A 124,362-nucleotide genomic window follows, 5' to 3' on the forward strand; every position below is an offset into this window, starting at 1 on the left:
AGAAGTAAAGGAAATAAAGAAATGCAATAGTTTCATTTATTCCATCTCTAAATTTAAACATCCACTTGCTTACAACCTGACTCAAAATATGGAGTGTGAAATCTACTTTGAAAAAATGGAAAGAAAATGTAATGAGTTATCAACATCAATTCTGCTGTGTATTACATCTTTTACCATTGAGTTGTTAGTGAATTTCTCTATTTTAGTTATAACATAGAAAATGGGACTTCCCTTCAAACTTGAAAATATCTCCATAAAATATTTGAATAAAATTATTCCCTCTTACTAATTATCCTGACACAAGTGTTTTAAGATGCTTTAAAGCTGGGAAATAATGATAGAAACTGAAATGTTTTTCTTGAAGGGACATGTGGAATTTGAGAACTGTCACGGAATTATTATGTACCAAATGTGTCCAAGAATTTCTAACAGGTTAATCTTCAGAGTGAAGGTGATGGATGCAAAATTTGAAATATCAGACAATCTAAGTGTGAGCAAGCCCTATCCTTTTGGACAATAATATCCCTAGGAAGCCTTGGCGAATCTGCTTTGTCTTGATGCTATAAATAATTGGGCTGAGAACTGGTGGAACTAACAGGTAAATATCTGCCATGGTAACATGAATAATGGGAGAGGAATGTTTTGCAAAACGATGCACTAAGGACAATCCTATCATTGGCACATATAGAATGAGCACAGCACAAATATGGGAGACACATGTAACTTTGAGTTTCCCTCCCTGGGATGCAATGCGCAACACAGAGCGGAGGATGAAAGCTTAAGAGAAAAAGATTCCTAGAGAATCTACACTTCAAAAGTATGCCACAACAAACAAGCCATACAAAACATTGAATGAGATGTCAGAACAGGCCAATTGGATGACATCTTGATGTAAGCAGGAGTGGGAGAGAACATGGGAGTGACAGAAAGAAAATGTGGGGATACAAACAAGAACAACAGGGAGGACAGCGGAGCATCTGATTACAATGAAGACCCCTATATAGACAATGCGTTGTGGGGTAAGTTTGCTGGAATACCTCAAAGGATTGCAGATGGCAAGATAGCAGTCAAAAGCCATGGCTAGGAGCACAGCTGACTCCATTAGAGAAAAAGTGTGAACAAAATACATCTGGGATACACAAGTATTCATCTCAATCTCCTTAGCATCAAACCAGAAGGTTCTCATACTGTGGGCAGGGTGTAGATGGACATGCCCATGTCCATAAGGGTCAGCATGGCCAGGAAGTAGTACATGGGCTCATGGAGACTCTTGTCATTGTAGATGATGTGAAGATCTATACAGTTGCCCACTATTCCAATCAGATAGAACACACAAAAGGGGATGGAAATAAAATGTTGAACATCCTCGTAGCCAGGAATCCCAGAGAGGTAGAATGAAGGTGCCTGTCCAATACTCGAATTAGTGCCTATTGTGACACTGTTCCAAGAAGCCATTTTTCTACCACTAGAGTATGAAGTCTTAAAAGGAAGAAAAACATACAACATTGAGAAGATAGCAGGTCATGTTTTTATATTAGTTTTTTTTAAATGCTTGCTTTGTAGAGGCATTATTCATACAGATTTGGAAATTACTTTGAATCATGTTAATACATGACTGTTTAATCCTTACAACGATTTATGGTTATTATACTGTTATCTGTTAATCTTTTAGGCTGCTGATTCTGGATTTTGAAAGATTCATAGATTGCCCTTTCCTCCCCTAAGTGTATAATATAGTCTCCTCCATTTTCTACTATTATTTTCATAGGTTAGTTTATTTTTATTCACTTTCAGCTGTATCATTTACTTTTATTTTTGATTGTGATGTAAAGTAAGAATATTTTCCCAGACCCTGACCTCTCTATGTTAAGCATTCATTTAGCATTCATTTCCAAATTTGCTGGCATATTGACTGCAGCACTTTCGTAGCATCATCACTCAGGATTTGAACTAGCTCAACTGGAATTCTGTCACCTCCACTAGCTTTGTTCATATTGATGCTTTCTAAGGCCCATTTGACTGCACATTCCAGGATGTCTGGCTCTAGGTGAGTGATCACACCCAGTCGTGAAGATCTTTTCTGTACAGTTCTTCTGTGTCTTCTTGCCACCTCTTAATATCTTCTGCTTCTGTTAGGTCCATACATTTCTGTCCTTTATTGAGCCCATCTTTGCATGAAATGTTCCTTTGGTAGCTCTAATTTTCTTGAAGAGATCTCTAGTCTTTCCCCTTCTATTGTTTTCCTCTATTTCTTTACATTGATCGCTAAGGAAGGCTTTCTTATCTCTCCTTGCTATTCTTTGGAACTCTGCATTCAAATGGTTATATCTTTCCTTTTCTCCTTTGCTTTTCACTTCCCTACTTTTCACAGCTATTTGTAAGGCTTCCTCAGACAGCCATTTTGCTTTTTTGCATTTCTTTTTCTTGGGGATGGTCTTGATTCCTGTCTCCTGTACAATTTCACGAACCTCTGTCCATAGTTCATCAGGCATTCTGTCTATCAGATCTAGTCCCTTAAATCTATTTCTCACTTCCACTGTATAATCATAAGGGATTTGATTTAGGTCATACCTGAATGGACTAGTAGTTTTCTCCACTTTCTTCAATGTAAGCCTGAATTTGGCAATAAGGAGTTCATGATCTGAGCCACAGTCAGCACCCGGTCTTGTTTTCACTGACTGTATAGAGCTTCTCCATCTTTGGCTGCAAAGAATATAATCAATCTGATTTCGGTGTCAACCATCTGGTGATATCCATGTGTAGAGTCTTCTCTTGTGTTGTTGGAAGAGGGTGTTTGCTATGACCAGTGTGTTCTCTTGGCAGAACTCTATTAGCCTTTGCCCTGCTTCATTCTGTACTCCAAGACCAAATCTGCCTGTTACTCCACGTGTTTCTTGACTTCCTACTTTTGTGTTCCACTTCAAATCCTGAAGGATGATGCTGTAAAAGTGCTACACTCAATATGCCAACAAATTTGGAAAACTCAGCAGTGTTCACAGGACTGGAAAACGTCAGTTTTTCAATCCCAAGGAAAGGCAATGACAAAGAATGTTCAAGTTACCACACAGTTGCACTCATTTCACAGGCTAGCAAAATAATGCTTAAAATTCTCCATGCCAGGCTTCAACTGTATGTGAACCGTGAAGTTCCAGATGTTCAAGCTGGTTTTAGAAAAGGCAGAGGAACCAGAGATCAAATTGCCAACATTCATTGGATCATAATAAAGCAAGAGAGTTCCAGAAAAATATCTACTTCTGCTTTGTTGACTATGCCAAAGCCTTTGACTGTGTGTATCACAACAAACTGTGGAAAACTCTTAAAGAGATGAGAATACCAGACCACCTTACCTGCCTCCTGAGAAATCTTCATGCAGGTCAAGAAGCAAGTTAGAACTGGACATGGAAAAACAAACTGGTTCCAAATTGGGAAAGGAGTACATCAAGGCTGGATATTGTGACCCTTCTTATTTAATTTGTGCAGAGTACATCAAGCAAAATGCGAGGCTGAATGAAGCACAAGCTGGAATCAAGATTGCCAGGAGAAACATCAATAACCTCAGATATACAAATTACACCACCCCTATGGCAGAATTTAAGTACTAAAGAGCCTCTTGATGAAAGTGAAAGAAGAGAGTGAAAAAGTTGGCTTGAAGATCAACATTCAGAAAACAAAGATCATGGCATCTGGTCCCATCACTTCATGGGAAATAGATGGGGAAACAGTGGAAACAGTGTCAGACTTTATTTTTTTGGGCTCCAAAATCACTGCAGATGCTGATTGCAGCCATGAAATTAAAAGATACTTGCTCCTTGGAAGAAAAACTATGACCAACCTAGGTAGCATATTTATTTATTTATTTATTTTATTTTTCATTTTTTCATTCACTTTATTATTCTCTTTATTATTCCACATAAAATTATGTGGTGGCTACAGCTGGGGCCTGCATCCTCTGCACGGAGACTCTGGTGTGGGTCTTCACAAGATGGTCAGTGAATTCCTGATATGGAGACTTGGTGAACACCGTCTCTTTCCAGAGGTCAGGGGTGAGATAACTGTAGGTCTTGGAAATGGCATCAAAAGTGGCCATGGCAAAGTTGCCCAGCGAGGCGGTGCAGCCCCTGGCGGAGGTGTAGCAGTCGTCAATGCTGGCCATCAGCAGCAGCTTTTTGGGCACAGGGGCGGAGACGATGCCGGTGCCTCTGGGCGCAGGGATGAGGCGCACCAGCACGGAGCCGCAGCAGCAAGTCACCTTGCAAGGAACTGTGTGGGGCTTGCCGGTCTTGTTCCCCCAGTAGCCTCTTCGCACGGGGACAATGGGCAGTTTGGTCAGGATGATGACCCCACGGGTGGCAGTGGCTACTTCCTTGGAGCACTTGACACCCAGACCGACATGTCCGTTGTAATCCCCGATGGCAACAAACGCCTTGAACCTGATCCTCTGGCCAGCACGGGTCTGCTTTTGCACGGGCATAATCTTCAAAACCGCATCCTTGAGGGATGCTTCCAGGAAAAAAATCAATAAACTCAGACTCCCTGATGGGCAGAGAGAAAAGGTAGATCTCCTCCAGAGACTTGATCTTCATGTCATTGACCAGGCAGCCCAGCTTGGTAATGGGGAGCCACTCCTTGTCCTCCGCCTTGCCTCTGCGAGCTCCACAGCCTCTGCCCGGGCCTCGACTCTGGCCGCGACGCCGGCCCCGGACGCCACTACCGAAGCCTCCGAGGAAGCCACCGCGGCCTCCCATTTCGGGGCCCCCGGGGCCTCTAGGCCCTCCTGTGCGTCATCCGCCATTTGGTGTTTTCACAAAGAAGAAGCTAGATAGCATATTTAAAAGCACAGACATTAGTTTGCCAACAAAGGTCCATCTAAGTCAAAGCTATGGTTTTGCCAGTAGTCAATATGGCTGTGAGACTGTAAAGAATACTAAGCACCACAGAATTGATGCTTTTGAACTGTGGTGCGGGAGAAGACTCTTGAGAGTCCCTTGGACTGCAAGGAGATTCAACTAGTCCATCCTAAAGGAAAGCAGTTCTGAATATTCATTGGAGACTGATTCTGAAGCTGAAACTCCAATACTTTGGCCACCTGATGTAAAGAACAGACTCAATGGAACAGACCCTGATGCTGGGAAAGACTGAAGGCAGCAGGAGAAGTTGACAGCAGAGGATGAAATGGTTGAATGGCATCTCCAACTTGATGGACATGAGTTTGAGCAAGCTCTAGGAGTTGTTGATGGAGAGTGAAGCTGGCGTGCCATGGGGTCGCAAGTGTCAGACACGACTGACCGACTGAACTGAACTGCAACAAGAATGCTACCTTATGAAGTTGTTGTGGTCTACAAAATATACACTCTCATTACTCTAGGATCCTGCCTAACTTCCTCCCCAAATGGAACAGTTCTATTCAAATTAATCAATAATTCCTAGTCACCAAATTCAAAAAATGTACCTGTTCTCATTATAACTCTCAGCAGTATGTGAAATTGTTGACTATGTTCTCATCTGAAAATATTTTACATATATATTATTTTTTGTAAACATGATTGTTTTATTTCCTCCTACCCTATTAATTGATCTATTTTATTTCTTTAAAACTTCATTGGTTCCTACTCCAGTGCCTGATTTCTAAATACTAAAAGTACCCCAGGTATTCCTTCTGTTTTTATTTCTAATGTATAGCTACACTTTTTCCTAAAATATTCTATTCAGTAATTGCTTTTAAAAACTATCCGTTGGTAACTTCACCACACATCTCTATCCTTAACTCTCTACTGATCTCCAGAGTGATATCAAATAGTCTATCAGATGTCTCTGTTTTATGTCTAAAAGACAGAACAAAGATCACATGGCCAAGAAGGAACTCTTGGCAATAGCATTACTATTTCCATCTTAGTAAATGTAACTCATGCTACACAATTGATCAAATGTAAAAACTAGGCTTTGTCCTTGATTATTAAAATCCATGTCCTCTCATTTCAAGGTCCAGAGTACTTGAACTTATTCACTTCTATTGCTTACCTCTGTCAGCATTCCTCTTCTATTGTATTAGCCACTTAACTAATCTCATTTCTTCCATTCTTATGTCATTCCCTCAAATCAATTTTCCTTAGAGCCATGAATTCTTAAAGACACAGGCAAGTCAGTTCATTTCTGTGTTTAAAATGTATTAATTGCTGCCTACTTATTTCTGAAGAAAAGGGAAGTCATTGTCATTACTTATAAGATCCTTCTTCCTTGTGTATGGAGAAAGGGAGGTGGATTATACATGAGATTTTGCCCAGGCTCTCCTTTCAGTCCATCTATGGGCTCTCATGCTCAAATCCCCTAGATTGCCTCTTACACAGTTTACTAGTTTTGACCTAATTTCCATTCTCATTCCCAAATTACATTCTTTCCTTCTTTCTTTTTGTATAAAATAACCCAAGGCCCTTTCTTTTTTTTTTAAGTAATTTATTTTTTATTGGAGGCAAATTATTTTACAATATTATATTGGTTGGTTTTGCCATATATTGATATGTATTCGCCCCAGGTTTACATAAGTTCCCCCTCCTGAACCCCCCTCCCACCTCCCTCCTCCCTTTATCCTCCCTCTGGGTCATCCCCGCACGCCAGCCCCGAGTATCCTATAACATGCATTGACCCTGAACTAGTGATTCATTTCACATACGACAACATATATGTTTCAATGCCATTCTCCCAAATCATCCCACCCTCACCCTCTCCCACAGAGTCCCAAAGACTGTTCTATACATCTGTGTCTCTTTTGTTGTCTCGTATACAGGGTTATCATTTGCATCTTTCTAAATTCCATATATATGCATTAGTATACACGACTCTATTCAAGTATGCTCTTCTGCTTATCTAAAATACCCAAACACATCTCATCTCACATTACTGCATTGCATTTTACAATTTTTTTCCTACAAAATTCATTATTTTTTCACCTCACTGAAATTCCCTATCTCCAACTACCCATAACCGATTTCTTTCCCTGAGTCACTGTAACCTGTCTTTCTATCGACAAAGTGATAGCTGTTTTGCCTTCCAGCTTTGCCCTTCTTCCCCATAACAGACTTATTCCTGTCTGTTGGCCACTTCTGTTTATTCATCATTTAAACAATTTCACTGCTTTGGTTTTTTGCCCATATTTAAAGTGCTCAAGTTGGAGATAGTGTTTCTAAGGGGTATAGAAATTTTCTAGCTTAAACATCTGTGATGAAAGAAGCTTTTCATTTTTCCTGGTTAAATAGGGTCCCTGAAAGCTTGAGTGAATCAGAGCCACTAATGGTACATTAAGGAGTAAGGACCTGTGAGCCTAAGGGATATGTTGTTCAGGATGAGACAGCAGGAATTTCCACAGGAACAAAGAAAGCGAAAAGGAGGCACAAGTGGACAAATGCAAGGAAACTCTGACTCTACCTCTGATGGCTGCTGAATTTAGATACACAATGGGAGGTTGAAGGGTTCCAACTGAAAACTCCTTGGTGGAATAAAAGAACTAAGAATAGTAAGACTACACAATAAAATAAAGGGACTACAGAACTAAAATTGATATTAGAACTGGGCAGCTTCTAATACCCAGCCTATATGGGATCTTCCCTAGATGGACCAGTGAATCACAAATAGATATGTTCTCAGAGGTACTAAAATAGGTGTCAGGGTAGTCGACGGGAAGATGGTGGAGGAATAGGACAGGGCGGCCACTTTCCCCCCAACAAAATCAACAAAAGAACATTTGAACACTGAGTAAATCCCACAAAAAAACTTCTGAATACCGGCAGAGGACATCAGGCACTCAGAAAAGCAGCCCATAGTCATCGAAAGGAGGTAGGAAATAGATAAAAAGAAAAAAAGAGAGACAAAAGAGGGGGGGACGGAGCTCCCTCCCGGGAAGTGAGGCTTAAAAAAAAAAAGAGAGAGAGAAGTTTCCAAACACCTGGAAACACTGGCGAGTGGAACCTCAGAGGGCCGCATAACTGGGAGACAAAAGACATAAATAATTAAAACTCAGACTAAGTGCCCAGAGGAAACTCTCAGTGGAGAAGCAGCACAGACGCCCGCGCCCCTCACTAGCAGGCGGGAGGGCGGGGGCAGGGAGGCGCCAGCAGCAGTGCTTAGAGGGAGAACGGCTGTGCGCTTAGAGGGAGAGCCGGCGCCTGCGCTTGGAGGGAGAGCCGGCGGCTGCGCTTAGAGGGAGAACGGCTGTGCGCTTGGAGGGAGAACTGGCGGCTGTGCTTAGAGGGAGAACCGGGGCTTGGGTGCCCCAGGGCAGACTGAGGCCTCGAACTTGGGATACCAGAGCAGAGGTTGCAGCTGAAGGGCGAGAGGGCTGGAAATAGCCTGTGAAAAAGCCCCAAGACAGCCCCGCCCACAGAACCGGCGCTGAGCTGAGCGAGCCGCCCTTCCCCCAGCGGGCGGGGAGGGGAGCCAGCGCTGGGGCGGGGGCAGCCGAGGCCCCAGAGAGGCTTCCCGTACCAATCTGCAGGCAGGCTTCCTTGCTGGCCAGGACCTCTTGGGTTCGGGATGGTCGATATCCGCCTGAGAAACTGCGCCGGTTGCAGGGACCGGGAAGGCGATAAGTTGCAGAGACCGCGCTCGCCAAACGCCTGGTCACCTGAGCGGCTAGGACTGGGGAAGGCACAAAACGCAGGCCCAGCCAAGTCTGCGCCTTTGTCAAGTGCCCGAGGACCTGAACCTGAGCCGCTCAGACCTGGGCAGTGGATGCAACCAAGCGCCACCCGCGGACAGCTTGCAGCAGAGCAAACTAAAGCCTAAGCAGCATAAACAGGGAAAGCACACACGCCTCGAGCGGGAGCATTCCCAGTGTAGCCGAGACACCGCGAGCACTCCCCACAGACACCAGGGATATTTGTTAGCTGTTCCTCCCTCCCTACAGCAGGACTGTATAGGAGAGCCGGGGAAAAAAAAAAAAAAGTGTTCACCACCGCATCCTGGTGTCAGGACGGGAATTAGACACTGAGGAGACCAGAAAACAGAAGAGGGAGAAGCCTTGTGCCTCCTGCAAGAATAAGACTGAAAACCAGAGGCAGAGGCTTAAGGCCAAATCCTGAGAACACCAGAGATCTCCGGTTCCAGAGAACATTAATTGATAGGTACTCATCAAAGGCCTCCATACATACACTGAAACCAGGCACCACCCAAGGGTCAACAAGTTTCAGTGAAAGACATACTACGCAAGCTATCCAGCAACACAGGAGAATAGCACTGAGCTTCAATATACAGGTTGCCCAAAGCCACCCCAAACCCACGGTCATCTCAAACTCATTACTGGACACTTCAATGCACTCCAGAGAGAAGAAATCCAGCTCCACCCACCAGAACATCTACTCAAGCTTCCCTAACCAGGGAACCTTGATAAGTCACCCATCCAACCCCACACACAACGAGGTAACTACATAATAAAGAGAACTCCACAGACTGTCAGAAGACGGAAAGGCCACCCCGAACACAGTAATATAAGCAAGATGAAGAGACAGAGAAATACCCAACAAGTAAAGGAACAGGATAAATGCCCACCAACACAAACAAAAGAGGAAGATATAGGGAATCTACCCAATAAAGAATTTCGAATTTTAATTGTGAAAATGATTCAAAATCTGGAAAGCAAAATGGAGTTACAGATAAATAAACTGGAAAAACGGATTGAGAAGATGGAAGAAATGTTCAATAAGGAATTAGAGAAAATAAAAAAGAGTCAATATACTATGAATAATACAATAGATGAGATCAGAAACACTCTCGAGGGCACAAACAGTAGAATAACGGAGGCAGAAGACAGGATAAGCAAGCTAGAAGATAGAATTGTAGAAATAAATGAAACAGAGTAGGAAAAAGAAAAAAGTATAAAAAAAAATGAGGACAATATTAGAGACATATGGGACAATATTAAACGCCCCAACATTCGAATCATAGGAGTCCCAGAAGAAGAAGACAAAAGACAAAAAGAAAGACTGTGTTCGTGGATTGGAAGAATAAATATTGTGAAAATGAGTATACTACCCAAAGTAATTTATACATTCAATGCAATCCCTATCAAGCTACCAACAATATTTTTCACAGAACTAGAACAAATAATCTCACAATTTGTATGGAAATACAAAAAACCTCGAATAGTCAAAGCAATCTTGAAGAAGAAAAATGGAACTGGAGGAATTAACCTGCCGGACTTCAGGCTCTACTACAAAGCCACAGTCATCAAGACAGTATGGTACTGGCATAAAGACAGGAATATAGATCAATGGAACAAAATAGAAAGCCCAGAGATAAACCCAGGCACCTATGGACACCTCATCTTCGACAAAGGAGGCAAGAATATAAAATGGACAAAAGACAGTCTCTTTAACAAGTGGTGCTGGGAAAACTGGTCAGCCACTTGTAAAAGAATGAAATTAGAACACTTCCTAACACCATACACCAAAATAAACTCAAAATGGATTAGAGCTAAATGTAAGACCAGATTCTATAAAACTCCTAGAGGAGAATGTAGGCAAAACACTCTCTGACATAAATCGCAGAAGGATCCTCCAAGACCCACCTCTCAGAATATTGGAAATAAAAGCAAAAATAAACAAATGGGACCTAATTAAAATCAAAAGCTTCTGCACACCAAAAGAAACTCTAAGCAAGGTGAAAAGACAGCCTTCAGAATGGGAGAAAATAATAGCAAATGAAGCAACTGATAAAGGATTAATCTCAAAAATATACAAGCAGCTCCTGCAGCTCAATTCCAGAAAAATAAATGACCCAATCAAAAAATGGGCCAAAGAACTAAACAGACATTTCTCCAAAGAAGACATACAGATGGCTAACAAACACATGAAAAAATGCTCAACATCCCTCATAATCAGAGAAATGCAAATCAAAACCACAATGAGATACCATTTCACACCAGTCAGAATGGCTGCTATCCAAAAGTCTACATGCAATAAATGCTGGAGAGGGTGTGGAGAAAAGGGAACCCTCTTACACTGTTAGTGGGAATGCAAACTAGTACAGCCACTATGGAGAAAGTGTGGAGATTCCTCAAAAAACTGGAAATAGAACTGCCATATGATCCAGCAATCGCACTCCTGGGCATACACACCGAGGAAACCAGAATGGAAAGAGACACATGTACTCCAATGTTCATTGCAGCACTGTTTATAATAGCCAGGACATGGAAGCAACCTAGATGTCCATCTGCAGATGAATGGATAAGAAAGCTTTGGTACATATACACAATGGAGTATTTTTCAGCCATCAAAAAGAATGCATTTGAATCAGTTTTAATGAGGTGGATGAAATTGGAGCCAATTATACAGAGTGAAGTAAGCCAGAAAGAAAAACATCAATACAGTATACTAACGCATATATATGGAATTTAGAAAGATGATAACCTGAATCCTGTATACGAGACTGCAAAAGAGACACAGATGTATAGAACAGTCTTTGGGACTCTGTGGGAGAGGGTGAAGGTGGGATGATTGGGGAGAACGGCATTGTAACATGTATATTATCATAAGTGACCAGTCCAGGTTTGACGCATGATACAGGATGCTTGGCGCTGGTACACGGGGATGACATGGAGGGAGGATATAGGGAGGAGGGAGGTGTGAGGGGGGTTCGGGAGGGAGAACACATGTACACCCGGGGCGGATTCATGTCAATGTATAGCAAAACCAACCAATATATTAATGTAAGTTAATTTGCCTCCAAAATAATAAATTAAAAAAATAAATAAATAAAAAAAGCAACAAAAAAATAATAAAATAGGTGTCAGTAACCTATTAGTGCCAATAACCATCTGCCAGAAGTGTATACAAATCTTGTAAACTTGTGTAATATTACATGACATTATCCTAGGATTAAATTATTTCTAGTTTAATTTTACAGAAAATATTTGGCTGTAGCATAACCAGCAGAAAAGGAAACAAAGATATGTAACATAAGACTAATATAAAAAATAATAATACAAGAATAAACATACAATTTTTAGATAGGCTTTAAAATAACTGTGAATAAACATATTCAAGAAAATAAAAAGCAAGATTTAAATATTCAGGAAGAAATTGGAATATTGTTTAAATTTCAAATGAAAATTGTATAACTGAAGAAAGATAATTATAGTTGAAAACAAAATGTCCTTTTTCACCAGCTGCTGCTGCTGCTGCTAAGTCTCTTCAGTCGTGTCTGACTCTGTGCGACCCCATAGACGGCAGCCCACCAGGCTCCCCGTCCCTGGGATTCTCCAGGCAAGAACACTGGAGTGGGTTGCCATTTCCTTCTCCAATGCGTGAAAGTGAAAAGTGAAAGTGAAGTCGCTCAGTTGTGTCCGACTTAGTGACCCCATGGACTGCAGCCTACCAGGCTCCTCCGTCCATGGGATTTTCTAGGCAAGAGTACTGGAGTGGCTTGCCATTAGCATTAGGTATCATTCAGTTCAGTTCAGTTCAGTCGCTCAGTCGTGTCCGACTCTCCGCTTAACTCTAATTTCTTAAAAACTTTAGTGGTATAAATAAATGTTTACTAGTAATTTTTTGTCAAATGGATACTAAAATAAGCATATATTTGAATCCTTTTTTTTTTGGAAACAAAACACATAAAAATATACATAAATTCATAGGTGAAGTCGCTCAGTCGTGCCAACTCTTTGTGACCCCATGGGCTTACTACCAGGCTCCTCTGTCCATGGGATTTTCCAGCAATAGCACTGGAGTGGATTGCCATTTCCTTCTCCAGCGGATCAACCCAACCCAGGGTTATTAGTTACAATTATATATATAATTAGCTATATATTATAATTATTAATCAATACATATATGGATTGTAGTCCACCGGGCTCCTCTGTCCATGGGATTCTCCAGGCAAGAATAATGGAGTGGGTTGCCACGCCCTCCTCCAGGGGATCTTCCCGACTCAGGGATCAAACCCAGATCTCCTAAGTCTCCTGCATTGGCAGGCAGGTTCTTTACCACTAGCACTCCCTGGGAAGCCCATAACTAGTTACAATTATATATATTATTATACAATAATATATTAGTAATATACATATTTATATAATATATAAGTAACATTATATATATTATACTATATATATCACTTATTAATACATATACATATATATTTAAAATCTGTACTTGAGACAAAACATAAACACACTTTTTAAAAAAATTTATTTATTTTAATTGGAGGCTAATTATTTTACATTATTATATTGGTTTTGCCATACATTGACACACTTTTAAAAAATAATAAAAGCAACTCCTTTAGCAGGGAGAATAGTGGCTTCCTAAATATATCCACATCCAGGTCCTAGGAACTTAATGTTACTTCATGTGATAAAGGGGTATTTAAATTACTGATGTCACCTCATGCGACGAGTTGACTCACTGGAAAAGACTCTGATGCTGGGAAAGGTTGGGGGCGGGAGGAGAAGGGGACGACCGAGAATGAGATGGCTGGATGGCATCAACGACTCTATGGACATGAGTTTGAGTGAACTCCGGGAGTTGGTGATGGACAGGGAGGCCTGGCGTGCTGTGATTCATGGGGTCGCCGAGAGTCGGACACGACTGAGCGACTGAACTGAACTGAACTGAACTGAATAATCACCTGATCTTAAAATATGGAGAATGCTCTAGTTTATCTAGGCAGGTCCAATGTAACCATAAGGGTCCTTAAAAATGGCAGTGGGAAGCAGCAGAGAAATCAGTTTTAGTGATACATGGTGAAAAAAACTTAATTATCCATTGTCAGCCTTGAAGATGCAAGGAGACTCTGAGTCCAGGAATAGGAGCAGCCTCTAAAAGCTGGAAAGTCAGTATAATTGATTCTATCCTAAAACCTCTGGGAAAGAATGAAACCTTTAGTCCAGTGACATATGTGTTGAATTTCTAACATACAGAGTTAAATAAAAAGTTTATGCTGTTTTAAACCACTAAATCTGTGGTAACTTACTATGGCGGCAATAGGAAACTTAATTCTGAGAAGATTCTAAAGAGTATTTGGGAAGAAAAAAGACAATTAGTAGAACTGATCTAGTCACTATTTATGAAACTGCACATAAAATTACACAATTTTACTTTCAAACACACGCCCCTAAAAACTGTCAGGTAACAGATCATAAAATAATTATGAAATTACTAATTAATAATCATCAGAAAATGGAAAAATTTGAATAGTTGGAGGAGTGAACTAGAATGGCCAAAAATGCATATATCAAGAAAGATAGAAGAAGGTAAATAATAAACGAGAGGAGAAAATGCTTTAAAAATGAGTAACAATTACTAGAATTAAGGAAACACACATGGTATAGAAAAGAAAATAGATTTTTTTAAAACTTCAATGTTAAAGAAATTAACTGCTATCAAACTCAAGATAAAAATTCTAAGCTTTCTAGACAGCAAATTCATGTTGGAAAAGAATATTTTATTTCCTGAAATATTATATTTCCTTATTTATTGTTGATTTTAACCACTACACCAAATATTCCTAATATGAAGGACCTTGTCTGTTTTATTAAATTTCTAGTCTCTAGAATACTACTATGTCCTAGTACATATAAAAGAGTTTATTTGATGAATAAAATAGTTGTTTTAATGAATAAATTCAGGAATGTGAAAAATTTCCGTATGTATGATAGTGGAGCTAGAGATCATAAAGTTTCTTTGCACAGCAATGTTCAGAGCAGTAGATGCACATGGTTTTGTGAATTTTTTATTATTTCTATCATACTTACATGAATTAATCTTGATAAGTTTTCCTAGTTAGTAAAACAATAAAATAATACAAATATTCAGGAATTGGAAAATGGTTAAGTAAACTATGCAACAAAATTCAATGACATATTTTGTGCCCATTAAAATTACAATTATGAAAACGCTATCATTTCTTTTAAGAAAGATCTCTGTTCCATTATATTTTCTCAGAGGAAATTAGGAATCACCTGTACTCAAACAAGTCATAAATTATTACATAAAGCCAATGTTGCCAAAAATTTGGAAGAATTTTGTGAAACAAGCATATCTTTAAGTATTTGTGACCATCAATATATCCCTAATGAAATTACTTTTACAGTGAGACATAGTCCATTGAAAAAATTATGTTTATTTCTATCTTCCCGGCTCTTGTGACAGTGGTGTGAGAATAACTCTATCCCCTGCTCAAGAAGCTCAGCTCTGGTATGTCTTAGGCTCCACAGGGAACCCATGCACACCTGGGCCACTTTCTTGGCTCCTGGGAGCCTGTGATCCTAGAACTATTAATATAATTGAGGTTAGTTGAGAAGAAGTAGATTTGAATAAAGGCAAACCTGTTCTGATGATACAGGACAGGTAGGGTGAAGGATAATACAACCACCTCAGCATCTTTCTTCATTACTAGAATTGTGGAGCAAGAGGCCCTGGGTTTTTCATCAAGGCCAAAGGGATCAGAAAACAGAGTGATATTAAAATTCAATGAAAGTGATATTAAAATTAATAGTAGGTGGTGAGAAAATGATTGAGTGATGATTAGTATATTCTGTAAATAAACATCCTTACTGAATTGACAAGATGTTATATTTTTTATTACATCTCTCTCCTTATTTCTATAAATTCATGGTTTGTATCAAAGCTGATATTCCTTGACCACTAGATCTTTCTCTTCTAGGATTTTCCTTTTCTCCAAGAGTTTAGTCTTCCTATCTGATCATAGCTCTACGAAAGGCATGGCATTCAGTTGAGGTTCTCTAAGGATAAGTAATGCCACTGAAAAGAGGATGCATAACAGTAACTGCTCCTTGACCTGTTCAATCAAACTCCAGGGCAAAGTACCCACATCAACATTTGGTATGTACAACAAACTCAAGAATAAGCGATGTTATTGAATATATTTATCTGGGAGCTAAGACTGAAGAAATTGAGGCTGTGCTACAGAAAGAGGTACGTGGGAGGATGGAAATTGTGTAATTATTATTTTGTTCTCAGATTCTGCAACAGGGATGCTACTTGCACATGAAGTCTAAGTATATATTATTATTGCTGAAGTGAGAAGCAGGAGCTTTGTGATCCACTGAAGAAAAGTCAGTTCCTATAGTGACAGTGGGACAAAGGAAAAAAAAAAAATTTCAAGCAAGTATGTATGGGCCTGCTCTTACTTTTATTTCTCACTTTTTGGCCATATCCCACTTTTTATTTTTTTTATTCCTTCTCATCATTTAATTTCTCCTGTTTACTCAAAATTATTACTGGTGTTATTTTAAAATTCTATTTATTTATTTTTAATATAAATTTATTCATTTTAATTGGAGGCTAATTACTTTACGGTTTTGCCATACATTGACATGAATCCGCCACGGGTATACACTTGTTCTTAATTCAAAGTTTTGTTATTTGATTTTATCATTTATATAACAAAAACAAGGCAGTCCAGGAATTTATTACAAATGTTAGAATTGGAATTATGCCATCCAGATGGCATGTTTTCATATTTTATATACATAAGGGGGTGTTGCTCTGAACTTGATTTACTCTTTAAATGGAGAGCTATTCTGAAGAGGAAATTTAATTGTAAAATAATGTATAAGTTTTGCCTACCCTTTACATGCTAATATCTACTTTCTAACCTTTTATTTGCTGAAGTAAAGCTATTATTCAAAGTAAATCTTAAACCATATATATTAAGACAATTTACAGCTTCATTAGCAAATAATTTTAGATTTCCCTTATTGTCTTTTCTCTTATTCAGTTTCAAATGAGAAAGATCCTCAGTGGTTGACAACTCCAAAACTGAGAGATATTTTTATTTCTGCCTCCATGCCATCTCCTAGGTGTTAGGACTTCTCGTCCTTTTCAGCTTCCTGGTTTACATTTGAATTAGGCAAACAGCGCAATTATGAGAAGTTATACATCTATATATTTCCTAATAGAAGCAGACTTATCTGCTTAATTAGCTCTCTGGTCATATTGGAATATGAGTGATAAAATATGAACTTATTTTTTTTGCAGGCTCTACTCCCTGTATTTTCAGCTGTTTTTCCTTGTTTTGATTTATATCTCTCCAGGGGTACAATGTGCTTCCACTATTGCTCTTATATAGCTGATCTGTAAACTGTCTTCAGAATTAACAGTGGTACTTGTCAGCACGACACAATTTAGCTATATATTGCTAAATTCTGATACGTCCAGAACTCTGAAGTTTGAACTTATCAGATGGAAAGGATGGAGAAAAGGGGCAATGTTTGAAGGAGAAATGAGATATTGGTTGAAAGAGGATGATTATTACCTGGTTCAAAATAGTTACCTTCCATAGGAGGAGGGTGGCTCTTAATTTTAATATAATCTGAGGAGACAGATGCAGAATGTGTCCTAATTTAGAACCTTCTGCTTTCACTTTTATAGTTCTCATTCCATGGAAAAAGAGTCTAGAATATGTGCAATTAAAATTATTCATCAAAGCATGCTAATTGTGGCATAGTGGACAGTCAAGTGAAATTTAGGACAGAGTCTTGTGTTCTCTTCATTCTGCAATGTCACTGCCATTTAAAGGGACAGTTGACACTTGAATATGAGTTTGAACTGCACAAGTCCACTTGCACACTGATTCTTTTCAATAAATACATGTAATACTACTACATGACCCACGGTTGGTTTCATGTACACACATGAGGATACAGATGGCTGACTAAGGGATTTGAGCATCTGAGGATTTTAGTATCCATGGCGGGTCCTGGCACCAATCCTCCATGCATACTGAGGGAACACTGTATTTCACAAATGAAAGTATTAGTCATTCAGTCATGCCCAGCTCTTTGTGACCCCATGGACTAGAGCCCAGCAGGCTCCTCTGTCCATGGGATTTGCCAGACAAGAATACAGGACTGGGTTGCCATTTCCTTTTGCAGGAGATCTTCCTGACCCAGGGATCAAACCCAGGTCTCCTGCGTTACAAGAGGATTCTTTACCATCCGAGACACCAAGGAAGCCCCATTTCATAAACAGTCTTGAACAAATTAATTTTCAAGAGGGCTCATACAGTTAAGGTTAGAGTTGTCTGATTGTGAATTTACTTATGTTATAATTTTTCTTTTAAAGGTCCAGAGTGCTTCAGAAGCAAGACTAAACATCTTATCTGTGAATCCTCTGACTCACAGAAGTAGAAAAAATATCTCTACCTCTTTGTTCATAAAATGGTTTGTCATAAACCTTTTACTGCACTGATAACATGGGAGATTAATCATTGGTTTATATCAGTTTCTCCCCTATTAGAAAGTTAATCTGAAATTAGGAATTAGGTCTTATTTATCATTTTATTTTTAGAGTATAAAACATTCTCAAGATTTATATTAATTAATAAATGAAGTCATCAGTAAATAAATGGTCGTATGAATTTGAAAATATACACATATTCTACAACTGAACACAGCCCATATTTTTCATCATGTCACTGCCAAACACCAGTTTTCATCCCAGTACCTTCCTTCTCCTTGGCATTCCAGGGATGGAGGCCATCCACACTTGGATATCAATGCCCTTCTGCCTTGCTTATTTAAGTGCTCTCCTGGGAAATTTCTCCATTCTATTTATTATCAGAACAGACTCCAACCTGCATGAGCCCATGTACTTCTTCCTCTGTATGCTCTCTATGGCTGACTTGATCCTTTCCACTACTGCTATGCCCAAAATCCTCAGCATTTTTTGGTTCCATGACAGGGAGATCTATTTTGAAGCCTGCCTTGTCCAAGTATTTCTCATTCACTCACTATGTAGCATGGCCTCAGGGTTTATCTTGGCCATGGCCTTTGACAGGTATGTGGCAATCTGCAATCCTCTGAGACATTCCATTATCCTGACACACAGAGTCATCCAGAACTTGGGGCTGGCTATTGTCTTTCGTGGAGCTGTGCTTTACAGTCCTCAACCCTTTATGCTTCAGTGGCTTCCCTACTGCAGAACTAATGTCATCCCTCACACCTACTGTGAATTTATGGCTCTGATCAAGCTGGCTTGTGCAGAGACCAGGATCTGCAGAACATACAGCCTAACTGCTGCCTTCCTCACTGGAGGTTTAGATTTCATATTAATCCTCTGTTCCTACGTTGTCATCCTTTACACTGTCTTCCGTCTTCCATCCAAGGCTGCTCGGCTCAAGACCCTGGGCACTTGTGGATCCCACGTGTGTGTGATCCTGGTGGCCTATACTCCAGCCTTTTTCTCCTTCCTTACGCATAGATTTGGACACCATGTGGCTCCTCATATTCACATCTTTGTGGCTAACATCTATGTTCTTGTTCCACCCATGGTGAACCCCATGATCTATGGCATAAGAACCAAAAGGATCAGAGAACGATTCCTCCAAGTTTTGACTTCTCACAAATTCTAAAACAATCAACTCTTTTTGTAAACATTTTCTAAGATTCATGAAGAAAAAAGATATTAACCCTCTTTCTAGAAGACTGAATCTCTACATCTATTTGGGCTTCCCTTGTGGCTCAGCTGGAAAAGAATCCGCCTTTAATGCGGGAGACCTGGGTTCGATCCCTGTTTTGGGAAGATCCCCTGGAGAAGGGAAAGGCTACCCACTCCAGTGTCTGGCCTGGAGAATTCCATGTACCGTATAGTCCATGGGGTTGCAAAGAGTTGGACACGACTGAGCGACTTTCACTTCAGACTTATTCTTTAAAAACTTGCTTTAGATGATAGCTGACTTAGATGATTTACGTTTGATATATTTGCTTGGTAATGAAATGTCTCCACAATTATGTGATCTTATTCACTATGTTCACTCATAAGATTACTCTGTTGTTCAGTCTTTATTAGAAGTGTTGCTATTTACTTACTACCTCTGACTTTCATTAAGCTGCCATGCATTTGTAGGTTTCAGTGAATGCGGATATCTATATCTCTGGAACAATAAGATTGAAATTATTTTAACTCCATAACATTAGAAATTGAGATGGTTTTTAACAAAATGTCTTCGGCAGATGCAAATTAAAAAAACTGTCATGATATGTCTTCCAGAGGCCTTCCTGTAATCTCTTTGTAACATATTCTTACATGTTTACCTTATTTAATTACGTTACTAGAATCCTTTGAAACTTTCTAAGTAAAATACATTTCCACAAATACTCCTCCAGAATGCTTAATGAATTCTAAAATTGCCCCACCATTTTTCCTTTTTTTGCTTCTTCAGTTTCAATTTGATTCAGTATATTCTTTGAAAATGTCTATAGCTCTCTCTCCCATTAATTGACTATCTTTCATATTCTAATCTTATTTGCTACCAAACTATAATGTAAAATAGAGAAATATTCTCTTTTTCCATTTCCTCATAAATAATCTTTCTTGCTACTATTGACTCATATTTGTATAGAATATTGTGTAGGATTATTCATTGATGTAAGTCATTATGGGTATACCAGGTCATGACGAGTATATATTACAATTATGTTTCCCTTAAGATCTAAACTCTTCCTGATTATGATTCAAATAGTTTTGTCATTAGGCCACAGTAGTATATTTTACCAATCTCTTCTCAGTCTGAGTACCTCTCTCAATTACAGTTATTCAAAATCAGGCCACTTTTTCTCTTTGATTTTTAATTAATTCTTTCTAAGCAAGTGGGTACTACCTGACCAATTTCTATTGACTGTCCTATGATTTCACACTTTCTCCCTCAAAGTAAAAGTTTAACTCTGTGCTATTTCTGATATCTAAAGTTATTTTATTTTTGTCCATTTTAAATTCTCTTATTTAAGATGGAAAAGACCAGCATATCTAAAATTCTGAGAAGTAATAAAAGGTAGAATGTAAAACAATTGGCTTTCAAGCCATACTGCTCAGCTGACTCCAACAATCACTTACTAGCTGTGTTGATCCTCATCAAGTTATGCCACCTGTCTGCCTCAGTTTTCTGAATAGTAAAATGGAGAAAACTGATAATAGCTATTTCAGAATATAATTCTAATACTTAAAAAAAATGCCAGTTGTAATTTGGTTCCATTGGGCTTAATTTATCAAGAGCTTAAAATTTAAAGCCTAGAATTAAGAAACATTATCCAGCAAGAATGTTTACAATGGAATCCAGGAAACTGGAAATAATTTTACCATTTGGGATCTATTTTCATTAATTTCAAAACCAAATGATGAGAATTTGGCAGTGAATAAAAAACAGATTCAAAGAAAAGGGTCCCATTAGAAAAGCTGGGCTGATGAGTTCTTAGAACATCATCATGCTGCTGCTGTTGCTAAGTCACTTCAGTCGTGTCCGACTCTGTGTGACCCCATAGATGGAAGCCCACCAGGCTCCCCTGTCCCTGGGATTCTCCAGGCAAGAACAGTGGAGTGGGCTGCCATTTCCTTCAATGTGTGAAAGTGAAAAGTGAAAGTGAAGTCGCTCAGTCGTGTCTGACCCTTAGCTACCCCACGGACTGCAGCCTACCAGGCTCCTCCATCCATGGGATTTTCTAGGCAAGAGCACTGGAGTGGCTTGCCATTGCCTTCTCCGAAACATCATCATAGTTATGCCTATACTGAGTCTACACATGCCTACATAAGAAGAAAATGAGGCTTCTGACTCATGGATGAGCTCTTACAGGTAGTTTTTATGTGTGTGAATTTTATTTAATATTGAAGCACTATCTTCACTTATTTCTAGATCAATGACAACACATAGTCTGGAGTAGTCAGGAACCTAAGCTACCAGTCACACTGTAGTTCAGCCAGGTGCTTAACTGAAGAAGATTCATTCAGCAAATGTATATTAGAATTCTACTATGGCCCAGACATATGAGCAGTAACACACAAGATTAATATGAAGCACACATGCCCCTTGAATTATATAATGTGTATCTTGGAAGGAAGGGACATTTGAGAAGTTGCTTAAAATAAGTGATTTAACACAGAGAAAATAATTTCATATTATGGAAAAATAGCATAAAAATATAAGAAGTGCTGTGCAAGAACAGAAGAGGGTTCTTCTCTAGAGGGTGTATTCATATTCCCTCTGAGAATAGGTTTAAAATATAATGAAAACATTTTTTGAAAAGGTGGGAAAGAAAAATTCATGCAAAGTAAAAAGACCTGAAGGTAGAGAATAGGTTCCTTAAGTACAGCTAGAAGAACTGTGCTTGGGGAACAAAATGGACAAAAGAGAGTCATAACACATCCATTTGGAGAAGGCTACAAAAAACCAAAACCATTAATCATAATTCTTCAGATCACAGAGTTGTGTGACTATCCTGGGGACCACTGATAACATGGAAAAACGACAATGAAATGAGAACATTATTATCCATTAACTTAAGGTAAGGCTGGAAAGTCAGAGGACATCCTTGAAAGAAGGTGACAGACTTTCATTACCATACTTGGAGAGCTGAGAATGCTTCAGTTCAGTCGCTCAGTCATGTCCAACTCTTTGCGACCCCATGAATCACAGCACGCCAGGCCTCCCTGTCCATCACCAACTCCCGGAGTTCACTCAAACTCATGTCCATCGAGTCGGTGATGCCATCCAGCCATCTCACTCTCTGTTGTCCCCTTCTCCTCCCGCCCCCAATCTTTCCCAGCATCAGAGTCTTTTCCAGTGAGTCAACTCTTCGCATGAGGTGGCCAAAGTATTGGAGTTTCAGCTTTAGCATCAGTCCTTCCAATGAACACCCAGGACTGATCTCCTTTAGAATGGACTGGTTGGATCTCCTTGCAGTCCAAAGGACTCTCAAGAGTCTTCTCCAACACCACAGTTCAAAAGCATCAATTCTTCGGCGATCAGCTTTCTTCACAGTCCAACTCTCACATCCATACATGACCACGGGAAAAACCATAGCCTTGACTAGACGGACCTTTGTTGGCAAAGTAATGTCTCTGCTTTTTAATATGCTATTTAGGTTGGTCATAACTTTCCTTCCAAGGAGTAAACGTCTTTTAATTTCATGGCTGCAATCAGCATGCTTAGGAATAGTGAAGCGCCAGGGAAGGTGAAATTCTCAAACCTAGTAAGTCTTCTATGCCACTTCAGGGCCGTGTTTGGGAAAGAGTGGGACAGTGAGTCATAGAATGAAGACATCTGAGCTGACACACCTAAAGAGTTTGAACCTTTTGCTTAAAAAATAAAAGAAAATGACAATATCAATAATCGGGGGGGCATATTAAAAGTTGGGTGGGGAAATCTTATTGATATAGGAGCAATCCCCTACGATATAACATTTTTTTGTAAGAACCTTTGAAATGGTACTATTATGTGGCTAGTTTGATTCTTGGAAATTTTACTAACTGAAATATGCGAGAAATGCCATCATCTCACATAACACAGAAATGTATAAAAACACTCAGAGATCTGGATATGATGGAATGGACAAATTATAAAATGCCAATAAACCAGTAGCCAATTATATTTTATGAAAGGCAGCAGAGAGGATTTATCAAGTGAAACCACAAGAAATACACTGATGAGAGAGGAACTGCCACCACTGAGAATCTAGTGATGACTGGTCTCTATTGCCTAGAATATAGGAGGCACATACTATTATGAACTGTGTGCCTGCTCAGTTGTGTCTGACGCTTTATGAGCCCCATGAACTGTAGCCCACCAGGCTCCTCTTGTCCATGGAATTTTCCAGGCAAGACTACTGGAGTGGGTTGCCATTTACTTCTGCAGGGGAAATCTTTCCTACTCAGGGATTAAACCCACATCTCTTGTATCTCCTGTACTGGCAAGCAGATTCTTTACAAACTGAGTTACCAGGAAAGCCCTTATGTACTATTATCTGTTCCGTCGCTCAGCCCTGTCCGACTCTATGCGACCCCGTGGACTGTAGCCTACCAGGCTTCTCCGTCCATGGGATTCTCCAGGCAAGAATACTGGAGTGGGTTACCGTTTCCTTCTCCAGGGGAATCTTCCCAACCCAGGGATCGAACCCAGGTCTCCTGCATTAGAGGCAAACGCTTTAACCTCTGAGCCACCAGGGAAGCCCATGTACTATTATAGAACTAGGAAATACAAGATAAAATAATATCACCTTAATATAACTTAGTCACATGAAACAAGGTGGTAAGTTTTTCTTTGTAGTGAAAGTGAAGGCCACAGAAATGGTTAAGGGTCCTGATGCAGAAAGAAATATGGAGATGGTTAATATAATATGGCATTCCTGGGGGAAGATAAATGTCAACTAAAAAATAAAAAGTATTTTTCAATGTATATAACCAAAAGAAACCAAAGATAGATCATCAGGAGGCTGAGAGCAACTACTTCAGTGGAAATGTCACAATACTTTGCTCAGTTATCAACTTGAGACAATTTCCAGATCCAGAGTCCAGATGGAGACTACAGGAGAAGCTGTGTTTCCAAGAGCAAGAATATTGCAAGAGTATTGCAAGTTTTCTTGGAAATGAATCTCCTAGTCCTTCTACAAAGGAGTCCAGTCCTATTACAAAGGTATCTGTAACTGACATGATACCAGAAACTCAGAGTATTATTATACCCCCTTATTACAATGAGAAAAAAAAACAGGGAAAAGGTTAAAATGGAGGCCTGTTTCAACTTTGATTCACAGAGGAATCAAAATCCAATCACATTCACAAAATCCAGTAATTATTTACTCCCTTCTCAAAACTATAAAAGGACATATGTAGCAGATAGCAGAAACTCCACATTCATTTCCTGAACAGAAGAAGATTAAGTGAGAGACTTTCCAACGGTCCTTCTGCAGATAGTAAATAAAAACAACATTGCTTCTTGTGAGGAAAGGTAGAGGACAAAATACTCATTACAAACATAAATGTTGGAGAATGATTACCCTATTCACATCCTCATTTAATTCACCAATCTGGCCCCCACACAAGTCTAACACAGTCAACCGTTTTGTCTCTACTTAAACAAACCATGAAGGTGGAGAGGGAATTATTGGACTCCTGAAAACACAACCAATGAATGGCACCAATTGCAGTGCTATGCCACAAGTATTTTTTGTTTGTTTGTTTTTGCTAGATTCCTCGGGTATATAACAGATGGACATTGATCTGGAAGATTCATTATTTTCCAATTCTATCAGGAAGAAGTTTAAACGGTTCACATTCTTGGGGATAAAGAACAAAAAAAAAGAAAAAGAACAACAACAAAAAAAGAATAAAAACTCAGGCATGCCCAGGACTTGTTAATTGTTCTACTGTTCTGATACAGTTCAAAGGACCCTGAACAAGCAATAGATTATGGAGAATATAAAACTGGTTTATTTTAACGAAATAGTTGAACCATTAATGGAAATTTTATTGGAGGCCTTCGTTAAGACACATTTGTTTCAAAGAGTGGGAAATAAACCTTATGAATATTAAATGGCCTGTCTCATCTGTAATTAGCCTCCAATTTAAAAAAAAGGTACTAATGAAAAAAAATAACCTATTGCTCTGAGACCTTTTTTTAAAGACATGTTTTAAAATAAAGGATAAATGTTTGCATCTCACACCTCCCATCGCCAAAATAAAGCACAATTTGTGGTACACCTTTTCATCTACTACGAACAACATGTACCACGCTTGGGAGTATATCTTCAAAGCATTTATCAAGTGACAGGAAAGACTTTGAGCTTTGTGCTAGTTCCAAAGCAGGAAAGAGTTATGAAGCAGGCCTTGGCTGCATCATACAGAGCCCAACAGTTTGTGATACATACAACCTGGCAGTCTCTAATGGATTAAAACATTTATGGTGGAAAGATAGCATGTGAAATTTATGGTCTTCTAGTCAGGTATAGGCACTGTAGACCACTGCTGGTGCTGCTAAGTCGCTTCAGTCATGTCCGACTCTGTGCGACCCCATAGATGGCAGCCCACCAGGCTCTGCCATCCCTGGGATTCTCCAGGCAAGAACACTAGAGTGGGTTGCCATTTCCTTCTCCACTAGAGTTGTTGAGTAAAGCCATGGCATAAGCGGCAGAAATTTTTACCCCCCAAAACAGGGGGCTTCTCTCTTGCCTGTGGCGAATACAGGTCATTACCCTTCCCTTGCATGCAATACAGAGTTCCCAAAGTCCAGGACTAGAATAATAATAATAGTAATAATAATATCCCTACCTCTGTTAGGCAAATTGCTGAGATGCACCGGGAGCAGGAGCACCCAAAGCAGGTAAAGATTCCATTTCTGACCAATTGCGTATGCCCAGGAGAAGTCAAGTGGTCCTTAGAAAGCATCACTATGAACAAAGCTAGTGGAGGTGATGGAATTCCAGTTGAGCTATTTCAAATTTTGAAAGAGGATGCTGTGAAAGTGCTGCACTCAATATGCCAGCAGATTTGGAAAACTCAGCAGTGGCCACAGGACTGGAAAAGGTCAGTCTTCATTCCAATCCCAAAGAGAGGCAATGCCAAAGAATGCTCAAACTACCGCACAATTGCACTCATCTCACACGCTAGTAAAGTCATGCTCAAAATTCTCCAAGCCAGGCTTCAGCAATATGTGAACCGTGAACTCCCAGATGTTCAAGCAGGTTTTAGAAAAGGCAGAGGCACCAGAGATCAAATAGCCAACATCCATGGATCATGGAGAAAGCAAGAGAGTTCCAGAAAAACATCTATTTCTGCTCTATCGACTATGCCAAAGCCTTTGACTGTGTGGATCACAATAAACTGTGGAACATTCTGAAAGAGATGGGAATACCAGACCACCTGACCTGCCTCTTGAGAAACCTGTATGCAGGTCAGGAAGCAACAGTCAGAACTGGACATGGAACAACAGACTGGTTCCAAATAGGAAAAGCAGTACGTCAAGGCTGTATATTGTCACCTTGCTTATTTAACTTATATGCAGAGTACATCATGAGGAACGCTGGGCTGGAAGAAGCACAAGCTGGAATCAAGATTGCTGGGAGAAATATCAATAACCTTAGATATGCAGATGACACCACCCTTATGGCAGAAAGTGAAGAGGAACTCAAAAGCCTCTTGATGAAAGTGAAAGAGGAGAGTGAAAAGGTTGGCTTGAAGCTCAACATTCAGAAAACAAAGATCATGGCATCTGGTCCCATCACTTCATGGGAAATAGATGGAAAAACAGTGGAAACAGTGTCAGACTTTATTTTGCTGCTGCTGCTGCTAAGTCACTTCAGTCGTGTCCGACTCTGTGTGACCCCATAGACGGAAGCCAACAAGGCTCTCCCGTCCCTGAGATTCTCCAGGCAAGAACACTGGAGTGGGTTGCCATTTCCTTCTTCAATGTGTGAAAGTGAAAAGTGAATATCAGTATCAGTACAACCTTGAAGTGGACTGCCTCTGTACTATAGTACCACTCTATTAGAATCAAGAGTGACCCTGATAGATAATAATAAAGGGAAATACACCTGGCATTTGAAACATCTGAATACAACAAGTGCACCCAATAGTTATAGCTTCAAGTATTTCTGGTCATACATTTTGTGTTAAAAAAGTGCCCTGAGGTAAAAATGCTACAGATTCCTAGGAAGTTTGAAAGGATAATTGGTTCGAAAGTTGGATGGAGAAATAATGGAACCTTGGGAAAAGGAAATCTGGGAAAGAAATGTGTGGTTAATTCAAAGCAGAAGGCACAAGTGTAAAGATGTTTGCATTTACCGTTAATATTCAGCAGAGAGCACTGAGCATAGAAGGAACGTGGCACAACCAGTTAGACAGAATGGATTGACTGGCAGTCATCGTCTGTCACTGGTCACCTCCAGTGCTGAAACAAATGTCAAATGTATGCAGTACACATGGGAGTAGAGATGGCGGTTTTGCATGGTCTCAATTCCTTGGGTTCCCATATACAAAGGCTACTCTTGCTACTGCTGAATGTCCTACCTTCCAGACAGAGCTGATATAATTCCATACTTTGAGAAGACCATCCAGACACTTAATGGCATGGTAGTTACACCAGACCTCTTTCATTATGAAAGGATAAACAATTCATCATGATTGAAACTGACATATATTCAGCCAGTTTTCTTTATGAGATTAACTTCTCTGCTTGCAGGACCCTGGCCAGCAAAGATAACTGAGTGTTTACAAAACAATTGATATGCAAGAAAAGGACCTTACAAACTATCACATCAAACAAAGTTTACAGTAATAGGGTGCAGCTGTGGGCACATGGCCATGGCATCCACTGGTCTTCTTACATACCACGGGGCACAGAAGTTGTATACCTAACTAAGTGATGGAACAGATTTTGAAGGTGCTGCTGAGTTGCCGATTTGGAGATAATACAAGCAAAGACTGGATGTTTTTCTGCAAGAGATAGCAAATGTCCTAAGCAAGTGGGTCCCTATCCGTAGTGCCACTGGATCAGGTAGGAGAGTTTCTCCAAACCATTTATTGAAAAGATAATGCTTTCCCTATTGTATGTTGTTCTTGATTCTCTTCTCACACATCAGTTGCCTATACATGGGTGGATTTATTGCTGGGCTCTCTTTCATGTGTCTGTATTTCTGATTTATGCCAGTACTATACTGTTCTGATTACTGTAGCTCTGTAATATATTTGAAATCAGGAAGTGTGGTCCTTCCAGCTTTGTTCTTCTTGCTATAGAGTGCTTTGATATTTTTTCATCTACTTGGTTACATATGTTCCTTACTATTCTATTGTTTTTATATATAATTTTGTATAAATTATAAAATATTAGGAAATGTTGTGCTTCCATATAAATTTAAGGGTTATTTATTTCTATTTCTGTGAAAATTCCACTGGAAATCTGAAAGGCAAGATTGCATTTAACTTGGAGATCACTTTGAATATTATGGATCTTTGAACAGTGTTATTTTTTCCATTCTATCAGCATGGGGTATTTTTTTCACTTATTTGTGTCTTCTTCCTTTTCTTTCATCATTGCTTTATAATTTTCAGTGTACTTATCTTTCGTCTACTTGGTTACATATATTCCTTACTATTATTGTTTTTGATGCTATTGCTTTTATTTAAATTTTATTTATTTTTGGCTGTGTTGAGTCTTCATTGCTATCCAGACTGTTCTCTGGTTGCGGAGAGTGGGGGCTACTCTCTAGTTGTGGCGCATGGGCTTCTTATTGTGGTGGCTTCTCTTGTTGTGTAGCATGGGCTCTAGGGCTGATGCAAAGAGCCAACTCATTGGAAATGACCCTGATGCTGGGAAAAATTGAAGACAGGAGGAGAAAGGGACAACAGAGGACAAGATGGTAGGATGGTATCATGGACTCAACAGACATGAGTTTGAGCAAACTCTGGGAGAAGGTGAAGGACAGGGAAGCCTGGTGTGCTGTAGTCCATGGGGTCACAAAGAGTCGGATCCAACTGAGTGACTGAAAAACAGAAGTTACAATTAAGTGCTTGAAAATATGAAAGATGACCTGGCTACTAATCCTAGAACCCACCCTCCCACACTTAACTATAGAATCTTGCTGAGGATTTTTTGGAATATTAGAGTTCACTTGCCTATAAAGGAATAATAACCTCACTTACCTCAGTGCTAAATGAGATAATATATAGAATAGATTGGTGGTTGGCACAGTTCAGGTATTATCTATAATAGCTATGAAAAAACTGGTTATTTTACCAAGAAACAAACTAATAAAATTGAAGAAGCAAAACAAAACACACAACTGAAAACTCCTTGATTATAGAAATGGAAAAAAAAAAGAAAAAAAACTCACAAGAAGATGAAAATTCCAGAGCTTGAGAGCTTTCTTCATCTTCCTATATATAAGATTGACCACAGCCAAAATATTAAGGTGATATCTTTAGTATCATATAGTTAGGAAATGTCACATAATTTTTAAAGTGTATTTGTAATAATTACTCATTTACAAGCTTTGTGAATTAGTAGGGATAAAATGCTGTGAACCCGATGCGTCTAAATTGCATTAAATACAATTAGGATGAGAAGCAATAAGGGCTTGGGTTTGATGACTTTTAGCTGTTTGTTTTATTTGTTTGTTTTAATTGGAGGCTAATTACTTTACAATATTGTAGTGGGTTTTGCCATGCATTCACATGAATCAGCCATGGGTGTACATGTGTCCCCCATCCTGAACCCCCGCCCACCTCCCTCCCCATCCCATCCCTCAGGGTCATCCCAGTGCACCATAGCTTTTAAATAGTCTCGTCACATACAGGATCATCTAATTCTTACTTATTGAGAGGAAGAGGAAGGAAAGGTGCTAATGGGTGATCTCCAATAGAAGCAAGAAGCCAGAAAGGAGATTGGGATATCTTTTGCCTCATCACAAAGAAGACTAATATTTTGTATAAATTGATAAGATACTAAACCTTTTCAAGGCTTACAATTTTTCTATATTGTCTTACTTTCCATATCACTCAAATATATACCATATCTCCACAGACATAGATGGTCTGTTGCTCATAATTATTCTTTTTAGTTTTCGGGAAGCCAAAGAACATTAAAGTCAACAGGCCTCCAGTTGACTTGAATCCAGAATTATGGGAACCATTTTTCATACATTGTAAATTACTTGAGGACTATAAATAACAAGATGAGACTAAATTATCTGCAAAATTATTTCAAATCTAAATCATATTAATCTAGCTCCCCAACTCTCTTTTTCTTGATGAAAAATTCTAAACACAGAGGACAGAAATGACATGGCAATGGACAGAAAAATTAATGACCAAAGCAGCATTTTAAAATGTTATTCTATTTCCCTCTAGCAGAAGCAGTAGGCTGAATGTGAGTGAGCACACTGCCCAGCAGGTCATTGCTGGGCTTTTTTCTGTCCCATTTACTCTAAGGGCTTAGAGTTCTAAAGGCTTAAAGTACTCTTTGGAATTACTGTTTTAGGTATACAAAGCTTTGGTATGTTCTGAAAACCCTCTGAATCTCTTAGATATATTTTTAAAAAACATTAAAGTTATTCATTATTATAAAGGAGACTTGCTGAGTGGCAAGGTTTTAAAAATGTTTTATTCACAGCTAATTATACTAATTGACTGTCACAGAAGAGTTTGATAGTTGTTAAGAGGTAAGGATGGTTGGATGATATTACCGACTCAATGGACGTGAGTTTGAGTAAGCTCCGGGAGTTGGTGATGGACAGGGAAGCCTGGCGTGCTTCAGTCCATGGGGTCACAAAGAGTCAGACACGACTGAGTGACTGAACTGAACTGAAGAGGAAAGGATCTAGGAAGACTGTCAGTAATGGGTTTTCCCTCTCAGTGGTTGCAAATGTAGACTGTTTCCTGACCCAGAGCTTTAGTAGTTCATTCACTCACTTCAAAAATCATTAATTAACTAAGATTGCAATGTGAGGATGGCAAACTGCCTTTCTGTAGCAAGCATGCAGATTGTGGGGTTTTAAGTAACAGTGACCAAAATGTGAGGATGCCCACCTAGGTAGTTTTCTTCTGAATGAGGCTCAACTGTCTGCCCTCACTTTCAATCCTCACATGATGCCATCACATTTTTGTTTATTTACTTATTTATGTGTTTATTTTGGGTATTAAGTTGTCAGTAGTTGCCCAGCCTCAGAATTATTTATCCAGCTTCAGTACACAAACAAAATCAATTTGAATTATGAGGAGAAGAAAATGCTTTCATGCACTAACAGTCATCATCTTCATTACTTTTACTATTCTTTTCTCTTCACAGTTTCCTTAGGAATTTATTCTAAAGGCTGACATCTCTCCCTTCTTCCCATCTCTTTATCTTACCTTATTTTCTCTACTTTATGATTGCTTTTCATTTTACTCCTTTATAATTGCTCGTCTTTCACTTCTTTCTGTGTCTTTCCTTCCTTTCTTCCACTTTCTTTGTTTCTCGCTCTCTTTATTCCTATCACACTGTTTTCTCAGAGTAAGGTTTTCATCAGTTGTCCACTCTTTCTGGAATATTTGCCTCCCCACTCTCTCCTTTCTCCAATATGCATTTATCAATTTGAGATTTTCATTAAAATGATAAAATCTTCTTTAGGTGAAAAAGATTTCAGAAATGTTATTCATTGTATATGTTTATGCGTATATTTATTTAATATTCTTATTCTACAAAGAATTTGAAGCCGTTCATATACATAGAATGGCAGAATATTCATTTTTAAAGCATAAAGCAAGAAAGACAAAGATTTCTCATTTTATAGCTACATTATTGAATAGTAGTATATATATGCATAAATGTGTGTATATGTGTGTATATTCTTTGTATGTCCCATATTAATATGGTTTAGTCTTTTTTGTCTCTATTAGAATTTTACTTTCAAAGAAATACAAAATTCCCTCATGACCCAACAATTCTACTACATAGTATTTGCTAAAAAGTAACACATATAAGTCCACAGTAAGTCTTCAGTTCAGTTCAGTTCAGTCGCTCAGTCGTGTCCCACCCTTTGCTACCCCATGAATCACAGCACACCAGGCCTCCCTGTCCATCACCAATTCCCGGAGTTCACTGAAACTCATGTCCATTGAGTCGGTGATGCCATCAAGCCATCTCATTCTCTGTTGTCCCCTTCTCCTCCCACCCCCAATCCCTCCCAGCATCAGAGTCTTTTCCAGCGAGTCAACTCTTTGCATGAGGTGGCCAAAGTATTGCAGTTTCAGCTTTAGCATCAGTCCTTCCAATGAACACCCAGGATTGATCTCCTTTAGAATGGACTGGTTGAATCTCCTTGCAGTCCAAGGGACTCTCTTATATAGTAATTTTTGTAGTAGTCTTTTTCAGACTAACCCCAATGACTGAAATGTCCATCAAAAGGATAATGATTCTTAGTTTCTCAGTATAATGAACTTTTAATATATGTATACTACTCTGTAATCATATTTAGGTACTGAAAATTTTCAGTATCTCGGAGACTCCCTTATGCCACTTTCCAATCATCATCCAAACCTCTCTTCAATTCAAGCAACTATTAATATTTCTCTTTTTTATTACCACAGATTAATTTTACCTTGTCTTAGATTTTATTTGAATTGTAAATTGTAAATTGAAGCTTCCTGAGTGAAAAACATAATGAAGAAATTCAAGCAAAGGGGTGGATATAGCAAAAGAATAGTCTTGAAACAAAGGTCATACATATATTTACATATAATTACAGTTCATTGTGATAGGGAATATTGTGGGAGATGGAGAAGTTAGTTTGTATATATATGCATATGTGTAAAAATGCATATATACGTGTACACATTCATATATATATGTACACTTATACATACACACACATGTATAATCTTTCTTCTCTAGCTGTATTTCTCACAGTATTCCTCATCTATTTTGAATGGTAAAGTATTTAATATGTGGATTTGAAGGAGAAAATGTTTTAGGAAAGAATTGTAGTTAAAATTGATTAATTAGAGTTGAAAGTGAAGTCATTTAAGCAAGAATTAATGTCAACATTTTCTTGGATCAGTAGGATACACTGGAATCCTCTTATTTCCTCATGTCTCTGTTGGTATTTTGCCTTCTTACTACTTATCTCTGGCCCTTATAGTCCGTGTAATACTCTTTAAAACTTCTATGTCACTATATGAATGTATACTTAATTTGGCTATACCCATTTCCTGTGTCTGGATTGATGTTCCTTTAGGCAGAAACCTCCTTTACCTGGTACTTGGAGCTGTGATGAGTAACGAGCCACCATGTTCAGCTGTGCAGTATGAACACAAACAGTTGTTTCAAGCTGTGTTACACAACAGAGTTGTTTCAAGCTCTCTGTCGTCAGAACCGCAGTTCTGATACAATCTTTTTAATGAAGCAGCCTCCTTGTACATATATGTGCATATATACACAAGCTTACTTATCCTTTAAACACAATCTTTTAAGATAGTGAGCCCTTTGTTATGAGCCGTACACTTGAGGCTCCCTTAGATACATCTTTTCTCTCTATGTGATTGGAAAATGGATGGTTCCAAAATTGGCAAATAAATAAATAAATAAAAATCCTTCATTTCCAGGTTAGGAAGAATATATATTGAATTAAATACTTAATGAATAAATGCATATATATATGTGTGTGTGTGTTTGTGTGTATGTCTGAATACTTAACCTCAACTTTAGTCTATAGTGTAATGTAAACCACTTTTCTTTTTCTTTTTAAAGAGTATGAAATGAGTCGTCATTAAAAAGTGGGGCATTGAGGGAACTTATTAATAAAATTCAGGGGGATATGGGATGGAATCTTCCAGTACAATGCAGATTAGTGAGTTTAGCAGCTGTAATGGAGAGCCAATTAAAGAAAGATTAAGATGGCAAGAATAAAGTGCAGAACGTATGACTACTCCTGATACTAATAAATAGTATTCTGGTTTATTAATTGTAACTATTAGAACTAGTAAAATTAGTTGCACAACACAAAAGCAGTATAAGAAATCATTTTGTTTTTGTACAAAATCAGTAAACAATTCTGAAAGGAAATTGAGAAAACAATTCTGCTCAGAATACCAATAAAAAGAATAAAATAGTTATGAACAAATGTAACCAAAGAGGCAAAAAACTTGAACAAAGAAAATTATAAAGCTTTGGAGAAAAAAGTGAAATAAGATCCAGGTAATTGGAAAGACTGCTGAGTTTTCCAAATTTGCGGGCATATTGAGTGCAGCACTTTCACAGCATCATCTTTCAAGATTTGAAATAGCTCAACTGGAATTCCATCACCTCCACTAGCTTTGTTAGTAGTGATAGTTTCTAAGGCCCACTTGACTTCACATTCCAAGATGTCTGGCTCTAGGTCAGTGATCACATTATCATGACTATCTTGGTCGTGAAGATCTTTTCTGTACAGTTCTTCTGTGTATTCTGGCCACCTCTTCTTAATATCTTCTGCTTCTGTTAGGTCCATATCATTTCTGTCCTTTATCGAGCCCATCTTTCCATGAAATGTTCCCTTGGAATCTCTAATTTTCTTGAAGAGGTCTCTTGTTTTTCCTATTCTGTTGTTTTCCTCTATTTCTTTGCATTGATCACTGAGGAAGGCTTTCTTATCTCTCCTTGCTATTCTTTGGAACTCTGCATTCAGATGCTTATATCTTTCCTTTTCTCCTTTGCTTTTCACTTCTCTTCTTTTCACAGCTATTTGTAAGGCCTCTTCAGACAGCCATTTTGCTTTTTTGCATTTCTTTTCCATGGGGATGGTCTTGGTCCCTGTCTCCTGTACAATGTCACGAACCTCCGTCCAGAGTTCATCAGGCACTCTATCTATCAGATCTAGTCCCTTAAACTATTTCTCACTTCAGATCATATCTGAATGGTCTAGTGGTTTTCCCTACTTTCTTCAATTTCAGTCTGAATTGGGCAATAAGGAGTTCATGATCTGAGCCACAGTCAGCTCCTGGTCTTGTTTTTGCTAACTGTATAGAGCTTCTCCATCTTTGGCTGCAAAGAATATAATCAATCTGATTTCGGTGTTGACCATCTGGTGATGTCCATGTGTAGAGTCTTCTCTTGTGTTGTTGGAAGAGGGTATTTGCTATGACCAGTGTGTTCTCTGGACAAAAATCTATTAGCCTTTGCCCTGCTTCATTCCATGCTCCAAGGCCAAATTTGCCTGTTACTCCAGGTGTTTCTTGACTTCCTACTTTGGCATTCCAGTCCTCTATAATGAAAAGGACATCTTTTTTGAGATGTTCTTTTGGAAAACTCAGCAGTGGCCACAGGACTGGAAAAGGTCAGTCTTCATTCCAATCCCAAAGAAAGGCAATGCCAAAGAATGCTCAAACTACCGCACAATTGCACTCATCTCACACACTAGTAAAGTCATGCTCAAAATTCTCCAAGCCAGGCTTCAGCAATATGTGAACCGTGAACTCCCAGATGTTCAAGCAGGTTTCAGAAAAGGCAGAGGCACCAGAGATCAAATTGCCAACATCTGCTGGATCATGGAGAAAGCAAGAGAGTTCCAGAAGAGCATCTATTTCTGCTCTATCGACTATGCCAAAGCCTTTGACTGTGTGGATCACAATAAACTGTAGAAAATTCTGAAAGACATGGGAATACCAGACCACCTGACCTGCATCTTGAGAAACCTGTATGCAGGTCAGGAAGCAGCAGTTAAAACTGGACATGGAACAACAGACTGGTTCCAAATAGGAAAAGGAGTACGTCAAGGCTGTATATTGTCACCTTGCTTATTTAACTTATATGCAGAGTACATCATGAGGAACGCTGGGCTGAAAGAAGCACAAGCTGGAATCAAGATTGCCGGGAGAAATATCAATAACCTCAGATATGCAGATGACACTACCCTTATGTCAGAAAGTGAAGAGGAACTCAAAAGCCTCTTGATGAAAGTGAAAGAGGAGAGTGAAAAGGTTGGCTTGAAGCTCAACATTCAGAAAACAAAGATCATGGCATCTGGTCCCATCACTTCATGGGAAATAGATGGAAAAACAGTGGAAACAGTGTCAGATTTTATTTTGGGGGGCTCCAAAATCACTGCGGATGCTGATTGCAGCCATGAAATTAAAAGACGCTTGCTCCTTGGAAGGAAAGTTATGACCAACCTTGATAGTATATTAAAAAGCAGAGACATTACATTGCCAACAAAGGTCCATCTAGTCAAGGCTATGGTTTTTCCCGTGGTCACGTATGGATGTGAGAGTTGGACTGTGAAGAAAGCTGAGCGCTAAAGAATTGACACTTTTGAACTGTGGTGTTGGAGAAGACTCTTGAGAGTCCCTTGGACTGCAAGGAGATCTAACCAGTCCATTCTAAGGGAGATCAATCCTGGTTGTTCATTGGAAGGACTGATGCTAAAGCTGAAACTCCAATACTTTGGCCACCTCATGCGACGAGTTGACTCACTGGACTCATGCTGGGAGGATTTGGGGGCAGGAGGAGAAGGGGACGACAGAGAATGAGATGGCTGGATGGCATCACCGACTCGATGGACATGAGTTTGAGTGAGCTTCGGGAGTTGGTGATGGACAGGGAGGCCTGGCGTGCTGTGATTCATGGGGTCGCGGAGAGTCGGACACGACTGAGCCACTGAACTGAACTAAATTGGAAAGACATTACATTCATGGATTACAAGAATTGGTATTGTTAAAATTTCCAAACTGTCTAAAGTGATCTACAGATTCAATGTAATCCCTATCGAAAATTTAATGGCATTCAAACAGAAATAGAAAATAAATCTAAAATTCATATAGAATCACAAAAATTCTCAAAGAGGCAAAGCAATATTGAGTAAGAGCAAATATGGAGGCATCTCATTTCCTGGTTTCAGAAGATATTACAAAGCTATAGTAATCAAATGGAGAAGGCAATGGCAACCCACTCCAGTACTCTTGCCTCGAAAATCCCATGGGTGGAGGAGCCTGGTAGGCTGCAGTCCATGGCGTCACTAAGAGTTGGACACGACTGTACGACTTCACTTTCACTTTTCAGTTTCATGCATTGGAGAGGGAAATGGCAACCCACACCAGCGTTCTTGCCTGGACAATCCCGGGGACAGAGGAGCCTGATAGGCTGCCGTCTATGGAGTCGCACAAAGTCAGATAGGACTGAAGCGACTTAGCAGCAGCATAGTAATCAAAACAATATGGAACGGGCATAAAATCAGAGAAAGCAGATCAATGTAACAGAGAACACAACCTAGAAATAAACCCATACAGTTTACAAGGGTGCCAGAACACAATGGAAAAAAGATATTATCTTCAATAAATGGTACTGGTAAAACTAGATACCCACATGCAGAAGAATGAAATTAGAGCTTTATCTGGCATCATACAAAAAATGACCTAAAATAGATTAAAGACCTGAAACTTTAAAACTCCTAGAAGAAAATGGAGGGGAAAGGCTTCTTCACATTTGTGTGGGCAATGATGTTTTAGATATGGCATCAAAAATTAGCCAGCAAAGCAAAAATAATCAAATGGGTTTGTGTGGAACTGAAAAGATTCTGTCCTGTTAAAGGAAACAATCAACAGAATAAACAATAACATATGGAATGGGAGGAAATATTTGCAAACCAGAGTTGTTTAGGGATTAGGATCCAAAATATATGAGGAATGAATGTATTTTATGTAACTCAGTGCAGCAACAATAAGGTAACTCCATTAGAAATTAGGCAAGTGACCTGAAGAGATGTTTCTCAAAAGAAGACATGAATGGCTAATATGTATATGAAAAAGTTGTTCAACATCCCTTATCATAAGGGAAATGCAAATCAAAGTCACAATGGATATCACCTATTATGTGAGAAAAAGACAACAGCAACAAATTTTAGACAGACTGAAGAAACAGAAACCCCTGTACTCTGTGAGAATATAAATTAGTACAATAATGATGGGACACAGTATGGAGGTTCCTCAAAAATTTAAACAAAGCAAAATACAGAAGTGCCGTATTATTCAGCAACTCCACTTTTAGGAATATGTCCAAAGGAAATCGAATCACTGACTCTTGTTTCAAGTTGCAATTAAACCGTGTTAATCAAAGGAATAAACAATATGCTATTTGCCTTTTTGACCTTTTTCAGGATTTCAGGTCCTGTTAAGCAGTTGACATTAAATTATATCATATTTTTTAAGAATGGCTACATGTGGCATGAAAATCTGAGGAAATACAGAAATAAACAGCTAGCTTTCAAATTATGTAGATTATCAATTGCTTCAAGTATACAAAATAGTCTTCCTTCTGGCATTGATTCCATAGGGACCCCTTTGTGACAAATGTAATTCTTGCTTATCCTCTGAGAATATTATGTTGAGGCTACTACATATAAAAGCTAGGTCTTTGAGTTTCTTGTTGGCTCTAAATCAGTTTCTTGTACAAACGACTTAGGGTTGTTATGAAAGTAGAGAAGGGTGGAGAAAAGGGTGATCTCAGCATAACTTTCTAAGACATGAGATTCTGTAAAACACACCATCTTATTTTATGAACGACCTAAATTCAAAGAAGGAGAAATAGTCTGAGCAAAATACAAACTTATTCTCAATGGATGAAATTTTGAAAGAACCAGATTTTAGGAGGCATAGATCTTTTCTAAGGATATCATAGAAGTAAGGATTATCTCTCTTTTTAAAATTATGTTGTATAATTTATTCAAAGAAATAAAACATGGATAAGAAGAAAATGGATACCTTGTGTCATCTGGACTCACAGGTTGGTATTTTCAAGCAAATGTCATCCTAGTGATCATATCATGTATGCTTGTAGAAAAAAGCACTTTGAAGACTGGTGTGTGTATCCATCAGCGCATGTACTTTTCATCTTTTGCAGTGTTCTATTTTGTATTTATGCATACAACATATATTAATAAGTCAAAGACACTGTTGTAAACATTGGATAATAAAATTCTCTGTAGGTTATCCAATATATGTATTCATGTATTCTATTGCCCATAGACTCCCATCTGTTGTGTACTCATGGAATCCAAATTACATAAAATTTTCAGTTGTGTTATGATTGCTCTCCCTAATGGAACTTTGTGCTCTTATTTTTTTGATATCTATATCTGTATCTATACCTATGTCTATGTTTTGTGTATATTTATATATATACACACATGCCTATAGATGTGTGTGTATATATATGTATATACATATATTTCATGTATATATTTCAAATATGTATTATCAGTTCCCAAGACCAGAAGTAATATGATCTTTAGATACCATTCTAGGTATCACTTAAGGAGACTTTCCTTTAGGCACAAAACTTAATTAGGTCTATTGCTGTTATTGCTATAGAATTCATATCCACTTGATAGTATACTGCATTACAGCTTGCTTCTTCATGGTGTGCTTTATAAGGTAAATCATTCAAAAAGTCACATATGTGCAGCTCAAGAGTTTTTCACTAGAATAACGTTTTGGTAAATGTAGATGCCTAGAAAACAATTCTTCAGTTAGTGGTATTTGGACCACTTAGGTGTGTTTACACAACTTTGGTAAGCATATTAAGGGATAATTATTTGCTTCTTTATGAGTTCACATTATCTTCAGAAGAACTTGTTTGAGACATAAGAAAATCATATTTCTCCTCAAGAGCTGATGGCTGTACTACTCAGTGTAGCTGCCTTGATGGGAGATGGGGGAAAACAGATAACTAGTAACCAAGGGTTTCTCTACAACAAAATAATTTGTAGTGATATAAAGAGTCCTTCTTTTCCTTAACCTTCTTAGCCCCCATCTCCACACCCATCACCTTTATCTGGGGAAGATCCCAAAGGCTTCTTTGCCATGTAGACTTAGCCCTCCACTAGAACTCTGAGAAGCATAAAGCAATATGATTTATTCAATAACTGATATTTTGGACATCATTATGTCAGTTTACAGAGAGCTTCCCTGGTGGCTCAGTGGTAAAGAATCTACCTGCCAATGCAAGAGACACAGGAGATGCAAGTTTGATCCCTGGGTTGGAAGATCCCCTGGAGGAGGAAATGACAACCCACTCCAGTATTCTTGCCTGGAGAATTCCATGAACAGAGGAGCCTGGTGGGCTACAGTCCACGGGGTTGCAAAGACTCAGGCACAGTTGAGTGAGTGAGCAGGCACAGGCAGGTCAATTTACCAATCAAGTATGAACAGCTCTGCATGTACTAGAATGTGGGTTTCTGGAGGAATAAATGACGGAGCACAAAAGAGCCTATCTCTACAGTGAAATATCCTGTTTGAAATATTGGGTATGGGAAAATATTGAATAGCATTAACCTTAATAGACATTCATATATATTCATATATATATATATATATTTCATGTATATATGTGTGCATATATATTTATAGGCTTCCAAGGTGGCTCTAGTAAAGAACCAGCCTGCCAATGGAGGAGACTTAAGAAACCTGTGTTCTGTCTCTGGGGTTGGGAATATCCCCTGGAAGAGATTGTGGCAACCCACCCTAGTATTCTTGCCTGGAGAATACCATGGACAGAGTAGCCTGGCAAGCTGCTGTCCATAGGGTGGCACAGAGTTGGACATGACTGAAGTGACTTAGCACACACTTACACATATATGTATATATTCACATATGTATGTATATATATAGTCCTTGTTTATAATTTTTTCCAAAGAACATAATGTCTTTATTTAAAGGGTGTACAGTAGAAAAAGCAGGAAGAAACTGACATCATAATATACCATGCTTCATATTAGACACATAGGCAGTATGACAAATGAGATCCGGAGGCATGGGATATATTATTGTCATTTAAGAAACCAACCCAAGGGTGTCAAGATCATTCTCTCATTTGGAAATACTCCAACTGATATCACATTTTTACTGCATGCAGCTCTATGAATTTTTAGTTATCCAGATTTAATATGTAACTCCAGGAGCTTGATTGCCTGCATTTTAACTTACTTTCTCTTAAATTAGGAAGTGAAGATTGTTTATTTCTACTACTTAAATCACCTAGACTGTGGGTTGTGCAGTCTTCTAGTGAAACAAGAATTTTCAATAACTCCCAAAAAGTTTTACAATGTCTCTGCTTAATCAATTACAGCCGTGGAAAGTCTTCTCACTGGAGAGAAATACTGACTGAGAGATTAAGGAGGACTTTTCTAAGTCTTGCTCCAAAGAACATAGTTTCTGCTTATCACTGACGTAAAAGCAGCTCAAAAAGGAAGTCAAAACCCAAGATGGCTTTGGAAGACCTTCTGCATTCTGAGGAATGATATTTTGTATTATTCACCTTAGGGAATCTGAGCATGCTCTTCTTAGACTCCACTTTATCAAGTCATAAGTCCATAAGTTTAAATATTAACTGTGCACTTTTCACATTGTGATACTGCATTTGGAAAAGTGTTAATATGTTAGCAATATAATTTTCAGGCAACTATCACAGGAAGGAGTGGAAAGGAAATATAAATCCTATGGAACTGGAGGTATGCAGAACTTACGAGTGACAGATGAAAATATACCAAGTCAGGTTATCTACAACAAATTTGGAACAATATAATCATTGGAAAATCAAATGTCTTTCATAAAGTTTTTACAGAGGAAACTGAAGCAGATAATTTTAGAATATTCTCAAGACAGTCATTTATAAAATTGATGTTTTGCTGAAATGGACAGTGGGGAAGTGACGATAAAGTCATTGATGTGGAAAACTTGCCTTCATCGCCTTCTGCTTTCTCCTTTGATTTTTAAGTTCCCACCACTGACACTCTTGTCTGTTTCTGTTTGCTCCTGCTTCACAATGATTTTTCTTGCTATTTCCATTCCAAGAATGTCTGATACCCAAGACAGAGCGTGAGCTCAAAAATTTAGATATCAGCTTATGTAACATTTTCATCACCATCCTATTGCGACCTTTTTCTTGTAGAGTGTAATCTCCTTAAGAAGAATATCTGATGTGTGTTACTTTATTCCCAGTGCCTAGGACGTGGTTTATTACACAGTAATAGTTGTTAAGTAAATAACTAGTTGTTAAGTAAATAGAGAAACTTTTTCTTGGAAATAAATGGATAAGATGACCTATATGCACCTATGATAATATGCAGTGACACATGAATGATCTTTATGTATTTGCAAGCACAGTATTTGGTATGATATTACACATTTTATTTCTCTGATCCTAGTGAATTAAAATTCATGTGGTTATGAATTTTAATTGTTTTAGAAACAAATCATTAAGTGTCTTCCTCAACTAAATCTCCCATGCTTTCAGCTTCTGGTTGTGGTCATCTTGGCATGGCAACTTTATCTTCAGAAGAACTGATAAAATTAAAGAAAAAACCATCATGCCTCCTCTCAACACTTCTCATCCATCTCCTGTCACCTTCTCGCTGATGGGCATCCCAGGACTGGAGCACCTGCATGTCTGGATTGGGATTCCCTTCTGCTCCATGTATGTGGTGGCGGTGGTGGGGAATGTGACCATTCTGGCTGTGGTTAGGGCAGAGCGAACCCTCCATGAGCCTATGTTCCTCTTTTTGTGCATGCTCTCAGTCACTGACCTGGTCCTCTCCACGTCTACACTGCCTCGCATGCTCTGTCTCTTCTGGCTTGGATCCCATGACATTGCCTTTGATGCCTGCCTGACTCAAATGTTCTTCATTCACAGCTTCACTACCATGGAATCAGGCTTTTTCCTGACCATGGCCATTGACCGTTATGTGGCCATTTGTCGTCCACTGCGCCACACCACCATACTCACCCACACTCGCATCACTATAATGGGTATTATTGTGGTCATTCGGGGAGTTGCCTTCTTTTCTCCACACCCCATTCTGCTCAGACAGCTGCCTTACTGCAGGACTCGAATCATTGCCCACACCTACTGTGAGTTTATGGCTGTGCTGAAGCTGGCGTGTGTGGACACAGGAGCCACCTCACGTTACAGCCTCAGTGTGGCTTCTATTATTGGCTCATGTGATGCGATTCTTATTGCTGTATCCTATGTCTTCATCCTCCAATCTGTATTCCGCTTGCCATCTCGAGAAGCTGGCTTTAAGGCTTTGGGCACATGTGGATCTCATGTTTGTGTTATTCTTGTCTTTTACTCCACAACTGGTTTTTCCATTTTCACTCACCGTTTTGGGAAAAATATCCCTGCACATATCCATATTTTTATTGCAAATATGTATCTTTTGGTGCCCCCTTTTCTCAATCCCATTGTGTATGGAGTAAGGACCAAGAAAATACGGGAGCATGTTATTAAGGCGCTAAGTGTAAAAGTTGCTTGATTTTAGTCGGATCAATGAAATACATAGTTCAAGATATATAGAACTGTAAGAGATGGTGTTGCTAAGCTAAGCTGCTAAGTCCTTCAGTCGTGTCCGACTCTGTGCAACCCCATAGACGTCAGCCGACCAGGCTCCAACGTCCCTGGGATTCTCCAGGCAAGAACATTGGAGTGGATTGCCATTTCCTTCTCCAATGAGATGGTGTAGGGACAATAATTAACTGCTCTCACTCCCATAAGCTGATTTGCAATTACCACCTGAAAGTTGTTATTTGTCAGATGTATAGAATATCTATGGATTCTAACTCAACACATTACTGTAACATTTTTATTTAGTAAATATTAGTGATGAAGTTGTTAATCTCACTCTAAATATGTACCTTTTGGAGGTAGTTACAATAGGGAATAAAAAGCAGATAGAAGGATAGAAAACTTAAGTAGACACCTCTCCCTGCACACCCCCTCCAAAAAGGAAAAGTTATGTAAGATCTACGTGCTGAATTTTATATCCAGACATTTTGAACGAATTTTGAGTCCTATATATATGGCTGTGAATATTTAAAACCAGTAATAAGTGTATCTCTGTCCTGATTGAATGAAATTAAAGGCTTGAGAAAAATGACTAGTACTAATAATACCCTATCGGGGACCAGCCTCGATATGGCCCAGGGTATCCTCGGGATGAACGGCGTCAGCGTCAGCGAGAGAGAGAGAAAGAGAGAGAGAGAGACAGGGGCTGATGATTCCTTGGTTTATGCTGGAAACCAATAAAACCCCAGCACGGGGTTTGCTCTGTTTACATAGGCCGCAGGCGCCCTCTCGAATCACTGGAGGTACCCCACCAGGGCACCCCCTCGAGTGGGTCTTAGAAGCCCAGGCAGATAAGTAAACTCAGAGGGCCCAGCGCTCCAAGGATCTCAACCAGAAAAAGGAGAATAGAGAAAAGGACGGAAAAAGAGAAAGAACGACATAGGGAGACCAAGCTTCAGTGAGCAAGGCCCAAAACTTTATTTTCCAGTGCTGCTTTTATACCCTAAGTTATGCGCATAAGAAACAGAGAAAGGGAGGTATAGAGTCACGCCAAAATCACGTGGGGTCAGCAGTCTTGACCCTTATCAGGATCAGAGCTTATTTTTGTGTGTCTCGTGATAAAAGTTTTAGGTGGTTTACATCATCTTCTGGCCAGGGGGCCTGCTAACAGTTTATGGCCCTCTCTCCTAACAATAGGTTAGTTAGCAAGTAAAAGGCTTATATTCTTTTAAGGTGACTTTCCTAAAGTCAGGTGCTAGACACATAACAAAGTTACATTCCTATAAGGCACCGGTGTAGTGAGCTACAAGAAAGGAATTTATTAACTTAAGATCTGATGTGGTTAAATCAAAGGCTACTACTTATATTCTCTATATGTGATTAATATATTTCCAAGGATACAATAGATAGAGGAAACTTTGCAGCAAGCATTGATTCAACAATGAAATCTTTTTTAGTACTACTCTAATGATTTTAACTTCTTCAACAGATTTCTGTATTTTAGAATATTAGGCTTTCTGTTCTTGCATGGCTGGGAGGCTATAAACAGTCACATTCGTAGTTGTAAGAGCCCGGACAAACTTGTCATGCAAGTTAGAAAGCTATCAGAGGGGCTTGGATTGGAACACTCCTATTAAGCCGAGGAGAACTTTTAAACTACAGCTCTGAATTAATGTTTTCAGAGAAAGGTGGTTGTGGGGGGAAGCCCCCATAAGTATTAGAGGACTTGGTAAGAGGTGTAAGATAGTAAAGCAGTCAGACTCCGGTTTTCTTTGGGGTAGATGCTCAGGTAAGTCCAGGGGATTCCTCAAGTCCTGATTAGCCTTTGCCTGTCAGGCCTCTTCCCCAATTGACCTTTGCCACGGGTAGGATTCCCTCGCTGGCTCCCGGCAATACCCCAAAACTAAATAAATGTAATTAATAAGACATGAGTACTCCCCTCAAGGGAAACAAGCCGAAGCAAAAATAATAAACTCATAACCATGAATTTTTGTGAAGGTGTCAACATTGATGTTAGAGCTTCAGTGGCTTTTTAGAGCAATTATGATTGAGCCAGGAATATTGAAAAAAATAAACAATATATTGGATTCTATTGACTGCTAGAATGTAGTTCATATATTGCAGATTTGATATTCAGTAGTTATAATTGCCGGAGAAGGAAATGGCAACCCACTCCAGTGTTCTTGCCTGGAGAATCCCAGGGAAGGGGGAGCCTGGTAGGCTTCCGTCTATGGGGTCACACAGAGTTGGACACGACTGAAGTGACTTAGCAGCAGCAGCAGCAGCAGCAGTTATAATTGCCAAACTGCCACATTACCAGGGAAAGAAAATAACCAGGTGCATGGGTAAGAGTACAAGTCCCATACACTGTTGTTTTGCTTCTTAATAACTCAGTGCTTCCATTAGAAGGTAGATAAGGTGATTTTAGGGCTTCTCTGGTGGCAGTAGTGGTAAAGAACCCACCTGCCAATGCAGGAAATGTAAGAGATGCAGGTTTGATCCCTGTGTCGGGAGGAGCCCCTGGAGGAGGGCATGGAAACCCACTCCAGTATTCTTGCCTGGGGAATCCCATGGACAGAGGAGCCTGGCGGGCTACAGTCCATAGGGTTGTAAAGAGTTGGGCACAACTGAAGTGACTTAGCACAGCACAGCCCGATGTGATTTTAGCATATGAGAAATTCTGTAGGGATGGTAGTCTCTGGACACTGTTCTGGAGGTTGTCTAAGAAATATATCAACTGTATGCCTTACAGAGAAGCTTTTAGTAGGAGAGCTATTTTGATCCTTTGGCTGGACTTCGTAAAATGTCAGCAGATTCCTTAGACTCACCAAAATTTCTATATCCACTTCCCTTAAAGTTGATCAGCATTTCATAGATCACATAATCATAATCACATTCTAAATAAATTTAGAAGATACTTTCAATCTTAGAATCTCAATTTTAAAATTTGTGATGTTTAAAATTTATGTCAGTCAGTTGCTCCAAATAACACAATGATTAAGATTCCTATTCAGGAAACATTGATAATAAACAGTATGTTTTTTAATCAAAATTAGCAATCATGGATATGGGATTTCACCATATGCGAATTTCATTGTGGGTAGAATTAGCAGAAGAGATCATAGAAAAAGAGAAAAGTTGTGAACAGAAAATGATGACTGTGTAGATGGGAGGGGAAAGGATATTCAGCTGGTGGCGGGGTTTGAACAAAAACTTGAGAAGTGTGAAAAAACCTTGCTGCATGTGAGAAAGAATTGTAGTGGTGCTGCAACATCATAGATCATCAGTATTTCAGGATTTAAGACACTAGACTTTATATTATTATATGAGTCCAGTCTCCACAATTTTCTTTCTGGGTTTGGCAGTTCTTATTCTACAGGTCTGAAATAGTATGAACCACTAGAATTTCTCAGCATCTTTCCTCAGATAAGACAGAGATCCTGTTACTTCTCATGAGAAATGTGGATAGACCTCTTAGTTTGAAACAAAGGACAATTAGGGAAACACAAAATCCAATAGTTCTTACAGGTTCAGTATATTTCCCACAGAGAAAAGGTTATGTGTATAGGGCTATATCTGTGTATCTATTTATCTCCCCTTAGGGGCATAAAACTTAGAAACACAAACAAGAGATATACATATACTTTAATCTTGGAATTCTTCCGTTTATTTCTCAAGTACTATTATACAAAGTTACATAACCAACTATTTTGTCTCTGTTAAAGAAAAAAGAAAAAAACATGAATATATGCCTTTATTCCTCTCTTAGAGCTTCAAAGAATTTATAAATATGTAAAAACAGTGCTTATTTAGTGCACTGAAATGCTCTATTTTAGTCATAATGATATATTAATTTGTTCATCAGACATATCACATATATGGGTAACTTATTTTAATATAGATAATATTCTAAGTGACAGTCATACCCTACCAACCCACACACACTTGGAGATTTTGCCATTTCTTGTCTCTAGAGTTCAGTTCACTACTCACTTATCTTCCAAACAGATTGATAAGACATGGCTAGTCACCCGTATTGCTCTGAATCCTGTACATGTCTTCCTCAGTTTCTGATGGGATTACATCCTGATAAATCCATCATAAGTTAAAAATAGCATAGTTAAAAAATGCATATAATACACCTAACCTACTGACTGTCATAGCTTAGCCTCACTTACCTGAAATGTGCTCAGAACACCTGCATTAGCCTACAGATGGGCAAATACATTTAACACAAAGGCTATTTTATAATAAAATGTTGAATATCTTATGTAATTTATTTAATACTGTATTGAAAGTGAAAAGCAGATTGGTTATGTGGATGTACAGTGCTTGTAAACATGTTTGCTATCATGATCACATGGTTGACTGGGAGCTGCAGCTCACTGCCACTGCCCAGCAGCAGGAGGGTATCTTACAGCAGGAGGGTACAACCCTTCTATGGCTAGCTTTGGAAAAAATCAAAGCTCAGTATTCACTCTACTGTTTCTACTGAATGTGTATCACTTTGCACTATTATAAAGTCAAACAAAAATTCTAAGTCAAGCTATTAAGTTGCATATTGTCTATACATAAGAGGTCAAGATTCAGTACATTCATTAGGATACTCCACTTTTTATCCCATGACTAAAATTAATTTCCAGTTTTATACATTGGCATTTTTAACAATCTTAAGCTCAAAGTGAGCTTCCCAGGTGGCACAGTGGTAAAAAAAAAAATCTGCCTGCCAATGCAAGAGACTCAAGAGATGGTTCAATCCCCTGGTCAGGAAAGATCCCCTAGAGAAGGAAATAGCAACCCATTCCAGTATTCTTGCTAGGAATTCCCATGGACAGAGGTGGGCTACAGTCCATGGAGTTGCAAAGAGTCAAACATGACTGAGCATGAAACCATCTCTCTCAAGGTCACAGGAGAGAAGGATAAATAACTCCTTTGATGTTAGCTCTTAATAGAATCAATTTTCATCCAAACACCTTTCTACTCCCTAGAAACTCAGGACAGAAGTTTCCATTACCTTCCTTTACATCTGCCTAGTCTTGTTTTTCTTCCTTTTGGTTCAGGTTGAGAAATGTGTGCTTGTGTTCATCATCAGGACAGACCCTACTTGGTATAAACCCACATATCTCTTCCTGGGTATGCTCTCTGTGCATGACCTGAAGTCTAACACTGTAATCCTTCCCTTAATTATCACTCTCTTCCAGGTCAGTGACAGAGATCAATTTTAAAACTTACCTTACTTAGATATCATGTATCCACTATGAGGCCACAGAAAGACAATGATGATTACCCATGAAAAAGCATAACATAAAGCAAAAGCAAAGTAGTTGAGTTGTAAGACAGAGAAGGATATATTGCTCAAGTGGAGAAGTTGACAGTCCATTCATAGTAGCAGCAAGTCAGTAGTAATACATGAGCTCAGAGGCAGATAGATAGACATGTTAGTAAACATGTTGATGGGATCTTCTCTTGCTTCTTTTTTCTCAGTGAAAGTGGAATCTAGTTTATCATATAAGAGTCAGGTTAGGGGAAGTGTGACAGAAGTTTGGATTAAAAGAATACATGAAATAATTTTGAGGAGACTGAGAAATTAGAAGACTTCAAAATTAAATGTAGTATTAGGGGCTCACTTGATATAGTGAATATGAATTCAAAGTAAGACCAGTCACTTGGTTGTAGAAGATATTTTTCTCTAGCCATTTTTTTTTTAGAAAACTGCAAGCTTGAGATCTCTGTTATAAAAATAAGCCAAAGATTGCCTCTGTACATGGGCCTCTCTGACCTAGGGACCACTCATATCAGAGGCTATGAGATTGGTGTCCCCATGGTTATTTAGATTACAACTTGTGTGACTGTATACTGAACACCTGGACTGGCGTGACAGTCATTTAAAAATATTTACCAATATGATAAATGAGAAAGTGGAAGAATACAAACTGTAGTAGAATATAACACAAACAATTTAGTATAAAAGAATAGTAGTCCTTATTGAAGCAGTGACATTGCATCATGACCTTAAAATGAATAGTAATGAAATGAAATGAAAAGGCCTAGGGAAGGATCAGATGTAGAAGTAAAAACATGAATCAGAATCTTAAAGGAGACAGTGAAAGAAAGTCTGAACTGGTTGCGACTCAGGGAAACTTAAAGATGAGCTGTGTAGCAGAAAGTGATGCCAAGAACCAATAAGACGCTAAAGGTTCTTGTTGGTCCTTTGGGATGTTGTCAGTTATAATCCATGGAAGTTATAGACTTTAATTCAGGCATACTTCAGTTTTAAATCTTGGTCATACAGTGATTAAATAAATAAAATGTGGAGCTAGAGATATCTGGATTCAGATAAAGTCACTCTTCATTTGGTGTAAAAATTTTACTTAAATCATTTAATCTAATGGTCTCACTATTCCTTGACATTTTAGTGGTAATTTCCTATTTACAAAGGTTGTTTTTAAGATCAATGAAAGAAGGGATTTTTAGCATTAAACATAGGCCCAGAAAGTGATGACCTCTCAGCATATGAACATAGTACTTTCTTATGGTTCTGAGGTTTCCTAATATTTTCCCACAAATATATTTCATAGCAAAGAATTCAGAAACCTTTGGGAAATAATAATGTCCTTATTTGTTACCTTAAGGGATAGTTAATATTAATTAGAGTAATTTAAGTCTTGTAGTTTGGGAAAAGGCCCCATATCCTGGAGGACCACTGATTCCCCTGCCACCTACACTGTTAAATTCAGTGGGATTTGATGCTGGATACAATCCAGTTTATATTCAATGACCACACTTCTTAGCACCTGCTCTCATGCAAGATGGCTGTCTGGATTACTCTGAACTTCTAATTTGGGTGAGTTAATAGAGATACAGGACAGAAAAAGAGAGAAGAAGGCTACATTCAAACATCTACATTTAAATTATGAAATCCTCAAAAAGGTAATGTCCATCTCTTCAAAAATACCATAAGTAAAGTTAAGAATAAATCTTGTAGACATGTAAAACACTAAGAAGGTGTAGTGAACTCTGTTGATTATCTAAAGTATATGGAGCATATGGTCATAGATACTCCAAATGAGAGTTAAAGTAGCATTTAACTCCTTGACCAGGATAAGCTTTTAGGTCAGATTCAGCTCTGAGCAAGGAAGAGCCCAGTCAGCTTTAAATGTTGATCAGTCATAGCAAATGTCTGTGGGAGGAAGAATATTACTTTTGACCTAGATACTGCAAGAATGGTGGTTTGCAAAAGGAAGTTAATGAAAAGGAGGGAGAGGAACATTACAATCACAGAAGTATGTGAAAAAGGCACAGTTTCACAAAGAAGCATGTTGTATTTGGGGAATAGTTAGAAGTTAGTTGTTACCCCCGTGGGAGATATAGAAAGAATATCTTTAAATGCTCTGTGTAAGATAATGTGCTAATTTGTTAACATGCAGTAACAACATTTTATTTTCTCCACTTTACAGTTGAGGAAACCGAGAAAATGATATAATCAGTGTATGTGCTGTGCTGTGTGTTTAGTCATTCAGTTATGTCTGATTCTTTGTGACCCCATGGACTGTAGCCCACCAGGCTCCTCGGTCCATGGGGATTCTCCAGGCAGGAATACTGGAGTGGATCGCCATTGCCTCCTCCAAGGGATCTTCCCAACCCAGGGATCAAACCCAGGTCTCTCGCATTGCAGGCAGAATTTTTTTACCATCTGAGTCACCAGGGAAGCCCATAATCACTATATAGAACATGACTAAAAGTTTTTGTGGAAATACATGCATTTAATAAAAGGGCATAGGAAGAACCTGTGATAGGAGTGAAAATAATCAGACGGACGGGAAAAAAAAAGATGAAACAAGTTATACCATTACTTATGATAAGTGATACATTTCAAGATTTATTGAACTTTATTTCCTCTGAGTCAAATATCATGGTCATTTAAACTATTATGCAAATGATCATTTACAGAGCTCAGGTCAGACTGGAAAATTTTTCAGAAGACACTGGGAATATTTAAAATGCTGGATAATGTGCATCACATTACAGTTTTGATGACACTTGATCAGACTATAAATTACAATGGAATAAATAGGACTCAATATTTGTAATTACATTAATCTCAAAAGATCCATCTCTAATTTATGGATATTATGTAGAGTATATTAGAATGGTTAAACAATTTTCTAGGATGATAAAAAGAATCTTGTTATTGGTCTATTCTTATTTCAAAATTAGATTTCAATTGCTTCATTGTAGATGTAGAATAAATACCTTTAAAATCGATAGACAATAATCATTTAATTCAGGGTGTGAATATTGATAGATGCTTAATAATAATAAAAGAAGCACAATGATTACTTAAAGTAATATCTAAAGTAATACTCTATAGATTATCAAGTTTAAATGAAAAAACCAAATGTTTAAACACTCACTCAAAAGTGTCTTAATAAATATGACTTTAAAATTATGAAAACTCATTGTTGGTTATATTTTAAAATTACTTAACATCTGTGACAGCAAATACTGATTTTGGTGTAATGGAACTAACGTGTATTTTGCAGTCATGCAGAGTTATATTAGAATTCTGATGCCTTAGCCATTCTTTCTGTGAGGCCATTGCATTATCTGTAACACTCTGAGATACTATGTTTTAATTGATAAAATTTGAAAAATGATATTTAGCTTACACTGCTTTTCCAGCTACAAATGAACATATACGAAGATTCCAGGAAAATATATATATTTTTCATGTTAGGATCACTAAGTTTTAATTTCTTTCCTTACTTCATTTGAACAGTGATCGTAACTGAAATCACACTAATGTATAAATCAAGTGGTACCAAGTACAGGGATCTTTGTAGATTAGTATGTTCAGATATAAGTGATCAAAGTAAGGAACAAGGCATATTGGGGGATGCACAGAAGAATAGATAAGTTAGGATTGAATGTTAAGATAGAAAGTTAGGATTTTTGAAAATTAAGCTTAAAATAAGCAGGTATGTCAACTGGGACTATTTCGCGGAAAAGGAGAAAACTTAATGAAGATATGACTGTTAAGGCTCAAATTTTGTGAAGACTTTTATGCACAAGACAGATAAATCTGTAGAGCTCCGTGGAAAGGGCAGTACTGTTTCACACCTCCTGAGAATAGGTTCTGTGACAGTACTAGGAACATGTTTAATGGACTGCTGCTGCTACTTCTAAGTCACTTCAGTCGTGTCTGACTCTGTGTGACCCCATAGATGGAAGCCCACCAGGCTCCCCCGTCCCTGGGATTCTCCAGGCAAGAACACTGGAGTGGGCTGCCATTTCCTTCTCCAATGTGTGAAAGTGAAAAGTGAAAGTAAAGTTGCTCAGTCATGTCCGACTCTTAGCGACCCAACGGACTGCAGCCTACCAGGCTCCTCCATCCATGGGATTTTCTAGGCAAGAGTACTGGAGTGGCTTGCCATTGCCTTCTCCGTGGTGCCATGGACTAGGAAATGAGTAATCATACCTGAGCATATGTACTCTCAGAGAGTACTTCAGACATGTCCTAGAATATTATATCTCAGAATGATATTAAGAAGAAAGTTGGGTTAAATGATTTCTGAGATCCTTTCTATTTATAATGCTTGATTATTGTTTATCAAAAGATAATTTGACTAAAGCTGAAAGCAAATTGTGAATTTAAAAAGTAGTATTGAATTTTACTATACATAGATTGTTAACAGATTTAGAGCTTGTTTTGTTCTTAAATGTGTGAGATTCATGACTTGATTTAGGATTAGTACTTTGTGTCTGGTTGCAAGGTTTTTATTTTAGTAATTAGTGTTAACTAAAATTTTTCACCCTGAAGTATATAACCTTGGATGTTTTCTAATGTGATGCTTTGGGATCTCCCAGACTTGTTTTTCATTTGTTACCAGATTCGGTTGTGATGATCTTGGCACAAAGCTTTTGCCTAAAAAGGAGGATTCTATCAGCAAGGGACAGAAAGCAGCAGCGCAATGGGACCAGCCAATAAATCCCAAACATCTCCAGACACTTTCTTGTTGATGGGCATCCCAGGACTAGAGCACCTGCATGTCTGGATTGGGATTCCCTTCTGCTCCATGTATGTGGTGGCGGTGGTGGGGAATGTGACCATTCTGGCTGTGGTTAGGGCAGAGCGAACCTCCACGAGCCTATGTTCCTCTTTTTGTGCATGCTCTCAGTCACTGACCTGGTCCTCTCCACGTCTACACTGCCTCGTATGCTCTGTCTCTTCTGGCTTGGAGCCCATGACATTGCCTTTGATGCCTGCCTGACACAAATGTTCTTCATTCATAGTTTTACTGCTATGGAATCAGGCTTCTTTTTGTCCATGGCCATTGACCGTTACGTGGCCATTTGTCATCCACTGCGCCACACCACCATTCTTACCCACACTCGCATCGCCAAAATGGGAGCTTCTGTGGTACTACGGGGAGTTGCCTTCTTTTCCCCACATCCTATCCTGCTCAGACAGCTGCCCTACTGCAGGACTCGAATCATTGCCCACACCTACTGTGAGTTCATGGCTGTGGTAAAGCTGGCATGTGTGGACACAGGGCCCACCAAGCGTTACAGCCTCAGTGTGGCCTCTGTCATTGGTTCCTGTGATGGGTTATTCATTGCTGTGTCTTATGTCCTAATCCTTCGTGCAGTCTTTCATCTTCCATCGCGGGAAGCAAGTCTTAAAGCTCTAGGCACTTGTGGCTCCCATGTCTGTGTCATTCTCGTTTTCTACTCCACAGCTGTCTTTACTTTCCTCACTCACCGTTTTGGCCACGATGTGGCCCCCCAAATTCATATCTTCATTGCCAATATATACCTTCTGGTACCACCTTTTCTTAACCCCATTGTTTATGGTATAAGGACCAAGAAAATTCGAGACCATGTTCTTAGTTCTCTAATGGTAAAGGTTGCTTGATTATACTGAAATTGTTTGCACAGATGGTATAAGAAAAAGGAGGAAAGAATATAAATGACTTATCCCTTTTTCATAACTGACATATCTTTTTCCACTGGTATTAGACATCTTATCAGATTTAAATGGGGAAGAATGACCATACATGATAGAAATTTCTCAATTCTAATTAAACTAGTACACTTAGTATATTCTGTGTGCCTATGAATTTTGGGGAGCTTACTTAAAACCTGATGAACTTAAAGGGACTCTCCTCTTTTTATGCTGCTAGTGATCATTTGTGGTGTTAACTGGGGTAGTAGTTTTCAAATAGGTAGTGATTTTAAAAGGAAGGAAATCCATGAGAACCTCAAAGAATTCCACATAAAGTATAGGCAATTGAAAAATTAATGATGACTGTAAATATCCATAGAAGAGGCAATATATCCTCTACATAGTCTTGATGTACTCTGCATACAATAAATAATTGTGTTTTATTTCTGTGAATTGACAAACTGGACAAGTTGTCAAATAAAACTGTGGAAAAGTTCAACATTGCTATAAATAATCAAGTTCACAAATCTGTAAGCATTTATTGCTCATAGAGTATTCTCTCTCCACCAAGAGTAACATGTGTCTGCAATTATTTTGTTACCTGAACCAACATGGGATCTCTAAACCTTTATCCTGAAAACAAAAATCACTTTATGCTTGATGTTACATACTTGGGAGTTTGCCCAGGGTGTAGGCAGCCCACTGAGCTAGATTCAAGTATGCTGGTTATTATATGTAACAAGTCCTTGTTCAGGGATGAAGTCTATTATTACAAATAACACAATTTAAATTTGTAGTGACTATGCTACTGCTGACATTGAATATGAAATTATTAAAAAGAATATAAATATTTTACTGGAAAAAATAAAATATTTGTAACTTTTCATTCCTTCACTTCTTGGCTTACACAGAATGGAAATTACTCTAGAGGTGTAACTGAGCAGTACCTTGTGGGGCCTTCTGGGATAGACCCTTCCCCCATATCCTCTACTTTAGCTCCTCTCAGAAGTACCTAGATAACCGTATCTAATGCACATTTCCTGAGTTGCTTTACTGATGTTAAAACCCCCGCCAAATGGAAGAAATTAACTACTTGATGACCACAGGCATTAGCCTCCAGTCCAGACCTACTGGAGCCTGAGGACTGATAATGTTAACCCTCGTGACATTGCCCTGTTACCTCACCATCAAGTAATGAGAAAATTGTGCATGAGCTAACCAAAATCCCTGCAGCTCCTCTCCTTCATCTTGCCTTTAAAAATGGTCTGCAGAAACCCACTGGGAAGTTTTGAACGTTAACTATCCCAGACTCCTTGTTTGGTGCCCTACAATAAATGCTTTTTTCACCACAACCTGGTGTCTGTAGATTGGCTTTACTGCTTGTGTGTAAGTGGACTCGAGTTTGGTTTGGTAACAGAGGTACTTAGAGTTACATGCTGAAATTCCCTGACCTGGTTTCTCTGTGTAATTTACTAAAGTATTATTTGTATTTGTTTTCTTTTCTCACTATTTTCCATCGCTTTAGTCTCAGAGCTTCATAGAGGTTAACATCTAAGTTCTCCATTCCTCTCCATTCCTCTTTGACTCTATTAAATGCCATTGTTTAAGCTTTTATCATTTCTATTATAACGTTTCAACAGTTTCCACTGATATCTTCAAGGAACTAACTTTTGATTACTATGTTCAGTACATTCTTTACATTGAGACCATAGTTATCCTCCTAACAATTTAAAACAAACAAACAAGTAATTGTGTCAGATCCATGGAAGCTCCAGGATGGCAAAGCAGAGCTTTATGGATTACCTTTTCTACTGTTTCTCTTATCCTTGTATATCGTTTATACTCTTTATACTATTCATTAAAATTCTCACTTTTATTCAAACAGTAGTTCTCTTCATATCTTTGTGTTTTTGCTTAGAATGTTTCTCTCTGTCCCATCCTCTTTCTTACCTGGAGAGGATTCAGTTATCCTTCAAGATACAGCTCCTGTTTAAACTCCTCAGAAAGATTGTTTCCTTGAATCAAACTAAACAGAAATTCTCCCTATCATTATTGTAAAAAATGAAATTGTATGTTGTACTTTTGTCACTTCAACTCACTATATAGTTAGAGGTTAAATGCATTGACTCTAGAATGAGAGTGCCTGGGTTCATGTTTCAGCTTTACCACTTGCTATCTTTGTGTACCCAGGCACTTTGCTAAAACTTTCTGGGCTTTGTTTTCATAATAAAACAGGGATCATGGCATTTCCTTCTCCATAAAGTTTTAAGGATTGAATGAGTGAAAGCATGTAAGACACATTAAATTGTACCACACAGTAAGCTTTTAATAAACATACATTAGTTAACATTGTGGATTATACAGACATGTGTAATTTTTGTATATTGAATGCCTGACTTTGTGAGGCATATATGTCTCATTTAAATATGTGTATATATACATATACACACACATATATACACACACACATATATATATGCTTTCTTAGTGGCTCAGTGGTAAAAATACAGGAGATGTGGGTTCAATTCCTAGGTCAGGAAGATCCCTTGGAGAAGGAAATGGCAACCCACTCCAGTATTCTTGCCTGGGAAAACCCATGAACAGAGGAGGCTGGTGGGCTACAGTCCATGTGGCTGTAAAAGAGTCCGACAAAATTTAGCAACTAAAACAACTGCATTATATATATTTACATGTTTTCAAACACATATATGTAATTTAAATTATATAATTATCACCATAATCATCATAATCATAATCATTGTTAGTCTGATGATCATCATAATCATTGTTAACCTGATTTCACAAATGAGGAATTTAGACTTAGAGAGATTAAGTAATTTTCTCAGCATCACCTGTTGCTAAAGTGGTGAAGTATATATGTTTTAAAACATGAAAGTAGTTAATCCTATGGTTAAAGACTATCCTTTATTTACTTTTTATCTCCAACACCTCTCAGTGTCCTATGAACATGTGTGTTCAATGAATGCTTCTTAATCAATGAAGCCATAAGATGTTGAATTCACTTGTCATATTTCAGAGCTCCTAGTTTTGTGATAGTTATAATTAAAGTACTGAATTAAACACATAAAGATAGGTTTTAATGATATTTTTATAAGATAATGGAGAAAAATTCAATGACAAAAGGGATAGATCTCTCCCAGGCTTAAGAGAATCTCTAGGGAAATTTAATCTTTAAGACTGTTTGTGATTATGTTGGATGTTTCCAGAAGGTAAATTGCAAAGTTTGGACCTTCAAGTTGTATTTTTTTAAATTAAATTTTGTAGTATGATGGATCATTGAATCTAATTAAAATATATTTCCTGACAAGGCAATATATTTTATATGTTAAACAAGGTTGTTTATATGTTGATTAGGAAATATGAACTAAGCAGTTAGCTTTTATAGGTTATCTACCAATGGCTCTCAAATTGCAAATGTTCAACAATAATTGAAAGAGGAAAGGAACAGGCTGAACTGACTTCATCTTGAAAAAGAAGGAAATTCCATCTTGCACTTTCAGTGAACTTTGGACTACATGCCTGGTAGCCATGGGGAAAACATACCTATGGCTGAACTGGCCTCCTGGACTGATCAACACCAGATTCTATACCAAGATTCCCCATTGCCATAAAGAATGTAATAACGCCCTATATATTCAATCACCTTTGTAATCTTTATGGCTCCCATTGGTATAGGCTACAATGTATAACCAGCTGACACTTCTGGTTATGAATCATGGCTGTAACCTGATTTATCTCCCTTTAACTCTTTCCAGCCTAGGTTTAAGGAATTTGGGGATGTGGGCTTGTGTAGTACACTTAAGGTATATAGTTCAGTTCAGTCGCTCAGTTGTGTCCAACTCTTTGCGACCCCATGAATTGCAGCATGCCAGGCCTCCCTGTCCATCACCAATTCTGGGAGTCTACCCAAACCCATGTCCATCGAGTCAGTGATGCCATCTCATTCTCTGTCGTCCCCTTCTCCTCCTGCCCCGAATCCTTCCCAGCATTAGGATCTTTTCCAATGAGTCAGCTCTTCACATGAGGTGAACAAAGTATTGGAGTTTCAGCTTCAACATCAGTCCTTCCAATGAACACCCAGGACTAATCTCCTTTAGGATGGACTGGTTGGATCTTCTTGCACTCCAAGGGACTTTCAAGGGTCTTCTCCAACACCACAGTTCAAAAGCATCAATTCTTTGGCGCTCAGCTTTCTTCACTGTCCAACTCTCACATCCATACATGACTACTGGAAAAACCATAGCCTTAACTAGACAGAGCTTTGTTGGGAAAGTAATGTCTCTGCTTTTAAATATGCTCTCTAGGTTGGTCATAGCTTTCCTTCCAAGGAGTAAGTGCTTTTTAATTTCATGGCTGCAATCACCATCTGCAGTGATTTTTGGAGCCCCCCAAAATAAAGTCTGACACTGTTTCCACTGTTTCCCCAGCTATTTCCCATGAAGTGATGGGAACAGATGCCATATAAGGTTTTCACAAAAGTCGGTTGGGGTCCCTGGCTAAAGAAGAAACTCTGCCTCGGACCCACCAGTGTAATAAACTGTACTCCACTATTCACACTGTCCTCCTGAGTGAATTTGTTTCCTGGGGCGTTTGTCTATAAGATAGTAACAACCACACAAAAATATAGTCAAGATCCCTGCATTAGATTCAAGTCAATGGGAAGAATATATACAACTTATTCATATATTCAGAAACATACATTCAGAAAACAAAGATCATGGCATCTGGTCCCATCACTTCATGGGAAATAGATGGAAAAACAGTGGAAACAGTGTCAGACTTTGTTTTTTTGGGCTCCAAAATCACTGCAGATGCTGATCGCAGCCATGAAATTAAAAGACGCTTGCTCCTTGGAAGGAAAGTTATGACCAACCTTGATAATATATTAAAAAGCAGAGACATTACTTTGCCAACCAAGGTCCGTCTAGTCAAGGCAGTGGTTTTTCCCGTGGTCATGTATGGATGTGAGAGTTGGACTGTGAAGAAGGCTGATCGCCGAAGAATCGATGCTTTTGAACTGTGGTGTTGGAGAAGACTCTTGAGAGTCCCTTATACTGCAAGGAGATCCAACCAGTCCATTCTAGAGGAGATCAATCCTGGATGTTCATTGGAGGGACTGATGCTAAAGCTGAAACTGCAATACTTTGGCCACCTCATGCGACGAGTTGACTCACTGGAAAAGACTCTGATGCTGGGAAAGGTTGGGGGCGGGAGGAGAAGGGGACGACGGAGAATGAGATGGCTGGATGGCATCACCGACTCTGTGGACATGAGTTTGAGTGTACTCCGGGAGTTGGTGATGGACAGGGAGGCCTGGCGTGCTGTGATTCATGGGGTCGCGGAGAGTCGGACACGACTGAGCGACTGAACTGAACTGAACTGAACTTAGGATAAAAACAAGTCCATATAGTTATAGGATACTATCCACAGAATAGAAGCATTAACTATATAACATTTCTCATAATTAATATGATTTAAAATCCTAATTTAGAGAAAAAATACTGTGAATAATAGTACAAAGTAAGATTTATTTATGCCTTGGAAGGTGATAGAAAGAAATAACTACATTAGTTTATGGACTCTGGAGAACCACTCGTGGCAACTGACTCAGCACACATGATTCTCATGGGGAAACCTCAAAATAGTTCAGACTTATGCTGATAAACATTCACACATAAATAACTGCCTGCTTCTGGACATAAATTTTAGGAGCATTTCCTTTCTACTACGGTCCTAAAGTACTCAGTATCTCTGCTGGAAAACAGGTGCCTCCCCTTGCTCTGCCCCTTTTTTGTTTTGACCATACCACAGAGCGGCTTACAGAGTTTTAGTTCCCAGACCAGGGACTGAACCCTGGCTCTGGCAGTGACAGTGCTGAATCACTGAACTGCCAGGGAATTCCTCTTTTGTTTCTAATTGAAATTCCTGGAAGAGAGGTTTTAAACAGTAATTCTTAATCCTAGATTTTATTTCCTCTTCAAGTCTGTTTGCATAATTATCAAGGCCTTTGGAAGGCTGCTTTCTTTTGAGGTCTTTTTTTTTCACTGTACCTTTTCTAAAGATATCAATTTTTCTCCGATTTACCAGGTTTCCAAGATGACCAATGGAGATGTTAAATGCAAGCAACAGATCATCAGTAAATAGGTAGGAATTCCATGCTGCCACTATAGGAAGAATCAGGGAAGTCCAAGAACACTGGAGTGGGTAGCCAGTCCCTTCTCCAGTGGATCTTCCCAATCCAGGAATCGAACTGGGGTCTCCTGTGTTGCAGGCAGATTCTTTACCAGCTGAGCTACTAGGGAAGCCTATATAGGAAGAATCCCTGGAATCATATTTATGAAATTTACAGCCCTCAAATTTTCCTAATTGTATTTGTAGACAGCAACACAGATTCAGGTGACATGTTTGATTATAGAATACAGCAAAGAAACATGTGGCACTCTACTGAGAAATATTATTAAAAATAATATTTTTAATTTATTTTTGGGAAGAGTTTCTATATACCAGGGTAGATTTTAAATTCTTAACACAAATCATCTGTTTTCAAAGAAATCCTATGTTATAGATATTATTATTGCAACTGCCCACAATTTATAGATTTAAAACCAAGGTTTGGAGAGAACTAATTTATTGCCCAAGGTCATGCAGTTATGGAACACAAGCAGAGTCTATGCATTTAATTTTTATGTAATAATACAATTAAGGAGATCAACATCCAAACTGGCAAAATTCATGGACTGCACACTTAATTTTCTTCATTTAATTAAATTCTGTCCTGCTGCTTAACAGTTATTTATGAGGAAAGTCACGTGACTTCTCCAAGCCTGATACTTCATCTGAAAAATAATTGTAAACTTGAAATTTTTACACAAGGCTTTCATAAGTTTTAGGGAGATGATTTTTAAAAATGTGACAGTCTCAGAGGCACAGTATTACTCCTTTCAGTACATGTTAGCTAATATTATAAATCACAGCTTCCTTGAAACAGGGAAATCACCTTATGGAGAACAGTAAAATTTGTCCATGCAATTAACTGACTCCAATGCAACTAGAGTCATCTTTCAAAAATATAACTGTAATCATACTATTGACCATCTCAAAACATATACACATATACACTTAAAATTAGTATCCTTACATTTATTTGTTTATTTGGGAATCATATAAGAATGCCTTAAAATTACTGACTTCTCCAGCTTTATTTCGTACTTTTCATAATAAGCCTTTATCCACACCCAAAATTTATTCTGAAAATTACAGATTCCAAAACTCAGTTTCCCCTTGGCCTATGGCTCTTCCCCTATTCTTTCCTTTTCCACCACACAACCCTTTATAGACATTTTTCTCAACCTTTAGATCCTCAGCTTAAATATTACCTCCCACGGCATTTTCTCTGCTATATAATACATGTACTTCCATAGCACTGATCAGCTAATATTCTGACTACAAAGAACAGTGTGTAGAATGGGCAGTTTTGTAAGCATATAATCATTATATATATATATATAATATATGTAATCATTATATATAATGATTATATATATACACACACACATATGTATATACATATGCACACACACATATATATGTTAAAAATAAATTTATGAAGTTATCCAAATGATCTTTATGGCAAGAAACCTTAGCAGATCATTTATTTAACTCCACATTAAAACATTAATTAAAACTTAACTCCAATTAAAACATTAATTAAAAGTTAACTCCAATTAAAACATTTTAAAAATTAAAAAAAAATTATTTTTGAGAGCAGAAGCATTTAGCCAATATGATATAGCTAGTGTCAGATGTACTCAGGACTTCCCTGGGCTTAGTGGGAAAGAATCTGCCTGCAATGCAGGAGACCCACGTTTGATCCCTAGGTCGGAAAGATATCCTGGAGAAGGAATTGGCAACCCACTCCAGTATTCTTGCCTGGGAAATCCCATGGATAGAGAAGCCTGGCCTCCATGGGATCACAAAGAGTCAAACATGACTAAGTGACTAACATTTTCAGTGTCAGATCTAGAAATAGAGTATGGATATACTAAACCCCAATCTTGCTGTTTGGTCTACACTTTTAAGATTAAGAAAGAAAAATAAATACAAAAAGAGGGGAACATCATGTTACTTTAACATGACCTTGGGATTATGGTTTGGTAGAGAGACATTGTGATTTAATTATACACATAAGTCTATTTTCCCTGAAAGGATATGGACTGTCTACAGGTGACATTCATATTTCCTGGTTTCTGGTGCTCAATTTCCTTAATGAACACAAAGAGAGATAACAAGCATTAAGTGTAAAGGAGAGGTTTTACCCCTTCTTACCTCTTACCCTGGAGTTTAATCTTTATCCTTGTTTTAAGCTGTCTTCTCATAGCATCCACACCACAAATTATATTTTAAAAATGGAAGAAAAATTCAGAGACACTGTTACATATGGTATTTCATGCTTTGATTAAAATAGGGTTCATATGGGGAAATTAAACAGTTAATATGAGTTTCATATTATGATTTCTGCATAAAACTTTACTATTGCTTGTATGTTTCTCTTTGATGAGAGCTTCAAAAAGGGGGTAAAAGGGATTTATGTGGTAACCAGCATAAGCACATACTGTAGATGTCTTTATATTAATAAAATAAGAGTCGTGGTAATGATGTAATAATCCTGACTTTCTCACTCTAGAGATGAAAGGCTACTGACTCCTGTGTTCCTAATGAGACATCATGGTCTTTTTCAACAGTAGTACCTACAAACCCTTTCTTCTGACTGGTTTCCCTGGACTGGAAGACTCACATCCTGTGATTTCCATTTTGTTCTGTGCCCTCTACCTAATTGCCCTAGTGGGTAACGTCATCATCTTAGTGATTATTTGGGTGGAACAGTCCCTTCATGCACCTATGTACCTGTTTCTCTCCATGCTGGCTGCCAGTGACCTGGGACTCTGTGCTGCCACCCTGCCCACCGTGCTCAAGCTTTTCTTGTTCAACATCCGTGAAATAGATTTTGATGCCTGCCTCGTGCAGATGTTCTTCATCCATGTTTTCTCCCTAACAGAGTCAGGCATCCTGCTCACCATGGCTTTTGACCGCTATGTGGCCATCTCCAATCCACTCAGGTACACCGCTATTTTGACTAATTCTACCATTGCTAAGATAGGTGCAGGGTTTCTGTTCCGGGCTGTGGCCATAATCTTCCCAGGACCCCTTCTTATCAAGCGACTGAAGTTTTGTAAGGCCAATGTGCTCTCCCACGCCTATTGCCTGCACCCAGATATTATCAAGCTCTCCTGTTCTGACCACCGCGTGAACAATATCTATGGCCTCATTGTCATTCTCGTCATCTTTGGAATGGACTCTCTACTCATTCTCCTCTCTTACTTGAAGATTCTTGTCACTGTGCTGGGCATTGCTTCCCAGGAGGAACGGTTCAAGGCCCTTAACACCTGTGTCTCCCATGTCTGTGCTGTGCTGCTGGTCTATGTCCCCATGGTGGGAGTATCCATTTTCCATCGCATTGAGAAACATGTTCCACCCATGGTGCACATTATTATGGGGTATATATACCTACTGATCCCTCCAGTTCTCAACCCTTTTGTATATTGCATTAAAACCCGGGAGATACGAAGCCGTATTCTGGGTAATATACTGAAATTCTAGCAGACAGGACTTTCAGGTCATTTATAAATTTTGAGAATAATCACTAGGAAATTAACTTCTAACTTGGACAAAAAAAAACCTATATAGATGAGAAAACGTCCTATGACTTGGACCAAAAAAAAAAGCAACAAACTATATAGATGAGAAAAAGTCTTAAGTTTACAATCCTCAAAGACTTGTTTCCTCTCTCACTATTCTGTAAGTTTTTGAAAATGGCAACACTATCTTATGATGTTTCATTTCCCTTAAGTGTACGTCAAGGTTGTATATTGTCACCTTGCTTATTTAACTTATATGCAGAGTACATCATGAGGAACGCTGGACTGGAAGAAGCACAAGCTGGAATCAAGATTGCTGGGAGAAATATCAATAACCTCAGATATGCAGATGACACTACTCTTGTGGCAGAAAGTGAAGAGGAACTCAAAAGCCTCTTGATGAAAGTGAAAGAGGAGAGTGAAAAGGTTGGCTTGAAGCTCAACATTCAGAAAACAAAGATCATGGCATCTGGTCCCATCATTTCATGGGAAATAGATGGAAAAACAGTGGAAACAGTGTCAGACTTTATTTTTTTGGGCTCCAAAATCACTGCAGATGCTGATTGCAGCCATAAAATTAAAAGACGCTTACTCCTTGGAAGGAAAGTTATGACCAACCTTGATAGTATATTAAAAAGCAGAAACATTACTTTGCCAACCAAGGTCCGTCTAGTCAAGGCAATGGTTTTTCCCGTGGTCATGTATGGATGTGAGAGTTGGACTGTGAAGAAAGCTGATTGCGGAAGAATGGATGCTTTTGCGGAGAGTCGGACACGACTGAGCGACTGAACTGAACTGAACTGAATTTACCTAAAACACTCGATAAATGATTTTAAAAATAAAGGGTAAATTTTCAGTAATCTCCACAGTCAAAAAGCCCCAATATCCATGGAAATAAGTGAATTTATTGAACAATTTATAATGCAAAATCTAAGGCATCCAATGGTTTTTCCCGTGGTCATGTATGGATGTGAGAGTTGGACTGTGAAGAAAGCTGATCGCCGAAGAATTGATACTTTTGAACTGTGGTGTTGGAGAAGACTCTTGAGAGTCCCTTATACTGCAAGGAGAGCCAACCAGTCCATTCTAAAGGAGATCAATCCTGGATGTTCATTGGAAGGACTGATGCTAAAGCTGAAACTGCAATACTTTGGCCACCTCATGCGACGGGTTGACTCACTGGAAAAGACTCTGATGCTGGGAAAGGTTGGGGGCGGGAGGAAAAGGGGACGACAGAGAATGAGATGGCTGGATGGCATCACCGACTCTGTGGACATGAGTTTGAGTGTACTCCGGGAGTTGGTGATGAACAGGGAGGCCTGGCGTGCTGTAATTCATGGGGTCGCGGAGAGTCGGACACGACTGAGCGACTGAACTGAACTGAACTGACTGAAGGCATCCAATATAGGACATGTTATAACCTGACTCCATGTACTCTGCAAAGTAACTTTTAAAATATCTTCCACAAATGCATTTTTCATGATTTTTACTATACATCCTTATCATTAAATTTAATATTCTCAGCACTTATTTGTGAGAGTTTTATCTTATTTAGATACTGCTACAAATGCATTATTTAATTTAACCAAGAATATGTCCCAATTTTTTTTACATCTATTGATAGGTACATAAATAAAGCTTGAAGAACTAGGTAGAAATCTATTAAAAAAAAAAAAAAGACTGAACCCAGGAATTAACTGATATATTGACATGTCAATTGTACTCTTTGTCTCAGATTTGAATTTCATAAATCTGAATTCTGTTGATTTATGAAACTCTGTAAGTAAACAAGTAAAAATAGGGCAACTCTTATTTATTGAAAGGTATGTGATTAAGAATATTTGATAAAGAAAAGAAACATTTTATTTGGAAAGCAATCACTTTAAATATTTTTTGCTTCTAAAGTTATTAAAATATTTTAAAAATAGAGAAATAATAATGCTCTTTTAGATAATTTGCATTTTCAGCATGCTCTGCCAAGAATGAAAAGGAGATGCTTCATGAACCAGCACAGTATCTTCTCTACAAGGTTGTGTAGAGCCTTACATGTTCCTCAATCTCACCTTTTAAGCTGAAAATGCATAGTCTTCTGGACATGCACAGGAAACTCATAGTGTTTCTAAAAGATTGTGTGGTAAAGCAGGAGCTTGTAAATGTAACTTATTGTCTCACTTGTGTCTCTGAAGAATCTGATGCCAGTCTACCTCACACTCAGTCTAGACTCTCTGGAAAACAGATGGACATTCTATTTCATTGTGCTTTAAGGTTTTCATTTCTCATGTCACTCCAGAGCTCTTAATTTTGGAACTATTGTTTCCTGAGAAGCTTTTTTTTTTTCATTGTAGTAATTATACCCTTAAGACAGGGAACATGTATTTATTTTTTTATTGATGCATTCATTCTAACAAGATACTTAACATACATTTTACCTACAAAATATGTATCAACAGAATAAAAAAGTAAATGAATGCTCATAAATTTTGGAGACATAAACCACAAAGTAGACAAAAAAAAAAAATTAAGGTCATAATCCAAACAAGGTAAATGGTGTAAATCTTATCGCAATATGGAAAACCAACAACACAGAAAATTTTGTTTTGGAGCAACATGGATGTCAATGATTAGACATCACCTTGTGAGACCAACTACCAACATGAGGTTGACACCTTAGCTTTGGCATATAAAGGTTCTGAAAGAATATCACACTATTGACACCAATCTTGAATGCTCTTCATTGGAAAAAGTAGCATAGTTTTATATTATTAAGTGTTTTCTGACTGATATTTAATCATTTCTCAATGAAATGGAGGTCATGAGTGTCAATAGAAGAATTTCATAATAAATTCAGATGGGTAATCTAAAAGAATCACTTCAAACTGAAAAGGTATATAACTTCAAATTTCAGGAGTTCTTGATGCCATAATTAATTTTGGAAATAAAATCACATATGCAGACAATTTACATTGCCTAACATCTCCAGCCACTGAGTAGTATCATAATTATTTATTAATATCTCCACTGAAGGATCTTTTTATTTTACTGACATTCTCTAGCTTTTGCAATTGATGTGTGTCACTTCTCTGTCTACTCAACATTTAATGAGTCTTATTTTTTTTTTTTTCACTTCAGAGAAACATAAACTGCCTTTGATTAATAATATACTCATACCTTTTGGCTTGAAGCTCAACATTCAGAAAACAAAGATCATGGCATCTGGTCCCATCACTTCATGGGAAATAGATGGAAAAACAGTGGAAACAGTGTCAGACTTTGTTTTTTTGGGCTCCAAAATCACTGCAGATGCTGATTGCAGCCATGAAATTAAAAGACGCTTGCTGCTTGGAAGGAAAGTTATGACCAACCTTGATAATATATTAAAAAGCAGAGACATTACTTTGCCAACCAAGGTCCGTCTAGTCAAGGCAATGGTTTTTCCCGTGGTCATGTATGGATGTGAGAGTTGGACTGTGAAGAAGGCTGACCGCCGAAGAATCGATGCTTTTGAACTGTGGTGTTGGAGAAGACTCTTGAGAGTCCCTTACACTGCAAGGAGATCCAACCAGTCCATTCTAGAGGAGATCAATCCTGGATGTTCATTGGAGGGACTGATGCTAAAGCTGAAACTGCAATACTTTGGCCACCTCATGCGACGAGTTGACTCACTGGAAAAGACTCTGATGCTGGGAAAGGTTGGGGGCGGGAGGAGAAGGGGACGACGGAGAATGAGATGGCTGGATGGCATCACCGACTCTGTGGACATGAGTTTGAGTGAACCCCGGGAGTTGGTGATGGACAGGGAGGCCTGGCGTGCTGTGATTCATGGGGTCGCGGAGAGTCGGACACGACTGAGCGACTGAACTGAACTGAACTGAACTGAACCTTTCTTTAGTTTTATTTTGTATAATCTCCACCAAAACGCACAATTTGTAAACTGCTGGGCTACACTCTGTAGGCCTACAAGACCTAAACTTCCCTAGCACCAAGATCAAAAAATAGGGGATGGGGAACTTACATGTCTGAAGCAAGGTCCTAGAGCAACAGTCCATATGTGTGGCAGATGGTGGTTCAGGACATGGCTGCAGTCCTGGGTACTTCCTGGGGGAAAGGGAAGATTGGCAGTTAAAAGGAGAATTGCATCTGGTTGGTTCCTTGGTTACTAGGGAAATAGTAGAGGGGCAGACCCCTCACTGCTCATCTGATAAGAACAATCACTAGTTGGAGCCTGGAACAAGCATATATCAATAGGTGGATCAGTCATGTGAGTAAAGTGTAGGTGACACAGATGCTGGTTGAGCAGGAGATGTACAGAGAGAAAGAGAACAGCCGTCATGAGTGGCCTGACTATACACAGCCTTGGCTTTATTTAGTCTTTTCTTAATCAAGGTGGTTTATCCAAACACATGAACTGTTATTACTTGCCCATTGAAAGCTATTGTTTTAGAACTGGGATTCTATACAGTAACAAGAATGACTGAAGGAAAGAACATTTTTGGAGTGGGGTATGTGTGTGTGTGTGCTGTGCTCAGTTGTGTTCAACTCTTTGCAGCCTTGTGGACTACATCCTGCCAGGCTCCTCTGGCCATGGAGTTTCCCAGGCAAGAATATTGGAGTGGATTGTGATTTTCTTCCCCAGGGGATCTTTCCAACCAAGTGACTGAACCTGTCTGTGTCTCTTTCACCTCCTGCATTGGCAGGCAGATTCTTTACCACAGTACAACCTGAGAAGACCTTTTGTGATACATTACTTTTAATTAAAAGTTTGGTAAGCCAGTAGCAATCACTACCATCTTTTTTACTTGTTCTCCTGTATATGTTATATAAGAAAGAGGAAGAACTTGGGAGATTCCACAAAATCATCTTGGTGGTTTCAGTGCCAGCATTGAGGCAGGAACTCTTGATGTAAGTGGAAGAGTATCAAGTACCCCAAATAAAGCAAATGACTACCTCCCCAATTAAGACTCAGAAAAAATTTAACTAGAAACACCTTGATTTTTATATTTCAAAACTTAACTATTATATGACTATCTGCATTGTTGCACATACTAGCAAGACGGACTTTTAAAATGACCAAAAGATTTTCTATATCAGTTTTATAGAATTTGAATGCTTAGGTGACTTGTAAACCTGCTCCAGTTTCAGTAATTTAAATGACAAATGGAGATGATGACAAAGAAAACAAGCCCTTTATATATTCTAGAGCCAGTGGCATTTTCAATGATTCAAGATAAAAAGGAGCATTTCTACAACATATGGTTTTTAAACAAGTTATGGAAACTCTTGCTTTCTTGACTTTCTGGTCTGTTTTACAACCCCCATTGTACTGACTCTACAGGTCTCAATATCCATGATGTTTTAACATCTTTAACCCAATTGCTAAGGTGATTGTATTTCTTTAAGCCTGCATAAATGCACTGTAAATAGGAGAAACTATTAGCCAATCATCCTGAATCTGGAGAGTAAATAATGATTTACATGATTAAACAATCATCCTGAATCTGGACAGTAAATAAATCCCGAGGTTGCCCAGTTCAACCTTCACCCAACATTGAAATCCCCACTCCAATATTATTGATAATTTTTCACCAGTTTGACTACAACTATACGCTGAGTACATCATAAAAAACGCTTGACTGGAAGAAGCACAAGCTGGAATCAAGATTGCTGGGAGAAATATCAATAACCTCAGATATGCAGATGACACCACCCTTATGGCAGAAAGTGAAGAGGAACTAAAAAGCCTCTTGATGAAAGTGAAAGAGGAGAGTGAAAAGGTTGGCTTAAAGCTCAACATTCAGAAAACGAAGATCATGGCATCTGGTCCCATCACTTCATGGGAAATAGATGGGGAAACAGTGGAAACAGTGGCTAACTTTATTTTTCTGGGCTCCAAAATCACTTCAGATGGTGATTTCAGCCATGAAATTAAAAGATGCTTACTCCTTGGAAGGAAAGTTATGACCAACCTAGATAGCATATTAAAAAGCAGAGACATTACTTTGCCAACCAAGGTCTGTCTAGTCAAGGCTATGGTTTTTCCCGTGGTCATGTATGGCTGTGAGAGTTGAACTGTGAAGAAAGCTGAGCACAAAAGAATTGATGCTTTTGAATTGTGGTGCTGGAGAAGACCCTTGAGAATCCCTTGGACTGCAAGGAGATCCAACCAGTCCATCCTAAAGGAGATCAGTTCTGGGTGTTCATTGGAAGGACTTATGCTGAGGCTGAAACTCCAATACTTTGGCCACCTCATGCGAAGAGTTGACTCATTGGAAAAGACCCTGATACTGGGAGGGATTGGGGGCAGGAGGAGAAGGGGACGACAGAGGATGAGATGACTAGATGGCATCACTGACTCAATGGATATGAGTTTGAGGAAACTTCAGGAGTTGGTGAAGGACAGGGAGGCCTGGTGTGCTGTGATTCATGGGTTCACAAAGAGTCGGACACGACTGAGCGACTGAACTGAACTGAATGTTCAGTGTAGAGATAGCAGGACCTGCTACATCATTCCAGGCATTCTTAGTAAATCATTATGAAAGCTCTTTTTTCTTTGCGACTGTCAGAGGAATGTATAATTTCCTTGGTTCTGTCTCATTGCAAGAAAAATTTCAAGCAACATACAGACCAGTGTTACAGCCCTGTGTAATTTCCTCGGACAGACCAGTGTTACAGCTCCAGGTTACAACTCAGTTTAATTTAGAAAACAGAGGAAAATACATCCTCAAGACGTGAGGCCAGTCCAACCCAAAAGTCACAAAAAGAAGAGAAGTCACTGGCCCAATTTTGGCCCCTCTTTTTATATGTTTTTTTCTCCTTCCCCTGAGCCTGCCCTATGCAAATTGTGCTAGCCAGGAGGGCTGTTTGTTTTACTTGAGGTTCTCACTCCAGTCCTCAGACCTTCCTTTGTTCTATTTTGGCGGGCTTTTCCCTTCTTTGTCTTTTAGCCACCACCATTCTGGACTCCTTTTTCCTATTCTAAATACCTAACATTCTCCCTCAAGAGATGGGAGGTCCAATTCTTTGGAAATAGGGGTGCTGAAGTCTCTCTGGCTACTTCCTGCTGAACTGGGACATCGAGGGGCATTGGGCCTCCCCCTCTTGCTAGTCTCAAGCCTCAGAGTCCTTACAGCAGTGCCCATATAAGGGTGAGTGATATTTTCTGTGGTTAGCTATAGTCTTATATATCCTTATTGAACTGGAACTGCATGTTGTATGTAGCTTGTTGACCTGGGCAGAGACAACATGGGTTAGACAGTTGATAATACATGGAACAATCATAAGCAGCATAAATATGGTGATGACAGGGACTAGTAGGGGCATTAGCCAACTCCAAATTTCCCATGGCCAGGAGGATCCCAAAGAGAGATTGTGGCCACCCTGAGAACTCTCCAGCTCATTCTTTGAGATGCTGTAGGGTCTGAATGTATTTCTTGATGACTGTGAGACTTTCTTTAATTAGCTGGAGGTATTTCCCTGAAACAACATGTCTCATTCAAGATGGCTCAAGTCCTCCCTTGTTAAAGGATCAGGAGGTCTATCTCCTGTCTATTTTTGAGTACAACCCCTGCTAAGCTGTGTTGGCTCTTTAGAACTATCCTAAGATATCTTACCCCAATGACTATTTTTGGGGTGTTCATTAGAATGGCACTCATTTGTAGTTCTGAATAGGTTTCTGAGATCTTCCAGGGGCTCACAGGTGTATTGAGTGTCCTCTTCTGTTTTCTTCCATGACTTGACTTGTGAGTAGTGAATCCAGGAGTCATGTCCTGGTACTTTGACTGTTGTGGGGGTAGAAATTATTACAGGGTAGGGGCCCTTCCATGTGGGCTGGAGTTGAACCTTTAGGGACTCATCTTTCCAGACTTTAATTAGGACTTGAGTCCCTGGAGCATATAGTGATGACTCTTTAGAATCTTTTGGGTCCTGGTTGACACCACACAAGCATATATCCTGTTGGAACTGCCCAATGGCCATGGTATAAGACCAGAGGTTCTGAGCCTCTGGATCTAGGAAGAAGTCATTGACATAAACAAAAGGTCTCCCATATAGTATCTCATAAGGACTGCTGCTGCTGCTGCTGCTAAGTCACTTCAGTCGTGTCTGACTAGACCAACCTATTCCATAGGGGCAATACAGGTGTGGAGGACAGCTATTGGTGAAGCCTCTTTCCATTCCAGGAAGGTCTCCTGGGTTACCTTTTTATCACTGATTTTAAGAATTGGTTGGCTCTTTCTGTTTTTCCTGAAGACTGAGGCTTCCAGGCAAAATGGAGATAATAAGTAATGCCCAAGGCTTTAGAGACCCCTTGGGTGACCTTAGGAGTAAATAATGTCCCATTGTCACTTTGTAATGACCTGAGCAGAACAAATCTTGGAATGATTTCATGGAGCAGTTCCTTTACCACCTCCTCAGCCTTCTCAGTCCGGGTGGGAAAGCTTTCAATCCATCATATCTATCATAAGTAATAGGTATTTATAACCTTGAGAAACTGGCATCTGGGTGAAGTCCATCTGCCAATCCTCTCCTGGGTAGGTCCCATGTTGTTGGATGGGCTGGGCCAGCTGAGATCTTCGAGCTTCTTGGGGTTTGTTGGGAAGTGGGACAAGAGGAGACCACTTGCCTTATGGTCGTTTGGATGCCTGTTCCTCTGAAAGACCTTTCTAGTAATCTTTGGAGGGCCTTCTCCCCTAAACGAATGGTGGCATGTGAGGAGTTAACCAACTTCCATTGGAGTTTCTTTGTCCAAGAAGAAAAATGAGTCCCTCCTTTTTGGAACCACCCTATATGATCTTGAAAGCCCTCACTCTTAGCTTAAAGAGTCTCACTTTAATACATGAAGGAGTTTCTGGCAAATTCGTCTCTAGAACTAAGATGACAACCCTTATTAGGTCATTATTCTGTAATGGTGCTCTCTTAGCTGCCTCATAGGCTGCTTGGTTCCCTCTTGCCACTTCCGTGCTCCCTTTTTGGTGTCCTATACAATGGGAGACTGAAACCTCAGCAGAATGCCTGGGATGAACTGCCTAGATGAACTTCCTCCAAGAGCCTAAGGATCTGATCGCCATATTTGGTTGAGGACCCTCAGGTGGTCAAGTGGCCTCTTTCTTTCCAAACAGCATGTGCATGTAACACCAGAAAGGCACACTTGGAGTCAGTGTAAATGGCTACTGTTTTTCCTTTTCCCAGCTCTAAAGCTCAAGTCAGGGCTATGAGCTCAGCTAATTAGGCTGAAGTACCTGGTGGCAAATGTTTAGCTTCTATGGTCTCAAAATTGCAGACTACTGCATAACTGGCTCTTCTTTTCCCATCCAAGACAAAGCTGCTTCCTTCCATCAGTGCACCAGATTTCCTCAGGATTGGTCAGAGGATCTTCTGACAATTCCTCTCAGGGTTTTGACCAATGGTCCAAAGTTTCTAGGCAAGAGTTAAAGGGGAGAGAGCCCGTGGGGGGTAGGTAAGAGGGTGGCAGTGTTAAGAACCTAAAAAAGGGATATAGTCAGGCCTGGATTTTAAAGCATCTTCTATCAAGATTGCAGTAGCTGCAAGGTTTCGAAGGCAGGGAAAAATTTCTTCCCAATAAGGAAGTTGGATACTGAGGGACCACCAGAAACTGGTGAGAAGATATGTGTCTATCCCAGCAACTGAGAAGTTCTCAGGTGAATATTTTTGTAATTGTTTTTCCTGTAGCACCCAAAATGGTACAGGTTTGGGGGGAGAAGGCTCTGGAAAGGAGTTCAGGATAGAATAGGTAGTCCCTGTGTCAACCAAGACATTCTTAGACCTACCTGCGACATCCAGTTGTACCCGTGGCTCCAGCCCTGTAATGGTTATCCAAGACAGGCAGGCTGGCTGGAGTGGGCTGCTTCATTCCTGTTGAACCATTGCAAGGGATGGCTTGGTGCTTGACCTTGAGGCTCTTGGGTCCCAAGGGCAGAGTGCCACCCAATGTCTCAATTGATGGCATTTGTAGCAAGCCGTTCTAGGAGATTTGTCATGGTTTGGATAATTTTTGGCCAATGTCCCTCCTGTCTACAGGTTAGGCATTTGCCTCATGACTTGTTTAAGGACTCCAAGTTTGCCATAGGGCTTCCCTGGAGGGCAGCCAGCATCTGGGCATGCCTTGTTCTCTTTCCTTTTCTCCCTTTCCTGGGCCTTGGCTTCCCTCTCCCGTTCTCTGTTTTAAAAGGTATTGGTGTCTGTCTGGACCATCTCATCTAAAGAGGAAGCAGGGTCCGGCTGCTGTAGCTGTTAACATCAGATTTATCCTGATGCCTGATGCACACGAGGACAAGAATTTGTTCTTTAAAACCACCAGTCCCTCGTAAGAGTCTACATCCAGATTGGTAAACATTTGGAGGGTCTCTTTTAGACTTTCCAGAAAGGCAATGGGGTTCTTGTTGGACTCCTGAGTTATTGCTGAGACTGGGCACAGTCCACAGCTAATAGGCTTCCTTCTATTTTCATGGGTGGAAAGTCTTTCCTTAGGGGTGAGTCTTTCTGAAGCTTATCCTACCCAGTACTGCTGCAACCTGACAGCTGGGTGTCCCTGGGTCAGGATGAAAATCCCCAGGCAGGTTGAGGCATGTCAACCTCCTGGGACCCCTGGACTGACGGATCCCCAAGCAGGTTGAGGCATGACAACCTTCTGAGGACCAGATCCCCAGGAAGTCAAGGCAGGTCAACCTCCTAGGATCCCCAGGCTGGAGTTGGGCATCCCCAAGGTCTCCAGAGTGACTAGTACTGGGTAGGATTAAGGGGTTGTAAACTTAATTCATTGTTGGTTTGTCCATTCCAAATGGAAATAGATACCATGTTGTAAAGCAATCCAAGCCTGTGACCTGAGACTGGGAACCTCGTAAAACAGCCATAAGCCTTATCCTTTTGTTGCTCTGAGGGAATGTAAGTCTCTGATTTCTTCCCCTAGTCCTCCAACAGAGCAGTTTAGGGTGTCACCAATAGTAAGCATTTCATTGTCATAGACCCACTTTAGGTAATAACAGAAGTAATGACAAAGGAGTGGGTTATCTGGTCCTGTTAGGAGCATTGAGAGTATTTTAATAATAGGCTGGGTGGAGCGATGTTGCCTACAAGGGGTCAGGGTCCTGGTCGTAGGAGTTAGTAGTGGTTTAAGAACAAATTGAAAAGAGGCAACAGACCAGATGGAGAGTGGAGTGGAGATTTGATCCAGGGGTATGTTTGTAACTTTAGGAGAAGGGTGGCAAGGGTTTGGACCCAAATGGACTGCATGGCTAACTCCCATAGTAGCAAACATTACCCCTGGAAGCCCAAATGCCCTTGAAGGGATGCCACCAATAGATGGGCTTCAGGCATTGTGTGCCTGTCATCTGCCCTAAGCGGATTCAGTGGGAGATGCTGTTGTTGCAAATGTTGTAGGAAACATGGAAGATGAAGGCCTGAATATCTAGAGGAATTGGATATTATATAGCATTTCTCTCCCAAAGGCCAGCTATTTTCTGGTTGTCCCTCCAGAAGATTGCAGAGGCAACATTTTGGGCCCAGATGGGGCTCAGGAAAAGAGAATGAGACAGGAGGGAAGGGGGCGGAGCACAGTTTTTGAAAAAAATGACAGAGCCCAATAAACTGATTAAAACCAAATGGGTACAAGATGACAGGTCAAATTCAACAAAACCTTGATGTCAATCTGCAAGCTAAATGACACACCCAGAGGCGCCAGCTCATTTCCTAGGCACTGTCAAAAGTGGGTGGCTCCCTAATTGTTGGGATGATCCTCCCACTTATTAGCATATGAAATCACCCAGCTTGGGAAAACAAACGAAACCACATTTCATGGCCACTGCACTGGCCTATACCCTATGAACTGTGCTTCTCTCTAAATCCAAACAAATCCACTTCTTACCTATCGCTGTGTCTCTCACTGAATTTTCTGCAGTGAGACATCAGAGCCTGAGCCTCATTATGTCCTAAAGCCAGGCGCCATGGGTTTTGGCCGTGCTCAAGTCCTGGGAGAGAGGAGCTGAAAGACGGAAGGAAAAAGCACTGGGTAAAACGTGCCGAGGAATCCCATTCATAACCTGCCAGAAAATCTGCTAAATACCTGACCTGGACTCACAGTTTTCATTGGCCTGATCCTTGGCACAAAGAAGATTAAGACAGAAGAATCCTCACCTGCTTGGGTAACAGCTACTAGGGCACAACACATAGTGGAGCCTTTAGGACACAATGAGAAGTAACCCCTGCCAGAGTCCCTCAGTTGCACCCACTGCTGCTCGCCTGTTTGTAAGGAAACAAGAAACAAGAGATTGTAAAGGAATTAAGATTTAGTTAGGCATGTGTCCTTAAAGCCAAAGGAGTGAGGACCTCCTACTTTAACCGGAGTTCTTCTGGAATCTGAGACTGAGCCACGTGAGCTTCCTGCTGAATTTGTTTCTGCTGTCCCGGTTTCCAGCACACTGGGCTTCTCATCACTTCCTCTGCGCTGTGTTTTCTTTATGTTCCTATTCCACCACGGGAGCTTTTGCCGAGTTGGGCTACTACTGTGCTTGGCCTCCGACTTGCAGGGGCTGAGCTGAGGTTGTTTTAGCCGGGTTAAATCCGAGAAACAGCACCATAGATGTCGGGGGACTGTGTGATTTACTCAGTTCTGTCTCGTCCCAACAAAAATTTGAAGCGACAGATGGACCAGTGTTACAGCCCTCAGACAGACCACTGTTACAGCCCCATGTAATTTCCTCAGACAGACCAGTGTTACAGCTCCATGTTATAGCTCAGTTTTATTTAGAAAGCAAAGGAAAATTCATCCTTGAGGCATGAGGGCAGGCCAACCCAAAAGTTGTAAAGAGAAGAGAGGCCCCTGGCCCAATTTTGCCCCCTCTTTTTATATGTCTTTTCTCTTCCCCCAGAACCTGCCCTGTGTAAATTGGGCTAGCCGAAAGTGCTGTTTGTTTTACTTGAGGTTCTCACTCCAGTCCTCAGACCTTCTTTTGCTTTATTTTCCTGGGCTTTTCCCTTCTTTGTCTTTTAGCCACTGCCATTCTGGTCTCCTCTTTTCCTATTCTAATTACCTAACAAGGCTATGCTAGATGCTGCTAAAATCACCCTAGGTGTAAATAAGCCTGACAAGAAGGAGGTAGCTTGAGCTGATCAGTTTCCTTCTTACTCCTTCCTTAAATGTGCAAAATAAGTTTCTCATGTTTAATCCCTCTCTCTGCATATATCATATACATCTCTTGTAATGCATACTTGTTAGTTATTTTTTCAACAGCTATCTTCTCTTCACTCTTCCTAAGACTACTATGGTCATGGGATTTGAATAGAATTAATCACACCTTCTGACTAGGTTTTGATTGTCTTCATCAGCATATACATTTTACTTAGACAGTTATTCATTCAAGAAACACATAAACCAATTCAGGTCAATCAAAGTTGGAGTTCATCTCTTTTTGTATAAACTTAGATTTTGTATAAAATACCATACTGACTTTCCCTTTCCTGGTGGGTATGAATAAGGACGGATACACTTTTAAGAACTGCCTTCTTAGAACCATGGAAAGAACATCTCCTATTAATGGAACCAACAGTAAAAAACAAACAAACAAACAAAAAAACAGCTTAGAATTGGAAGAGAAAGAGAAACATTGGGTCTAGGTTATGTTCAAACAAGTCACTCAAACATCTTTTGAAATAACCCTACCTTTTGATTTTGCAGTTACAGGAGCCAGGAAATTACTTTTTTTAAAATTTTATTTATTCCAATGTTCATCGCAGCACTGTTTATAATAGCCAGGACATGGAAGCAACCTAAATGTCCATCTGCAGATGAATGGATAAGAAAGCTGTGGCATATATACACAATGGAGTAATTACACAGCAATTAAAAAGAACACATTTGAATCAGTTCTAATGAGATGGATGAAACTGGAGCCTATTATACAAAGTGAAGGAAATTACTTTTTTAAAACTGATAAATCTAATTGGAGTTGGTATCCTGTTGTCCGCAGCCATAAAACATCTTTATTATACAATAATTTCTGTCCCCTCAAGTAGCTATTCAGTAACAGCAAAGATGCTCAAACTGGGTCTCAAGTGTTTGGAGTTTTGTGGAAACAAGACAAAGCTGCCCCTGTAGGACTCTAGCAACCAAGTTGCCTTGATGTGCCAGGTGAGGGGAAAAAAAATCAAGATTTAGATAAGGTTGGATATAGAAATAAAATTAAAGATAATTGGGTCAAATATCTGAATAGTTCAACTCTAGCATATACTACAAGAAACCACAGATACCTGTTTATGACCTTACCTCTCCCAAAGACAAACATGAGTTATTTTGAAAAACAGTACAGACTTAAGTCAAGAAGAACTTGATTCCCAAGGACAGAGAAAATGGTGTATCCGATTCTTTAGAATTAGAATCATTAACCAGTCTCATCCCTGAACTGAGACCAGATAGAGTAGATTCAAGAACATCAAAAGCCTATATGTAGAAATGGTACCAACAGAATTATTAAAATATGTTTCTTTTGATTGATGGCAATGTGGATCTCTTGGACTCCTATTTATTTTCTTTATCCAAATATAGAAAGCTCCAATTAAAGAAAATATGTCTTGACCATTGTTCTGAGGCTGATTCTAATTGTCTAAGTTACTGTTATATAAAATGTGTGGCTTTAGATAGGTATACAGAATTAAAAATATTTCAGATTTATATTTTGATAAACTGAATAAGACAAAAAAAAGCAGTGACCAGTAAACAGATGTGTATACTTCCCCTCACTACTTGGACAAGAGATGGAATATTTTGAGGAGGAAAGAGTATTTGATTCTATAGGACTCTCCCTTAGGTGAAGGAGAAGACTCAGAGAGCATCCGAGTAATCCATTTCACCCAAGGTCTTCAGTTCAGTTCATTTGCTCAGTCCTGTCTGACTCTTTGTGACCCTATGGACTGCAGCAAGCCAAGCTTCCCTATCCATCACCAAACCCAGGAGCCTGCTCCAACTCATGTCCATCGAATCAGTGATGCCATCCAACCATCTCATCCTCTTTCGTCTGCTTCTCCTCCTGCCTTCAATCTTGCCCAGCGTCAGGGTCTTTTCCAATGAATCAGTTTTTCGCATCATGTGGCTAAAGTATTGGAGTTTCAGATTCAGCATAAGTCCCTCCAATGAACATTCAGGACTGATTTCCTTTAGGATAGACTGGTTTGATCTCCTTGCAGTCCAAGGGACTCTCAAGAATCTTCCCCAACACCACAGTTCAAAAGCATCAGTTCTTTGGTGTTCAGTTTTCTTTATAGCCCAACTCTCACATCCATACATGACGACTGGAAAAACCATAGCTTTGACTAGATGGACCTTTGTAGGCCAAGGTCTTATATCAAAACAAACAAACAAAAAACTTCAAGTATTCCTACAGCAGGTATCCAAAGAAGGCTGATAGCTAAAAAATTTATCCTTTTGAACTGTGGTATTGGAAAGATTCTTGAGAGTCTCTTGGATGGCAAGGAGATCACCAGTCAATCCTAAAATAAATCAATCATGAATATTCATTGGAAGGACTGATACTGAAGCTGAATCTCCAATATTTGGCCACCTGATACAAAGAGCCAACTCATTGGAAAAGACCCTAATGCTGGGAAAGATTGAAGGCAGGAGGAGAATGGGACAACCGAAGAGGAGATTGTTGGGTGACATCACTGACTCAATGGACACGAGTTTGAGCAAGCTCCAGGAGATGTGAAAGACAGGGAAACATGACTTGCTGTAGTCCATGGGGTCACAAAGAGTCAGACACAACTGAATGACTGAACAACAACAGCAACACTGATAACAAGCCTCTTATCCCTGATACAGGAAGAGTGTTTCACTTAAGTTTTTATCAGACTGTTATCAATCCCCTGTGATACATCAGGATGGTGTGATCACTCACCTAGAGCCAGACATCTTGGAATGCGAAGTCAAGTGGGCCTTAGAAAGCATCACTATGAACAAAGCTAGTGGAGGTGATGGAATTCCAGTTGAGCTATTTCAAATCCTGAAAGATGATGCTGTGAGGGTGCAGCACTCAATATGCCAGCAAATTTTTGAAAACTCAGCAGTGGCCACAGGACTAGAAAACATCAGTTTTCATTCCAATCTCAAAGAAAGGCAATGCCAAAGAATGCTCAAACTACCGCACAATTGCACTCATCTCACACGCTAGTAAAGTCATGCTCAAAATTCTCCAAGCCAGGCTTCAGCAATACATGAACCGTGAACGTCCAGATGTTCAAGCAGGTTTTAGAAAAGGCAGAGGCACCAGAGATCAAATTGCCAACATCTGCTGGATCATGGAAAAAGCAAGAGAGTTCCAGAAAAACATCTATTTCTTCTTTATTGACTAAAAGCGTGTGACAGTGTGGATCACAAGAAACTGGAAAATTCTGAAAGAGATGGGAATACCAGACCACCTGAACTACCTCTTGAGAAACCTGTATGCAGGTCAGGAAGCAACAGTCAGAACTGGACATGGAACAACAGATTGGTTCCAAATAGGAAAATGAGTACGTCAAGGCTGTATATTGTCACCCTGCTTATTTAACTTATATGCAGAGTACATCATGAGGAACGCTGGGCTGGAAGAAGCACAAGCTGGAATCAAGATTGCCGGGAGAAATATCAATAACCTCAGATAGGCAGATGACACCACCCTTCTGGCTGAAAGTGAAGAGGAACTAAAAGCCTCCTGATGAAAGTGAAAGAGGAGAGTGAAAAAGTTGGCTTAAAGCTCAACATTCAGAAAACGAAGATCATGGCATCTGGTCCCATCACTTCATGGGAAATAGATGGGGAAACAGTGGAAACAGTGCCAGACTTTATTTTTTTGGGCTCCAGAATCACTGTGGATGCTGATTGCAGCCATTAAATTCAAAGACGCTTATTCCTTGGATGGAAAGTTATGACCAACCTTGATAGTATATTAAAAAGCAGAGACATTACTTTGCCAACAAACGTCCGTCTATTCAAGGCTATGTTTTTTCCCATGGTCATGTATGGATGTGAGAGTTGGACTGTGAAGAAAGCTGATAGCGGAAGAATGGATGCTTTTGAACTGTGGTGTTGGAGAAGATTCTTGAGAGTCCCTTGGACTTCAAGGAGATCCAACCAGTCCATTCTAAAGGAGATCAGTCCTGGGTGTTCATTGGAAGGACTGATGCTAAAGCTGAAACTCCAATACTTTGGCCACCTCATGTGAAGAATTGACTCACTGGGAAAGTATCTGATGCTGGGAGGGATTGGGGGCAGGCGGAGAAGGGGACGACGGAGAATGAGATGGCTGGGTGGCATCACAGACTGGATGGATATGAGTTTGAGTAAACTCCAGGAGTTGGTGATGTATAGGGAGGCCTGGTGTGCTGTTATTCTTGGGGTTGCCAAGAATCGGACACGACTGAGCGACTGAAATGAACTGAACTGAACTGATCTGATATCATAACAACCTAGTTCAGATAGATATGATTAATATTAATTACATAAATAAATGTACAAACTATAAAATCAAATGCCCAATGCATAATCCATACAATGAATCCAGTATTGCCTATTGATTATAAATGAAAGACGTGTACAATGATAACTCCAAAACCTTACTGATTAAATTCAAAGTTTCTAAGTTTATAATATTTGTTAGAGGACATAAATAAAAGCAGAAGAGGAAGGAGGGAGAAGGGAGAAAGAAAAGTAGATAGAGTCAGTAAATGAAAATGCAGCCCAGCAGACAAACTGATAGCAGCCTTAGAGATTCCGAGCGGAGAACCAGCTAAGAGTGCCTGCAATCCCCAGAGTCTTGGATCTGAATGAACTTGTTATTCAGGATCATATCAAAAACAAGTATATTGGAGTTGGTTTGTGGACAAGACCCTGTTGTACATAGTTCCCAGGGTCAAGACTCAGATATTTGGGAGTTGTCCAGATATCTTAGGGAGTATGAAAGTAAATAAGTGCCCAGCCAATTACTTTCTCATGATAGATACAACACAGCCTTCTGCTGTCCTCACTTACTGGCCTAGCTGACATTATATTATCTAGCTTCAAGGGTTAAGAAGATGATGACTTAGATACATGGCTTGCTAGGATATCAAAGAAAAATTTTGAAAAACCCACACATTTATATTTTGTTAGCTATTTGCTATGCATCTGCATATGTTGCTAAGTGCTTCACATTTGACATCATGTGAATATGGCCCCAAAGTGGGTCTGGCTTATTATACACAATTTACAGAGGATGAAGTTAAGTCTCAGAGGACTATCCATTGTTAGTCATAGAATTATGACTACAGTATTTGCTACTTCCTTTTCACAACATAGTCTCTTCCTAGATCCCCATGCAGAAACAGGCTGAAACTAACAATGAAACTTTTATAAAAGTGCAGTAAGTTGAAGTCAGTTTCCAAACCAAAAAGATGCAGTTTGTCCTTTTCCTTCCTTGTCAACCTACAAATTAAGTTTCTCACACAATGTTTTTAAAAGAAATTTTAAAGAAAATAAGTAGAAAATATGTTCTACTCTAGTGAATGGATAAATTGTGGTATACGAATACAATGGAATGGTACTCAGGAATCAAAATAACTGAGCTATTAAGCCACAGAAAGGTATGAGAGAAACTAAAGTGTATACAGGAATGGAAGAAGTCAATATTAAAGGGCCACAATACTGTATGATTCCAATCAACTACATGACACTTGGGAAACAAAAAGCTACAGACAGAGAAAAAGATTAGTGGTTGTCAGAAGGGTTAGAGGGAAGGAGAAATAAATAGGTGGAATACAGGGAAACTGCAGAGCAATGAAACTTGTGTATGATGCTGTAATGGTAGATGCATGTCGTTTGTCAAAGCCCAAAAGATGCACAATAAAAGACTGAAGTACTAAACTATGGACTGTACTTAATAAAGTGGCAATATTGCCTCATCAATTGTAACAAATACATTAATGCAAAAGGTTAATATTAAGACAAGACTGGGTGGGTAGGGTTCAGTTCAGTTCAGTCTCTCAGTCGTGTCCGACTCTCCACGACCCCATGAATCACAGCACACCAGGCCTCCCTGTCCATCACCAACTCCCGGAGTTCACTCAAACTCATGTCCACAGAGTCGGTGATGCCATCCAGCCATTTCATTCTCCGTCGTCCCCTTCTCCTCCCGCCCCCAACCTTTCCTAGCATCAGAGTCTTTTCCAGTGAGTCAACTCATCCCATGAGGTGGCCAAAGTATTGCAGTTTCAGCTTTAGCATCAGTCCCTCCAATGAACATCCAGGATTGATCTCCTTTAGAATGGACTGGTTGGCTCTCCTTGCGGTATAAGGGACTCTCAAGAGTCTTCTCCAACACCACAGTTCAAAAGCATCGATTCTTCGGCGATCAGCTTTCTTCACAGTCCGACTCTCACATCCATACATGACCACGGGAAAAACCATTGCCTTGACTAGACGGACCTTGGTTGGCAAAGTAATGTCTCTGCTTTTCAATATACTATCAAGGTTGGTCATAACTTTCCTTCCAAGGAGTAAGCATCTTTTAATTTCATGGCAGCAATCAGCACCTGCAGTGATTAAAATAAAGTCTGACACTGTTTCCATTGTTTTTCCATCTATTTCCCATGAAGTGATGGGACCAGATGCCATGATCTTTGTTTTCTGAATGTTGAGCTTCAAGCCAACCTTTTCACTCTCCTCTTTCGGGGATATATAAACTCTGTACCCTCTCATTTTTTCTGTAAATATAAATCTGCTCTATAATGTGAAAGTGAAGTAGTGTCCAGCTCTTTGCAACCCCATGGACTTTAGCCTACCAGGCTTCTCCCTCCATGGGATTCTCCAGGCAAGAATACTGGAGTGGGTTGCCATTTCCTTCTCCAGGGGATCTTCCTGACCCAATGATCGAACCCAGGTCTCCCATATTGCAGGCTGTAACCTCTGAGCCACCAGGGAAGCCCGCTCTATAATGTTAATATGTTAATTTTTATATGTTAATTAACATATTTTATATGTTAATTTTTAAAAGCTTCATTTCAAAAGTGAGAGTCCTTCAAATATTATCACATTTTTCTTTCATTGAAACTTTAACATATTTCAATAAAGGACAATTGGTAATACGCTGACATATTTTAAAATAGCCTCAATAGTTTGTCACAATAGATGGTCATGTTGAAAAGAAGCCACAATATAGAAAATTCTTTATATTTTATAGTATGGGCTTTCCTGGTGGCTCAGATGGTAACGAATCTACCTGCAATGCAAGAGACCCAGGTTTTATCCCTGGGTCGGAAATATCCCCTGGAAAAGGGAATGGCTACCTACTCCAGTATTCTTCCCTGGAATACTCCATGGACAGAGGAGCCTGGGAAGCTACAGTCCATGCGGTCACAAAAAGAAGGACATGACTGACTAACACTAACAGGTTTGCATAATGAGTTGGAAAAAAGTGCAGAGTTGTTGCTAACAAGCTGTTCTGGGATGGAAAACTATCAGATGAAATTTAAAACTGGAAAATCCAGTTATGAAATATAAAAGATAAATTGTCAGTTAATGCAAATGTTGACTGCAGATCTCTGTTATAAAAGCAGTTGCTCAGCATCTAAAATACCCAAAAGACTTCTCAGCCCAGAGGTTATTCCCTGGGCTGTTTTTCATGGACATCTATGTATAATACAGATGCATCTATAAACATATATCTTTCTACACCCCTATTAGCTAGACATGATTTTTTGCCTATAACCTGGGAACATCACTGTGGGAATTCAAGATCTTCCTTTTTAGGGTCTAAGGGTTTAGAAAAACCATGCATCTAAAATGTAAATTAGAACAGTTTCAACCTTATAACTGTGGGTTCTGCAGGCCTGAATTTTAAAGCAGGCTTTCCATACTCATCATGTATGCAATGTGACCTTGAGAAAGTCCTTCAAAAACTAAGTTCCTTTCCATGTAAAACTGTGATGCTAAAACGACTACTTTATATGGTAGTTGTGACTGTTAAATTGGATAATTCATTTAAAGTGGTTAGAATAGAATTTAGGAAAATGCTGAGCACATTTTAAGGACTAATACTTGCAATTATTATTTTTGCCATTACTATTTTATTGTCCATTCCTGTGCTGATATCTGATATGTCTTCCATGTAAACCTGCTGACATTTTCCATGTGCCTGCTGTACAGCAAAGCCAGGCAGATAAATGAAACAAGACTTCAGTTTAGCAGCCTTAATAATATTGTGGCTATACCTCCATATTTTTAATGAATAGACATTCAAAAACCTCTCAGAGTTTTTAGTAAAAGTTCTTTTACTTATTCTATGGGTTTGCTTCTTGATGAGAAATTTTGTTTTTCCTTCCTACTGGAATTTCATGAAAGGGTTGGGACAGAGAGAGAGAGAGAGAAGGATCAATTTGTGCTGATAATTTGGTAATGTGCCTTAATTCTTCGATAAGTATTGGGATAATGTGAAAAGGACTTCAGTTAACTTAAAGGAGTACTGCTGCTGCTGCTGCTGCTAAGTCACTTCAGTCGTGTCCGACTCTGTGCGACCCCATAGACGGCAGCCCACCAGGCTCCCCCATCCCCGGGATTCTCCAGGCAAGAACACTGGAGTGGGTTGCCATATTGCTAGGTATCTTGAAATGCAAAGTAGTTTTCTATTTGCCAGACGGTGTCACAATCTCACGTGAAAAGTGAAGATTGTGAATTCCAAATTTTTTGTTGTTCTTTTTAGGTGAAATAATATTTATTATTCATAACTTTGAAACATGCTGTTTCAGTCAAATATTGTGAATTTACATATATGATGCCTTTACCAAAAATATTAATTTTGACTGCAAACATGACTGACTAAATTTATGTTTTATATGGGCTTGAAACATGGATAATTTTAAATTTGAGGGTTTTTTCAGAAAATGTTTTATAATTTTTGATATATTGAAAAGAACTGCTGCTATTGAGAAAAAGTTGCTGAAATTTGATCTTATTCTTTTGTTAGTGAATATAAAAATTGCAGTCAGTCTCTGCTCTTTCAAAAATTTTTTCAGTAATAGATAGTGAATAACATTGGGCCTTGACATTTTTCAGTGATTTTCTTGGTCAGAATGAGAACATTCTGTCATATTCTGAATTTTGTGTGTATTGATTTTATTTCATGACCCCTGAGAATTAGTCTTAAATGATGGTATGTTTGATATTATAATTTTTGTACAACAGTTTAAATGTCATGTTAATCTGAACATTGTCTTCAAGAGTTTAGATGAGGGGCAGATGAGTAAAACTTTTTTTCTTTATTGTAAAAAAATTTAAGCCAAAGAAAATATCTCAGCCCCTCAGGATTGAAACAAGAATTCAACTTTTTATGTTCCCTCCAATTCTATGTCAGACCACCCACCATTCCATCTCCTCCCAGTCAATCTGTCCACTGAACAATGGAATATTAATTCTCTACAATCTTCAATTCTACCAAGGCAAAGGAGAGAGAAAAATTACCTTTGCAGTATGTAAGAATTTATTATCAAATTACAGAGAAACACTATATACATAGAAATCTTAAAGACTCAAAAGACATACGCATAAATCACATAGTTATAACAACTGGCATTATAAAAAATAAAAATTTCATCTCAACATTTCTGATTCACAAATTTTTCAGAGATAAAAAGATTTCCCATAAAAAGGGAGCACTTTGCCAATGATCATTCAGTTATTCAGTAACTTTTCTTAGACCACGTCCTTCTACTTTACATTACTAAAATAAATACTTAAGACTTGACTCAGATGAAGGAAAAGTGCTCTTTTTCACTGTATTTACTCCAAGCCAGGCTTCAGCAATATGTGAACCATGAAATCCCAGATGTTCAAGCAGGTTTTAGAAAAGGCAGAGGCACCAGAGATCAAATTGCCAACATCCGCTGGATCATGGAGAAAGCAAGAGAGTTCCAGAAAAACATTTTTTTCTGCTTCATTGACTATGCCAAAGCCTTTGACTGTGTGGATCACAGTAAACTGTGGAAAATTCTGAAAGAGATGGGAATCCCAGACCACCTGACCTGCCTCTTGAGAAACCTGCATGCAGGTCAGGAAGCAACAGTCAGAACTGGACATGGAACAACAGACTGGTTCCAAATAGGAAAAGGAGTATGTCAAGGCTGTATATTGTCACCTTGCTTATTTAACTTATATGCAGAGTACATCATGAGGAACGCTGGGCTTGAAGAAGCACAAGCTAGAATCAAGATTGCTGGGAGAAATATCAATAACCTCATATATGCAGATGACACCACCCTTATGGCAGAAAGTGAAGAGGAACTAAAAAGCCTCTTGATGAAAGTGAAAGAGGAGAGTGAAAAGGTTGGCTTGAAGATCAGCATTCAGAAAACAAAGATCATGGCATCTGGTCCCATCACTTCATGGGAAATAGATGGAAAAACAGTGGAAACAGTGTCAGACTTTATTTTTTGGGGCTCCAAAATCACTGTGGATGCTGATTGCAGCCATGAAATTAAAAGACGCTTACTCCTTGGAAGGAAAGTTATGAGCAACCTTGATAGTATATTGAAAAGCAGAGACATTACTTTGCCAACAAAGGTCCATCTAGTCAAGGCTATGGTTTTTCCCGTGGTCATGTATGGATATGAGAGTTGGACTGTGAAGAAATCTGATCGCCGAAGAATTGATGCCTTTAAACTGTGGTGTTGGAGAAGACTCTTGAGAGTCCCTTGGACTGCAAGGAGATCCAACCAGTCCATTCTAAAGGAGATTGATCCTGGGTATTCATTGGAAGGACTGATGCTAAAGCTTAAACAGTAATACTTTGGCCACCTCATGTGACAAGTTGACTCACTGGAAAGGACTCTGACGCTGGGAAAGGTTGGGGGTGGGAGGAGAAGGGGATGACAGAGAATGAGACGGCTGGATGGCATCACCGACTCTGTGGACATGAGTTTGAGTGAACTCCGGGAGTTGGTGATGGATAGGAAGGCCTGGCGTGCTGTGATTCATGGGATCGCGGAGAGTCGGACACGACTGAGCGACTGAACTGAACTGAACTGAACTCTGACTCTTCTCCTTCTGTTTTTCATGTAATAGACTTTGGCCACATCTTTAGAACAACATCAAACTATACATCCACTCCCTTCACTGCCTTCTTGCTGACTGGTGTCCCAGGATTAGAAGACTTCCAAATCTGGATTTCCATCTCTTTCAGCTTCATGTACCTTTTGGCAGTAACAGGCAATGGCCTGCTTATGGCGATGGTGACCGGGATAGAAGCCTCCATGAACCCATGTATCTCTTCCTGGCCATGCTAGCACTCAATGATGTTCTCCTTTGTACTGTCACAGTGCCCAAAATGCTTCTTATTTTTTGGCAGTGCCCTTCCGTATCAACATTCCCTGCCTGTCTCATGCAGATATTTTTCATTCATGCTGTTTCTCTCTGAATCTGCTGTCCTACTGGCCATGGCTTTTGACTGCTATGTGGCTATCTGTGCACCACTCCATTATACTACCCTACTTACAGGCTCTCTCATCAGCAAAGTGGTCCTGGCTCTGCTGGCTCGAAGTGTGGCTGTGGTCACCCCTGGTGTCCTACTCATTCTCCGCCTGCACTTCTGCCAGAGCAACGTCATTCACCATACTTACTGTGAGAACATGGGCATTGCCAAGTTGGCTTGTAATAGCATCATCCCTAATAGCATTTATGGGCTCACTGCTGCTCTCCTCACCACAGGACTGGACTTCATCCTCATCTCCCTGTCCTGCTGGTTAATCTTGAGAACAGTTTTCCAACTGCCTTCTAGGGAAGCCCAGACAAAGGCCTTTGGAACTTGTGGAGCTCATACATGTGTCATCCTGATATTCTACACTCTGGCCTTCTTTTCCTTCTTTACCCATCGCTTTGGACACCATGTACCCAGGCATGTCCTTATCCTCCTGGCAAATCTCTACTTATTGGTGCCACCTACCATGAACCCCATTGTTTATGGGGTAAAGACAAAAGAGATAAGGATGCAAGTGCTAGGACTTTGTGCCCAACCTAAATGATCCAAGAGTAATAAAGCAACAAGGGACAGGGGAGTTCAGGACTGAGAAACAGGGTTAAATATCAAGTCTAAATAAATCTGAACAGATTTACTCCTGCAACATCTAAGCAATGAATAAAGCTTTAAAAATTTGTATTTCTAAATGTTATCTTCCTGATATTGGGTAAAAAGGAAGCTAACAAGTACTGCTCAAGTGCCATCAAGAATTATCTGAACATATTAAGGTAATGTGTCACTGTTGCTACATATGATGACATGTAAATATCCTTTGGATAATAAACAATGCCTCTTCTACTTCAATTTTCTATGGATAGGACAAAATGTAAACTCTATATATTCACGAATTCGTTTTGATTCCATTTTACCATAACATCCATAGGGCCCATAATATACACATAATTAATAAACATTTGTTGAATGGATAAGTATCTTAATTAGTTAAAAAAATGCTAATGAATTTATATAACAAACCCCCAATATATCTTATGCATTATATATGAACTACAATTTAAATATTTTATTTCCTTTCCTCTCAAAAAACTTTCCTTTAGCTTCCACAAAATATGAATTTCTTATCTCTTTTAATCTCTTAGTGTATTAAAGATTCTTTTGGTGACAAACAATAGAAATTACCTTTGGTTAGATAAAGAAAACAAAAAGCAGGATATTTCATGGTAATATTCTGTGGATGACATGACAGCCAAGGATAAATTGTATATCTATATCTTAGGTAGGATTAAAGTCAGCCTGCTGGAAGACCTCACCAGCAGGAATGGATGACTTTTCATTGAATTTGGTGACACTATCTGGTCTTAGCTACAGTGACTGTGGGATAAGATGCATAACTTCCCTATATTGGATCAGATTGTTCAACCTGGATCAAACTGTTATATCCCTTATTCTGATTTAATGGGAGTGAAATTGTGTCAGGGCAATTCTGAAGAAAAGGAAAGTATGATAAGTGGTCTGGATTCTGTTCACTGGATTCATTTGGCATGTTTATATTTATATTGGCACATGCAGTTGTCCTAGTTTAGCTCTTCCTACACTAAATATTCTTGCTAATTGCATTCCATAGTACCAGGACAAACTTTATCATCTATAAACTCTCATAACATAATTACTGCAAAGTAATTCCTTATCTCCACTAGAAAATATTCATCTCTTGATTTATAAAGGAGCTAAAATATTTCTCTGGAATCAAGCAGCAAAAATGTGCACCATGAACATAATAAAAATATATACATGGTCAAGTGGTTGAAGCAATTTGTCTTGAAAATATTTATATTGTTATTATTCTTTTTACAAATATATATGGCTGTTTCTAGATATTCTGTGTAATCACATACTTATCCATGTTATAGGTTTTTTAAAAGGAAATTATGTTTTAATATTTATTCAATTGAATGAGTGAATGACTAAGCATGCTAATGAAATATTTTGCAGCAAAATTTTGTAAGTAAAAAAAGCTAAATACTTAGATGGTGAAGTGGATACTGACATTCTCTGCTTTGATATTTTGCTTGCTATCATGCTTTGCAACAAAGGGCTTTCTGCAGCATAAAGATGATCAATGCATGGTCCAAAGATTAATATTTGACACAATGAAAACAATGTCATTGCATTTTTGCCTAATGATAGGGCATTGAAACACAATGATAAATTATTATTTGGCCTTCTAGATATCTTATAGATTCTTCAGGTAGGCAGAGAATGCTTTTAGAAGGCAAATAAATACTCATGACTTTATCAAACAATAGAAAGCAAAGATATCACTTTGCCAATAAAGGTCCATATAACGAAAGCCATGGTTTTTCCAGTAGTCATGTATGGATGATGGATGTAAGAGCTGGACCTTAAAGAAGACTGAACACTGAAGAATTGATCCTTTCAAATTTGGTCCTGGAGAAGACTCTTGGGAGTTCCTTGGGCAGCAAGGAGATCAAATCAGTCAATCTTAAGGGAAATCAACCCTGAATAACTCATTGGAAGGACTGATGCTGAAGCTGAAGCCTCAATACGTTGGCCACATGATTAAACAGCCAACTCAATGGAAAAGACCCTGATTCTGGGAATGATTGAAATCTGAAGGAAAAATGGCAGCAGAGGATGAGATGGTTTGATGGTTTCACCTTTTCAATGGACATGAACTTGGGCAAACTCTGGGAGATGGTGAGGAACAGGAAGGCCTGGCGTGCTGTAGTCCATGGGGTCACAAAGAGTCAGATACCACTTAGCGACCGAACATTACTATATATTACAATATGAGTAAGAGTGTCTCAGTTTATAAACCCATGTACAAATGAGATAGATGCTTAGATCATATTACTGTGAATTTAGGGAAGAACAAGAGTCCTTCCTCTTTCAATAGCACTATCTATTTGCTGGGACTTCAGCTTTCATTAAATTTTTAAAAACAAGATAGTATTTCTGTTCTCAATTCATTATACAAAATTGCGATCATAGCATAATACAAAATGCTATTCATTCATTTGCTTATTCAATGACTCATATCTTCACTGACTATATTTCGCTGGAAGAGTTATCTTAATTTTGAGACTATGTGTTTTCTGAATGTTTTTAGGAAAGTATATTTTACAAATATAATGTAAGTCATAATACATTTTAAGAAATATTAGAGGATAATAATATGTAAAGTCAAAAGTTGTATTGCATATTTAGATATTCATTTATATATTTTTTATTTGTGAGTGAAATGAAAAGTCTAAGATTCAATAGTTTAAATATATTTCTGTTAGCCAAAATAATGATAACATTTTTCATGTTTTGGAGCAGAAGCATTATAATAGATGTGTTCAGCAAGCAAACACTAAAAATATATTTTGAATTTGAAGGTTTTATAGAATGGCTTTAGTTAAATGCTATTTATATGACATACAGCAGATGATAAGGTTCACATTTTCTTCTAAAACTTATTTCTATTAATTTTATTTTTCTTATCTACTTAAGGAAATATTAAATAAGTCCGATGTTCATATATCTTGCTTTATTTTTACTTGATATCCCTTTGGTCAAAGTGAATATGTGGAGAAGGGTAATTAGAAATAGAATTAAGAAATAGGATAAAGAGGGATGGGGACAGACGTAATTGAACTAGGTAAAAGAAATAAGTCATGTGAAGACATCCTTAACATGCTTGACATTTGAAATGTAATTTTAAGTTAATAATACCGCTTTTGTTATATGAAATGTGGGCTCATGACAGGTAAAATCTTTCTCTTCAAGACTTTTTTAAAAAATCCAATAGAACTAGTTCTTCTATATCCAATGATTGATTCATTTCTTAATCAATTATGCATTCAGTAATTATTAAGTGCATAATTTAACTAAACTAGTGTTCATTCTCACAAGTAGCAAGCTGCATGAGACACAGTTCCTACAGTAGATAGAGTAAGATTTGAGAAAACATATTACTTATTATTAAAACCAATATACATACTGAAAGTTATAAAACATTCTTAAAATCTTTTTTTTTTCTGCTTAATTTACTTTTCTTTGAAAAAGTGTAGACATGAATTAAGAAATTTCAATGAGAAGTGTAACTTTTTTATGTAACTCTATGCACACCTGAAACTAGATCATTTGAGTTATATGAAAATAGTTTGTATGCTAAAAGAGTTTTGGACAAAAAGATTTATATTTTGTTTCTTGTTATCACTAATGTAAGTGGCTATACCTTAGTGACTTAGAATTTTTACATTTGAATACTATATCCTAAATTATTCTTAGATACATTTAATCCAATGGATTATAAACACTGATTTCACAAGACATTATCTCAGGGATTTCAAAGGTTCTGACTTGCAGTTTTCTGTAAGATTAAAATTATTTCTGAAAATTAAGTAAAAACAAACAGACTATGAAGGTTGACTGTTTCTATTCCTGGTGAAACTAAATTTCCTCAGAAAAGACTGAACACGTGTATAAATTCTAAAATATGCTACTGATGTACCATGAAGATAGATAAAATGCTGTGAGCTCTAATAAGCTCTTATATCAACATATGATTTTTCCAATCTTTAATAAAGGCAATTTCAGCAGATTTATAAACACATTTATGAGAGAGGTAATATAATAATCATGGACAAATACAGTATGTCAAGAAGCAAAAATAAATAAATAAACAGGGTTTAGAATCACAGTTAGGGTTCCACGATAGATGGAAATGATTTCCAAAACTCCACTCCAACTCTTTCATACTTAAAGGAGATTTATGAAGCACATGCCAAGTCAGTCTTTGTAACTCCAGTGGACATCAATTCTCTCCTTTAGATCTACTCTCAGTTCTATTTCTGTATATAAAGTAATCTTTTATTGGTAACTCTGATGCCAACATAGAGTATAGACATTTACTATATATTTTCACACTTAAGGTTGATGACATCATTGACTTGAGGACTTGTCTACATCACAGAAGAACTGATTCTTAGGGGGAAAAGCAGGTGGAGAATTCCTTGGCGGATCTGCTTGGTCTTTACACTATAGATGACTGGATTGAGCACAGGTGGAACTAGCAGGTAGATATGAGCCATGAAGATGTGGATGAGAGGGGATGAGTGTTTGGCAAAACGATGGACAATAGAGAGTCCAATCATAGGCACATAAAGAATAAGCACAGCACAGATGTGAGATGCACATGTGTTGAGGGCCTTAAATCTTCCCTCCTGAGATGAAATTTTTAATACTGAGTGAAGGATGAAAACATAAGACACAAAAATACCCAGAGAGTCCATTCCCCACAGCAAAGTGATCAGAACTAACCCATAGATAACATTAAACTTAGTGTCTGCACAGGCAAGGCGGATCATATCCTGATGTAGACAGTAAGAATGAGAAAGGGTGTGAGAATGGCAGAAAGGAAAGAAGGCCAACCGGGCCAGAAGTGGAATCATGGCAAAGGCACTTCTAAGCAGGGCTGCAATTCCAATTTTAGTGATAAGTGTAGGAGTGAGAATGGTAGCATATCTTAGTGGGTGGCAGATGGCCACATATCGGTCAAGGGCCATGGCCAAGAGCACAGATGATTCAGTGAAGGAGAAAGTGTGAATGAAAAACATTTGGACCACACAGGTATTGAACCGGATCTCCCTGGAAATGGACCACAGCACCCTGAAGAGTGATGTCATTGTGGGCAAGGACATGCCCATGTCAGTGAGAGAAAGCATGGCCAAGAAGTAGTACATGGGCTCATGGAGCCTGGGGTCTGTCCGGACAATATGTAGGATAGTACAGTTACCCATGATTCCAACAAGGTAGAGGAGACAGAATGGGATGGAAATCCAGTGGTGAAATTCCTCATATCCAGGGATACCTGTGAGATAGAAGGTGGAGGACAGGATATTGCTGGAGTTTGCAGTTGCCATAGGGCTTACTGTTAAACCATAATCCAGATTCACAATCACAGTCCAGAGGGGGAACAAATGAGATCAGCACCTGTGTCACAAAAACAGAATAAAACTTCAGTCTGTCCTATAAACACCCCTAGATTCACCCTCACAGTTTTGCTTTGTTTTTCTTCATTTCATTACTGAGTGCCATCAATTAAGAAAAACATTCACTTTTATAACCATAAGGACTTTCCCTTCTCCTCAGATGAAGAACTATTAACAAGCTGTCTGAATACACACTATTTCCTTCTAAAGACACTGTCCCCAGAGCAGCACACACAAAACCATTGTAGATTACGTTATTAATTTTATACTTTTCTTTAGAACAATCTTGGCCAGAGTGTCTGGTCTTATGTGCTATGCTGTGCTTAGTCGCTCAGTCATATCTGACTCTGGGACTGCATTTAATGTAGCCCTCCAGGCTCCTGTCCATGGGGGTTCTCCAGGCAAGAATACTAGAGTGGGTTACCATGCCAAAAGGGATCTTTCTAACCCAGATATCAAACCCAAGTCCCCCACATAGCAGGCAGATTCTTTACCGTCTGAGCCACCAGGGAAGTCCACTGGTCTTATACTAGCCCTGTAAAAAAAAAGAAAAAGACTTTCTACAATACTCCAGGATTCTTGCCTGGAGAATCCCATGGACAGAGGAGCCTGGCAGGCTAATGTCCATGGGGTCACAAGAGTTGGACATGACTTAATGACTAAAGAGAGACAGAGACAATGACTTATATGAATGTCTTCATCTGAGCTTTTTCAGCAACACTCAAATATCATGCAAGGCATCATTACAGTATTCAGGCAAGATTTGGTCAGGATGGTTCTTATTCTTACTAAACATAAGTTTGACTACATAATTGATACCACAGGGATGGTATCCACACATGCATGCTAAGTTGCTTTAGTCAGGTCCAACTTTTTGAGATCCTATGGACTGGGACCAGGCAGGCTCCTCTGTCCATGCGATTTTCCAGGCAAGAATACTGGAGTGAGTTGCCATTTCCCCCTCCAGGGGATCTTCTTTACCCAGATATAGAACCCACCTCTCTTAAGTCTCTTGCATTGGCTGATAGGTTCTTTATCACTAGTGCCACCTAGGGATTATATCTACATAGAGTCAACTCTAATATCAATATGTTCTGGGATGAGAATCTCCCTGAGGTAAATACAGGTTAAGATGATTTAGAAGAATATGTGGTTTTTAAAACTTTTAATTATAAAGTATATAATATATGGAATGTTAAGCAAACTATAATTGATTTTGAATCTGATTTGAAAGATTCAGAACATTCTTCCTCTTATGTTACAGAACTGATTAATCATTTAGAGACTGTTTTTTTTTTTTACAAAAAATTGCAAAACAATAGTTATAGGGGTTGTTGAGAGATTAGAAACTTATACATCAAAACAAAAATAAGAAAAAACAACAACAAAAGTAAAATGCACAAAAAAATGCCTACTGGCATCTGACCTTCACACTAAACCTTTTATGCTCAAATGAGAAAATATATCTTCCCCCACTAGATTCCAAGACATCTCTATATTAAGAAATGTGAGCCACTTCTCAAAACCAGTTTGCTCATCAACTGCCCCACCTCCATGCTCACCAAAATTTTGGTTTAAGAATTTAAAGCCTATGGGACAAATTACCTTCCTCTGTAAACTAATAAATCAGCATCTTCTGTCTTGGAAAGTCTTCTTTGATGTTCTGGGAAATGAAATCCCCTCAGTCTCCTCTAGTTCCATGTAAATAACCTTGATTACAGAAGATATTTCCCCCAATTGTTTAATAATTTTCTAAGAAATGCAAGATCCATAATCAAGACATCAAATAAGCAAATTCTAGAAACAAATTCAATCTTCCTGACTGTTCATATTACACTTAAGTTCTACCCACTTACTGTATAAACTGATACTTCTTATTACCCTGCTATTTAACTTCTCAAATTCCTGTCTATCCCCTCACCTTCCTGTCTAAAATTGCACTGGTTATTACTTTCAATGATCAGATTTTCCCATATTATCCCTTCTTTTTGTTGATTCTTTTCCAATTTCTATTCTATAATCAAAATTTGAAAATCTGGTTTTTATCTCAGTGCTTAGTGAATTCGGACCATTTTTCCAATTTTATAAATGTTCTCTCCCATTGACATGAAGTAGTAAACATGAAGTTTCATTGAAAACTGGAAGATTCCTGATCTAGAGGTCTTCTTTCATCATATCACTGACTTTTTTCTGAGGTTTTAAAGAGACAGAGATCTAACATCTCCCTTATGTAGAATCTGTTTCTCTGGTTCTCCAATCACATTAACTTAAGTTATATTCTGGTTTCAAAGTTTACTCACTTTAATTTAGGTAAAATGACTCTTTTATCTCTGTACAAAATTTGCCTCCTTTGTAAACTGAAGATACTAATAGTTTGATGGGATGTGCTAAGGTGAAGGAGATATTGCGTGTAAAATACTTGGTACAGAGCCTTTTCTGTGATGATGATAGTGATGAAAATGAGAACAATGATGATGACAACATCAACAATGATGATGATAATAGTAACAGCAACAATGACTGAAGTATAATGAGAGGAGGAAGACTAGGGGAGACTTTTAACTATTCTCCTCTGGAGGAAACACTATGAGTGGCCATCTTATAAGTGACCTAGATGCTCGGAGAAGTAGAAAGCAAACTGTATCAGTTTAATTTCCTTTTCCTCCACTAAAATTTCAGTATAGCAAGAAATATGAATTGTTCCTTAGTATTTTTTTCTACCCAGAAATTCCTCAGATCATCATGATGAAACTACATATATACATTTCATTTTAATCAGTGCCATTATCAGGGTGGTGGTAAGAAGAGTTCAAAATAGAATGAGAAATCTCACTAAGAGTAAGAATGAGTTTTGGGGGACTTCAGTGAACTAGAGCCTGAGTGAACTGGAATCTTCAGTGAACTGGAATATGAGCAGTCACATTAGCATTCTGCTACCACAATATAAATATTCATTACTCTCCATATTCACTAGTATCTGGTCCATCTATTATTTCACAGCCCCCATGTTTTAACTCCCATTTGATCTGACAGTCCAAAACCTCTTTGTCCTGATACTTCAATTTCAAATTCATTCACATAGCTTTTGATATCTTCCACATCCCCAGAGAAGGAGGTCAGTGGAGTTAGGTAATAAATTTAAAAATCTGTAAGTCTTAAGGTTTAGAGCATAATTAATAGAGTGGAAGTCGCTCAGTCATGTCCAACTCTTTGTGACCCCATGGACTGTAGCCTAACATGCTCCTCCATCCATGGGATTTTCCAGGCAAGAGTACTGGAGTCAGTTGCCATTGCCTTCTCCAGAGGATCTTCCCAACCCAGGGATTGAACCTGGGTCTCCCGCATAATAGGCAGACACTTTACCGTCTGAGCCACCAGGGAAGTTTTTAATTAAAAACTTTTTTTTAATTTAAATTTTTTAATTAATAGTTAATTTCATGTTAAAAATCACTGCTACATGGGATTAGAAGGAACCTATAATTTTATCTGCTATAATCCCACTCTTATTCTGGATTCCTCTTCTGTTATGTCTGGTAATATTCCTTTATGCTGTGTAAACAGTCATGTGCACTGACAGACAGGGGACTACTTGCCGTGAAAGTCTAGGGTATATTAGGCAAGTTCTATCTGAAAAACCTATGTCTGGCTTGAATCCTCTGTCTATGGGTATGGACAATAAAGATTTGGAGAAAGTATGAGCTCTAATAACCTGAGAACCTCTTCCTTCTCAAACCATTCCCCTGGTCCTTCTTCTCAGACTTTGGGTGTCTGCCCTGCTCTCTTTGATCTCTCAAACCCCCTCTGTATTTTCCTATTACCTCCCAGTTTTATTTTCCCAGTCATTACCTACTTGGTAGAATAGTTGCTCTTGTCATGAGTGACTGCTCTAACTCTCGAGGAAAGAAGGATGAGTTAATAAGTCTTCCTCCAGTCCTTAGAGATGTGAGTCCCCATGAGAAATTCAAGACTGCACCTGTAACCCTGTCTGTGCCACCCTTGTAATTTATGGCCCTTCTCCAAATCCTCTGTTTTCCATTCCCTAAATCAGTACTGAATATTCACTGGGAGGACCAATGCTGAAGCTGAAGCTCCGATACTTTGGCCACCTGATGCGAAGAACTGACTCATTGGAAAAGATCCTACACTAGGAAAGATTGAAGGCAGGAGGAGAAGGGGATGGCAGAGGATGAGATGCTTTGATGCCATCACCAGCTCGATGGACATGAGTTTGATCAAGCTCTGGGAGTTGGTGATGAACAGGGAAGCCTGGAGTGCACAGTCCATGGGGATGCAAAGAGTTGGACATGACTGAGCAACTAACATGCACATAGCCTTCTTGCCTTTGCATTCCCAAACTGCATTATCAGTTGAGTTCACCTTCTCAGTCATGTGCAACTCTTTGTGACCCCTGGGACTGTAGCCTGCCAGACTTCTCTGGCCATGGAATTCTACAGGCAAGAATACTGTAGTAGATTGCCATCCCCTTCTCCAGAGGAACTTCCCAACCCAGGAATAGAACCCAGGTATCCTGCATCTCAGGCAGATTCTTTACTATTTGAGCTACAGGCAAACAACCATGAAGGCTATAGACAGTCTCAAATACTAATCACCTTGATATCTGGAACAAATGTGGTAGTGCAACATGTGATTAAATAGTAGCTTGTATCCAGAATCTGGCTGGGTAATGAAGATATTGGTCTTCCCAGGTGGCTCAGTGGTAAAGAATCCGCTGGCCAATACAGGAGATGCAGGTTTGATTTCTGGGTTGGGGAGATCCACTGGAGTAGGAAATGACAACCCACTTGTATTCTTGCCTGGAAAATTCCATGGACAGAGGAGCCTGGAGGGCTACAGCACATAGAGTCACAAAGAGTTGGATAAAATGAGTCACTGACAGGCACGCATGCATGCAATAAAGAATGTTAGCTATGGAGTAGCCGATCGACTGAGCGACTGAACTGAAATGAACTGAACTGAACTGAGCCGATGAGAAGGACTTATTAAGGACTTAAACTGTTGAAGGACATAGAGTCTACAACTTAAAGGCTGGGAATGACTCTAGTTCATTTGGTATCTGTTACCAAATACTACATAAAAATGAAACACTTATGTGAGTCAACTCCCTCAAAACTATTACAATATGGAATATGTGAGAAATATCTGTTAACTTCCACTCAATTTTTCTGTACTCTTAAAATTACAATAAAAAATAAAGTGTATTTGAAAGATCATAAATAAAGTCAATGTGATCACTCAAATCTTGATTCTCTGGAGTGGTACTTTCTTCAATGTGTCGTTGAGTTCTTCCTGCTGAATAAATAGATTATATACATTGGATCAGATTATGAAGAGAAGCTTTCACTCAATCAATAAGGTTCCCTATATCTGTCAACAATATCGACTTCTAAATGTCTATTGGTGATTATACCGTGCAGCAGGGTTGGCATGTGGACTACTCAGGGTGAATAAAACTGTGTCCACCAACAATACTGACTTTTAAACGCTTAGTACAGGAACTCTTTTAAAAATGTGTTCTACTGTTAATCTTTGCAATTCTGGTCTTGAGATTGGTAATATTGGTTTAATTATAAGTCTTAACACTATCACTGATTCAATCAACTAAGATATTGTAGATTGCACATATGTCATGGCTTAGTAATCTTCAAGTATTTAAGATACCCATTGAGAACTGGCTCTTTCAGAAATTGAAAATAGAAGTAATTATGTCAATAGAAGCAATAGCTCTCATAATGAAAAATTACTTATTAAGAAATTCACCATCTTCTAATAGTCTATGAAAATATGGGCTATTTCTATCATACCACTAGAAACCCTTTGCAACTCCAAATTAACACATCTCTTATTGAAATTACCAGAAAAAGATTTGAATTTACTTGATTTCATTGGCACCAGATGCCTTATACTTTTCCTTATACTTACTTTTTAAATATGAACTTAAATCACCTTGGAAAATTCGGAACGAGATGGGAATACCAGATCACCTGACCTGCCTCTTGAGAAACCTGCATGCAGGTCAGGAAGCAACAGTCAGAACTGGACATGGAACAACAGACTGGTTCCAAATAGGAAAAGGAGTACGTCAAGGTTGTATATTGTCACCCTGCTTATTTAACTTATATGCAGAGTACATCATGAGGAACGCTGGGCTGGAAGAAGCACAAGCTAGAATCAAGATTGCTGGGAGAAATATCAATAACCTCAGATATGCAGATGATACCACCCTTATTGCAGAAAGTGAAGTGGAACTAAAAAGCCTCTTGGTGAAAGTGAAAGAGGAGAGTGAAAAGGTTGGCTTGAAGCTCAACATTTAGAAAACAAAGATCATGGCATCTGGTCCCATCACTTCATGGGAAATAGATGGGAAAACAGTGGAAACAGTGTCAGACTTTATATTTTTGGGCTCCAGAATCACTGGAGATGCTGATTGTAGCCATGAAATTAAAAGACGCTTACTCCTTGGAAGGAAAGTTATGACCAACCTAGATAGCATATTAAAAAGCAGAGACATTACTTTACCAACAATAGTCCGTCTAGTCAAGGATATGGTTTTTCCAGTGGTCATGTATGGATGTGAGAGTTGGACTGTGAAGAAAGCTGATCGCCGAAGAATTGATGTTTTTGAACTATGGTGCTGGCGAAGACTCTTGAGAGTCCCTTGGACTGCAAGGAAATCCAAACAGTCCATTCTAAAGGAGATCGATCCTGGGTGTTCATTGGAAGGACTGATGCTAAAGATGAAACTGCAATACTTTGGCCACCTCATGCGACGAGTTGACTCACTGGAAAAGACTCTGATGCTGGGAAGTATTGGGGGCAGGAGGAGAAGGGGACGACGGAGAATGAGATGGCTGGATGGCATCACCGACTCGATGGACATGAGTTTGAGTGAACTCTGGGAGTTGTTGTTGGACAGGGAGGCCTGGCGTGCTGTAATTCACGGGGTTGCAAAGTGTCCGACACGACTGAGCAACTGAACTTAACTGAACTGAAATCACTTTGACATCATCTAAGTTTGATATGATCAACGATCCCAAATTCAGAGGATTATTAGTCAGTGCAACCATATTCCTTTATCATGAGGTCTAAATATTTCTTATGTATACAATAGAGGGAAATAAAAAAAAGCAATTTCAACCTCTCATTGCTGAATTCTTTAGCAACCTAGGTATAAGCTCAATTATGAATGATTCATTCTGATGATGAGAAGGTAATGGGCAAATGTTCACATTAACGGGTATATAGAGAGCACTACCTAGACCACAAAGCCCGTGAGTAGATACAACTATGAAAGGAAGACTGGTTGCACTGGTTACAGGAAGGAGGGCATCCTTAAACTCTTTTCCATATCTGCTATGTTCAGTGTCCTGACCACAGTGAGCTGCCTCAACAGGCCACTTTGCCCTCTGCCTTCTGGTTTGATTCGATCAACAACAGAAATGACACAAAACAGGAATACAGAAAAACATACAGCTGGAGGGTTGACTTCCTTGATTTCCCACCAACCCTCACGGTGGTTTCCTCATGGTGGTTGCATCTCTCTACAGAAAGGGAAAACTCATGCTGAGTGTCCTTCTCTATATCCTCCTGTCCCTTCCGTTCGTTTTGTTCCGTCGCCCAGTCGTGTCCGACTCTTTGCGACCCCGTGGACTGTAGCCTACCAGCCTTCTCCGTCCATGGGATTCTCCAGGCAAGAATACTGGAGTGGGTTACCGTTTCCTTCTCCAGGGGATCTTCCCAACCCAGGGATCGAACCCGGGCCTCCCGCATTGGAGGCAGACGCTTTAACCTCTGAGCCACCAGGGAAGTCTCTTCCATACTTTGGTAAATACTTTTTTTTCCTCTTGACACTTTAGGACTAGTGGTGGCAGCAAATTCCCTTCTATAATACTATAATATATACATCATCTATATATTTATAAGACATACAAATAAATATTTCTTTTTGATTTTCATAAATCCTGCACATATATTTTCAATGACCTCCTGATGCCTTTATCAAAGTCCTTATGCAGTTTGAGAATGACTTTTATTCCCCTAACAGAACCTTAATTAATACAAAGGGGGAATTTCTATGTTATATACATGTGTACACCTTCTGTCAATTTCTATCTCTGTCTCTGGTTTATCATTATGACTATCTACAAGCTTATTATATATTCAAGTTTTAATATGTACAATTATCATTTTTTAATAAGAAGCTTAATGTTCATTTTTCGGTTAATCAGACCACAAAGTTGTTTTTTCTTCCAAAATGGGGGGGGGATTTAACTCAAAAACATCAGTTTCCCAAGTTTAAGAGAGAAAGCTTCAGGTAAATCTTTGCATATTTAGTTTTTCTACATATAACAAGGAGAAAAAACTGCAACTAATGAAGAGTAAGGAGAGGACAGAGTGCAAGTAAGCCTATTTATGAAGGAGAAAGATAAGACTCTTTTAGCAAGGGAAGCTAAACAAATTCCTTAATAAGCAACACACATATGACAGGTTTGCCCTGGAGCTCAGCCTGCATATAGTTAGGATGAAGAAATAATGCTACCATCATCTGTAAATCTTAATAGCACTTTTAAAATTCTTTTTGGTATTCTCCAGCATTCAGTGACCCACTTCGGTAAAAAATCTTTCTTCTTATCTGATTTAATTTCAAGGTATATTTTGGCAGAATTTTTTCTGCTTTCAATTCATTTGGAACTGCAGAGTTTGTTGTCTATTTTAATTCTGTTTCCTGAGTTTAGTTTACTTTTATAAAGAATTTTTGAAAATTATGGTTCTGTATAGTTTTATTTTTAAAGTTACTTTCTGTATTTTTCTGCTTTTCAATTATCTAGCAATTGTTGTTCAGTCATTCAGTTGTGTTCGACTCTTTTTGACCCAATGACTGAAGGCTTCACTGGCCTTCAATGTCTCTTGGAATTTGCTCAAACTCATGTCCATTGAATTGGTGATACCACCCAACCATGGCATCCTTTGTCATATTCTTCTGCTCCTATCTTCAATTTTTCCCAGCATCAGGGTCTTTTCTAATGAGTCAGTTCTTTGCATCAGGTGGCCAAAATATTGGAGCTTCAGCTTCAGCATTAGTTCTTCCAATGAATATTCCAGCCATACACTTGCATAAAATATTTATTATGTTTTTTGGCTTCACATAATTTAACAAATGGGGGTGGGGAGTGTTGGGGTGATTTAAAATAGTGTTTGTACAAAAATTGTTATGATTTAAATTTAAAATTAAATCTTTAAATTCTCTAATTGTCTTAGATCCATTTCTATTCTTTCATTAAAATGTGTACTTTAAGCTTAGCTGTTGAAAATGTCTTTCTTCTTATTTTCTAGGGAATTGTGAGAGACAGCAAGGGTGATGGGCAGTTACAATTCATGGTGATATGGAGGGAATCTCTCTTGCTTTATGTTTATTCAAAGTTCTGCACATGTTCAGTTCAGTTCAGTCACTCAGTCATGTCTGAGTCATTGCACCCCATGAACTGCAGCACTCCAGGCCTCCCTGTCCATCACCAACTCCCGGAGTCCACCCAAACCCAGGTCCATCGAGTTGATGATGCCATCCAACCATCTCATCCTCTGTCATTCCCTTCTCCTCCTGCCCTCAATCTTTCCCAGCATCAGGGTTTTTCCAATGAGTCAGCTCTTTGCATCAGGTGGCTAAATTATTGGGGTTTCAGCTTTAGCATCAGTCCCTCCAATGAACACCCAGGACTGATCTCCTTTAAGATGGACTGGTTGGATCTCCTTGCTGTTCAAGGGACTCTCAAGAGTCTTCTCCAACACCACAGTTCAAAAGCATCAATTCTTTGGCAAGCAGTTTTCTTCAGAGTCCAACACTCACAACCATACATGGCCACTGGAAAAACCATAGCCTCGACTAGACGGACCTTTGTTGGCAAAGTAATGTCTCTGCTTTTTTATATGCTATCTGGGTTGGTCACAACTTTCCTTCCAAAGAGTAAGTGTCTTTAAATTTCATGGCTGCAGTCAACATCTGCAGGGATTTTGAAGCCCATAAAAATAAAGTCAGCCACTCTTTCCACTGTTTTGCCATCTATTGCCATGAAGTGATGGGACTGGATGTCATGATCTTAGTTTTCTGAATGTTGAGCTTTAAGCCAACTTTTTCACTCACATCTTTCACTTTCATCAAGAGACTCTTTAGTTCTTCTTCACTTTCTGTCATAAGGGTGGTGTCATCTGCATATCTGAGGTTATTGATATTTCTCCCGGCAATCTTGATTCTAGCTTGTGCTTCATCCAGCCCAGAGTTTCTCAGGATGTACTCTGCATATAAATTAAATAAGCAAGGTGACAATATACAGCCTTGACATACTCCTTTTCCTATTTGGAACCAGTCTGCCCATGGTATATATATTAGACTTCATAGGAGTGTACATTGACCAAAGGATTTTTACTTTTTTTCTTCCCCATTTCACGAGTAGATAGCACCTTTTGTGTGAAGTCTGGATTTGTCTTGTGAGTTTTCTCCACTGATGAAAAGTAAGTCTATGCATTTACTGTCTAGCTTTTTTCTGACAATCATTTGAGTAGATGTAAAGGAGACAAATATCAATAACCTCAGATATGCAGATGATACCACCCTTATGGCAGAAAGTGAAGAGGAACTAAAAAGCCTCTTGATGAAAGTGAAAGAGGAGAGCAAAAAAGTGGGCTTAAAGCTCAACACTCAGAAAACTAAGATCATGGCATCTGGTCCCATCACTTCATGGGAAATAGATGGGGAAACAGTGGCTGACTTTATTTTTTGGGCTCCAAAATCACTGCGGATGCTGATTGCAGCCATGAAATTAAAAGACACTTACTCCTTGGAAGGAAAGTTATGACCAAACTAGATAGCATATAAAAAAACAGAGACATTACTTTGCCAACCAAGGTCCGTCTAGTCAAGGCTATGGTTTTTCCAGTGGTCATGTATGGATGTGAGAGTTGGACTGTGAAGAAAGCTGATCGCCGAAGAGTTGATGCTTTTGAACTGTAGTGCTGGAGAAGACTCTTGAGAGTCTCTTGGACTGCAAGGAGATCCAACCAGTCCATTCTAGAGGAGATCAATCCTGGGTGTTCATTGGAAGGACTGATGCTAAAGCTGAAGCTCCAATACTTTAGCCACCTCATGCAAACAGTTGACTCACTGGAAAAGACTCTGATGCTAGGAGGGATTGGGGGCAAGAGGAGAAGGGGACGACAGAGAATGAGATGGCTGGATGGTATCATCGATTCGATTGACATGAGTTTGAGTGAACTTCAGGAGTTGTTGTTGGACAGGGAGGCCTGGCGTGCTGTGATTCATGGGGTTGCAAAGTGTCGGACACAACTGAGCGACTGAACTGAACTGAATTGAAAGGAGACAAATGCAATATTTTCATTTATCCCATCTCTAAAATCAAACGTTTATTTGATTATTATGTGACTTAAAATATGGAGAATGAAGTCTAATTTGCTCAATGGCAACAAAATGTACCTAGCTATCAATACCAAACTCTATTGTATATGATCTCTTTTCCCTTTGAATAGTTAACTTCTCTGTCTTAGTTTTAACATAGAAACTTGATTTTATCTTAAAATCTAAATGGAAAATATCACCAAAAATACCTGAATGAAATAAATTCTCTCTTACAAAATCTTACAAAGATTTTGAGATGATTTAAAGCAAGGAAGTAATGATAGAAATAAGTACAATTATTTTTCTTGAGGTGACATGTAGAATTTATGGACTATCATGGGACTATATGTACAAAATGTGTCTAAGAATTTCTGACAGGTTATCTTCAGGATGAAGAAAATGAATGTAAAGGCTGAAAGGGGTCATATATCTTCTAAGTGTTAGCAAGCCTGATACTTTTGGATAATAATATCCTTAGCAAGCCTTGGCGAATCTGCTTTGTCTTGATGCTATAAATAATTGGGTTGAGAACTGGTGGAACTAACAGGTAAATATCTGCCATGGTAACATGAATAATGGGAGAGGAATGTTTTGCAAAACGATGCACTAAGGACAATCCTATCATTGGCACATATAGAATGAGCACAGCACAAATATGGGAGACACATGTACTGAGGGCTTTGAGTTTCCCTCCCCGGGATGCAATGCGCAACACAGAGCGGAGGATGAAAGCATAAGAGAAAAAGATTCCTAGAGAATCTACACCCCAATAAAATGCAACAACAAACAAGCCATACAAAACATTGAATGAGATGTCAGAACAGGCCAATCGGATGACATCTTGATGTAAGCAGAAGGAGTGGGAGAGACCATGGGAGTGACAGAAAGAAAATGTGGGGATACGAACAAGAATAACAGGGAGGACAGCGGAGCATCTGATTACAATGAAGACCCCTATGTAGACAATGCGTTGTGGGGTAAGTTTGCAGGAATACCTCAAAGGATCGCAGATGGCAACATAGCGGTCAAAAGCCATGGCTAGGAGCACAGCTGACTCCATTAGAGAAAAAGTGTGAATAAAATACATCTGGGCTACACAAGTATTCATCTCAATCTCCTTAGCATCAAACCAGAAGGCTCTCAGTACTGTGGGCAGGGTGGAGATGGACATGCCCATGTCCGTGAGGGACAGCATGGCCAGGAAGTAGTACATGGGCTCATGGAGACTCTTGTCAGTGTAGATGATGCGAAGAACTGTACAGTTGCCCACTATTCCAATCAGATAGAACACACAAAAGGGGATGGAAATAAAGTGTTGAACATCCTCGTAGCCAGGAATCCCAGAAAGGTAGAAAGAAGCCAACTGTCCAATACTCGAATTAGAACTTGTAACGAGACTATCCCATGGAGCCATTTTTCTACCATAAAAATGTGAACTCCTAAAAGGAATAATAACACACAACCTTAAAGCATTCATTTTCTCTGACAAGGATACTTGGTGGAAACATTTTATAATGTATGACAGAAAAAGCTAAAGCAATGAATGCATGGATTTAGTTTTAACTAATGGATAAAGCCCACAAGAATACTCAAATAACATTATAAGATATGAACTGTGCAGCAAGTGTGCATAGTTGAAACAGGCACAAACACGGGCCCTCAAACTGGTTTAAATGGGAATCAGATCCAAAAGCATCCAAGGGTAAATGGGTTGACCTAATTTACAGTCTAGAGTATTTGGAATTTGGTTTCTCTTTCATATTCTCCACCAAGGTTTCTTTATGTACGTACCCCGAAATGATCACTCAGGTGGTAAAGAATCTGCCTGCAGTGCGGGAGACCCTGGTTCAATCCCTGGGTCAGGAGGTCAGGAAAAATCCCTTGTAGAATGGAATGGCAACCCACTCCAGTATTCTTGCCTGGAGAATTCCATGAACAGAGGTACAGTCCATGGGGTTGCAAAGACTAACAGTAATACCCTGCAATGAAGCAACAGTTTTATTTAAGTGAATTTCTATCATTTGTTCCACTGATAATAATAGATATGAGAGTTATGTCAGTTTGTTGATCAATCCCTTTTACTGTCACTGGAACTCACAAATTTTCTGATGTTGCCATCTGTGGACATGGCCTTTGGCCATCTCTGACAGCTACAAGAAAAATATCAACCTTCACAGTCTCATCATCCCTAGATAGTAGAATGAAATTAACTCACCTACAGACTGCGATTCAGTGGTCCACTATAGTTGCAGTAACATAGTGCCATTCTCTTTATATTTTTGTTTTGCTTCTCTGCTCAGTTTTAAAACAATCAAAAAAGAATAACAAGCCTTGTCCTACAATATTGTATAAACAATTAAATTATAAAAATGCTTACCACAGTCCCCCTTCATTTTGAATTTTTACATTTTGATAATCATATTTGTACCATAAAGTACCTCAGTGATGTCAACAGAAAGAAATGTTATACATAAGTAAATGGAGGCTTAGACACTCAAATGGTTTGCCCAATACCCCATAAGTACGATAATAGCTTTAATGAATATCAGTTTTGGGTTCTGCTCATGTGGATGGTGATTTCCCAGAACAGTGGCTAACTCATCTACATATGTGACTGGCTTGGTCAGTGTTTGAAGATTCAGTCATATGCCTGACATGATGTGCTATTCCCAATGCCACAATGATATTAAACTGCTGCTGCTGCTGCTACTGCTAAGTCACTTCAGTCGTGTCCAACTCTGTGTGACCCCATAGATGACAGCCCACCAGGCTCCCCCATCCCTGAGATTCTCCAGGCAAGAACACTGGAGTGGGTTGCCATTTCCTTCTCCAATGTGTGAAAGTGAAAAGGGAAAGTGAAGTCACTCGGTCATGTCTGACTCGTAGCGACCCCATGGACTGCAGCCTACCAGGCTCCTCCGTCCATGGGATTTTCTAGGCAAGAGTACTGGAGTGGCTTGCCATTGCCTTCTCCGGATATTAAACTAAACAACAACAACAACAAAATCAGTTCCCTCAGACATTTAAATACCTCAGTACCTTAACTAGTCTATATGTTTACTGCCAGGCTGTCTGTCACAACAGCCATATAGCATCTTAGGTCTGTTACCAAATCCCCTGAAATTTAATCATCTGGGCTTTTTTATACATGATCCAATGACTCTTTCATGAGTAGTTCAGTTCAGTTCAGTTGAGTCACTCAGTTGTGTCCGACTCTTTGTGACCCCATGGACTGCAGCGTGTCAGGCTTCCCTGTCCATCACCAACTTCTGGAGTTTACTCAAACTCATGTCCATTGAGTTGGTGATGCCATCTGACCATCTCATGCTCTGCCGTCCCCTTCTCCTCCTGCCTTCAATCTTTCCCAGCATCAGGGTCTTTTCCAATGAGTCAGTTCTTCATATCAGGTGGCCAAAGTATTGGAGTTTCAGCTTCAGCATCAGTCCTTCCAATGAATACTCAGGATTGATCTTCCTTAGGATGGATTGGTTGGATCTCCTTGCTGTCCAAAGGACTCTCAAGAGTCTTCTCCAACATCACAGTTCAAAAGCATCAATTCTTTGGCGCTCAGCTTCCTTTATAGCCCAACTCTCACATCCATACCTGACTACTGGAAAAAACACAACTTTGACTAGATGGACCTTTGTTGGCAAAGTAATATCTCTGCTTTTTAATATGCTGTCTAGTTTGGTCATCACTTTTCCTCCAAGGAACAAGCGTCTTTTAATTTCATGAGTAAAGATCTCCCTTATTAACACAGATCTTTTCATAGCTTAATAAAAACAGACACTATTATTCAATTCCTTAAGTTTTGTTCATGAATCATATTCAGGTCCTAATATCTAAGAGAACTTTTAGAATCTTAAAATGATTTGTGTATTTATTATCTTATTTAAACCACTAAATATTTATATGAGATCAACATGCATTGTCCTTTGTTATTTAAATCCACTAACATGTCCTCTTGTTTCGATGCCCAAAATAGTTTAACTTATTCACTTTTGCTGTTTACCACTGTCATGATTTCTCTTCTAAACTATTTTATTAGCTACTTACCTCATCTAATACTTTTCACTTTTGTGTCATTCCCCTCAAACCAATCCTCCTTAGAGCAGTGACTTCTTAAAGACATAAACAAGTCAGTTCATTTCTGTGTTTAAAATATGTTAAATGACCTACTGATCTCTGAATGAAAGGGAAGCCATTTCAGTACTTACAAGCTCCTTCTTCCCTGTGTATGGAAAGAGAGAGGTGGATTATACATGTGACTTTTCCCTTGCTCCCTTTCCTGTCCATCTTTGTGCTCTCATTCTCAAATCCCCTAGATTGCCTCTTACACATTTTACTACTTCTGACCTCATTGCCACTCCTGTTCACTAAACTGCAGATCTTCTTTCCTTCTTTCGATTTGTAAAATCATTTCTTTCCTCACCACTCTATTCAAATACTCTTTTCCAAAGTATTTAAAATAACAAAACACATTTCATCTCATATTATTGCATCACATGATATATTTTTTCCCTGCAAAATTCACTATTTTTTCACTTAATTCAAATTCTCAAATTCTCTATCTCCAATCTTTTACTTTTGACCCACAGTTTCTTCCCTTCTTTCCACTGAGAAATTGAGAGTGATTTCTCCTCCCAGATCTGTCCTCCTCCCCCATAATGGACTTACTCCTTATCTGTAGGCCACTTGTGTTTCTCTGTCACTTGATTAACTTTTGCCACTTTGCTTTCTTGCTCATAGTCAAAGCGCTCAAGTTGGAAATAGTGTTTTCTAAGGAGTATAAAATGTTTGCAGCTTATACATTTGTGATAAAAGAAGCTCTCCATTTTTCCTGGTTTTATTGGTCTCTGAAAGCCTGAGGGAATCACAGACACTAGTGGTACATTAAGGAGTAGCCATCTGTGAGCCTAAGGGAGGGATGTTGTTCAGGATGAGACAGCAGGAATTTCCACAGGAACAGAGAAAGCCTAAGGGAGGCACAAGAGGACAAATGCAAGGAAATTATACCTCTGATGGCTGCTGAGTTTAGATACACAATGGGAGGTTGGAGGATTCTAGCTGAAAAACTCCTTGGTGGAAAAAAGAACTATGGATACTAAAATTACACAATAAAATAAATGGACTTCAGAACTAAAATAGATATTAGTACTGGACAGTTGCTAGAGATTACCCAGGTCCTAGAGAATATTCAGACTATATGGGATTTTCCTAGATGTATGGGTGATTCGCAAATAGATAAGTATTCAGAGGGATTAACATAGGTGAAAATAACCTCAAATTCTGATTTTATTAAAGAAATATGAGATTATCAGTGCCAATAACCATCTACCAGAAGTGTATGCATATCCTGCAAACTTGTATAATATTATATGGCATTATCCTAGGCTTAAATTATTTCTAGTTTATTTTTACACAAAATATTTGGTCATAGCATAATCAAGCAGAAAAAGAAACAAGTATATGTGTTATAAGATTAATATTAAAAATAGTAATAATACAAGGATAAACATAGAGGATCCAAGAATAAAATTTTTAGATAGGCTTCAAAATAATTATGAATAAACATACTGAAAAAAACAGAAAGTAAGATTTAAATATTCAGGAAGAAACTGGAATATTTTTTAAACATTCAAATGTAAATGAAAAATGTATAATTGAAAATTAAAAGCACAGATTAACAAATGAAGTCTTCAATGCTATGAGGGAGCTATAAAGTTGAAAAGGTAAGTAAATGCCCAAATTACAGGATTCTTATGTAGTAAATTCTAGATTTAAGTTCAGGCAATGGTGTTCAGGATGAGACAGCAGGATTTTCCACAGGAACAGAACACCTAACAGAGACAAAAGTGGAAAAATTAAAGGAAATCCTGACTCTACCTCTTCTGGCTGCTGAGTTTATATATACAATGGGAGACAGGAGTGTTCCAACTGAATAAATACTTGGTGGAATAAAAGAACTATGAATACTAAGATGCTTTTGAATTGTGGTGTTGGAGAAGACTCTTGAGAGTCCCTTGGACTGCAAGGAGATCCAACCAGTCCATTCTAAACGAGATCAACTCTGGGTATTCATTGGAAGGACTGATGCTAAAGCTGAAACTGCAATACTTTGGCCACCTCATGCGACGAGTTGACTCACTGGAAAAGACTCTGATGCTGGGAAAGGTTGGGGGCGGGAGGAGAAGGGGACGACAGAGAATGAGATGGCTGGATGGCATCACCGACTCTGTGGACATGAGTTTGAGTGAACTCTGGGAGTTGGTGATGGACAGGGAGGCCTGGCGTGCTGTGATTCATGGGGTCGTGGAGAGTCGGACACAACTGAGCGACTGGACTGAACTGAACTGGACTGAACTGAACTTAAAAATAGACAGAATTGGGCAGGTACTAGAGATTATGCTGGTCCTAGAGAATACCTGCTGCCAATTCAGGAGACACAGGAGATACAGGTTCAGTCCTTGGGTTGGGAAGATTCCCTGGAGAAGGGAATGACAACCCACTCCAGTATTCTTGCCTGAGAAATGTCATGGATAGAGGAGACTGGCAGGCTACAGTCCATGAGGTTGCAAAGAATTGGACACAACTGAGCAAGCAGGCATATATGTCAACTATATCGCAAAAAAACTTGAAGGAAAAAACTTTGTCATTATATGTCATTTGAGATCCATACATGAGGGAACACTGCCATCTTGTGCTTGTTAGCAAGAAGGAACCCTTAAAATTTTCAATTATCAAACCAGTACCCCTTCATCACTATGTAAACCAATGGAAATTATTCTGTTCCCTTTCTAAGTGTAGTATTTATGCAAGAATGGTTATTACTCTTCTCTGACTTAGATGACACCTGAAAGGGAAAGTGTTAGTTGTTCTGTCATGTCTGACTTTTTGCTACGCCATGAACAGTAGGACTTCCCAGGCAAGACTACTGGAGTAGGTTGCCATTTCCTTCTCCAGGGGATCGTCCCAACCCAGGGATCCTTTTGTTTAAAATCACTATTAAGATAACATCTCTATAACATCTCTTAACTTTCTCCTCTCAATTTTATACATTCATGTATGATACTTGATAACATCATAGTGCATTAGCATCTCTATATTATTATCATTTGTGTATTAATCATTATACTAGTACTTATCATTCCCATCCTGCTTCCTTATTTGTTTAGTACTAGATATTTCCTGGAGAGCTACTATCTAGTAGCTTTCTACTTTGCAAATTTTGTAAATGAAACACAATTTTATTGTCAATAATGGCAATGTTGATTATCTATTTCCTATGCCTTCTCCACTAAGTTTTAAAACTGCTTTATTGAGATTGATTACATTTTTGCACTCCAAGATTTAGAAGCTCTATACAGTCAGCAAAAACAGGACCTGGAGCTGACTGTGGCTCAGATCATCAGCTACTTATTGCAAAAATCAAGCTTAAATTGAAGAAAGTAGAGAAAATCATTAGGTCATTCAGGTATGACCTATATAAAATCCTTTATGATTATACAGTAGAAGTGATGAGTAGATTTAAAGGATTAGATCTGGTAGACAGAGTGCCTGAAGAACAATGGACAGCAGTTCAAAGTACTGTATAGGAGGCAGTGACCAAAAGCTCATGAAATAAATAGAAATGCAAGAAGGCAAAGTGATTGTCTGAGGAGGCTTTACAAATAGTTGAGAAAAGATAAGTGAAAAGCAGGGAAGAAAGAGAAAGATATACCCAAATGAATGCAGAGTTCCGGAGAATAGAAAGAAAAAAGGCCTTCTTAAGTGAACAATGCAAAGAAATAGAGGAAAACAATAGAATGGGAAACACAAGAGATCTCCTCAAGAAAACTGGGGATATCAAAGGAAAATTTAATGCAAGGATGGACATGATAAAGATCATGGTATCTGGTCCCATCACTTCATGGCAAATAGAAGGGGAAAAAGTGGAAGTTGTACAGATTTTATTTCGGGGGGCTCCAAAATCACTATGGACAGTGACTTTAACTATTATATTGAAAGACACTTGCTCCTTCTATAGCATCACTGACTCAGTGGACATGAATCTGAGAAAACTCCAAGAGACAGTGGAGGACAGAGGAGCCTGGTGACCCTCATGGGATTGCAAAAAGTCAGACACTACTGGACAACAACATTGAGATACCTATGCCACAAAATACATCCATTTTATTTATTTTTTAATTTTTTACTGGAGGCTAATTATTTTACAATATTATATTGGTTGGTTTTGCCATACATTGACATGAATCCGCCCCGGGTATACATGAGTTCCCCCTCCTGAACCCCCTCCCACCTCCCTCCTCCCCTTATCCTCCCTCTGGGTCATCCCCACACACCAGCCCTGAGCAGCCTGTAACATGCATCGACCCTGAACTGGTGAATTGTTTTACATATGATAATATCCATTTTAACTGTATGTTTTGATGCATTTTACTTTATTGAAAGACACTCAACTATTGCTGCTGCTAAGTCACTTCAGTCGTGTCCGACTGTGCGACCCCATAGACGGCAGCCCAGCAGGCTCCTCTGTCCCTCGGATTCTCCAGGCAAGAATACTGGAGTGGGTTGCCATTTCCTTCTCCTTTGTCTTCCCTAATGTCCATTATATCATAATGCATACTTATTTGTTTACAAAAACCCCACACAAGTGAGCTCAAGGGGGCAGTAGCCCTGGAGGCAACACTTCTGGAGAAGAATTTGGCACCATTTTTCCAAAGTCTTCAAAAATATAGACATTTGACCCAGAGCTCACTTCTTAGGAATTTAACTTAAAGAAATAATTAAGAATCTATGCAAATATTCAACTGTTACCACACTAATTTTAAGATATTTCCAACATTCCCAAAATGAACCACTTGTCTATTAGCAGTAACTTTCCATTCTCATCCTCAAGCTTAGGTAACCACTTATCTACTTTCTGACTCTATATATTATCTTTACTGGATATTTCATATAAATAAAAGCATATAATACCTGGTCTTTGGTTTCTAGCTTCTTTTATCTACTGTAATGTATTTGAGCTTCATCCATGTTATGATATATGTTATCAATACTTTGTTCTTTTTTATATCAACAAGAAGCATTTAATTTGGGGAGCAGGCCACATATTATTTATCCATTTAACCAGGTGATGGCCAATTGGGTCACTTTCCCATTGGGACTATTATGAATAATACCAGTAAAATTAGTATTAATTAGTAAAATTAATACACGAGTCCAAGTGAACGTATCTTTTAATTTCTCTTGGTTAGTCCCAGGGACGGGGGAGCCTGGTGGGCTTCCGTCTATGGGGTCACACAGAGTCGGACACGACTGAAGTGACTCAGCAGCAGCAGCAGCAGCTACCTACTGGTGGAATTGTGAACTGTGTGGTCACTCTGTTTAATATTTTTAAAAACTGTCAACATATTTTTCTAAGTTGGCTTCACTCTTCTGTATTCAAAGCAGCAATGAGTATTTCAGTTTTTTCCACAGTTACCAATACTTTTCTGTCTTCATGATTATAGGCATTCTAATGGGTATGAAGTAGTATCTCACTGTGATTTATATTTGTATTTTCCTAATGACCTATGATGTAAAGAGTCTCCATTTGATCATTTGTTATTTTGCATTCTTTGGGAAATTTGGATTAAAGAATTTTAATGCCACTTATTTATAATGATTTTTAAAGATCTGAGTGAAATTTAACAACACTTTAGGAAATTTTTTTAATGTATTAGGTGTATAAATCATGCCATATTTTCTCTTAGCACAGCACAAGATATTCTGAGAAAGGATGGACATGGTTTAAATTTTCATGTCCAAAAGGGCATAAAAATTCATAGTCATGGTAGCAACTCTTCAGCTCTCAGCAGGGAAATAATATATATATTGAATATTACTGTATTCCTATATAGAGCGGTAAGGGGAAAACTGCTTCAGGGATAGCTTCTTATGTCTTTAGAAATAGAAAGTAGAGAAATAAATATCAAATACTGATGAGTTACATAAAAAAGCCAATTCTATAAAGGATATAAATTGTAACAGTTTTAATTAGCCTTGAAGGTTAGTCAGGGAGGGTCTCTCAGATGTATGATTGAACAGACCACCATGTATCATTATGTCTGGCATATGAAAGGAAATTTTAAAGTTGGTGAAAGAAATAAAAGAAATGAGGGAAGTGAAGGAGGAAGTGAGGAAGAAAAGTAGAGTCTGTATATGTAAATGTAGCCCAGCAGACACACTGACAGCAGCCTTAGAGATTCTGAGTAGAGAACCCAGCTAAGAACGCCTGCAATCCTCAAAATAATGGATCTGGGTGAACTTGATATTCAGGATCATCTCAGAAACAAGCACCTCTGAGTTGGTTTGTAGACAAGGCCACATTGTACATAGTCCCAAGGGTCAAGTCTCAGATATTTGCAAGTTGTCCAGATATCTTAGAGAGTCTGAAACTAACCAACTGCCCAGCCAGTTACTTTCTCATAATAGATAAAATGCAGCCTTCAATTGGCCTCACTAACTGGCCTAGCTGACATATTATCTGGCTGCAATGATTAACAAATCCGTGGATTAAAAACATGGCTTGCTAGCATATCAAGGATAATAAGAAAAAAACAAAGTTATATTTTGTTAACAAATTACTATGTATCTGCATACTTTGCTAAATGTTTCACATTTGTCATATTGTAAGTATGGCCTCAGATATGCAGATGACACCACCCTTATGGTAGAAAGTGAAGAGGAACTCAAAAGCCTCTTGATGAAAGTGAAAGAGGAGAGTGAAAAGGTTGGCTTGAAGCTCAACATTCAGAAAACAAAGATCATGGCATCTGGTCCCATCACTTCATGGGAAATAGATGGGGAAACAGTGGAGACAGTGTCAGATTTTATTTTTTTGGGCTCCAGAATCACTGTGGATGCTGATTGCAGCCATGAAATTAAAAGACGCTTACTCCTTGGAAGGAAAGTTATGGCCAACCTGGATAGTATATTGAAAAGCAGAGACATTATTTTGCCAACCAAGGCTATGGTTTTTCCCGTGGTCACGTATGGATGTGAGAGTTGGACTATGAGGAAGGCTGATCGCTGAAGAATTGATGCTTTTGAACTGTGGTGCTGGAGAAGACTCTTGAGAGTCCCTTGGACTGCAAGGAGATCCAACCAGTCCATTCTAGAAGAGATCAATCTTGGGTGTTCATTGGAGGGACTGATGCTAAAGCTGAAACTGCAATACTTTGGCCACCTCATGCGACGAGCTGATTCACTGGAAAAGACTCTGATGCTGGGAAAGGTTGGGGGCAGGAGGAGAAGGGGACGACAGAGAATGAGATGGCTGGATGGCATCACCAACTCTGTGGACATGAGTTTGAGTGAACTCCGAGAGTTGGTGATGTATAGGGAGGCCTGGTGTGCTGTGATTGATGGGGTCGCGGAGAGTCGGACACGACTGAGCGAATGAACTGAACTGAAGACCAACATTTCCATAAGAAAAATGCATTGGTTAACTCAAGATTTGAGAATAGTTAACTTCAGTGAAACCAGGTGTCATTATGGCAACACAGTATTTTAAGAGAAACTTCCTTTTAAATTTGTATAGAGAAGAAAAAATATCGCTAGTTTGTTTCCTCCTGCCGCTTAAGAGAGCTAAAAATGTCTGACACTTGCAGGCTATTTCCTCCATTTGGAGACCCCTGGCCTTCCTGCCTGTTACCCTCTCATTTATAATTTTTTGATATATTAAGAGTAGGAACTGCTACTACTAAAGAAAAGTAGATGAAATTATGTCTTAATCTTTTATTTGTGAATAAAAAATTGAAGTCACTCTATCTACTCTTTGGAAATTTCTTTCAATAATAGGTACTGAATAACAGTGGGCTTTGACTTTTTTCAGTGATCTACTTGCTCTAGTAAGATCATTCAGTATTCTGAGTTTCATTTGTGTTCTATGACTCCATTTCTTGATCCTTGAGAGCTAGTCTTACTTATGATGGTATGGATAACACTACAATTTTTGCACAGCAGTTTAAATGCCATTTAATATGAACAAACCTTACATGCTGCCTTCAATTCTTTATCAGTCTACCAACCACCCCATCTCCTCCCATTAAATCTGTCCACTGAAGAATATACTATCAATTCTCTCCAATCTTCTATTCAGTGTCACCAAGACAAAGGAGAGAGAAAAATTACCTTTTCAATATTTAAGAAAGTATTACAAATTAGAGGGAAATACCATACACACAGAATTGTTAAAGGTTCAAAAGACATGCATAAATTGTATAGCTGTAACAACTGGCATTACAAAAATTCAACTCAACTATTTTTTGAATCACAAATTTTTTGTTCACAGAGAAAAAGATGTTCCATAAAAAGGAACTGGTTTGCCCATGATCATTCATTTTTTTTGAGTACTTTCCTTTCGTCCATTATCATGCCAAAATTATTGGTTCAGATTTGACTAAGTTGAAGGAATAAATGCTCTTTTTTGCTGTTATTTACTCTGGATCTTTTCCTTCTATTTTTCACATAAAAGACTTCTGCCACTTCTCTACAACAACATCAAACTCCCCTCACTGCCTTCTTGCTGACTGGTGTCCCAGGATTAGAAGATTTCCAAATCTGGATTTCCATCCCTTTCAGCTTTGTGTACCTTTTGGCAGTAACAGGCAATGGCCTGCTTATGGCGATGGTGACCTGGGACAGAAGCCTCCATGAACCCACGTATCTCTTCCTGGCCATGCTAGCACTCAATGACATTCTCCTTTGTACTGTCACGGTGCCCAGAATGCTTCTTATCTTTTGGCCGGGCCCTTCCATATCAACATTCCCTGCCTGTCTCACGCAGATGTTTTTCGTTCATGCTGTTTCTCTCTGAATCTGCTGTCCTACTGGCCATGGTTTTTGACCACTATGTGGCTACCTGTGCACCACTCCATTATATTACCCTACTTACAGGCTCTCTCATCAGCAAAGTGGTCCTGGCTCTGCTGGCTCGAAGTGTGGCTGTGGTCACCCCTGGCATCCTACTCATTCTCCGTCTGCACTTCTGCCAGAGCAACATCATTCACCATACTTACTGTGAGAACATGGGCATTGCCAAGTTGGCGTGTAATAGCATTGTCCCTAATAGCATTTATGGGCTCACTGCTGCTCTCCTCACCATAGGACTGGACTTTGTCCTCATCTCCCTGTCCTACTGGTTAATCTTGAGAACAGTCTTCCAACTGCCTTCTAGGGAAGCCAAAGTACTTCCTTTGTAGGAAGTTCTACAAAGGCCTTTGGAACTTGTGGAGTTCATACATGTGTCATCCTGATTTTCTACACTCTGGTCTTCTTTTCCTTCTTCACCCATCGATTTGGACACCATGTACCCAGGCATGTCCCTATCCTCCTGGCAAACCTCTACTTACTGGTACCACCTACCATGAACTCCATTATTTATGGGGTAAAGACAAATGAGATAAGGATGAGAGTGTTAGGACCCTGTTCCCAACCTAAATGATCCAAGTGAGTAATAAAACAACAAGGGACAGGGGAGTCCAGGATTGAGATACAGGTTTAAATGTCAAGTCTAAATCAATTTGGACAGATTTATTCCTGCAACACCTACTTAAAGAATAAAGCTTTAAAAATTTGTATTTCCAAATGTTATCTTCCGATATTGGGTAAAAAGGAAGCTAACAAGGAACTGCTCAAGTACCACTGAGAATTATTTCAACATACTAAGGTAATGTTCCACTGTAGTTGTATCAGTTCAGTTCAATTCAGTCGCTCAGTCGTGTCCGACTCTTAGAGACCCCATGAACCACAGCACGCCAGGCCTCCCTGTCCATCACCAACTCCCAGAGTTCACTCAAACTCATGTCCATCGAGTCGGTGATGCCATCCAGCCACCTCATTCTCCGTCGTCCCCTTCTCCTTCTACCCCCAATCACTCCCAGCATCAGAGTCTTTTCCAGTGAGTCAACTCGTCGCATGAGGTGGCCAAAGTATTGCAGTTTCAGCTTTAGCATCAGTCCTTCCAATGAACACCCAGGATTGATCTCCTCTAGAATGGACTGGTTGGATCTCCTTGCAGTCCAAGGGACTCCCAAGAGTCTTCTCCAGTACCACAGTTCAAAAGCATCAATTCTTCGGCGATCAGCTTTCTTCACAGTCCAACTCTCACATCCATACATGACCACTGGAAAAACCATAGCCTTGACTAGACGGACCTTGGTTGGCAAAGTAATGTCTCTGCTCTTTAATATTCTATCTAGGCTGGTCATAACTTTCCTTCCAAGGAGCAAGCGTCTTTTAATTTCATGGCTGCAAACAGCATCCACAGTGATTTGTATAGGGCACTTAAATATCCTTTTGGTAATAAACCATGCCTCTTCTACTTCAATTTACTATAGACAGGACAATATATAAACTGTATGTACTCAGAAACTAGTTATGATTCCACTCTTACCATAACATCTGCAGGGCCCAAAATATGAAAGAAAGAAAGTGAAAGTGGCTCAGTTGTGTCTGACTCTTTGCAACCCCGTGAACTGTACAGCCCATGGAATTCTCCAGGGATTGAACCCAGGTCTCCTGCATTGCAGGCAGATTCTTTACCAGCTGAGCCACAAGGGAAGATCCCAAAATATATAAATAATTAATAAATATTTATTGAATGGATAATTATCTTAATTAATTAAAAATAAAATCTAATGATTTTATGTAACAACCCCCGATATATCTTTATGTATTATGTATGACCTACAATTAAAACATTCGCTTCCTTTCTTCTCAAAAAACTTTCCTTTAGCGTCCACAAAGTATGACTTCCTTATCTCTTCAGTACCTTAGGGTATTAAAGATTCTTTTTGGTGAAAAACAATAGAAATTACCTTTGGTTAGATAAAGAAATCAAAAAGCTTGATATTTCATGGTAACATTCTGTGGGATGTTATGACAGCCAAGGATAACTGAATTTCTATTTCTCAGGTAGGACTAAAGTCAGGCTGCTATTAGACCTCACCAGCAGGAATGGATAGCTTCTTAATTGAATTTGGGCTTCCCTGGTACCTTAGCTGGTAAAAATCCTCCTGCAATGCAGGGGAACCTGTTTGATTCCTGGGTTGGGAAGATTCCCTGAAGGAGGACATGGCAACCCACTCCAGTATTCTTGCCTGGATAATCCCCATGGACAGAGGAGCAAAGAGGGCTACAGTCCATGGGGTTGCAAGGAGTCAGACACGACTGAGCAACTAAGCACACACACCTGGTCTTAGTTTCAATGACTGTGGGATAATACATATGATTTCTGTATATAGGATCAATTGCTAAACCTGGATCAAACTGTTGTATTTCTTATTATGATTTAATGGGGATGAAATTATGTCAGGGTAATTCTGGAAAAAGGGAAGTATGATAAGTGGTCTGGATTCTGTTCACTGGATTCGTCATGTTTATATTAGCACATGCAATCGTTCTAGTTTAGCTCTTCCTATACTAAACATTCTATTGCATTCCATAGTACTAGGACAAACTTTATCATCTATGAACTCTCATAACATATTTACTGCAATGTAATTCCTTATCTCCACTAGGAAATATTCACCTCTTGATTTATAAAGGAGCTAAAATACTTCTCTGGCATCAAACAGTAAAGAAGTGCATCATGAACATAATAGAAACATGAACATGGTCAAGTGGTTGAAGTAATTTGACTGTCTTGAAAATATTTATATTGTTATAATTCTTTTTATAAATACATATGGTTGTTTATAGAGGCTGTTTGTAAATTGTCTGTATAATCATGTATTATCCATATTGTAGGGTTTTTTTTAAGGAAATTATGTTTTAATAGTTATTCAATTGAATGATTAAATGACTAAGTGTGCTAATGAAATATTTTGCAGCAATATTTTATATAGATGAAAATGCTAAACACTTAGATGGTGAAATGGATACTGACCTCTTCTGCTCTGATTTTTTGCTTGCTATCATGTTTTGCCACAAAGAGTTTTCTGCAGCATGTTGTTGTTCAGTCGTTCAGTCATGTCTGATTCTTTGCAACTCCACGGACTGCAGTATGCCAGGCTTCCCTGTCCTTCACCACCTCTGGAGTTTGCTCAATCTCATGTCCATTGAGTCAGTGATGCCATCCAACCATCTCATCCTCTGCTGTCCCCTTCTCCTCCTGCCCTCAATCTTTCCCAGCATCAGGGTCTTTTCCAATGAGTCAGCTCTTTGCATCAGGTGGCCAAAGTATCGGAGCTTCAGCTTCAGCATCAGTCCTTCCAATGAATATTCAAGACCGATTTCCTTTAGGATGGACTGGTTGGATCTCCTTGCAGTCCAAGGGACTCTCAAGAGTCTTCCCAACACCACAGTTTGAAAGCATCAATTCTTTGGTACTCAGCCTTCTTTATGGCAAGAATACACAGAAGGACTATACATAAAAGATCTTAATGACCCAGATAACCATGATGGTGTGATCACTCAGCATAAAGATGATCAATGCATAGCACAAAGGTTAACATTTGATATAATGAAAATGATTGCGTTGCATATTTGCTTAATAATAGGGGATTGGAACACAAAAAGGAATTATTATTTGGTCTTCTGGATATTTACACATTCTTCAGCTAGGCAGAGAAGGCTTTTAGAAGGCAAATAAATACTCATTACTTCATCAAACAACATAAAAAGCACAGCTATCACTTTGCTGATAAAGGTTCATGAGATGGTTGGATAGCATCACCCATTCAATGGACATGAACTTAGATCAACCCTGGGAGATGGTGAGGGACAGGGAGGCCTGGTGTGCTGCAGTCCATGGAGTCACAAAGAGTCAGACAAGTCTTAGTGACTGAACATTACTATATATTACAATATGAGTAAAAGTGTCTCTTAATTTATAAGTCCAAGTACAAATGAGATAGATGCTCAAATCGTATTATTGTGAATTTGGGGAAGGACAAGAGGCTTTCCTCTTTCAATAGCACTATCTACTTGCTGGGACTCTAGCTTTTGTTAAATTTTTAGAAACTAGATATTGCTTCTGTTCTCAGTTCATAATACAAACTTTATATCCATTCATTTGTATATTCAATCACTCATGTCTTCAATGACTCTATTTTACAGGGAGAGTTATCTTAATTTTGATAATATGTGTTTTTTGAGTGTGTTTAGTAAAGTATACTTTATGAATACGTGTATTGACTGCTCAGTCATTTCTGACTCTTTGCAACCCCATGGACTATAGCCTGCCAGGCTCCTCTGTCCATGGTATTTTGCTGGCAAGAATACTGGAGTGGGTTGCCATTCCCTTTTCTAGGGGATGTTCCCAACCCAGGGGTCAAACCTGGATCTCCTGCATTGAAGGCAGATTCTTTACCGTCTGAGCTACAAGGGAAGCCCCATTTATGAATATAAAGTACCTCTAATAATATATCTTAATAAATATATATTGGATAACAATTTGTAAACTCAAAAGTTGGCCTGTATATTTACATATTCATTTGGATATTTTTGTACTGAGTGAAATGCAAAATCTAAGATTCAATAGTTTAAATATATTTGTTAGCTAAAAAACTGATAAGACTTTTCATTGTTTGGAGCAGAAGTATTATGATAGATGTATTCAGCAAGCAGACACTAAAAATATATTTTGAATTTGAAGGTTTTATAGAATGGCTATAGTTAAGTTCTACTTATATGGTATACAGCAAATGATAATATTCACATTGTCTTCCAAAATTTATTTCTATTAATTTAATTTATTTACTATAGGAAATATTATCTAAATTTGATGTTCATATATCTTGCTTTATTTTTACTCAATATCTGAAAGTGCTGAAGGAGAAGAGTATTGAGAAGTAGAGTCAAGAAATAGGATAAGAGGGTTGGGAACAGATATAACTGAATTAAAACTAGGGAACAGAAAAAAGTCATGGTAAGTCTTAGATGTCCTTCACATGTTTGACATTTGAAATGGTAATTTTAAGTTAATAATACCTTTTTTGTCACGTGAAATGTGGGCTTATGACAGGTGAAATCTCTTCCTCCAAGTTTTTTTTTTTAAATCCAATAAAACCAGTCATTCTTTATCCAATGATTGATTCATTTCTTTTCACTTATGCACTCAATAATTATTAAGTGCATAATTTAAATAAACATAGTGTTGGTTCTCACAGGTAGCAAGCTGCATGAGACACAGTTCCTAGTGCAGATGGAATAAGATTTGTGAAAACTTATTACGTATTATTAAGATCAGTATACATAA

At 38.9% G+C, this 124,362-nt stretch overlaps 5 protein-coding genes, 1 non-coding gene and 5 pseudogenes across 6 annotated transcripts; 6 read left to right on the forward strand and 5 right to left on the reverse strand.

Annotated features, from left to right (window-relative positions):
* Positions 1-484: 484 nt before the first annotated feature.
* On the reverse strand, positions 485-1,506 carry LOC129553631 (olfactory receptor 51G1-like; annotated as a pseudogene).
* Positions 1,507-3,897: 2,391 nt separating this feature from the next.
* Positions 3,898-6,976, reverse strand: LOC129553632 (small ribosomal subunit protein uS5 pseudogene; annotated as a pseudogene).
* An 11,441-nt stretch (positions 6,977-18,417) lies between these two features.
* Positions 18,418-19,359, forward strand: LOC129553950 (olfactory receptor 52D1-like). The gene has a single exon (XM_055422621.2). It carries the CDS (start codon positions 18,418-18,420, stop codon positions 19,357-19,359), a length of 942 nt encoding a protein of 313 aa, XP_055278596.2.
* A 23,215-nt stretch (positions 19,360-42,574) lies between these two features.
* On the forward strand, positions 42,575-43,522 carry LOC129553951 (olfactory receptor 52M1-like). Its single transcript, XM_055422622.2, has one exon. The coding sequence runs from the start codon at positions 42,578-42,580 to the stop codon at positions 43,520-43,522; it is 945 nt and encodes a 314-aa protein (XP_055278597.2). The 5' UTR covers positions 42,575-42,577.
* Positions 43,523-53,522: 10,000 nt separating this feature from the next.
* Positions 53,523-54,466, forward strand: LOC129553952 (olfactory receptor 52D1-like; annotated as a pseudogene).
* Positions 54,467-63,241: 8,775 nt separating this feature from the next.
* Positions 63,242-64,174, forward strand: LOC148775599 (olfactory receptor 51L1-like). Its single transcript, XM_088843385.1, has one exon. It carries the CDS (start codon positions 63,242-63,244, stop codon positions 64,172-64,174), a length of 933 nt encoding a protein of 310 aa, XP_088699511.1.
* A 24,230-nt stretch (positions 64,175-88,404) lies between these two features.
* LOC148775600 (olfactory receptor 52D1-like) lies at positions 88,405-89,238 on the forward strand (annotated as a pseudogene).
* Positions 89,239-93,661: 4,423 nt separating this feature from the next.
* On the reverse strand, positions 93,662-94,621 carry LOC148775601 (olfactory receptor 51L1-like). The gene has a single exon (XM_088843474.1). The coding sequence runs from the start codon at positions 94,619-94,621 to the stop codon at positions 93,662-93,664; it is 960 nt and encodes a 319-aa protein (XP_088699600.1).
* A 3,378-nt stretch (positions 94,622-97,999) lies between these two features.
* On the reverse strand, positions 98,000-98,071 carry TRNAN-AUU (transfer RNA asparagine (anticodon AUU)). Its single transcript has one exon. It is a non-coding gene; the product is annotated as a tRNA-Asn (tRNA).
* An 8,477-nt stretch (positions 98,072-106,548) lies between these two features.
* On the reverse strand, positions 106,549-107,559 carry LOC148775602 (olfactory receptor 51G1-like). Its single transcript, XM_088843475.1, has one exon. It carries the CDS (start codon positions 107,527-107,529, stop codon positions 106,549-106,551), a length of 981 nt encoding a protein of 326 aa, XP_088699601.1. The 5' UTR covers positions 107,530-107,559.
* A 5,460-nt stretch (positions 107,560-113,019) lies between these two features.
* On the forward strand, positions 113,020-119,604 carry LOC129553629 (olfactory receptor 52B2-like; annotated as a pseudogene).
* Positions 119,605-124,362: the final 4,758 nt, after the last annotated feature.

This window comes from Moschus berezovskii, chromosome 14, assembly GCF_049115385.1.
Source record: "Moschus berezovskii isolate FMDL1 chromosome 14, NW_MosBer_1.0, whole genome shotgun sequence".
Classification (NCBI taxonomy): domain Eukaryota; kingdom Metazoa; phylum Chordata; class Mammalia; order Artiodactyla; family Moschidae; genus Moschus; species Moschus berezovskii.

What these genes read in the sequence shown, in the direction of transcription:
- LOC148775601 (XM_088843474.1), bottom strand. Translation starts at nt 94,621, where the DNA reads ATGGCAACTGCAAACTCCAGCAATATCCTGTCCTCCACCTTCTATCTC.
- LOC148775599 (XM_088843385.1), top strand. Translation starts at nt 63,242, where the DNA reads ATGGTCTTTTTCAACAGTAGTACCTACAAACCCTTTCTTCTGACTGGT.
- LOC148775602 (XM_088843475.1), bottom strand. Translation starts at nt 107,529, where the DNA reads ATGGCTCCATGGGATAGTCTCGTTACAAGTTCTAATTCGAGTATTGGA.
- LOC129553951 (XM_055422622.2), top strand. Translation starts at nt 42,578, where the DNA reads ATGCCTCCTCTCAACACTTCTCATCCATCTCCTGTCACCTTCTCGCTG.
- LOC129553950 (XM_055422621.2), top strand. Translation starts at nt 18,418, where the DNA reads ATGTCACTGCCAAACACCAGTTTTCATCCCAGTACCTTCCTTCTCCTT.